General features: G+C 48.1%; 1 protein-coding gene across 6 annotated transcripts; it reads right to left on the reverse strand.

Annotated features, from left to right (window-relative positions):
* Positions 1-2,016: 2,016 nt before the first annotated feature.
* MVB12B (multivesicular body subunit 12B) lies at positions 2,017-102,875 on the reverse strand. Of its 6 annotated transcripts, none has more exons than XM_067541667.1 (10): positions 102,789-102,875; positions 90,784-90,906; positions 78,671-78,778; positions 74,617-74,713; positions 69,783-69,912; positions 69,351-69,473; positions 53,831-53,928; positions 18,235-18,290; positions 15,989-16,048; positions 2,017-7,384 (listed from the first exon to the last, which is right to left on the reverse strand). In XM_067541667.1, exons 2-10 carry the CDS (start codon positions 90,892-90,894, stop codon positions 7,298-7,300), a joined length of 870 nt encoding a protein of 289 aa, XP_067397768.1. In that variant the 5' UTR covers positions 90,895-90,906; positions 102,789-102,875; the 3' UTR covers positions 2,017-7,297. The 6 variants fall into 6 exon arrangements, with proteins under 6 accessions (XP_067397768.1, XP_067397767.1, XP_067397771.1 ...); XM_067541666.1 differs by lacking the exon at positions 102,789-102,875 and adding an exon at positions 102,582-102,647; XM_067541670.1 differs by lacking the exons at positions 15,989-16,048; positions 18,235-18,290.
* Positions 102,876-144,179: the final 41,304 nt, after the last annotated feature.

A 144,179-nucleotide genomic window follows, 5' to 3' on the forward strand; every position in this document is an offset into this window, starting at 1 on the left:
ACAGTTTCTATAGTGAATCATTTTCATCTAGATTTTGTTCATCTGCTTCCTTAGTTCGTATATTGCCTGACTGCAGAAATGCCTTGTCAGATTTGAAAACCTGGAGGATAGATTGGTGTCCTTTAGCTTCTTTTAGTTCCCTTTCTTTTACCTCCTTACGTTTCTGCTGCCTGATTTGTATTTATAGCCACCACCAGACATGGCGGTGTGGGGTGTGTGCGTGACTGGGAGTGAATTAGACACTTACTCACATATATTTTGGGCCTGCAAATCCTGCCAGGAGCAGCAGCAGCAGCAGCACTGGCTCCCACTGTCTGATGGTGCTTTGCTTTGCTCCTCACACCAGCTGTCCCTCCCTCCTCCCTGTGCACAGGGAACTCTGGGCCTGGTAGTTCTTGGTCTTGCTATGATAGACCATGTCACAGAGAGGAGCACAAATCTCTCTCTGTCTTTCAGTCTCAAACGACAAGTCCTAGTTTAACTGCACAAGCACACACTCGCTATTCTAGAGATTGGCCTGGGCTGGGCCAGCAGGCCCAGCTACTCACTCTTCACAGTGTCGCTTGAGACTGCTCAAACACTGCTTCTGACTGGCGCCAGCAAATCTCACACGATCTGGACAATAGATACATAGATACAGGGAAATAAGTTTCTATAAATATCCTCAGACATGAGCTACAATTTAGCCTCCATTTTTATCTCATGGTAATGGGGGTTGCAGCCTGGGCCAGACCCCCCCAGGTCCTCTGGGCCCCGGTAAAGTGTACCCTTCCCGTACTCCCCATACCCTCTATAGTAACCAAGTGGTCAGGATCTTCACTGCAAGCCTTACTCAAAAGAAAGCACCTCCACCGGCACAGTTACCCTTGAGAGCGCACTTGGTCTCCGTTCAGCTGTGACTCACGGCAGACAACATCCCATTCAACCAATTTAGGACAGTGACAGAATCACTCCTTCCCAGGATAGAGCCCCCTCCTGGAGGTATGGTCTAATGGTCTATACTCTTTGTTCCTACGTGTATGACCTTACATTTGACCGTACTGAAACGCATAACGTTTGATTGTGCTCACCTAACCAAGCGAACCAGCTTGCTCTGTCAGTGACCTGCCCTCATCATTATTTATCACTCCCTGAATCTTTGTGACAACTGCAAATGTTATCAGAAATGAGTTCATCTTTTCTTTCAGGTTATGGATAAAAAATAAACAGCGCAAGGCCAGGAACTCATCCCTGCTGAACGCCACTGGAAATACCTGCTCAGTGAGGATTTCCTTTCTACAATAACACACGCTGAGATCTCTTAGCCCTGGGGTTCACCCACTGCTAATGTGTCGTGTTGATTTTGTATTGTTCGGGTTTATCAAAATGTTGCATGGTGCCTCACCAAAGTGTTTTACATCAACCCTCCTACCTTTATCGACCCACCTTCTCATCTCGTCAGAACGATAAAGGCTACTCCAGGGAGACTTGCCAAGGAATTTACACAGTTGTTCAGTTCAGAATACGTGTCCGTTCACTTTACTACTACTCTTAGTTTCTCTGAACTGTCTTCAGAGCAATCAGGTCTGGACTCTGATGTGAAGAGCGACCCGCCTGACGGGGTGGAGGCGGAGAAGGGGATTGTTGTAACCTGTCCACCTTGATCGTCAGAAGAGGCCAACTGCCAGCAGCCGTAGCACCAGGAGCCTCTCACTTTTAGGACACTGGCCCAAACGCACCCAATCCTTTGTGACCTAGTCTTTACTACCTGACAGCTGTTTGCAGTGGGAATGAGGCTCAGCTTAGTTCAGATGGGCTTAGATGAGCTCATCACTGAAACCACCATCACCATTGGTTCTCAGTGTCCTACCTCCGCAGCAGACTGACCACTGCATCTTCATGCAGCTTGATGACCTCTACTCACTCTTGAGGTTGGTTCTTCCAGGTCAGAGTTGTGGCACACAGACCTCTATTCCTAAGGGTGTTTTTAGTTTCCTAAACTTCATATTTAAAAAAAAAAAACAATCAGGGAGAGTGAACCGGTTAAAACCAACTTTTATTTAACAAATTATATTAAGAATACCGACTAAGTTATCGCACAATGGAACTTCCCTTTGTAAAATACAGGAGGGTCATCTAAAATAAATATAACAAAGCGTAACATTCATCAGATTAATGCACAGTAAATTCACTTTCAATAGCCAAACAAAAATGCATAGCATCTTAAAAACATTTCACAACTGCAGAGAAGGTTTTTCTTTTCCATATTTATGACATGACTGTTACAATTGTTGCTGTTAGGAACTCATTTCACAATAAACAACCCAGAATATTCAACCAGTTTGGTTTTCCTGTCTCAAATGAACACACAAATTTGAACAGCACCACACTGAGCTTTTTAGTGAGCAGAAGGTCACTTCCCCTATCGACAATCACGTCAGACCTGGAATAACCAGTGTTGAAGTGTGTCCCGTTATCCTCTCTCTTCATTGCTGCAGAGAACGTTCTACCTTACATGAGCTCTTCAAGGCTGAAAGGCTGAGGTAATATTTAATGCCACGATATGAACACACCCTTTCTGATGGGCAGAATTCATCCCTGTGCAGAGGACCCAGAGAACACCTAGGCACCACTTACGTCCCACTTCGGCTATTTTGAGGACACGTAGGCTACTGCTGGCCCTCAGCACAGGGTAGATTCTCCCTAGATGCATGATGTGAAACTCACAATGGGGACCCTACATTTGGAGGAGTCAGTGTCAGGGACAAGGCCATCCTCACCCAGTGGAGAGCGGGAGTTTTCCTGCTCAGCTCCACGGGACGAGAATCCACCAATAAAGCTCCTCTCACCCATGGCAGCTGCACAGTTTTTTTTAAAAAAGGGGTAAAGCCTAGTGCAGGCAGCAGCCGCCTTATGCAGTCGTTTGCCCTCAGCCCTTGGGAGGAAAGGAACCACAATCCAGTACAATCCAGTTCCTTTAGATTTCACTATGGCTTTGAGGTTATAAAAAAAATCATTGCAGCTGAATGCTGCTGAGACACTCTCCCCAGCACGGAGATGATCAGACCTTGGGGATGGACAAAACGGGTCGCAGCTCCCCTTCCGCTGGATCCTCAGCCACATCCAGATCCCTAAGCAATCATACGGCAATTTAACTCACAAGAAATGGAGCGTAAGGCTGCCGAGGCCGGGAGAGACCTGGGAGCAAAGGTGAGGTGAGGGGAGTATGGGGCGGAGGGAGACACGGGTTGCTTGGAGGAGAGCAGCTGAGCAATGGCATTTGCCAGCACTGGGGGCGGAGGTGCCACCCCACCCCACCCCCCCTCCCTCAGGCTACACGCCCTTTGGAGATACGGGGTGAGGAGGGTGATGGGATCTCCAAGGCCCACACAACCAGCCTACGGCCCAATTCCAGGGTGACCAGCTCAGGCTCTTCTGCCTTTGACAGGTTTGGATCTGAGAAATCAGGAGACTGGTGAAAAACCCAAATAATCCCATCTCACGAATTCAGGAGACTGGTGAAAAACCCAAATAATCCCATCTCACGAATACTGATCTCTAGCTACCACAGCAGGGTCTGCGAAGAACCTGCGCAGAACCAACTCCTGGCAGGGACGAAGCAGTCTAATCCCAAAGGACTATGGCTATGTGATGAGGGAAGGTAGCGGCTAATTAACCCCACCCAGGCCACATGACTCTGGGACTAAACCCTTCCTCGCTAGTACAACTAGCCGGGATTTCCCCGTCTAGTCCCCTGCTCGGCTCAGGAGTTGGCAGAACACGTTACCTGAAGTTCTGCCCTTTGCTGCGGGAACATCACCCTGGGAAATCCCGGGGCAGAGCATCACGGACAATAACTCATAATCCAAAAATGCATTTGACTGTGAGCAAAACCCCACGTTCCCAGCACCCTATCAGCAGCAGGGTCAGATTTCGTGACTACCTGGCAAATTAATTTCTTCTTCCGAATGGAAGCTTCACGCTCCTTTGTTTGGTCTGGGATAGACGTGGGGTGGCCCGACACATTTGTTACAGCGAGGAGGAACCACCCCTGCTGTTTTACACCACCCCTACCCCCACCCCTTCTGTCAAAGAGGCCTGGCTGGGATTGCTCCGCAGACACTCCTAACTCAGGGCTCAGTGCAGATGATGGGGCAGTGTGAGTCGATGCTGCCGCACTCACCCTGGAGTGGGGAGTGAGACACGTGATGGGAAACCCATAGCAGCTCCTTGACGTGCCAGTGAAGTGCCCTAACCACCAGGGAGCAGGGCCAGCCCTGCACGGAGTTATTTTGAACAGGAAATTTACTGTTTGGTAATCAAAACCTGCCTACTAAAATACTGATGTGATGTTTACAGGGCTCAGGTCTGCAGAGGTAGCGAGGGAAAGCACGGTATCACTTCGCACCAGTGCCAATCCGCTTACAACGCAAAGCAGCACTGTGAGTTAGGGTCATTGCTCTCACTGCACTCCGAGCCCTCGTCGAAGGAAACACTCACACCCATTCCAGCATGAGAGTCAACAGGCTTGAGAATGCGTGAGCGGTTCTGACCATCATCCAGATCCTGACCCAACCCCCTCATTTGCCGTACACACATGTGCAGGTCTGCAGTTGTGCTGTCCAAGCCTATGCACAGCAAATCTGCTGCTGTATCACTAGGCAAGCGGCAGAGAAGCACAAGTGTGAAGGACAAACGTTTATTTTTAGCATTGATTTGCAGATGCATTCCCGAAACAGCTCCGGAAGGGCTGTGAGAGGGAGGGGAGCAGGAAGCCTACGTTGTACAGATCTTTGTCCCACTTAGACACCCCGTCTATGTCTGGAGCGATCCAGTGCTGCGTGTCACTCAGGAGAAGCCGCACGTATTGTCGCACCACAGGTTACGAGAAAAAAGACGCTTATAGCATCGACTCCAGCTCGGTTCTGAGTGCGAAGAGCTACTGATGCGTTTCAGCTACTCGCGCAAAGAAGGGGTCACCGCTACAGACCTGTTTAACTTTCAGCTGCACGGAAGCTGCGTGGTTTCCACAGCTCAGTCTGCTGAATCTAATGCCACTGCCTATGACAGAAATTCCTCAGGGTGCCAAGGAAATGCTCCATGGTCCTAAGTATCGACTGGCGTTTGATACCACAGATCCTGGCTTAGCTTTGATTTAGAAGAGGGGTACCTGAGCTTCATCCAACTCTCTGGAACACTAACTATCATCCTCAAGCTATGCCGAATGTTGCAGAAAACCTCGACCTACCAGTTATTCTGTCCACAAAGCTGCCCTCAGCCAAGGAAGGAGCTACCAACGAATGCTACAATGAACGGCAGGACACAATACAGACAGCGGAAAGGACGGAAATACAGGAGCTGGATGGGCTGGACAAACTACTGCGCTTCAGAGTGAATTTGAACTTCAAGTGCCCCTGAGCAGGATGGCCAGGCTGACTGTGCTGGTCAGTGTTCATGATGTGTTCATTTGCTGATGTCGGCATCATCAATCTCACCTGTGTGAAGCTTGGCAGGAAGGGCTGGCTTTGCTTTCCTGCAGCAGAAAATGAGAACTTTGGAACCCCAAAAGAAAGGAGCACCTTCTGGGAGTCACCCTGGCCCCCACTCGCTGATGCCTTTGTTCTTGTGCTTGGACCTGCCCCTTTTATAACCATCTACGCCCATTCTTCCAAACAACAGAGCGGGGCGTTAGGAGGCTGTTAGTAAAACAGGGACTCATCTAGAGGTCAAAGCAGGGAACTGGAATCGGGTTCTACCCAGAAAGTCATGGTGTTTTGCACTTACTCTCTTCCAGCAATGCGGTACAGTGCTTTCAAACCAGAAATGGATCGTTGGAGAAGAACGAAGTTACATATGTACAGATAAGAACTCCACTAACTGACAGTACAAAACCTACGATTAGTCCACACTCTGCTAGACTAGAGAACTCAGGAAGAGTCAAAAGCAGTGCAAAGTGGGTCAGTGCATCCAAATGACCCAACCCGAGAGCTACAATACCAGTATTGTCCCCTGGCAATTGCATGTTAATCAGACAATCATCTCTGACAATACCAAAAGTTGCACACTTTAACACTTTCACTGCCATAACGTGGCGTTGCTCTACGGCAGACCCGAACAGCAGCACACAGCTCAATGAATGCTTCTAAATAACTTCTTATAGCAACAGACTTCACCAACACATACATTGGACTCAGGAGCAATCCAGGGACACCAATCATAAGCATGCTGAGGCCGGGGTCTAAGGTATCACACACTTGGCCAGTGGAGCTCTTTCAGCCTGCTCTGCTGCTGTCAGGAGCTAGCACGCCTCTCCCGGAGTGCAGCAATGGCCAGGGACAGGGTGCACAAACCTCCCATTTTAGCAGCTCGCAGTGGCAAATGTTTGAAAACTGCCAAAGTAACTGGCAGGTTCCAATGCCCACTTTATTGGCAGGAGCCAAGGCAAAGCCTTCGGGTGGGCGAGAGAAGCCAGGGTGGAGTTGCAGAGGCCTGGCTGGTTTGCTATCCATACCCAGGCCAGAGAGAGCTACGCAACATTTGCCATGGTCCTCTACTCTACATGCAGCCTGTGTGCCAAACAGAGGGCCTAGGAAACCCCGGGGCTCTTTGAGTGACTCCACTTTGTCAGCACCTTGGGAGAGAGCCCTACGTGGGACCCAGCGAGCCACCCTGGCTACAGGGAGCTGAAAACAATAGCAAATAATAGCAAAAGGTCTGAGGTGCAGCCTGGCCGCAGGCGAGCTGTTGTGTAGTCCTGAGCTGGGGAAAGCACACGAAGGGTTTGCTGTAACTCAGGGCTCAGCTCACTAATCAAATGGCTGGCAAGGCCCTGGGCTGCTGACCTGGTGGTTTGTGACCATGCACAAACCAGAGAGCAGCTGGGGCAGGTCATCCCGCTCCGAATGGAAGCTGGTGCGTTCTGGGAGTTGTTGGCTAATTGGCTGTATCTTTCGCCTGGTTTCCCAAAGGCTCTAGCCCTAGCGGGCTCATCGCTGGGAATCTCTCCCGGTTACCGCGAGCCTTCAGTGCGCACACTGCCGCAGGGAGCACCGAGGACGCCACCAGCCAAGCTCCAGCGAAGGTACTCGTGATCAGGAATCGCTCCGGCAGGGCCACCAGGCGAGGGCACCTGGCAACAAGGGTTACACAGTCCAAACCTCAGAAACAACAGGTACAAACCAATCAGGGGACAGCGCGGGAAGGAAGGCAAGTGGTCAGGAAAGTGTCCTCTGCCGAGAAGGGTTCCCGTAGCACCGCTCGCCAGGGGCTCGCCTCCCATCAGTAGTATCTGCGCACGTGCCACAGCGTCCGTCGCTCCTCAGGACTGCGGCATCTGCTGACATCGAGCGGGGCTAGGGGGCAGCCTGGCAGCCGCACTTTGCTCTGTCCTGAAGCTGTAGTCGTACTAGGGAGCAAGAGAGAGACCAACAGAGGGGTGACGACGACGCCAGGCAGCAGGCGAGGCAGCTCCCTGGCACCAGCCACGCAGAGCAGCAGGCGAGCTCTGGCCTCAGACCCACCGCTCGGCAGAGGGGCAGGTAAAACGGAGCATGCCCTGCTCTGCCATTGCCGAGCGACACATGGCGCCCGGGTGAGCAGTGCCATGCGCCGCTTGTCTCCAGGCATTGCACGGAGCTCTCCCCACCCTGCTCCCAGCCCCACTGCCCAGTGGAAGCCACCCCGGGAGGCTTGCTAGCCCAGTGTCACACCGGCTGCCCCTTCCACTGCCCTTGTACAAACCAGCCCCTCAAACCTGCGGCCCTGCTCTCTGCTGCCAGTTCAACACGATAGTCACCGGGGGAAGTGGGCGTGTGGCCTGAGCCCTGCTGCCTCTTTCGCTTTGCCTCTTAAAACTCACTTCTGTTCAAAGGGTAAAACGATCGTCCCGACCTGCGCTACTGAACACAGTGAAACGCGATCCCCAGGCAGTGGGAACAAACCCTCGCTAGCGTTTTCAAGCACTAACCCACAGCCACGCTTCCAGAGTGACGCTGGTGTGGCCAGGGGACCAGCAGGAGCACTAGCAATGGCACGCAGTGCGCCTTCGTCCAGGGGAAGCAGCTCCTGTGCGGAGATAAATCTGCCCATATTATCCGACACATACAGCGGCATTTCTCCTCTCACCCCCGTGTAGACAAACGTGCCCCAGTTTAATTACAGGGGTTTCGTTAGACTGGTGCCAGCCCCTGAGTAGACACTCTTATTTCAGCCTAAGTGAGGCCTCTTTCGGCCTAGCTTAAATCGGCTCCTGAGCGATTTAAAATAAACAGCAATAAACCTGGTTTAAACCAGAACAAGAGTGTCCACATGGAGCATCAAACCGCACCCGACGCCAGCACACATGGACTAGCCTGCAGTGGGAGCCCGGGAGCAGCTTTGCCCTTGACTTCAGTGAGAACTAGACGGATCCCTGGCTGGGCACCTTCCCCGATGGCCAGAGGGCGGCAGAACTCCCGCTACCAAGCGAGAGCTGCTCTTTAAGGTAAGCTCCGAGGCCCTTCCAGCAGAGGCCGTTTCTGTGCAGCGACTCGCTCTGCAAACGGAGCAGGCTGTCAGCAGGATTCGGCCATGCCAGCTGGCGAACGGCCAGGGCATGTGTTTCCAGAGACGCCCTCCCTGCGCAGACCAAAGGACACTGCGCTTCCCTGCCAGAAATCCATCTTCCAATAGCAAGAACAGCCACCGCCCTGGGCTTTTCCTGAGGATTCATGTCTGGCTGGGATCCCCCCGATGAACTTCTGGCCACCAGCTCCTTCCAGCCAGCATGAATCCGGAGGAAATGCCCTGCGCTGGACCAGGATTGCGCAGATGTTTGCGCTGAGAAGAGCTGCACCGCATGGTATCACTGCCATCTTGTGGCAAATCGTGGGTCAGACACTTCAAATACTGATCAATGCAGCACATTCTCGGCACCTCTCAGCCCAGGACCACAAGAGAACTGCAATTCATTACGTGGCGTGAAGGTTGTGATGCCGTTGTACAAATGGGAAAAATGCAGCTCACACTGATGTGGGTCACACACGTCAGTGGCAGTTCAGACTAGAACCCAGGAACTGGCCTCCTTTCCCCGAGTTCACACACTCTTCTCCAAAGTAACTGAAATAAGCAGTTGGTGAAGAAGCCAAACAAGACCTCCAAGCCCAGCGCAAACGCCCCCTTTGTCCAGGGGCACTTTAGCGTCACAGCTTCAGCAGTTCCTTTACTTCTGCCAAGAATTATACATTGAAGGCGGAAATATTGAATCATTTAAATAATTTGAACTGGTCTGCCACCCATCGCTGCTCAGCAAAATAACCTCGGCCCTGCTCAGTACGTGGGCCTGTCAGAATGACGCGCACAGCTACTTCACCAGCACGCCAGCAAAAGCAAGTCCCCCTGACTAGCAACTTCCTTGGAGCAGAGTAGAAGAGACTGACGTGGCAGTTGGGGTCTGACAGTTCAAGTGGCTTTTACCCACTCATTGAAGGCCTCCCTGGTCTCCCTGCAAAATGGGGACGTGGAACCAGCGTGGGACATGCTGTCCCGCCAATGGAGCCTGGAGAACGAGACGGGCACCGCTCCCAGCGAATGGAGCAGCACTGTGCACATGCCAGACAGGACGCGTATCTGAGGGCAGGAGACTCAGCCTGGCCCAACAGAGGGGCTGCACTTGGGAAAGGCGCTAATGCTCCACACCCACAAACAGCACGCCTCCCAGTGTCCGGCTGCAGCAGCACCCGGCAGTAATCCACAGCGGCTGGGAAGCAGAATGATTCAGGCCCTCTGTGGTCACACGGTGCCGCCAGTTTGGGCTCACAGGGGATTTGCCAGGCACTTTCTGCAGCTAGTTCACAGTCTGCATCTCGCTCATGCGTGGCCCCGCCCAGTGGCAGGACAGCGCGCACACTGGGCTACTCGCCCCCAAAGGGATTAGTGTCCCTCCCGTGTGAAGCCCACCAAAGGGACTGTCTCCACTACGCATCTGTACAGCACCTAGCGCAGCCAGCCCCTGACCCCACCACCTGGGCACGCAGGCCCCAGCAGGACAGAAATCACCGGTCAGTGTAGGCTGTCATGCACTCGAGCCAATCAGCTCCTTCACTGGCGTGTCTGGGGGAAGCCAGCACCAAAGGGCCAAACCCCTTTGCAGCAAGTTAAAGCGCCCATTGGAGCAGCTATTCCTGGAAGCTGTGTGGAGTCACAGCCCCGTACGCACGTCACGTTGTGTCAGGCAGGGGAGCCGCTCGCACTCCTACTACGAGCGGGTCGTTCGCGAACTACGGCCCCACTCAGAAAAGCACCTATGCCCGGGTTTCGCTCTCCGCCCGGCCTTGCATGTTGTGCCTGAATGGGGCTACAGGAGGGAGGGCTGCTTCCTCCATGCCGTGTTGGCAGGGCTCCTCGGGAACGTTTCCCACCGGCCGGCAGGGGGCGTTCCCGGGTTTGTGAAGCTGGGTGCGCATGAGGCTGGGGGACTGCCCCAGCTCCTGCTGACACCCCTGGTCAGTGCGCCGGGGGTACACCATGCTCTGCCTCTTGGCTGTCACCCACCAGCCAGAAAAGCAGACAGTGACCCACTGTCTCAGCGCTCAGCCACAGCTCCCCCTCTGCAAACTGCCGGGTGGGGGCCCTGCCGGAGATGCTGGGAGGCTGCGAAGGGACGAAGGGGCTGGGAGGATTCGTATGGGCCCGGACTCATTCCAGCCGTATTTGTGAAAGGCAGGTGTCCCTAGCATGGGGGAGGGGACGGAGCAGGGGGTCTCTGGCTCCGACACAGCAAACACACAGGGCCTGATGCCCAACGGACACGGCCTGGCTCCAAAGGCTCCTCCTCTGCCTGGCTGTGTCCTGCCCCGTCTAGAGATGTCTCCTGGGCATCAGTGGGGCCTGTGCTGTGGGAGAGGGGAGCCATTAACGCCCCCCGCCAAGGAGCGAGCAGCCGAGCGAGGATGAGCCTGGGAGAGCGTAGGAGCTCGCCAGCCCTCGCTGGGCTCAGGGTTAGGTCGGCCCCCACATGGGGATGGGAGAGCGCTCAGCCGCAGCACAGAAGTAGGGGCGCCCTGCAGCACCACTAGCCAGGGCAGGCCTGCAGCCTGGGCAGGAGAGGTCTGAGTGTGCACAGCCTTGGCTGTGCGAAGCCCAGCTCTGAAGGCAGACCAGGCCCCCCGTTTCCCGGGCTTCCCCGCACGACAGAATGGGTGGAAACGCAGGCTCTGGCGGGTCCCTCCTATGCAGAGCCAGGCCTGCTCAGCTCAGCAGGGCGAACGTGGAGAATGGGCCATGCCCTGCACGCCGAGATGGAGGATTCCCTTGGCAGCTGGGAATCTGAACGCAGCGTCTGGTGGGGACCTGATTTGTTAAAATCAAACCGAAACCCCGGAAGCGAGAGGGTTGCTAAGCCCAGGGCTAGAGGCCCAAGCACAGGACTGGGAACTAGACACTGAGTTGTGATCCCGGCTCTGCCATTCGACTCCTCTGTGGCCTGGCCTCTGCCACGTAGCCGCTGTGTGGCGCAGGCTCCTGTCCATAAGACGGGGCTGGTATTTGTCAGCGCCTCTCCGGGGCATTTGCAGGATTAATGAGGATTTGCAGAATGTTCTGCAGGCGTGATGTGCCCAGTCAGTGCTGGGGAACGGCAACGAATTCATTCCTCACGTGGTCCTGAGTCTCGGGTGTGCAGACACTGCCCAGTCCTATCCATGCTCCCCTATAGCACAGAACTGCCTGGCCCCCTGGTCCATGTCTGCCTAGGCCCAGCCCTGGCCCTGGGCCCCTCTTCCACCGGTGAGGCAGCTACTGAGGCACGAGGGGCATGCAGGGGGTCACTCCGTTCTCCCTTTGCTCAAGCATGACGGGAGGGCCGGGGCAGCTTTACTAATTTGTGTGCTTGTCAGGGGAGAGGCTGGATCCACCCTGGGATGTCGTGGACAGGTCAGTGTTATTTGTACCCCAGAAACCTAACGCCCGGGCCCTGGCGGCTCCTGCTGACGTCACTTGGCCTGGCCGAGCGTCCAAGAGGCCACTTCAAGGAAGAACTCTGCTGAGAACATCACGCCATCTCCTTCTGACAAAGCACGTCCCTCAGGGGATCTCGCAGCTCGGCTCCAAGGAGGGCAGTGTCATTATCCCAATGTTACAAGACAGGCAGCCCGGCCCAGAAAGGGAACGGGACTGGCCAGTAGCAAAACTGGGATTAGAGCCCAGGTCCCGTGACTCACAGTCCAGCGCTCTGCCCACTAGGTCACCCTGCTTCCGTGACACCTGGCGCCACACACATGGCAACACGGTTTTGTCTTGCTCACACCCAGAGGCTGGTCCTGGGTCGTGAGCTCTTCTCATCTGGACTGTCAGCTCTTCTGGCAGGGGCCTTTCTTCTGGATGGCACCTGGTGCCCTTTGTATCACTGAAATAACAACAAGGAACCAGGCAGGCTCCAGCGGGGCTGGTCTCGTCTCTCCCTTCGTATCGTGTCCAGCACAACGGGCTCCGTTTCCAGCAGGAATTCTGCAATCCGGACACTGAAGTTGCAAGCAGTTATTTTCTAGCCGCAATATACAGTTACATCACTAGATGGTGCTACACGACCACAAATTACTCAGCGAAAACCTGCTATTCTCCAAAGTTACCATTTGCAAAATGCAGTGGAAAAAACATGCAGTACAGGACTCAGGATATTTGCTGCCGAGGCAACTGAGAAATGGGTATTTAGATGCCAAAAACATAAGGAACTTCTGCCTTATTCACCGTATAAAAGAAAGTGATCTATGGCACACAGCTCACATGTTAAAACGGAATCTGTGCAAGGGAGGATGTGTCAAGAAGTCATCTTCACGAGAGCTTTTTAATTGGCAAACACGTCTTCATTAATTGTACCCCAATGTCGTGATGTCACAGCCAGCACCATCAGCCCCAAGCTAAATAAGCAATACGCCTCATTTTTCAACACACAAACACATAAAGATGTCAGCTCAAACTGTTTACTAATTAACACTTAAAAAGACACAAATTAGATATGCGTGGCTAAGAGCAATTATAATCAAGACGAATTTCTCTAGTCATTTGGGAACTGAAAAAAATGCCTAATTGCTGGAACCAATGTTTTAAAAACTGAAATCATGCCAGTTAGTAAATATGTTCATTTAAAGAACATTTCATGTGACTACACTCTGGAGAATTGACTACTAACAGGAAAACAAGGGAAAATATTTCTGTGTAAAATTAAGATTTTAAACTCTCGTAGATTTACAACTTCTTCATCAAGATGTTTGCAAAGAGCAGCCTATGAAAACCTCTAGCAATTAAGTGGTTAAATTAACTGGCTCCCTAGTCAATGTTAAGAGAATGATTAATATTGGATGTTCACTTTACTAATTAGACTCTCACTAGACTTTTAGCCAAGCTCTAAGTTAAAACTGAGTGGTGCCTTCTGTCGAATGCCTGTGCTGAAAAGGGCCGGGAGGCCAGCAGTCAGGTTTTCGTGTTAACTATGCTACAGAATGGAGGTGTAAGGCGACGCTAAACCGGCCGGTAAATTGCTCTCTACAGTCTGTGCTGTTCTGGGCCTGAATGGGGCGCAAGGCCCTCTTCCCTGGCCGTATGCCTCACTCTCGTCTGCACAGAGGACGTTGAACTTGCTGAGACCTTCGCGTCTGGGGATGAAGTTACAAACACCTTAGTACATAGTTCTTGCTCTGCAGGGGCACATACAGTGCATGGCAAAAAGAAACACACAATCCCTTCCTGGAGCTGATGGGGGGAACAAGCAGGGTCTTTTCAGAATTTATAAATGTCCCCCCAAAGTGCATTGTGCTCTAGTGACTAGGGCACTAGCCTGGGTGCTAGGAGAGCTGGATTCTACCCCTGGCTTTGCCATGGACCTCGGAACCCCACCCCCTTTGTTTCTCTTTTCTGTTTAGTTTACACTGTCTCTACAATGCCCAGCACAACACAGCACCCTCCTCTTGGTGGGAGTCTCCAGCTGCTCCCACAATAACATTTCCCCGTTTTCTCTTGTTTTCCCCGCAAAGAGCTGCAAGTTTTATTTGTTAATTTAAAGGAGACGGCTGTTATCACAGCCTGGAGAATGGCTGGTACAGCTGGCAAATTCCACTCTCTGATATGAATAATCATTCCTGGAATTCTTTGGGAATATTGCCGCGTGCCATGCAGCTCCAGAGAAAACGCTCCCTTACTGCTTCTGGAAATCCAGCAGGTTTGCTGTAATGGAACTATTGCTTACAAGGGAAATAAAGCTACACAGAAATTCACAATATTGATATGCACATCTCTTTGTATGCAGACAAGATGCTTCATCAAGGAATATGGGCTGCATAATTAAACTTTTCATTACTCTGAAACACATGCGGCCTGTGATGGGAGAAGGGGGTGTAGGTACAGACAGCTCCAGCAGGCATGGATGACTCCCTTTCATTTAAATCCTGATGTTGAAAACTAACTTCTTAATCCGCCATTCTAGCAAGATGGATAAAACCTACCAACTCAACCATTATTGCCCACTGCTGATCCTAGCAACAGATGCTGACAGTTCATGCCCCAGTCTGGTGGAACAGCAGCACCTGGCATTAGTCAGGGCTTGCATGTACCAACTGACCTTCCTAAATGGTCTTTGTGATACACAATTAGATGCTGTTCCGCTCTTCACCCAGGTAAAGTTCACCTCTGTGCACAAGGCCCTGTGCACCAGCGATACCCCACTTACACCCTCAAACAGGGAAATCCAGCCCTTCAACCACACTATACCTCACTCGGCCATTTCTCACTAAGAAAGGCAAAAATACATGTATTAACCTATTATCTCACCTGCCATCTGCATGCAAGGGCCCCCGGAGGAGCAGGTGACTGAGATGGTACAGAACAGCAAGACTCTAGGATTTGAGCAGCCCTGTCACGGATACACGTTTCCCCAGGGGAGATGACACATGGGACACTCTAAGATATTCCACAGCCAGATCTCCTGGCTGATAACCCTGCTCTGTGTCGGGGCAAGGAAACATTCACAATCTGTGTACTATGCTCATACCTTAAACTTGAGTAACTTGTAACTAAAGATTTGTTAGCTTATAAATAGAGTCTTCCTTGTTATGAAAACAAACATGAGACTTTCTAACTTCCCATAAAACTACTTGAGCAATAAACCCCTGTGTTTTGGTGTAAAGTCACCCATCATCTGCAGGGAACACCCCTTCCATCGTTATGACACACTGCACATCAAAGACAGAGAGAGGAGCCGGCTGGGTCTCTGCGTTCGCTAGGACAGGCTCCAAAATGTTGCTGTGCCACACTGATTTACTGTGCCTTCATTCCTGCCATCCTTCAGTACAGGAACCGGCTAGCGGAGAACACAAAGGGGACCCCAAGGAACACGGTCCTACCAGCTCCATCTTGAAGACAACTATTCCTCTCAAAGGGAAGCTGCCTCTCAGTATCTGACTGCTTAACATCTCGCAGTACAGTGCACGCACACACTAAGATGCTGCCTTAGGTAAAGAGCAGTTACACCACGCCAGAGGCGGACAGTACTCTGGTTTGAGCCTTGTCTCCTCTCTCTTTTCTGGAGGGTTCACCTTCTCCAAATTCTCAGCCTGTTTGTTCCTGGTGACAAGTTACATACACCATCACACTGAAAAGTTATGAAGCAGTTTACCTGGCACTGCTTAATTGAGTTCAATTGCTTCCTGAAATGGAACAGACAACCTCACCCCACAGTGCCGTTTGGGGAAACACGTACTTGTTAATAAATGAGAAGGAAAGGTTAAAAAAGAGAGAGATCTGAAATGAAATGGAGGGTGCAGATTGCGTCATTAGATTCAATGCTTAAAGCTTCTTCTGCACAAATCACAAAAGATGTTTGTGATTTTGAGCTTACCATTTGGCTTAGCTTAATGTTTACTGTATCCATCAGCAGTGACACGACAAAGCAAGCTAAACTCTTTCCATAAGGGAGGGAACCTCACAGCTAAGTAAGCACAGATTCGCCATGCCTCTGCTCAGAATCCCCTCGGGCACTTACCTCCTTTTCGATTTCTGCTAGGGATTTGATTGTGATGCCCAAGAGATCAACCTGCTGCATCTGAAAAAAAACACCGCCCCCCCAGAAACATCCCATTTAGTTTTTAGAATAATTCAGCAGATACATTCTCTATCGCTGCAGAGAGTCAGCGGCACCACCTATAAAACGGTGTACAACCGTGTTCCCCAGGACACCACACCAGTACAGAAGCAGAAGGTGGCCCATGGGCAGTGATTGCTAATCTTGCTTATAACTAACATTCTTGACAGGTTCATTTTAAACAGGTAAATCTTTTGCTGTCTTCCTGCCACAGAATGACTGCCATTGGCCCACACTCTGTAACCCTCCCTGGATTTGAGATGGCTGGGGTGAGATAAGCAGGAGAAGAGGCCTTGGTTGTGGAAAGGCCTGGCTGCACTGACCATACTGTGGCAATGGTGCCACAAGAATTCTAAGGAAGGATTAGCATGGCCTAATGTCTCCCTGCATTTCTTCGAGGAGCAGGGGGTTCCAGGTTTCTGGGAAGGGACTAACAGCACACCAATGACCCTTGGCAGACAGCAGTGGCTGCAAAAAACATCACGTTTTATTTGGAGTTTCTATAATCACAAAACAGAACCAAACAAAGAAGATGCAACACCAGAAGCAGGACATGAAGAATAAGACGCAGCAGCCAGTTCTGTGTTTGCAGTAATAGCTTCTTGTACATTGATTTTGAAGGAGATATTGTTTGAGATGTTGGATGGATTAGGGGAATGGTAATGGGATGTGGAGCTTTCCAGCTCTGGATTACAGTCTTAAATTAGCACCGGACTAGCAGTGCTCAGTACTGTTTGGGACTCTCTATGGAATCCATTCCTGTGGAGGGTGTCCATAAAACACAACACCACATTAGGAACTAACCAGCACCCCCTGCTGACAACCTCAGCAGACACATCCTGGAGGGAATGGGACATGAGTAATCCCCCTGCCCAGAAACAGACCCAGATCAGAGTTCAGAAACCTCAGTGCAGGGTAGCGTGGGAAGCTTACACTGTCACTGCCTGTATCGAATCGGCAGGGCTGTCAAGGCAGACCCTTTCACCAGCACTAAATTGACTTCAAGAATTAGCCGGCAGTATCCTGTACATGGAAACACAATCTCACTTTGCTGCTGCATTTGACACACGTTGGCACAGATAATCTCTCAAACCAGAGGGAAACATGAATACTAAAAACATTTGTCTAGCCGTTTTCTATTGCCCAGCCCCCAGCGGAGGTCCAGCTGTTGGATCATTAGGACATAACAGCCTCTCTAAACTTTCTAGACTGGAATTGGTAAACAGGACAGCGCAGCTTCTCTCCACGGAAACTGGAATTCTGCCAGCATAGCCATGGCAACCTAGCTAAGTTGGGTCAGCTAAAGTTACTTGCACTCCACGTGGAAAATCACGAGCATTTTTCAAGAGCATATTGTATTTCATTAGAATGGAGGCACCACCTAGGACTAATTAATATTTCTAGAACACCCCAACCAGCACGTCAGGCTCCTGGGAAGTGAGGGCTGCCAGTTCTAACAAAGATGTGGACGCAGGCTGGAAACTATTTTACTTTTGCTCAGCAGCAATGAAACGTGAAGGGTTCCCACCAAACACAAATGAGGTTCATGCGTTGGTGAGATCAACTATTCCTGCCACCTTCGCTACTGGGGAGGGCTTGCAGATGCCTTGCCAGTCTGACACAACACTGGTGCAAGGTCTCACTGTGGCCTGGCACAGCTCTCAGCGGAATTAGGAATAGCAGGGATGAAAAGAACCCTGCAATATCTCGAACTTCCAAGGAGTGTCGGCAGTACCCACGTCATTAACACTGTACTGACCTTCTGGGATACGAGAGGAAAGTAATAAGGTTGGCAGCAAAGTGTCACCTCTGTGCAGGGAAGGCACAAAAGATTTAACTTGGATTTGGAAAACCAGGTATTTACTCCTTTTTTAAAACAGACGGACGGTAGCAATGCAGCCCAGAATTTACATGACTCCCTACCTTGGCAGTGATGGAGTGTTCAGTGAACGCAGGAATTTCCTTTCAGAAATAATCTGGTGACACTATCTAAACAGCCACCCAGGCGTCAGAGGAACGTGTTCTCAGGTGCAGCTACCGTCACTAAGGTGAAGTTCATCCTCGTGCAGGTGGCCAGCACAAGGACTATGCACCAGTTACACACCAGGTGAACTTTACCCTCGAGAATGACAAGGACAGGAACTTACCCCTTCAGGAGCACAGGCAAACTTATCTGAGATCATAAAAGGCACTCCATCCATTGCTGAAAAATACAGATGAACAGAGAGTTGAAATCTGACATCGATACTCTGACGTACAATAACTTACTGCATTTCCAAAGACATACCATGTATGAATCACATCGACGTCTGGCAATAACATGCCAGAGTGCAAATCAACCAGGGCAGGCTGTCTGTTAATTCTCCCAATTGTATTGCCAGTTCAAAACATGGGGGAGGAGGGAGTCAGGTATCAATCCAATATCGTTCTGCCCATGGGCACAGCTATATAGACTGTGTTCTGTGAATTTGCTCCCAACTCGGCTGGGCTGTATACAGAACCAGCCTCTCAAGCGAGACAGTGTCTGGAGCCGAAAACAAATGCAGATGGCTCAAAAGGCCACACTCCATTTGTCACTTACTGTGTAATAAGAGTTTGCTTATAAACTGATCCATAAAAAGGAGCTCTCATGATCTAGTACATTTTCCTACTGAGAGAATACACTGATGTTTGGTGCAAAGGACAAGATGATTTTTGCCCCCCAGAACACAAAGTTCTATGCGTCACACAGGAAGACTTCTAGGAGGTGGTTTTGGGAGTTTGAGAAACTTGTTTGCGATCCTTTAAAAAAAATCCTGACACTAGAGATGAAATGGAGTCTCCCAGACCTTCAGGATAAATGACCTTCCCTTGCTGTCTACTGTGGACGAAAAACCTAGACAGCAAATAACCAAATGCAAATATACTACACTAACCACACAGTTAACCGGCAGAGGAGACCAGCGAAATCACTGCGTAACCAGTGCACCAGGAGTGGGGTAGCTGTGAGTCTCTTGGTTTGCAGCACAACCTCAGGAACACGGAGTGGTTTTTACATATACTTTGGGTCGTGTTCTCTTTTAAACCAGAACGACCATCTTGGCTGCACTGTCGCTGCCTTTGCAACCTCAAGGAAAGCTTCTGAAAGGCACCGTAGCCCAGGTCAGCTAGTTTATTTTTGGAACCTCTGTCTCTCAGCAACTTCCATAACATTCGGAAAAAGGCACATCTGCAAGTCAGTGTAGTAAGTCTAGAACAGGCTTTGTAATTTATCCCTGTCTTTTACTTGGTTACATACAGCCTAGCTTTGAGAAAAACAGGTTTAATGCTTGCAAAGGCCCCTGCTTTAACCCCAAACAGTTGTGCTTCCCAAAAGCAGCGAACCTGGGCAATATTTCCTGGGCTCTGATTTAAAATGGCCAGGATTCCTGCACCTCTTTGTTTTGTGTGCGTACCTCAACCAACATGGAGGAGTTAAGGTCATGGCTGCAGGAAGGTTTTCATACATTTAACATTCACTGTATATAATTTTCCTCTGACAAACCAACTCAGATGGAGGCAGGGTGCTGGGTGGCAGTAATGCACAGCGACGGTGTTACAACAAACAAAATAAACAGATGAAAACCAGTGCCACAGGGCCAAGCAAGTTCTCAAACCTGTAAGGCCAGCAGCACTAATTAAACTAGCAAAGAGATGCCTTGTTCAGTCAGACAATGGCTTTTGTTAAAGAAATGAAAGAAATAACCCAAGATTTGTCTGGTTTTTCCTCTAACACCAGCAAAACATCCACAGAAACACATCACTAGGCTCCTTCAGTCTTTGTGAGACTGTAGTTTAAAAAAACGCTGATACACAGTGCAGAGCAAAACAGCAGATGAAAGTAAGGATGTGCCAAAGGCTCAGTAGCGCAATTAGCATTCTCCTAAACAAACGAGCTTCAACAGAGCTGTAATTAAGCAGGCCTGTAATTAAGTATATGCCCTTTATCATAACGATCATGCTTAAAAATGGCATGATGCATGGAAGTATGTTATTAATGCTGTAATCCCAAAGTGAAAGCAGCATACATAGGAATCAGCGTGTCAGGCCCGTCACGAGACTGTTTGTAAAATACATTAAAGGGAAAAATCAGAAAACAATGAGTTCATTCAGCTGTTCTTTTTATAGGCAGGCACTAGAAGTCAAGGATTTGAAAGACCTACCGATTCAGGAGAGTTTAAACAAATAAAACACTAAGCTGTCACTGCCTGTCCCTTCACCAGTCCTGTACTGGGGGGGAGGGGTGTGTGTGTGTGTGTGTGTAAGTAAAGAGGTTTTCCCCACCAGCTAGGTCCCTGTGTTTGACACAAGGGGCAGCTGTTTGGAGAGTGCTGGGCAGAGTGTTTGGAAGAGAACGGGAGCCCTGCTGGGAGCAGGCTGCGCCCCGACAAATCTGTGTGTGGGAATCATTCCTAGCAAAACGAAGGGGTTACCACTGGTATCTTTATCCTCGCTTCACAGCTGCACTATTCTGTTCTCTGCCAAAGCAAGGCGCCGATGGACATCTCTTCTGGTCTGAAGAGTCCTGCACCCCACCCCCACCTGTTGAACACAAAGTGCGGGTGGGACCACAGCTGTTCCAACATGTGACACAACCAGGGAGAGTTAAAATGTTGATTTTTATATGTACTTTTTTCAAGCCCAGGCTTGCAAGTGTTTGTAGCAATTTTGGGGCATCTCAGGAATCGGAATCCAACTGGCTAGCAAGACTAATACTGGAATATGTGATCCCACCACCACATTGAGTCACGTCCATTAATGCTCACATTGACATTTTGCAGGCAAGGATTTTGCTAAGCATTTTCATTGGCAAACTCTGGGCAATACTGTAGCCTAAATCAGTGGTTCTCAAAGTGGGGGCTGTGCCCCCGGGGGGGCGGGAGATGGATCGGGGGGGGGGGGGGGGCACAGAGCAGGGGACAGAACCTGTCCAGCTCCCCGTTCCCCGGAGACGGAAGCAGCTGCTGCCACCCACTTCCTGCAGCAGCAGCAGCCCCCTGCCGCTGACGCTGCTCCCTGCACGGCTGCTGCTGCTGCGCTCCCCGCTGCCTGCGCTCTAGGCCCAGGGTTTTTTCTGAAAGGGGGGGTTTGGGGGAACGTGATTGTTAGGGCCTACAGCGTGGGAAGCGCTCCCCTAACAATTGTGCCCCCCTTCCTCTGAGCCCCCCCTGCAGGGAAAAACCAGGGCCTACAGCGCGGGAAGCATTCAGAAGAGGGAAAAGGAGGGTACGATTGTTAGACAAAAGTCCACAGGGGGGCTCCATTTAAAAAGTTTGAGAACCTCTGGCCTAAATAATTATTAACAACAAAGCACAAGGGACTGCAGGGAGATGGGGAGGCTGCCAGGACGTGGGTGTGGGGGAGAAGAGAGTCATTGCATGCCTCCACTTACTGAAGCCCCCCTCCCTTTTCCCAAGCACAGTTGCCCCTAGAAACCCGCAGCGAGCCCAGCAAAGCAGCCAGTCCCCGAGCTGTCAGGCAGTGGAGCACTTGGCTGCTGGGGTGGTGGTTTCCACCGAACACGCTGCGCTCTATGACCCTGTGCCCCTTGCTCACTTGGGGCCAGACTCCACTCCCCTGCTCTTGCTGAATTAGTAGCTACACTGAGGCTAGCGTTGCTGCTCTGCAGAGTGAGATGTGAGTGCGAATGTGGGGGCAGAATCCAGCTCTCACGTGGTTTTTTTTCAAATCCCATTAGCACTGAAGTAAAGTGTCTGCTCCATCCCCAGGGAAGGAGAGGTTTCAACCAATGTGGATGTTAGCTCCAGAGGAGGCTGTCGCTGCCACATGATGACTGAGAAGAACACAGACAAGGAAACACAGTTTCCATTACCAGAGCTGCTCGAGAGGTGCTGCGTGTCGGCGCGGCTCACCCGAAAGTGCCGCGGGAGATGGTGCTGAACTGCGATTTCCTGGCAGCTAGTTCATTTCATAATAAAGTTAAATGACATCAGAACTGAAGGAGGCTTTTCATTCTGTGTCCCTTGCTCCAACACCATGCTGAAAATAACCATCAACAACCTTTGATTCTCTTTTCCTGTTACTTTTCAGAAGCCCTTGGTAATCTGTGATGGAAAAGGGTCTGTCACTATCAACATTCTGATGGTCACTTTCAAAGCTTGTTAGCGACGCACCGGCCAAGGACTGCGATGTTTGCTTTCATTTGCCAGAGCTTGCTCAGATGGTCCTTGAAGAAAAACTGTGCTGCTGTCGAGGGTGCCTAGCACCACCATGAATGGATAGAACAGAGAGATGCTGGAGGATGGGCAAGGAAACGCTCTTTCCAAAGCTAACACCTCTTGATTCACAATAAAAAGGAGACCCAAGGCTGGATGGTGTAAGCATTATTCACACTGGGGAGCATTTACTCACAAGATGGAGAGTTCCAGGATCTAGCTCCTAAGTATTTATATTCTGTATAAGGGATATAGTTGAAAAATAAAGGAACACAATGAATCTGCACATTGGGTAACTGCATTTAAACCACTTTAAACTAACAGGCAAAGCTTTTCATATACCTTGTTCCTCTTACATTCCTAGCTTAACAGCTAAAAAGCCAAGTAATTAGAAAAATGAAGGTTCCCACAGCAACATAACCTCAGTTCCATTGCTCACAGGATGTGTAGCAGTTTTACTTATTGCTTCTTCTGTTAAAAGTATGTTTTATACACAACACAAGTGAAATTCACCCTAGGGCAAAAGACGGGGCTTATGTGAGGCACAGGCCTTGTGTGAGCCTGAATCTCCCTCAGTGTAGCCAAGTTAAGAGTCATCATGGGAACCTGACCTTTGGAATTTCACCCTGTTTTGTGTTGCACTGGTGCAGTTTTGACAAACGTGCACAGGCAGCATTGCTACGCATGATCCTTCTTATTAGCAAAGTTCTTCAAAATTCTTTTAAAAGTATTAGTGTTTTCCTTTGGTGTATTTGTAGTCTAAGAAGACATTGTCCATTCTACAGGATTGGCCCGCACCTTCTATGTTCCCCTTTGGCTGGCTTTTGTCGATATTCCCCCAAAAGAATGTCAGATATCAGCTCCTGAGAGCCAGTCACCAGCCTGCCTTCTGCTGAAGGGTTCATTTTAACGGAAACAATGGAAGTGAAGATCCAAGAGATTATAAGTGTCAGCAAAACCGTAAGAACGAATTAACATCTAGGACTCTTGGATAATTACTACTGCAGATAATGTAGAATATTCCACATACAAGACCTAAAATAGAGCTTATGCTTTTGCATTTCTACTTCCACTTCTTCACCCCAAGATCACCAAGGAAAATCATCATCAGCTTGGTGATGGCATTGAACAAAGAAGGTATGGCTCCCTACAGCAGCCATTTTGAGGACAAATAAATGGGAAGTATACATTACAACCAGTGACAAGGGGAGTGAGAGACAATCCTACTATCTATGGCAAGTAAAGAGCAAAAAAAAGAAGACTCCTCATCCATAAAGTCTCCACTCTAAAACATACCAAAATATCAATTAAATGTATTATTGAGAGATTAAATATTAAGACCCCGATCCTGCATCTGTATGGCTGGGACCTACCAGGGTCCAACATCTGCACAGTCGCAGAATTGGGGATCTGTCACTTGATCCACAGCTTGGCATCACAGCCACTGTAAAGAGAACTGAGGGGTGTGAGGACGTAGTACAGGGAAGCAGCAAATCAGATAACCCCTAACTAAACAAAGCAAGACCCTGGTTTGTAAGACAGTGTCCTCAGGAATCATCATCAAGGGAAAAAACTAGAGAAAACAGGGTCCCTCGGCAGAATCAAACATTTCCCCACTTTTTTCATGATGTGCCAGCAGATCTTTAACAACTGTGGTTCCAGTGCCTGTTAATTCCAGAACTGTTAATTTCATAACATTTCTTTCCTCAGGATGGTTGCAGGAGAAATACTATGGCCTAGACTGTTCATTTGGGGCATGGAATACAACTAGTGTTTGATACGGACAAGGAGAATGACTACTCCCATAGTTTAGGAGACCGCTTTGAGAAACAAAGACGAACACTCACCCAACGGGCTTTGTCTTGAAAGACTCATCAGTGACCGATCTCCGGGCAGAGCGCACTGTAGAAACAACTAAGCCAAGGTTTCCAGAAACCAAACCCAGAAACCTTTATTTCTACAGATGAGGCCTGATTGCGTTTGTCTGGAGGCCCCTCGTCGTTACACTGCTCGCTTCCTCCTCCCATCACTGTGTGCTAAGTACATGTGGAAAGCTCCCAGACTCCTCCAAGAATCTAGTAAACTCATACTAAGGCAGTGACTGACTTTGCGAACCTTCTGGGTTCAAGCGATTCTCAGCCAACAGCGGTTGAAGAAGCATGGCTTAGTTACATACCTGTCTCTTTTCAGAGAGTGCTATAGAATTTAAGTAGGCAAGACAACAATAGGGATCTACAAAAAATCATTCTGAAGACCTACAAGATTTAACAGAAAATGGTATTCTTTCTATGGGTTTTAACCCTATCCTACAGGAAGCTAGAGCAGGGATATATTTCCCCATTACATTCCTCAGGGTGATGCAGAAGTCCTATAGAAAGATTATCATTCATTATTAAATGTTGTAGGGCTTTTCCATACAGGTGTGAAGTTCCCAGTAATCACATAGATTTGAAATGTATTTTGAGGTCATATCAACGTCAGTATCTAAACAATAACCCTGTACAAACATATGTAAAGTGACTGGAATATTCTCTTTTCATCCATAAAAGATCCAAGCATGGGATCCCAGCAGCTAGTACAGCCTCCCCAAAACCCCCATCTCTGAGTGTGGCAGCACCAAGTAACTCAGTGTCCCTGGACAATCCAGGCCTTCCTGGATTCAACAGCTCAGTCACTGGAATTAGATAAAGGAGTCCCAGGGAGCCGGAAGTGAGAATTCCATTCCTACAAACCACAAAACGGGACGGACAGAATCTTCCAGGGAATCCCCTCAACAGGAAGTAGCAGATGATGGATGCTAGGGCCAAAATGACAATCTCTCATTTGATGTAGAATTGCAGAAGAGTGCATTCACTTTTAACTGGTCTGATATGTCTCCAAGTGCAATTTGTTGTTATATTACTAAGATTTAATATTAACCTTTAAAGGGCATGTCACAAAACTGTCTCCTATACAACTTGTTAGCTCACTTGGAAATTCTCTCTTTAATATGAAAAAATGTGTCACCCTTCTTTGCTAGCTGTACGATAGATGCTGCCTTCTTCCTAATGCCGTAGATTCCAACCAAACCTCAATTGTCAAATTAGTAATTCATCTTCCTGGAATAACTATATTTTTAGCAAAGCTACCAGATTTAAATAATCAGATCTGCCAATGCTATCCTAATTTAAACACACTGACGAACTTTCAGAGGCAGCATCAGCGAACATAATGAGTTTCTAGATGACAAAGAACTTAAGACTGTAGTTCAATACACTACTCAGTATAATAAGCACTTGTTCTTTTCTAAAATGTGAACATACACGAGGAATCTCAATAATAATTGCTGCGATTATCTTGAAAAATATGTGGCGATTAATGGTGATTATGAAAATCTGTAGAATTGTTCATTGAAAACTTCAATGATCAGATGCTTCCTTAAAGGGGCCATTAATGAAGAACTTTATAATACAAAGAGCATCAAAACTCAAGCCAAACCTTTGAGCATTTAAAAAATGATGAAAATATGATTTCAAATATGTAAAGTTTTAACTCTTTTCATGAGACCTCGATGAGAGATTCCGCGATACCCTCACTATAATGCATACGTCATTGTGGTTCACAGCACCAAGTTCAAGCTGTTATTTATGCAAATAATTAATTACTCTTGTATCCATCTAGCAGTTTGTCATGACACATTAATGACTTGATAGACTTCTATGAACTAGTGAACACAGAACAGCAGAGCGCTTTTATCGTCATTTAATTTAAAAACGATCCTGTGTGAAATTATCTAGTCGTGAGTGATGGAAGCATAAAGAACAGACTCAGCAAAGCTTCTTTTGGATCATTGCTTTATTAATGGTAATGTCAGGGAAATGAAAAATGCGAACATTGTCATATTTAGCTCCTGGGTGTAGATGAATCGCTGCTTTACAGCTTGGAGGGTTCAGTGTGCACACTGCCGCGAGCACTAATCCTTCACACCCTGGGGAGGGAGATGCAGCCCTGGGAGAGTTTACAAACCTAGAGTCCCAAGGAAATAACTGCCACTTTTCCACTTAAATTCTCACCATAAGATTTTATGGCTTTACATTTCTTTTATTGCTTTTTTTTTTTGGCATAGCCTTTTACATGTGAATTTTCAATTGCTGATATTAAAAAGAAACCTTACAAAAACATCCCTTCTTATTGCTTGAAAATTAAACGTAATTAATCCAATAGAAAAAACACTGAATATATTGCTGCCACTTGTAACATTTAAATTATCTTTGATTCTAGAACCAGCTTGGTGTAATAGTACAACATTTTGTAAGTGTCTCTCCAGATCTGAAATGATAGTGCAGTGTTTGTATTTTACAAAGACGAGCATCTCGTAAAATACCTTAAAACAGTCTTATAAAAATGGCAAAGCTCATCTGGTTAAAGAAAACTTCTTTCTCAGCTAAACTACTGCCAGAGGAAATAAGGACTTCATTGTTTCCTTCAAAAACTTGGGAATACGTGGGAACAAGCTAATGGTAGACACAGGATGCTGGCAACTTTCTGGCAGCTACCCAAACAAAGGATCCGAATCCAGTTTGAAATTAAATTAACATACTAAAAAGACACCGTGCTTCATTTATGGACACCAAGGCCAAATGCTAAAAGATACCGTTTCACTAAGACGAGATGGAAAAAATTCAGTGTATAGCCCAAGTTCTTTGGGACAAGGATTTAATACATGTTTGTACAGTGCCCAGCACAAATGTGGTTCAGATCTTGTCTGGCGCCTCTTGGTACTACTGTCATATAAATAATCAATCCCATTAATATGGAAACCTGGCCACGAGTTGTCTCAGACTGGGATTTTCAATGGAAGCTAAGGACAGTGTGTGCTCAAATCCCACTGACATTCAAATGTGAGCCAGACACTTACCTCCCTTAGACTCCTTTGCAAATCCCAACCCTGGTGTCTATTCAATCTGCAACCAACCCCAACACTATCCGTGGAGTGTGCACAGAATGCAGGGACAAGAGCCACCTTCTGATGCATCTGCTGTGATCATGCAGATTTTTCTCCTTTGAAGGTATGTACTCAATGTTGTTGTTATTAATTATAGGGTCATGACAACGGGCTCAATGCTTTACAAGGCGCAAAAATAAAGAGTTTCCATCTCCAGGAGCTTGCGCCCTATAGGACAGGCTGCTGGGGGACTCGGAGGCGGAGGAGAAGTCATGTTTCCAGCAGAGAGCAGGCTGGCTGCCTACAGACACATGCTAGGATAGAACTGGGTGTGTGACACCCGGAGAGGAGCTGGAGGCAGAAGAGGTCTGACAAGTAAGGGCATGCCAAAGTCATGCCAGGAGTAATCCTTCCATCAGACGCCAGGAGTGGCTGTGACTGGCGCGCTTTGAAAGAGACCAAATAACCACCCGTGCTACCAGCTGGGTTCAGAGCGAAAGCAGCAGGGTGAATGCCCAAGGGGAGCTGGGGAAGGCAGCAGCTCTACAAGGCCAAGGTCTGATGGGGGCACAGGTGTTCTTTGTATTTTGCCTCGTTCTTACCCACTACCGTGTAACAAAGCCGTTCGCCATTTGAAAGGCTGTAGGTTTCAGCAATAGAGGGCAACATCTCTCCACTTTGCCAGAGGAATACTGTATGTCGAGAAGGCTTCTGAGCAGACTGATGGAAATGCTTTCATTCTGGAGCAGATGCAGTAGGGATGACATCAGTGGAGTTCTACAGAAATTACTCTTGAAAATTATTAGAATTGAATTGAAAAGCCTCTGATCTGGATGATAAGCCCACTGGGGCAGGAACCATCTCTTCGTTCTGTGTTTGTACAGCACCTGTGACAATAGGGACATGATCCATGACCAGGTCTCCTATGCACTATGGCAATACAAATACTAATAGCTTTCTCTGAAAACCATCTTAGCGGATTCAATAGCAGAGACATGACAATCTATTAAATCCCATAGAATCATTTAAAAAACCTAGAAAGAAGTTAAAATTTCCATACATTTCTGTAAGACTTCTCTATAATCTTTGTCTTTCGGAACAAAGTGTTGTATTGCTAAAAATGGCATTTTATGTAACTTCCAACCTACCCAAAGCGTTGGTTCTCACCAGTGCATTTCTACCTCCTGCTGAGAATCCTATATCAAATTTAGCAAAGTTTGATCCTTTTTACTAACAAGTGCTTTACAAAACACATGGGAGACTGCAGCACACCAAGGTCAAAATTGGGGGAAATGTCGAGTGATCTTTCTACAGAGGAAAATTATTCATAAATATGGAAAAATGTTTTACAATAGTCTGCAATGCATCAAGAGAAGGGTGGAAGTTTTCCAGAATAAGCCACATTCTCCATCCTGTATAGTGAAGCTCTGAATTTTTGTCCACAGTAATCTGAACATCAAGCCTGAAAAGTAAATGCTTGTGTTTTTCTGTGCTACGGTGCACTTCGACCAAGATGGAGTGACACCGATGTGCATGTTCACATCACTAACGAGAGCAAAACAGCAGCAACTGCCACCAAACGCCTCACCAAACCCCCTGCGATCAAGAATGCCTGTAATGGTCGGAGGCTGCGGTTGCTGACTGATGGGCTGAACACCCAGACCCACCTTCAGCTATTATTTTTTAAAACAAAGAAAAGTCCCCAAATGTTAAGAAACTGACCCTGTTTATTGTGACCTGTCTCCAGCTCCTCTCCCCGCCAACAGAGTAGTCCAACCAGGAGACGGGGGAAAAAGAAAGTTACTTCCTAACCCAATAGGCTTCCATGACATGACAAATAAGCTGCAGCCTGACTGTGTCTCCAAGACATATTGTAGTTTACTTTGCCGTTTGAGCCTGCCATCTGTGCCATGCCAACAGAGGCTGCCTTCACAGACTGCTCGGAGAGGATTAGCGCGAGTCCACCAGTCCCTGAACAGCTCAGTAGACTCATCCAGTCATTAGTCAAGCAGCCTAATGAGAGCAAATAAAAGCAGTCCTCTACCACACGGAGCATTTTGGGCGGGGAGGAGCCGTGACCTGTGCTAGGAGAACAAGGACATCCCTGTGCTTCACACTGGGCCATGGCGAAGAGAGCAGGGGTTCTCTTGAGACGGGACAATGGCGAGCTGTGACGCATCTCTCATTGCAGGGGGAATGGAGGGCTTTTCCCCAGGACGCCTAGGTTCGTTTTTATTCTGCAGGCATGTAAGGCAAGGCCAAGTTACTGATATCCTGGCCCCAGTTCACCACCATGTTACAGCTGGGCTGCAAAGAGAGCTGGCCGTGGGTCTGCTGGCCCCAACAGAGCTTAGAGCAGCAGGGGCCCCAATGGCAGGAGGTTCATAATGGACAGATTGGTGCCAAGGAAGGATCGGGGGAGGGAAGTGAGCTCTGCCCTCCCTCCCCCGCCATCCTGATCCCATCCTGTCTCTGGAACTCTCCTGCCATGGCTCTCCCTTTAAGCTGGGGCAGCACAGGTTTCCATGACCAGAGAGTCCTCCCACGCAAGGGGAATGCCCCACCGGCTATTCCAAATAGCTGTGCATGGCACGCCGGGGCCTCGGTAGATCAGAGAGCCTGGCCCCCAGAACGTGAGTGATGGAAAGAAGAGGGTCAAACCCAGACCTTCTTTCCTGACCCGCAGGCACAGGATGAGCATTCAAAAAGTGCTGGATCACGCAGGTTAAGGATCTCTGAGGCTCAGCTGAGAGGCAAACTGGCTACCTGAAATGGGGGAGAAGGCATGAAATGGCGCAGGCTCTGGGGAGGAAGAGGAGTGTTCACAGAGAGTAAGTGTTGCATGCTGAGATCCAACTCTCAGTAAAGGTGGTGGTGGCCAGCAAACAATTAGAGCCCTGCACATCTGCAGGTACCTGCTTTATATCTGCATCTGCGGATCATGCGAATATCCACAGACCATGTCTGCAGACCGGATGTGGATACAAATTTTGCAGCTGCGCAGGGCTCTATATACAATGATGGGAAAGACTCCAGTCACCCCAGCCACAGGATATACATATGTACTTGCTTGTTATTCTCTCCTTTAAGTGTCCTTAATACTGAATACACACAGGGCTCCTGCCAGACCTTCTGTCCCAGGGCACAGGCGGATAGGCTGCCCTTGTGCACCAGGCAGAGAGATCTGAAAGTTTAGCTTCGGGGTACTGAGCTCAGCCTGTTTATTCTCTGACTCCACACTGAGAGTTTTGATGTCCCTTGCAACACTTTTGCCCACACGGATCCAGAACCTGCCTAATGCACGTACAAATTAAAGCTTTGAACCTTCATGAAAACCCCAGATATCACATTTCCTCTTTCCAGTTCACCTGATAATTACCTGCTATGTCACTGTGCAGAGTGTGATCTAAAATGAGTCTTGAGCCAGGAGCGCTGCAAACCTGTAGTGGGTTCTCTGGCTTGTAACATTTTCCCCGTTTAAAGTGAACCCCCATCTGACTTTTCCCTCTCTGTGACAATTCTAATGGGGCAGGCACTGCACCCAGAAGAGGAACAATCTTGGAACAAGATCAGTGGCTCTTTTAAAGGAATTCTATTGGACTAAGAGTTCAGGAAGAGGAGGAAAGAGAATCCTTATCTGCAGCTGATATACAAAGCATGATTTCTGTAACGTCTAATTCCCAGAGGCCAGAAATCCACATGCCCGTCACATGAGGAACAACAGAGGACATGAACAGACAACTCAGGTGGTGACTAACAAAGGACAGCCACACCAGGCAGGTGTGGCAGGACTGATAGCTAGTGTGGCCTACACTTGGTAGCTGGTGCCCAGTCAGAAACAGTAAACTGGAGACGCTGCAGATATAATGGCAACTGCTAGCTCAATCCCATGCCCACACTAGTACCTATGAGGAATGGGCGCCTTCATGACTGGGAAGGCGGCTCAGTCTCGAGATAGCAATGGAAGGTTTCTGTCTTACTTGGAACAACATTAATTAAAAGCAGAAGAATAATTGACTGAATTATTATTAAACTTAAAATTATTAACATTCCTTCTGTTAATTGGAACTCAATCTTTGGAATTTCTCTACATCTCTGCTGGGTTTTGCCACTAACTTGGTGCAACATAGTTGGTTCCATGCTGATTGATCGAGCAAAAAACATTTAAAAAAACCAAAACACTCCTGCCTTTGATTTTGCTAAAAAATAAAAATGCCAAGTGCAGAATAGGAACAGCTAAACAGTCCCTCCGAGCCGTGGCTGTACCAGCACTGGAGGTAAGTAGAAAGACTTCAAATGTGCCCTTCAAACCGCAAGTGTTTAGGAACTAAGCTCTTGACTTTATTATGTTTTAATAAACCCTTTCGTTTGAAGTCTTCCTCCCATACTGAACTTCAGTGATCTCACCCGGGGATGTATCACTTCCAGGCAGCAATACTTACTTAACTAGACCCGACCATGTACCTACACAGGCTAGTGGTACTGGACTGGAGCAGAGTCTGAGAGAGAGAGAAACGGTGTCTTAGTTGAAGGCTAAGTGAACTTCTCCCAAAGTGGCATGAGGCTGTGTGCTTTCCTCCACTTCTGATACCTTGGGCTTAGAGCTGAAGAAGAACGTAGGCATTTTTCAGTCACCATCAGCTCTAAATTTAATGCGAGAGAGACTCCTTGGAACTCTTTAAACATGTAAATATCTGTCTGTATCATAGGCACGTAGAGATGCATGCATGTACAACTTAGTTCTAAATCTGAAAAAAAAACAAACCCCAAGCAATGCTCATATTAGCAGGAGCATTTCGAGATTTGAGGTTACAAACACCTCTCTTTTGATGAGCCTTTACCTGATCAGCACCAGCTGCTTCCTTACAGTGCTCTTGGCTTTTGCAGTTGAATTGTTTTCAGCCCACAGGCTGGAAGTTGAGCACATTTAGGGAACGTGTTGCATTGTGTTACAGTATTGTGCCATGGGGGCTTTCCTTTTTCTTTGCTCAGATGGAGGTCATGTGGTACCTTGCTCCATTTCTGGGTATGTACGATTACCCATTCTTCTAGGGAGATGCTGCATGATCCAAAGGTCATAATGAAGTGTTCGGGACTTTCCGTTCAACCAGAGGTGTCTCATTAGTCAAGGGAATGAATCTGAACGGTGAGATGAAAGAAGGCACTGTATTGACAATGGCCACTATTCTAGTCTTGGAGGTTCTTATACTACTGTCATCGCCACAGTATCTAGTCATGCATTAAGTGAAGTGGCTTACAGCCATTACATGTAGGCCAGTGTCCTATCCTCTCCCCAGGGTACAGTGGTGAGTGCAATGTAGCATTTTGTTTTCGTAGGGCTTTATTTTGGAGGAATTCATTTTTTAAAGTATACACGCTGTTCTGTGTTGGAGAAGATTGAGTGGCCACCTCCTGGAAGCGTCATGTCTCATGAGCCAGTCAAAATGAAGGCAGGCCTTCCACAAATATGAACGGGAGGAAAAGTCAAACCTGTTTCTCCCAGAGCAGCACTGAGGAAATGATCCTTTGGCGGGAAGCATCCTGCTCAACAGTGAGCTGGTCTCTGAGATCAGTAGAGCAAGACTGGAGTGCTTCCCATGTCTCTGTGCTGATTTCATCTGGTTAGAAACATTCCAGGCATAGGACAGTCCCAGACCCTCCTCCCAGGAGAGCAGGAGTTTTATGCATTTACCTGTTGCCCCTATCTTCAACACTAAGGCTGCCTCTGCATGGAGACAGACTGGAAAGTTAAGGCAAATTGATTAAAAGGTGTGAAGCCAACACATGTAAATCAAAACATGTTAAGCCTCTCCATATGGATACTCTTATTCAGGAGTAAAAAGTGTGCTCAGATTGCTTTAACTCTATCCTCCCAGAAAGGATTATATTGCAGCGCACTACGGACACTTCACTCCTGAGTGAGAGCATCCCCACAGGGGTTCATGAGCTGTAACTTATGACATTGACTTTTCGCCTTCAGCTGATTTGCCTTAGCTTTCCTGGCTGTCCCTGTGTACACAAACCAATCTGTGGGTGAATTGTATTGCTGTGCCCTTTGGCCTTCTTACCTCTACTCCTGCCTCATATTCGCACCCTCACTCATGGCATCAGAGGTAAAAACCACATGGGAAGCCATTCATGGCAGGGACTTAGTCTTTCTAGTTGCTCTGTAAAACACCTACCACACTTATGGGTGCAGTAAGAACAACAACAATCAGTAACAAGAAGAACAGATACACTCCAGCCGTTAAACACAGAGACTTTACCAGGGAGCAAGAGACATCCAATAAGACTGACAAACTGAGGTGCTAAAACAAAACCAGTTGGGATGGCCAGAATGGTGCCATTCGAACCCCTCCCTTCCTCCAGGAAAGGAAAAGCCTGGGAGAAGGCCACCAAATCTGGGCTCCTGCAAGCCAAGGCAGGAAGCACCAATCGAGGTGCTCGAGCTGGCCCATAAAATGGGATTACAGCCTGTACAATCTGAAAGCAAAGAAATGCCATAAATGGCCTAGAGGCTACAAGTGGCGACAGGGCAGACGCAGGCAGCCACAATCACCCCAGACAGGTTTTTCTAGAACCTGGTAGCCCACATGCCCACGAGACAGCTGTGAACTGGCAAAGCAGGCTGGGTAATAGACTTCAGAAGACCAACCCAAAGACCAGCCAAGGTCAACAGGTGTGCGAATAAGCAGCATTGTGGAGGAAATGCAAACAGCATCTTTAACGGTGGCAAAGCAGGCACGGCCATGAGCACAGGACACCCGGGGCCAGGAGCATGTGCATGAGTCCCTGGAGGAAAAACCTTGACTACCACCCAAAGCAGCACAACCTGCAGCTCAGGAGAGAGAGGAAGTTGATGAGGTGGAGCTACATCTATGACATCCACGGGGCTGCCAAGGGCTGTAAAAGCAGAGCGGCTGAGGGGAATGAGAGGACACATTACTTCGGAGGCAGGTGGGTGGATTTTCAAAGAGCAGAGAAAATCAACACAGGGAGCTATCGACAGTCGGGATGTAACCACAATGGCTCCCTGGGGGTGTGTCACCCTTCTCCATCCTGGACCCCATGGCCCTACACAACCACCCAGGTGCCAACGTGTCCTCGAGGAGGAAGAGTTACCTAGAGGAGCAGCAAACGGCAAATAAGAAGTTGGAGTTCTGAAAGTGTTTCAAGTTTTAAGTGTTTTGAGTCATTAGAAGGGCCACATATTTCTATCAGGTAAATTTCATTTGCATATGCAAATTATATCTAAATACTCTGCACCATTAATATGATTACTAATTACATAATAATAGTCACCAGTCTTCACACAGATCAAACTTACAGTTTTGTAGCTATTAGGGAAATTGTGCTTTGTAATTAAGATAATCCTCATTTCCAGATGCTAATTAACTATATAATAATTAGCCCCCTTTGCTAATGCAAATGAAGGATTTTCATCCTTATTGGTAAAGGAGTTGCTTATCACTTAAAAGGAAAGACACCCCAGAAATCCCCCCCTCCATTAAAGGTGAAAAGGTAACTTCATTTTTATCAGTCTCATTTGTGAATGCAAATCAACCTTGATTAATCATGTCACAGAGAAACGCGCCCGTCTCATAGCATGGGTGGCTGCCTACTGCATCTTTCCTACCCTCACAGGAAAAAGAACATTTACAACCCACAAAATATTTCACACAGATGCAGCAATTCATCTCTCTGTTGCAAAAGCAATACTGATACCTAGTGGAGCTTCACTATAACACCTTCCATAACCTCCTGGCACCATATGGAGAGCCTGAATAGAATTCTGCTTTAATTCCTTGACAATTAAACAGGAATGAGCTACTGGCTAGGTAGGAAGAACAGACTTTGAGAAAATGCTTAAAGAAAACAGGGACACTGCAGTTGCTTGTATTATTAAGTTTTCTGTGCTCAAAACAGCAGTGAAAATGAGCTGGCACCCTTGCACAGTGACTAATGAGGTCTACCTGTGCAAGAACAGAAGGGCTGACAGCCAGCAAAGCCGACTTGGCAGGATCCAGCCTGGACTGCGATACATTCATCATCCGCTAAACCAATCCACCAATTCCACACCACCATTTGTCATTAATTATGCTAATCAGCAAACCATTACTCTCGGATGACACCATAGCACTTATTAGCTAGTTATGGCTTTTCAAATGCACAGCTTATTGTGTATGCAAGGGCTGTGCATACATTAGCCCACAGGGCAGAAACATTCAATCCTGAAAAGAAGAAATTTGCTATTATCTTCTTCTAACAAACCAATTTAGTAATTATAAAAGTCTCTGAACTCAGAAGGGTTTTTTTGTTTTTGTTTTTTTAAAAAGGAGAGCAACTGAAACAGAGAATTCTGTTTTCAATAATTCTCTGTGAGTTGGAAATAAAGTGACATTATTGAAATGAACAGAGTCTTTTACTTAGAATTTTTTAGAAAATGGCCTCGTGTTGGGCTATTTTTTAAGTACCTAATTTAGTTCTGTAAATATATTCTTGTTGCTATGAACTGAACAAATGTGTGTAACGTTTTACCGTTCATTTACAGCAGGTCCAAGACATTCACACAGTGAGGCAGTAACGTAGGGTCCCCTATGTCACATATCATTATATGAGAAACCACCATCTCCACTAACCCCTAACATGTCCATGAAATACAACAGATGATTAAAGAGGATCTCAATGACCTTGCCAATGCCCTGGGTAATGTATGTCATAGGAATACATGGAAATTAACAGAAGCACCTTTAAAAAAAATGAGACCACTGCCAGACCCTGAAGGAGTTAAACAGATCCAAGAGAGTATTTGAGGAACTGATTACAAATAACTAACAAAAACAACCTTTTTGGATTATCCAATCCATTTACAGATTGTTTTGTTCACTGTGAGAGTCATACCACTAGTTTTAGAAGCTTAATATGTGTTAAGAAATCATTAATATCATCAGAGTAAATGGGCCTATTAAAACATCTTTAAGCAATATCTGAACATAAATCTCCCTAAACTATATTTAATGACTGTACTTAAGATACATTATATGCAAGTCTTAATGAGACATTAGATAGCATTTTAAAGATTAAAATTAGAGAATCCATATAAAGTCTGTCCACTTAATGTAGCCTTAAGCTATGCTGATGAAAAGCATTACTATCAAATTATTACTTCATTAGAACAAATATTTTTTAATCATTTCTGATTTATACCATTACTCCTATATATAATAGCAATATACAAAACAATTTTCCAGTTGCAGGGGAGACAAGTTAAATTTTAAACCTTTTAATGGCTGAGTTAATTACTTGTCTTTTTTTAGTGAGTTAAAAATAAGCACTCTTTTAAGGACCATTTCCTATATCCCTGATTTGCTAATTTAATTGGGGAATTAAATTCCATAATCTATATTTTTTAAACATTTGTTGTTTTGCTTTTCAAAGATTAGTAAGATTCATTAAACCCAACCATGAATATACCTTCAGCCTTTTTATAAATGTCTAAAAGGTGACAGTTAAGGATTTTATATGCAAATTTGAAACGTGTAATAAAAAGCAGTATTATTTTCATGCCACATACAAAAAAATGCTGTTTGTTCCCACTGCTAGGCCACACCAGAAGTGAATGAGTAGACTGATTCTGAGCTGTGAGAACTTAGCTTGATGTGAGTGTTTGTTTTGGTAGAAGGCACTAGAATTAAAACAACACAAAAACCAACAAACAATAACTCTAAAACTCGTCCAATGGAGAGAAAAACCAGCTACTGCCCACCCATGTCAATGCGATTCAGCTAAAACATGACGGTCAGAGCCACCAAAGACAAGGCTCATGTCCTGCCTATGCAAGCGTGGGACAAACAATGAAAAGTAACAAAAAAGTTAAAGGGAATCTGGCATTGTTCTTTGACAAATCTACTACAGCAGACAACTGAGTATGAATGAGAATCGTGTGCGTTGGAACAACTGCCACGCTACTTGATACTTTAGACAGATGACAAGGCTGTAAAGGTAAACAACACTTCCCTCTGCACTGTCTGACTCCCACCAGGGAGGAGACAGCCACCTGCATTACCAGCCGGCTGGGTGGGAGAAGGCTGCTGGAATAGCTGGCCAAAGGGAAAGGCAGAGCAGGGGAGCCTAGGCAGCAATCGTGCAGCATGTGCCGGGATCACAGATTCTGAAGGGAAACCAGGGCCATGCTCTTTGTGATCATCTGACAATTTAGTCAACATTAGAAATGAATCACAATAACCTTATTAGCAAGGGGGTTTTGTGTGTGTGGTTTATTCTGTATAAACAGCTTTCAATTAGATAAATGAAACCCAACAACCTTTATAAATGCTTTTCAATTATGAAATTATGCCATTGAGTGATCCGGATTACGTTAATCAGGGAAAACACTATCAATGACACCTCTCAGTAGGACACAGTGCATGCCACTCGGATGACTGCTTCTCCTAACAAAAAACCACAATTTAACCATACCAGTCATTAAAAAAAAATCCTTCTTTATTAGGTGAAATCTGTAGCAACAAGACTATTTTCATTTGTTCTGCCCAGATCTTCTATCCAAAAGAGAGAGAACATATCACTGTAACAATTTTGCATTTTTTAACTGCGTGAATTATGCATTCTTCATAAATAACAGGCTGGTTCTCGATACTGGAACTCCTTTTTATTAGCAGCACAGTAATGAACAATGAGCAATGTGTTCTATTATTCTTTGTCAAATCACAAAATGCTCCATTGGAGGAACTGTGCTGGTCAATGTAATATAGTAGATTAAATTCAACTTCTGTGCAAAAACCTCTGTAAAACAGCATGATAAGAAGGCTATAAAAATTTAATTTTACTCCAAACTCCATCACAAAAAAAAAAAATGGTGTGAAAAGTAATTTTGCATAATCAGTACACGCCATCTGGAACAATTAACTGATTTCTATAGAACTATGAGGATCAGTCATATCTGCTTATTAAAGATCAGAAATTATACAAGTAATAAATCCTTGAAAAAACTAAGCGTACTCCCGCCTGTCAACGCTATTTTAACTTCAAATACTGAAGAACGCCTGATAAGGCTGAAAAGAAGAGATTAATATATGCAAATTACATCCAGCATTTAAAATCCCCAACAACTGTCTCCGGTTTTCTGTCCCTTATTGCTGCCTTTATGTTTTATTCATACACCAACTCACCTGTCACTTCATAAGCTATAATATTATGGGGGTATTATTAAACAGCATAAAGCCGTGCTTTAATTGGAAAGCTTCATTGCATTTTCCAATTATTTGGAGTAAATTAAAAGCAGATGCACATAGTTTAATAAGGAGTCTAATATCAGTTCCGGGAAATCAAAATTCATTGTCATTACTATGCCGTGATAGTTTTGCAAACTGTACTCAATTTCAGAGGTTTTCAAAAGAAAATCTGTCTATGCAATCTGTTAATTGTCATTCGGTTAATAACTGTTTAAATATCCAAACTACACAGCAGCTTCCAAGTAAAAAAAAAATCCAACTATGGTACTCATACAAGCAAAACAAATACAGCAAAGCGCCTCTCTAAGGCTGCACTCCTCTAGAAACTGGTACAGGATGCAGCAGCCTGTCTGCTTAGCAACATGAGTGGTGGTGAGCATGTTCCTTGGTGCACTAGCTCCCCATTGACTGCAGAGTCCAGTTCAAGGCCTCTGCCCTAACAACCACAGTCCTCCATGGGATGGGTCCTAGTTGCCTCTACGGCCATCACCTGTCTCACTGTAACTATGATCCACTGGAAAAACTGACCAGTTGGTCAATGGAGGTAGGCTTCTGCGAGGGCAGGGACTACAGTTCGACTATAGAACTCATGCCCTCCAGAGACAAGAATGACCAAGGACCTCAGAGCTTAATGCAAAACCCCATCTCTCCAAGTCAGCTTCCAGCAAACAAAACCTTACCAGCCAAGCAGATCATTTTGCCTGCAATCTTGGAAGGAAGAGGGAGCTTATTGTCATTCTGTTTATCAATACTTAGGAGGTGCCCAGACACTGCCAATGTGGGAAGAAGGTGAATCCCTAGACAGACAGAGAGAAGCAGGCAATCCCTTGAAGACGTTATAAACACTGGGAAAACGGGGAGCATGCTCTCCTGCAGCAGGGGAGTGGTGTTGTGCACTCACACCAAAGCTGCAGCTTCAAGCTTTAGCAGAGACTGGAGAGCAATGTACAAGGATCAGTGCTGTAGTGAAGACTTTCACAGTTTTGCATAACTAAGCAGAAATGAGCCTTTAAAGTTTAGCTGTTGGACATAAAAATCCTCCTTTTTACACTGAATTAACCAGAAAATCTGCATTTTTGAAAAATAATATTGTTAACAGCAGACCTTGGAGCTCCATCGTTACCTGCGCCTGACTGGAGTGTTGCTTATTATTTGTAAAAGGAGGACACAGAACATCACAGCATAGCAACCAGCAGATAGAAAACCATACGCAATAGGAGAGCTGATTTTAGGGTACCCCCCCCACACACATATTTCCTAGTAAATACATGTATATACTTTTTCTAAATAAATAATAATAAATTTATAAATAAAAAATAAATAATGAGATTTTACTTTTTGAAATACGCAGATGCAGCCTTTTACACAAGACCTCAGCCTCTCTCCACCAACTGTTGGCAATAAATGGAACATTTTACACTCTTAAAGGTTGTCCGGGTCTCGGCCCAGTGAGAAGGTTTCAATGCAGGGCACAAGCCATGCAGCTAACATCACAACTGGCCTGTTATTATGGACCTTGCTGATTAAAATTCAGTATCACAAATTTAAATTTAGTTCTGCTTCTCTTCCTGGAGAGATGCATTGAGTTCAAAAGCTGGGATGTCAAAATGCAGCACAGGGCCTCGTCTCCAAAGTGGAGTGCGCTCAAACCCTTGCACATAAGAGGGTATTGCAAAACAATCAGAAACAATGTTCAAAGATGAAGATAAAAGCAATTCTTGTGCAGTGATCCAAAAAATAGCATATTTCTTTTTTCAAAATTACCTGTTTTAATACAGCAGACATACCGTGCCAAGTGAACCATTTAATTATCTGCAAAAATGATGAATCAAAACAATAGTTTGCAAAAATAAATGACTAATCTCTGATTAAAACGTCTGTCCTCATTACATGCAGATAAAAGACACAATACCTTAAGCAAACGTACATTGAGGAGACGGGGCAGTACTGTGGCATGGGTAACTTGACTTTTTATGAAAGAGAAAAACATGGGGTGCTGCACTGCAATGAAATATTTAATTTTTCTCTTCTTCTAAATCTGGAGAAACCAATTAAAAAGAAGTTTTTGTATGTGGCGTATGCAGCAAGCTCCTGCATCCTGGGAGCCAATAGCGATTCCAAGCCGACAGAGCAAAGCAGTCACAGACTGAATGGTTTGTAGGCGATTTTATTCTACAAACCGGATGCTGCTATGAAATTCAGCACAGGTTCTGTGTCAACGTGCTGGCAAATCTTTTAATAGGAGTTTCAGGGGAAAAAAGGCTGATGCCATACTCAAAGCAGTGTTACAGAGATGGGTTGTGGGAAGTCAAACTGTTAGCATGGGATGAAGGCATGTGGGAGCAAGTAGTGTAAGGAAGAGGAAAATAAAAACCCAGCCTCTGGCGGTGAAAAGGGCACTTGCCAGGCTTCATTGTGCACGGACTTCATGGCTTGTAGAGCAACACGGAGTGCCTCTAGACCTGGGAGCTTTCGTGCTATTCCAAATGCTCCTGAAGAGAAAGGGGGCAGCACCTATCAATCCCTCCAGCCAAGTTTTTCAGAGACGGCCCACACCATGGGAGCTGAGCACTTTCACTCAAAAAACATCGGATCAAAAAGAAATTTTGAACCCTTACAGCCAAACTGAGTCCTGGGCCAACGCCAAACCTCTTCTTTCCTTCAGCACACGCATTCCACCAACGCCTGAGGTGTTCCCAGCATGTGATAAACTGCAACACACCTGGCAGAAGGAATTCACAGCTATCCATTGCCAGGATTTCCATTATCCATACAGGAAAGGAACTTGGCATTTATTTCAGGAATCCATTTGCTTTGATGGCTCCCCAGGTCATAAATACGATGAGTTTCCAACGTCTTTGCTGTCTCCAGCACTCTGTTATAGAGCTGGGTTGGGATTATCACTTATACCTAAATCTTGTTTTATTCTCTTCCCACCACAACGCTGAACCGAAGCTTCCAAACTGCTTCCTACTGCAGAAACCCAGACGACACCCCCCAGATAACTGCAGCTCTTGCTCCGGAGTCTAACTCTGGTATTAAGTGAGGTGGGTTCTCTGTGGTGCCAGAGGGCGACCACTAGTCTGCCTCCTGGCCAAGGCCAGCCTGAGTGAGAGACACAGGCTGGAGGAGCTGGCTTAATTATTCCCTGGCTTCCATCTAGCCTCAGCAGAGCTGAGGCTGCAATTTATAGCTATCAACTGGGCAAAGTTGGCCCCTTAGTCTGTTTCCCACTAAGCTCTGAGCAGACTGAGAACATAAGTGTGATCCCCATCCCTTGTCACCCATTTCCAGCTTCTGGCAAACAGAAGCTAGGGCCGCTTTCAAGCATGGTTTTGCATCCCTGCCCATCCTGGCAAATAGCCATTGTTGGACCTGTCCTCCATGAACTGAGCTAGTTCTTTTTTGAACCCCGTTATAGTCTTGGCCTTCACAACATCCTCTGGCAAAGAGTCCCATGGGTTGACTGTGCGTTGTGTGAAGAAATACTTCCTTTTGTTCATTTTAAACCAGCTGCCTATTAATTTCATTTGGTGACCCCTAGTTCTTGTGTTATGAGAAGGGGTAAATAACACTTCTGTATTTACTTTCTCCACCCCAGTCATGACTTTATAGACCTTGGTCATATCCCCCCCTTAACTGTCTCTTCTCCAAACTGAAAAGTTCCAGTCTTATTAATCTCTCCTCATATGGAAGCTGTTCCATACCCCTCATCATTTTTGTTGCCCTCTTCTGTACCTTTTCCATTAACAATATATCTTTTTTGAGATGGGGTGACCAGATCTGCACAGAGACAATATGATATTTTCTGTTTTATTATCTCTCTCTTTCCTAACGATTCTCAGATATTGTTAGCTTTTTTGACTGCTGCACATTGAATGGATGTTTTCAGAGAACTATCCACAATAACTCCAAGATCTCTTTCTTGAGTGGTAACAGCTAATTTAGACCCCATCATTTTATATATATAGTTGGGATTATGTTTTCCAATGTGGATTACTTTGCATTTATCAACATTGAATTTGATCTGCCATTTTGTTGCCCAGTACTTTTGTGAGATCCCTTTGTAACTCTACGCAGTCTGCTTTGGACTTAACTATCTTGAGTGGTTTTGTATCATCTGCAAATTTTACCACCTCACTGTTTACCCCTTTTCGCAGACCACTGATGAATATGTTGAAGAGCACTGGCTCAGTGCAGACCCCCGTACTGGTTCCCATAGACTCAGACTATTAGGTCAGAAGGGACTATTATGATCATCTAGTCTGAACTCCTGCACAGCGCAGGCCACAGAACTTCACCCACCCTCTCCTGTAATAGACCCCTAACCTACCACTGAGTTATTGAAGTCCTCAAATAATGATTTCAAGACTTCAAGGTACAGAGAATCCACCAGTAAGTGACCCATGCCCCATGCTACAGAGGAAGGCGAAAACCCCCCAGGGCCTCTGCCAATCTGCCCTGGGGGAAAATTCCTTCCCGACCCCAAATACAGCGATCAGTTAAACCCTGAACATTTGGGCAAGACTCACCAGCCAGACACCCAGAAAGAATTCTCTGTAGTAACTCAGAACACATCTCATTTAACATCCCATCACTGGCCATTGGGCATATTTACAGCTAGTAATCTAAAATCAGTCAATTGCCAAATTAGACTGTCCCATCATACCATCCCTTCCATAAATTTATCAAGCTCAGTCTTGAAGCCAGCTAGGTTTCTTGCCCCCACTGCTCCCCTTGGAAGGCTATTCCAGAACGTCACTCCCCTCATGGTTAGAAACCTTAGTCTAATTTCAAGTCTAAACTTCCTGATAGCCAGTTTATATCCATTTGTTCTTGTGCCCACATTGTGCCCACATTATTAACTTAAATAACTCTTCTCCCTCCCTGGTATTTATCTCTCTGGTGTATTTATAAAGAGCAATCATATCTCCCCTCAGCCTTCTTTTGGTTAGGCTAAACAAGCCAAGCTCTTTGAGTCTCCTCTCATAAGGCAGGTTTTCCGTTCCTCGGATCATCCTAGTAGCTCTTCTCTGCACCTGTTCCAGTTTGAATTCATCTTTCTTAAACATGGGAGACCAGAACTGCACACAGTATTCCATATGAGATCTGACCAACGCCTTGTATAATGGTGCTAACACCTCCCTATCTCTACTGGAAATACCTTGCCTGATGCATCCTAGGACTGCATTAGCTCTTTTCACGGCCACATCACATTGGCGGCTCATAGTCATCCTGTGATCAACCAATACTCCAAGATCCTTCTCTTCCTCTGTCACTTCCAACTGATGCGTTCCCAGCTTATAGCAAAAATTCTTGTTATTAGTCCCTATGTGCATGACCTTGCACTTTCCACTATTAAATTTCATCCAGTTTCTATTACTCCAGTTTACAAGGTCGTCCAGCTCTTGTTGTCTGATATTCCGATCTTCCTCTGTATCGGCAATACTTCCCAACTTTGTATCATCCGCAAACTTTATTAGCACACTCCCACTTTTTGTGGCAAGGTCAGTAATAAAAAGGTTAGATAAGATTAGTCCCAAGACCGATCCCTGAAGAACTCCACTAGTAACCTCCCTCATACCCGACAGTTCACATTTCAATATGACTCGTTGCAGTCTCCCCTTTAGCCAGTTCCTTATCCAACTTCCAATTTTCACATTAATCCCCATCTTTTCCATTTTACCTAATAACTCTCCATGTGGAACTGTATCAAACGCCTTCTCTATGATATTGGAGTGTGGAGAGAGGGGCAGCTGATGGAAACAAGCTGCAGCTCCCCGATGCAGGGCTGCCTGGCCTTGCTGTACACTAGGACATCAAGTGCCTCCTCTAACTCATGCTATTGGGGCAAGATCCCTTATTCCAGCAGATGATTAGGCATAACAGAGCTCAGCTCCCTCCTGCCTCAGCCCACCTTGACCCTAGGGGCCAGGGTCCATGCTGACTCTACCAGCCCTCCACCAGCACAGATTCCCCTTATAATGAGGATTTTTCTGTGGGGAGGGGGAGCGGTGCTCTCTGGCTGGTTTAAGGCCACCATGTGCTGTGTAAACAGGTCTTAGTAAACTGGAAAATCCAGCCCTACGAATTTGAATGCATTTGGTATTCGAAGTGATTTGGTGAATACTGTGTGTGAACATGTCAGCCTAGGGGCTGCTGGGCAGCGCTGTGCTGAGATGGTTGTTTTGTCTATGTGCTATCAGTACATTGCTAATTGTGCAAGATGAGTGGTCACCTAAGTGACGCAGAGTTGTTTTTGCTACATGAATGGATGGCTTGTAGGTCTCACAAGGGGCATGAAGATGGCTGCACAGTTATTCCTGGACAGGGCCCATGTGGCACTGCACTTTCACTTGAATGTTCCCCAAAGTTGCTCTTTCTCAGCATGTTTGTGAAAACACAGATTTCACACCTACAAGTGTCAAGGAATGAAACGGGTGCGGAGAGTGCGTTTTCTGAACTAAGATTTATGGACCCTTCTTGCAGAATTTGCTCTGCTCCCCTTCCCACCAACACATGATGTCCCAAAATGGCCAAAGTTCAGCTTGGTGGGGTGTGCCAATATCTCACCTACCAGAGCTGCCCAGGTCAAGCTCCATGATTTGTCAGGCTTTAAGTGACCATCCCTCAGTCTTACAGTTGAAACTGATGCTACTTAGTGTCACTGTCTTCTTATATTTTGTATTTTAGTCAGAGAACCTGGACATCACACAAACAATTGTGTTAGCACTACAAAAAACAGGCATAGCACAGAATGTCAAAATTCCCTGCCCTGAAGCACTGCTCCATTACTTGGCCCCTTCCAAATGTGTCATCTACAGGTGATGTGTAGGGCAAAAAACGGCAAGTGACTGCTGCTTCCTTCAAATGATGCATGTTGCTTTACCAGTGGATCACCAGATCTTTGATGCTATAAAACAAGTCAGGCATGCAGAAAACCGTCCTCTGCCTAACAACGGATTTCAGCTGTGCTAGCGCCTCGTGTCATTCATTTCCTTTTAGACAATTGTCTAAGACAGATCTGCAGAACAACAAGCCTCTTTTCAGGGATGTGACAGATCTATTCCATCTAAACGCTAATCTATAGGACCTCAAGTTCTTTACATTCAGGAGGTTGAGGCCTTCATCTTCAATTAACACCCCACGCCCAAAAAAACCCCAAACCCCCAACCAAACAAAGAAAACAAAAAAGCTCTAAGTATTCAAGAACAGAAATGGGCATTTTTAGAAAACTGCAACTGAATCCAGGATTAAAGCCTGAATGAAGGAAAAAGTGGGGTTCAGAAGAACTAAGGAAATATATTTGCCTGGTACATAGCTGCAATTCATTTCACAGAGATATTATGCTGTGGTTGCATAAAACATTCTGAAGTGTAAATGTTGGTTTAAGGCAACAAATAACTGGTGTGAAGATTTGTTGTGAACTCCCAACACTGCAGAACTCTGAAGTATCTAGTAATAAATCAAATTAGTAAAAATATTACTTGTACCAAATACTTTTAATGCTGCATCCACGGACTCTTTCTAGAGGGTCTGTAACTAAATCACGCCCTCATGCAAATGTAGAATGTTACAATGGTACCAGTTTCATAACTTGATTTAAAAAAAAAGTTTATTCAGTAATTTCTTCCCTTGATTCTACAGATAGCAAGCAATGCACTTCAGGTTTCTATTTTATGGACTAACACCACTGGCGACAACATGCTCATGGCTGCCACAATGACATGGACTTAATCCATTTTAAAGGACACCCAAAGAAATATTTTAATTGTTCCAGGCTGACAGCTGGCACGCGCTCTTTAGAAATGAGGTGACAAACAATGCATCCAAGTGCTCTTTGCCTTTGTTCTGTTGCCTTCCTAAAGCCATCAGTTCTCATATTTTATCCTTCAAGAGCATCAGACTCTGCTGTGTCCACGGCTAATCACCACCATCATGGGACCTGAAACTAAAAATCTACAAGAGCAGGATTTCACTGAAACCAGATTTTTGGCTGAGAGAAAGTCAGCTGCAGAGATATGTATAAGTTTATGTACTTCACAGATTCACACAAAAGGACTTTGGCTACATAGGATGCACATTCTTATGGCAGAGCATCCACCACATTTCATACCATACAGTCTTTGTATGGACACCGTGATAGCAGGTGTTCAAGCCACAAAAGCTACAGGCATTGCTTAGTAAAGAGCCATCTGGGTGCATGGCACAGGGTTATGTACAAATCTCTCTATATAATATAAATATAATATCTAATCTATAAATAAATTTCCATGGGGGTACATGACACAGGGTTGTGTACAAACTGGGCTTGTGGGAAATGTGATTCAGAAGTTGCCTACAGAGGAATTTCACATAAAATATAAATGATAATCCCATGCAGTCATTTGCACCAAAGGTGACTTTGCCAGGGCTGGATTAGCAGAGAGGACACAAGCTATGATTACATGCGTGTCCTATTGAATTGCCCATATATACAGCAATGTATTTCTTAGAAATCACAAATAATTCACAGAATGTTGCTTTGCCAAGTCAACCACTGGCTACTAGCACAATACACTGGGCACACTCCCATGCCCAGCTCTGCTCCTGAGGGTCTGAAATGGAAGAATACGAGTTTTTAAAACTATAAATGAACTGTCAGAGCTGGTGTGATGTGTGCGGAGGGATGCCAAGCTCCGAAGGCAGACAGCACTGTGTGGTCTCTGCCTAACCTGCCCCACCACCGGCCTTGCCTTGAGCAGGCAGCCATCTTCCATCTCGAATCAGAATCCGAAGAGCACTTTCTGTGGAGTGTCTTGTAATTCAAAAGGTTTGTGTGTCAGGGGCATGTACCCAGCAGAAAACTTAGTGGAGGCAAGATCCACAAGGGGCATCAGCATATTGGCCGGAAACACAGTGTTTATTAACTTCAGTGAGATGGCTACAGAGGTATTAAAGCACATCCAATTAGCGAAGACTGCAGGAATATTTGCACTCTTAAATCTCTTACTTTCTGAAAGGGTTAAAGCTTATTATTAGCATATAATTTACAGGTCCTTTCTCCCAGGAAAGAAATAATGCACAGTAAATGCCACATTCATTTTAATAATACATGTTCCAGTCTGCGCCCAACATCTGCACAAAGGTAAAGCAGACAGATTTTTGTGACATGTCCCACTCTGCCATCCAAACACAGGCTCTTTGTTTCTTAAGTGACGGAAGGTTTAATCAAGAAAGCAGGCAATTCATCAATCGCAACAAGGCTGCTTGCATGGCCCTGACAGCACACACATGGTTTTATACAGAGAAAACCTGGCCACCTGTCAGCAGCACCTTTTACATCAGGACATACAAATATGCTGGGCGATCAATCCTCCAGCCTTTCACATTCATTTCATAGTTTTCTTATTGTATTTTTCTTTGTGCTAGATGTTGTTCTTTGCAGGGATAGATGGCGAGACAAGGCGAGCTATGGCTGTTTGTACACTATCATAAAAATTTATATACCCTTAAAGTGACTTATTTCCCCTCTATTTGAGCAGCATTATTATAAATAATTTTTCACCTCATTCAGGAATTTTCCCTGCATGCTATTATCTGTGGCTACATGAGAGGGCTCTCTCTCTCTCTCTCTCTGTGGCTTTGATAAGCCAACGCAATATGCTTATGGATGCTGAGGTCTGAAATGAAGGCAATATGTCGTCACAACATCTTAATTAAATTGAAGGCCATGAAAAAGGACTATGTTGTAAAATACCGAACAGCGTTTGTCGATGGGTCTGGCTGGAATGCATGTCCTAATGCATGCCCATCTGAATGTGTATAATAACACTTGATCTGCGAGTTGGTGCTATGCTCTCAACAGCACACAAGACCCCTTGCAGATCCAGTAATAAATAATCCTGGCTGTAAAAATGGGCACTCCAGTCTTGGGGTGCAACCTGGCAGAGGAAAAAACTTCTATATGAACAAGAACAAAGTGATTACGGACAGAGATCCTGATCCTGCAACAGAGCTCTGTCCAGGGAACCCCTGAGCAGCATTACAGATTCTGAGCCATATTTTTCTACATACAGCAAATCTCGAAGATTAATTTATTTATTGCTCTAACTTGCAATCATGTCTTTTTTATTTTTCTTCTGCCACCCAGCATTTAATTGCTAAAACTGAAAATATCCAAAGATCTAGACTGACTAGAAACTTTCAGCTCCATTTTCGCCTTAATTACAGATTTGGAGTAATGTAATTATTACAGGCATAATGGTCAGATACAATGTAGCTATGCCAGTTTACACCATGGGATGACAGGACCTGGCTCTGTATGTTCAGATACAGATATGCACTGCATGTGTGGTTTTTATCCTCCTTGGTGTAACATATACAGATTCTGTGCCCTGCCCCCCCCCCCCTTTTTTTTTTTAAATCTAGACCAATTGCCTGAAATCATCAATATGGGTGATAGAAATAATCAATTTCATAATATGTATAATTAACTGCCCATCTGCTATTTAAATGAGGACTAAATTAAAATTGCAAGGGGAGGGAAGCAGATATTCAAAAATGATTAGTTATTTGGAACTGCCTTTGCTTTCCTATGATGGTGTCAGAACCGTACGGTAAGGATAACTGCCATTGGGTCGCCGTGTTAGTCTGTATACAGCAAAAACAACGAGAGTCCTATAGCGCCTTAAAGACGAACAAGTTTCTGCGGGCAGAAGCTTTCGTGGGCTGCAGCCCACTTCGTCAGAGGCAGGATTCTCGTTGCCATTGCAGGGAGAGCCAGGCAGAGCCTGCTCTGCTCCATCGGCGGCATTAGCTGCCTTCAATTCGGTCCTGTTGCCAATGGGAGCCTGCAGGAGTGAATAGTGTGCACTGTAAGCTGGCCTCTCGGGGGAGGCTGGAAAATGAAAGCACAGCCCAAGCGCTCAGCCCCACCCGCCCGGAGCGCTCTGGCACAGGCGGATTTGACTTTCCTGCAGCAGTTCCTAGCCTACTTTCCGGAGACGCTGCTAACGCCACCCGAACTGTAACTACCAAAGGCAACAAAGGCGGATTTGGTTTTTAACAGGGCCCCTTGTCTGTACAGCATCTCAGCCCTCGGCTTTCACCTCAGTAACTGGTCATTAAGAAAGATGCAGTAAGCGAGCTCTCAGAGGCACAAATGTCAAACTACTGGAAAGGAAAACAGGCACCGCAGCCTGGATCAGACCTAAAGCCACCGGGCCCAGTTTGCTCCTCCCACCCTGGCTAGTACTAGATGCTGCAAAGGAAGATGCAAGAATCCAGCAGTGGGGAGATCGGAGGTGATTGGCTCTCATGAAAGTGTCATGCTGAGCCCTAGTGGTTAGAGCCTGGCTTAACTGTGAAGCTGGAGGTCACAGCTCCCTTCCACTCTGCTAGCTATAGTTACAGACTCTGTGTAGGAATCTCACTGCAGCAGGCAAAGCCACACTTGGGAGATGCGTAGTAAATCCACAACCCTTTTTAAACCAGGCATTTTTAAATAACTGACTGCCTGGTAATGACAAATCATCAACACAATGAGTCACTCAGGGCTGCAAGAGAGTCAGGGAGGGAGAGAGAGACTGGGACAGAAAGGTAAAATCAATCTGGGATTATGCTAAAGGAAAACCATGACACTATGACAGAAACCATCCAAAGGCAATCTGATTTTCTTGTCTTTTAGTGCTGGCGGTTTTGCTCATTACAACTTTCTTGCAAGTGTTTTTTTGTAAACCTTTTATTTCCTGATAGTCATCCTCAACGAAGTTTTAGGTCTGGGAATACCACACGCCAGTGCCAGAACACTGCGCTGGGAGAACATGGAACATGGTAATTCAGAATTTCCCTGACTTCGTGGCCCAGGCAGAGGCCCTGTTCTTGCCCCTTTCACAGGGCATTTTTGAGCTTACACTTTAGTTAGCCAGAGAGGCACTAGATGCCCATCTGCTGCTGTCCCATTTACTGCTTAGCAAACTAGTATTTGGACCCGCTCAACATTCCATACTGCCACACTTCTGCCAGGATAAGAGTCTGGAAGGAACAATGCAGCCACCTGTAAACAGAATTGCCTTTAAACAACTGAAAAGAAAGAGGGAGTCTAGCTCTCGTGTGCAGGTTGGGAACGCGACAGAGTTAGTGACTGGTGAGGACTCAGACATGCAACGGAAGGCACTGGACCTTCTCACGCACCCAACAGCACTGGGATCGCAGTGAGACGCTGGCACACACAGCTACCAGAACGAGGGAAGAGCACAGAGCGCAGGGGCTGCATTTGCAGAACTCCAATAAGCAGCTGACGTTGAGCAGCTGGGGACACAGCATTTCCTTCCCACCAAACGCTGACCTGACTGAATAAAACATCCAGGGTCTGCAAGCTCCTCTCTGGCACTTTCAAGAGTAGTGTCCCAGCCTTGACTTTCATTTCATTTTGATTCCCACCCACCAGTTCCAGCCATTATCCTTTGAAGGACTCTGCTTCATTGCGGGAGAGCAAGACCCACAGTATATCACAATCCGTATCCTCTCTAAGCAAACCTAGACTCCAGCTGAGCAGTTAGGTGTGTACATTGGTACGTTTCCTGTTACCATAGCACTGCAGCAAGACACTAACACGGTACTGTAGAGAAAACCGACGGGCTGCAAGCAACATAGACGTAACAGGAAATTTTTGAACAGCTACCACTGTGTCTTGTGGTTAAACTTACCTTTATAATTTTAAAGCACATGGAGGGAATTGTCACAGACACCACCTAACCAAGGCTGCTGAAAAGGCAGCAATGGTCAGAGGCATACAAGAAGATTCCTGCCAATGCACAGGATATTTCATTTTACAAGACCTTTTCTATGGAAACGTTTCACAGCTGCAATAGCCATTACAACATATGTAAGCACTGCAACTTGTATTACAATCTGCCTGGAGGAGGATATGCAGCCAGAAAAAAAAAGTTCTATACTTGGACTGAAACTTGTGCCAGGGTTGAAGACTATTGCTTTACCTGGTTTTATAGGCTTGTTTTGCACTTTGCCTGCAAACATCTGGTGAAATATTCAGGGTCTGTGTAAAATAGGTCATCGTTCCAAGCTTGTTATGCTGCAGGAAGCAGCAATCCCCAGGAATTCCTACTACCAAGGGTCTCTGCAGCAGCTTTCAGGCAGAAATATTTCTTCTCTGTTTGTGTGTGCCTGTTGGGCTCATGAGGTTTCAGCAAGTGAGAACTCATGACCTTCCCTTCCTCCCTCTAGAACTGCCTCACGTGAACACAAGAACATGCTTTCCCTTACATATCCAAATCTATTAGGGCAGAAGAGTAACAAGAAAAACCAGTACTGACACAAATTATGCCTTTGTTCTATTCCATATATTCAGGAACCTGAAGCTGCAATTTTAGCGAGAGATGACTTACTTTTTAAGTAACTGGTTGATTGTGGTACATGAATTAATGCCGTGTTCCCATGTTAGAAGTGTCATTCACCATTAACAGAAAGATCCTGTAAATAGCATAGGTTTGCCACTTTTTCCTCCCTTATGTTGCACACGCACTACTTATTTTATCGTACACCCACTGAATTCCTGGTTGATTTTCCTGGGGTCCCAATCAGACCTGTAAATCCACCATAGTCAGGTGAGGTAGCCAATGTCCTAGCCAGATTTTGACACAAATGTTTTAAACCCAGCTATTTTCCTTCTTTTGTGAAAGTGACACGGCTAAGGGAACATGGAGGCTAATTAGGTTTTCACCAAGGCTACCACAACATTTTTAAAGGCCTGAAATTAGTCTGGAGAAAAGCACTTTGAAAAGATCTTTAAAAAGCTGATATTCTGATCCGTAACTGTTGTTACAGGATATGATTTTATGCATGTGTTTCCACACACACCCACACACACACGACTGTATGTAGATAGTTAACATGAATGCCATCTTGGCACATAATATGTAACGTTATTCATTAGTTTGTAGGACCACTAAATGTATTATTGCTGTGGACTGCAAATGGCTTCCAGACCACACTGCTCTTCGCTGCACAGTAACTGGCACTGAGAGATTTTACACTTACAACAACTCTCCCCACCTCCTAGCTGCAGCCATGCAATTCCAGACTGGGAGCTGAGAGTCAGGCTGGGTTGCCTAGGAATGTTGTGAAGGGCAAAAGTATAACTAGTTTCAAAACGAATTAGACACGTTCCTGGAGCATAGGTCCATTAATGGCTATTAGCCAAGATGGCCAAGGATGCAACCCCCTGCTCTGGGTGTCCCTAAACCTGACTGTCAGAAGCTTGGATTGGAAGACAGGGGATGGATCACTCCATAATTGCCCTGTTCTGTTTATTCCCTCTGAATCATCTAGCACTGGCCACTGTCAGAAGACAGGACACTGGGCTAGATGGACCATTGGTCTGAGCCACTATGGCTGCTCTTATGTTCTTTCTGGCTCAAACACCACTACAAAAATAAAAAGAATTGCAGACAAAATTCCTCCTGAAATGGGCTTGCAGAGGTATCAGCATGGGCCGATCGTAGGCTCAATACCAACATCGACTGCATGCAGGGTTTGATGTGCTGGCTGTTTATGTATATTTATGTTCATTTATACACATACATGCATGGTCTGCTTCCTGGTCACAGTATTTACACGTGTATTTTAATTGTTCTTTCAGTCGCATGTATACTACAGTGAGTAAGAGGGGAAAAAAACCAGGAAAAATATTAATGGCTTTTTCCCACATTGAAATGTGGAGACTTTTGACTAGCTCTAATACGGGTAGGCCTGCCCCAGATGCCCCTTTCTGAATAAAGAGTCAACGTGTGCCGATATGACAAATCTGATCGATACGTGGGATTCTGGGTGTCTCTCTCTTTGGATAGCCAAGGAATCTGGGGAAAACTGGGAAAGGCCCCAATGCTTCTGAAGAGAGTGAGCTGAAGGGCCACTCTGGGGTTTGGAGGGAAACAGAGCAAGCCAAGAAAAGCTGGAGAGGTTCTAAAAATAACAGTCTCCTGTGAAGAATGGAACGAAGATATGGAAAGAAGATATGGCTTTTATGACTTACCTGTGAGGATCAGGGCAAAGGGGAGAAGGAGAAAGATAAGCAGAGGTGTTAGAGTGACAAAAACTACCTAGAAATCCCACTCCTGGAACCCATACTTCCACCTGGCTCCAGTGAACAATGACGCTCATTGTTAGTCACCATTCTGCATGTACATCCTCTGCAACTATTTTGCATGCCCCATGGTTTTGATGCTTGAGTGACAGAAACCTTGGAAGTACGGTACATGGATCCCACAAGTCTTGCCTTTTTATGCAGCCAGGACTGCTCTATTTGGTTAGACCTTCTGATGAGGCTGATGAGGACAGAACAAGAGAGTCAATAATGCATGCACTAGCTTACCTGATATGGCATATAAATTTGAGTGCTGGTGCTCAAAGTCGAGTCGAGTGCTGTGATTTTTGCCTCGAAAGCTGGCGGGAAGCGTCAGAGATATGTGCCTAGTGAAGAGAGGGGGAAATGGAGATGGTGTTATTACAGAGCAGGAGAAGATGCTGCTATCCCCCCATTCCTTAAGCTGATGATAATTCCTGTGAGGTCAAGTGGTAAATAGCAACTGCAATGTTGCCTGCAAGAGGTAGAGTGGGCCTAAATCACAGGAAAATGACAGAACTGGGGACTCGGTTGTTATTACCTGATGGCTTTTCAGCAGCTTCTGTGAAATGTGTTGGCATCTCAGAGGAGGAGCCCACAGCTCCACAGTGGCTGCCTCCTGGGCAGCTGCAGCAGAGAGAGCCAGGTGTGACTGTGCTATGGGGACCCAGCCACACACTCACCCCCTAGAGCAGCGTGGCAGGGGGAGCTGTCAGTTTTTCATGAGCATCGCCTTTTCTTTACAGACGTGTCCCCGTGAGGCAGTACTAACAGCCTGCCCTAAGGCACTGAAGGAGTTAAACATGTCTCTCTCAAGCAGTCTCTATTGTAACAGTGGGTCTGGATTTATCGGTAAGGTAACGCACCGTTACCTGGCTGCATTCACAAATAAAATTCCTTTCAACCTGACAGCCCACTGCATCCTCCCTCAGCGACTCAGGATGGATTGCTCCAAACAGAACCCAAAGGTGCGATGTGGTTTTCTACAGCCCGACACTCAGAGCAGGATAGTATTTCCAACTCGCCTTTTCACAATGCGCTTGAGAGACTAACTAAATCCTGCCGCCAGAAAATGCTCTGCGCAGCACGTGGCTGCCGGCAGCGCAGGCCATGGATGGTAGGGGCAGCATCACACACACTCACACTCACACACACACGCTTATTTAAAAACTTCAGTTAAACCTTAGCAACAGGACACACTGTAAATAAAATGGGCCTGCAGAAATGCCGTCAAAGCTGTTTCAATAGCTTAGCTTTCATTAACTAGTAAAAGCAAACCCCACATGCTCTAGGCAATGGCACAGAGTGGGCTAGAGAATGCCGGCAAGCTTCCCAGAACCCCCATCTGCCACAGGCAAGGAGACCCCATTACCACGAGGTCCTGAAGCCAGAAAGGCAAAGTTCTCTCTTGTGGTCATTTGCAAGCAGTTGATTTTCAAAATCTGGAGTCGGGGTTTTTATTATTCACACCAGCTGTTTGGCAACAGGGAAAACACTTAAATCACCAACCTGACAGCACTGAACGGTGAGGGTAAGCTGCTAGAGTCCATGCTCCTAGCCGCTCATTGCACTCGCAGTTCAAGAAACCAGGCAGGGAATCATGGCCCCATGACATCTGCTTCATAATACTCAGCATCATCTCCATAATACTGGATCCTACTTAACATCAAGGCCTCCTCTATCAGTGGCAAATTGACCAGATCCCCAATTTACTATGCTTCAGCTGGAACACGAGAAGGTCAGTTTCACAATTTCTCCTGCCAGCTGATACATTTAAGTGAAACACAAGAGAAAATTTTTCTTTGTCCCCTAAATCAGTCTTCGTACTTGATCCAATGAATGTGGCCCCTAAACTGAACTAGAGACTGCTCCATACAAAAGCCCTTCCGCTAGAGAATACACTTCATTAGGAGAGGAGATTTGCTAGTTATAGATTTATATGTTTTGATGGGAGAGTCAAGCTTTGTGTATTTTCTACTGCTGATTCCAGGTCTGTGTGAATCTTTATTAAATGTTACCATTAATCTTCTGCACCCAGTTGCCACATGTAATGAAGACGCTTCTCTTTTCACAGCAAAGACTTAGTCTAGCATGAAGGGAAAAGGCAGCAGCTGTCCATTTCATACATTTAAAAGCTACATAAACAAGGGAAGATACTTCACGTTGCCCATTTGCCCGAAAAACAAGGTAGTGCTTTTCCCATCACAAATGCCATATTTAGGGGAAAAAAGCATCATGTACTCTCCAGCAGAGAATGCCTGGCCTATTTTCCAGGCCAAGAATTTATTTATTTATTAAATATTTGTTGGAAAACAGCTACCTTTAAAAACAGGACACATTCCTACAAAACAGAGAAACAGCTTTAAAAACAATGATGCTGGTAGTGAACTGCAGGGATAGCATTGCTTTGAATTAGTGTGTACTTCCAAACCTATTTCAAATTAAACATTAAAACAAATAATAAAAAGTCCCTGTGAAAACATTTTCAAATTTAGCCAATAGTAGTCTATTGAAAACTCCGTCCATGTGGGGCTTTTTTGCCAGCCCCAGCACAGTTACACCACTTTTATGCGTTACGCACTTTTCATTCCATTTTTAATGAAATCAGCCAGGAATTTACTGATTAGCCATCCAGACAACTCACAGTGAGAGATGCCTGAATGTCTATTGCATGTGTTGGGGTCTGTTCTCTTCTTCCTCATGCATAAACAGTAACCCCAATGGGAGATGCAGATTCACAGGGAGAAAACAAGACAGACCTCCAAAGGACACATCTCTGAGCAAGTTATTTTAAAGGTTTACAGTAGCCTGATTAAATCAGGAGTACAGAGCGCATGGACTCCACCAGAGATTAACAACTTCTGTTGAAAGAGATGCTGCGTCTTCTCCATGGGGAGAATACTCTTCAGCAAACTACCTCAAAAGAAGACGGAGCCAGCCCACACTCTAGAAGCAGGACATACATATCTTAACAATCAACAGAGCTAAAAATGATGGGTCTATCAGAGCAATTCATAGTATACATTGTGTAAGCAAAATTATGGAGTTCTTGGGACTATGACCTTCCACATACCAAAGAGCCTTCAAATAAGAATTTCATTCAATTCTTGGGCTGGGACATACCCAATGAACAAAGTATCCAACTATTACCACATATTGCTGGCAATTCACATAAAGCACCACATAAGTGCCATATGTTACAATGGCATATACATTCCACCAACGTAATTAAAATCCATTGCTCCCACTCAAACAGACTCAGCCCACGTACACTTGAGCGTGGCAGTAGAGAAGCGCAGATCCAGATCTCATCTCTTTTCTCAGAATCAACTATCTTCAATTTATTCTTAATCTTAAATACACTGAAGTTAAAATCTGAACCTAGAACACTCAGCCAGACCTCTGATGAATAAATTATGAATATTAAAACTGAACTTGCTTTTTTTCCACGTCCATGTGCTAGCGATGGTGGCTAAAATGTTAGTGGATTATCAATTTAATACTAAAGGATCAGGACAGAAGAGAACATTTCTAGTGCAAGATCAGAACTTCAAATTCTAATTTTTAAAAAAATGTGATGTTGGGGCGGCAAAAGGGAAACAGTCTAATTTATTTTAAATTAACACAAACATTTGGCCAAGATCAATATGACTCATACCTACTAACTTGATTGCATAATGAATTTTCCTTATGGGTTGTGAAAGCCAAATCATTTTGCATTGTAGAAGGAAAAAAATAGGCTGTAATTGTAAAAAGCAAGAAAATCCCAATTACAAACTCCCCAAGTTCCTAAACACATATCGTGAAAGCATGTGTAGCTCTGTAGCATATGGCAAATCAATTACTAGTTTAAATTTTAAAACAAAAACATGGCAAATGTGTTGCAGAAATAATCAAGAACAACGGTTTGGTTCAGATTACAGTGGCCACTAGAGTTTTGAATACAATTAATCATCATTCCAGGCAATGGGAAGCCATATTGACACTTCTTCCTCATTTGAATATTTAATTAGGGTGAAGTTCTTCATCAAATTATCACAGAACTGGGAGGAAAGCCTAGAAGATTTAAACAATTATGACTTTAACCCATTACCAGCTGCTCACCTGTGAGCTCAAGAACTTGCATCCCGGTCCTGTGAAGGAAGAGTATACAGAGAGCATAATGGGAATGATTTATAATCCCTGTATTAAAGATACATCAGGAAAGCTATGCAGACACTTAACGTGCTGCCGTTCTATGCAGAGATGCCAGACTGAAGGAAGTTTCTGATGCTCTATGCATCTTGAACTCCATTAATGTTCATCTGTAGGGCTAGGATTTTTATTTAGGTGTCAAGAGATTCTTTTATGCAGAGCCTGGCTAAGGATATGGGCTCCTTTGTGCTGCACAACTGGGATTGTGTTGCTTTGATTGTTAAATGCCCTTAGGCAGAAGGAATAGGGAGCCCAGTCTTGACGGATGCCCAACCCATGGTAGGTAGAGGCCAGCAGGAGATAAATGGACAAGAACTGCCTAGCACGCTGGGGGCAATCAAAGGAGTTTCTTGCAGCAGTTGCTACCAGTGATGAATCAGATAGACCCCATCCTGGCTTCACATTCCCTTGGTGCCTGGACTGCAGATGTCCTGGGCAGGCGTTGAGGGTGGGTGGGATATGCAGTCATTTCTCTACTCATCTCCTCTAGCATTTGCCCCTTTCTGGCAGTCAGCTTGGGCCAGCTACGTGTCCAGCAGCTGCTGATCTCTTGCAGGCGGGATCTGCTCCGAGAGAGGCCAGGGATGTTACGTGAGGTATGCTCAGCAAACACTGGTGGCATCTGAGTCTGTAGCTCTCAGACCCCTCCCCAGGGTTTCATGCATATTTTAAGAATGGAAGGCGCCAGGCTGACCCCCTGGAAAGGTCACAGGTGCTAAGTCAAGGGCGAGGTAGTGAGGCCAGGTTGGAGCTGCCTCACCCATTCTTGCTAAATCTTGTACACTGCACACGGGAGCAACTTGTGATCTACTGTGTCAAAGGCAGATAGCGGCTCGAGGAGAAGAGGCGCTACCCTCTGTGCTCAGTCCATGGCTTCTGAGAGTGCTACGAGAGACGCAAAGTAAAGGGGCTGCTCAAGTGTGGCACTGCTGCATTCTCTATCCCTCTGCCATGCACTTCCATGGCTCGGTGACTACATATCTCAGCATCTCACCATCTTTTCATGGGTTCATCCTCACAGCGCCTCAGGGAGGTTCGAAGGGGCTGTTACACCCAGACAGGAGGTAATACCGTGGGGAAACTGAGGCACAGAGACACACTGGCCCAGCTCCTAACTTCCTTTGACTTGCCCAGGGTCACACAGGAAGCCTGTGGCGGACCATGGAACTGAATCCTGGTCTCCCGAGCCTTAGGGGAGCCCTTGATCCTTCCATCCTTCCTCTCAGTAATTTTCCCTTGAAAAGGGAGGTGAAGATGACGCAATTCACCAGGCTGCTCATCTCCCAAGCACTGGCTGCATGTGTCAGGGAGGCAGACAGGCTGTCTTCGCGGAAGGTGCGCTAATGCTGGAGGTCAGCAGTGGTCCTCGCAGTTCTGCACTAGCTGGAGAACACAGCCACAGGCTTGTCAATGGAGTCAGTGCTGGGATTCACACTCGGGGCAAGAATGCGGATAAACTCGCCCCCAAATGCTCAGCTCTACGACTGTTACGGGGTGCCGAGCGCTGCTCTAGTGCACTGGGGGGGAGGAGAGGGGGTGCTGCGCTGCCAGTGCCGCGCTGCCAGTGCCGTGCTCAGCATCAGCTGCTGCTGTGTAGCAAGTTCTAGGCTGAAGCACCGAAGTACATCTGCTCTTGGCTCACAGGATACGTCTACACTGCAGCTGGGAGATGCGACCCCCCGGACGGGCAGATGGACTCGCGCTAGTGCGCTAAACACAGCAGCAAAGATGTGAGGCAGCGGCTCGGGCTAGCTGCCCAGGCTTGGACCTAGGGGGTAGGTGGGCTTGGAGCTGGTGGCTAACCCATGGCGCTAACCTTGGCACAGCGCCAGACTGACGTGTTTAGCATGCTAGCGCAGGCGCAGCTAGCGAGAGTCTGGGAGCCCCATGCCCAGCTGCAGTGCAGACACCCCCTGGGGCTCAGCAGGCTGCAAATCACACTTAGCCAGCAGAACCCGTGCCCGAGGATGTCTGGATTGCAGAACCCTGCACCGCCTCCCCGTCTCTCTCCTCCCTCCGTGGGGAGGGAGATTGCGCAGGCTTTCAAAGCTGCTCTTTACAGCAGGGTCTCAGGGCTCCTCGCTCACACAAGCCAGGGCCAAGCTCGCAGCGCACGGCGTGCAGCCAGGGCTGCAGTGCCTGTGTACTGCACACGGCCTGCCTCTTTGCAGACGCCAGCTCCACTCTGGAACGCGGAATCTTTCCTCTGTATGTGACATTAATCCATATCAGAAAATCTCTTTTAATGAGGAGTGATATAGTTACAAACTCTCTAGAGCCACAATTAGAGCAAACTAATTGAACTTGTGTTTTGACACACTTTCCAAATTCACGGGTACTGCATGACATATTCACAACAGTGTTGCCGCAAAGCCATGGCGACAGCAAAATCATTAGGCTAATAACGCTTATTTGCATTCTTATCATGCCAGCAGCATGCCATTAAACACTGTTCCAACCACTGCTCGTTCACTCTGAAAGTTTCCACTGAAAGATATTAACAGTAATTATTAGTACTTTAGTGGAATCTCTTATATTAAGGAACACCAACTCACATTAACATACACTAATGCCAATTATTTTTCTTCAGCATCTCCACACACACATGAACACACCCAAAAAGGTTCCCCCCTCAGCATTGAAGTGACGAGATGGACTTTGGAGAGTGATGGATGTCTCCTCCATCAAGACTGGAAATCAGGTTTTCAAAACAATTCTTTTGAACGCTGGCACATAAACCAGATTGATTTAACATGGGCATTGAGATGCACATATTCTGGAAACTGTTTGCTCAAACCATTCAATATTAACCATTCCAGAACAATCCATGGTGGTATCAAACACAACAATGAATTCAGGGTGAGCTTGTTTTAGCCACTCTCTATTTCAGCTACTCTTTTACTCATTAAACTTGTGGAATGAGTCAACAAACGACAGCAACAAAATGGCAAATGAAGCCTCGAGCCTGTCAAGAGACAGGTGTGTGTTATGCACACAGTAGGGCCAATTTTCGGATGCTTATTTCAGAGGGACTCACCCAAACAGGCCCAGGGAACCCCAAGAGTTCCAAACAACAGTTATTAACGACTGTCTGCATGAAGGTGAGGAATTGCTTCTGAAGTTAGGGAGCAAATACTTATAAAAAGGAACAAAGGCTTGTGAGGGGAAATGCCAGATACCAAAGGAAGCTTCAGAATTTACTCCAAAATATCCACAGTGGACACCCGAATAAACAAGGACGACTCTTTAGCTTCCAGTCAGATCAGATGCAACATGAAATAGAAGTCAGTGAAGATCCAGAACACTGACTTATGCCATTCAGTAAACCGAACCCCTAGTGTGCAACACTGACTAGGAACAATACGATTCTTTGGTGTGCCATGTGCATTGCCATCATTGATTTGATATGAACAGAAGAACTGTGATGCAAAATGTGTAGAGCCACACAGAAATACTGCTGAATAGAATCACATCATCTTCCACGCTCAATAACTGTTAACAAACGATCTCACCCCGTTCACAGTGCAGGATGTTGTCATTGCAAAACACTAAGCTACAAAAGATAAAATCCACCCACGAGATACTAGTTTCAAGCTCAGCCTATGGACTGGGGCATCCTTAAAAATAAGTGTCAATGCCTCATTGCTAAAAGTCAAAGGGTTTCTTAGCAAGCGCTCGCTTTATCAGAATCCACGTCTCACGTTATAGCTTACAGAAAACGCAAAAGCAGATTTCCACAGTGTCCAAAATCACATCAACAATATTTATTCACAGCCCTTAACTTTTATTGCACTTGAACATAGCAATGCTGCAACACCTACCTCATAGGCAAAGGAGCTGCAGTGAAAAACAAAAAATGTAAGGCTGAGAATTACCTTGGGAAGGGCCTTCATTCCAGACAATCTATTCTAATCATATAAACCCAGATATTTAAATACTTTCTAAAACCTCACTGACCCTATGCATAAAACAAGCAACATATGGGCCTGGTAAGTATTTCATCTCGTTCCAAACTGCCAAAATAGCTTATTTCTCAAAACCCAATGAGAGTTGGGGGTGCCAGACTCAGATTTATAGCAGCCCCTATGCAGGAGAGAATGAAGAAGGGAGTGAGTGATTCTTTCCACCGGGTTGTAGATTTACCTGCCACACACTTGCAACTGGGTAGGGGGGCGAGGCGTGTGACTACGCCCCATTATTCAGCACAACCTCACTTTTGCTCACACCCGCACGCTGTGTACACGGGACACTAACGTCACTATTGTTTTCCTCAAACTACAATCATCACTTCCAAAGAGGAGTAAATTGAACAAAAATAGACAGCCATAGCAGGGAGTGCATGGCCCTTTGCAACTAGCACTAAATGTAGCTGAAAAGCAATAAATGCTAGAAATATTTTGGAAAAATGTGACCATGGTGAAAGTGATTGATGTAAACAGCTGATCCCTGAACAGACCTCACACACTTCAGGGTGAAAGCACAGACTAGTGGCAGAGATGACGTCAACTAGCAGACACCACAGAAGTTTTAGGAGCAAACTCCTAATTCCCCAAAAGGGCTTATTTAACAGCTGAGCACATAGCTCCTTCCAGTGAACACCACAATCTCTATTAAATGATCCCAAACTATGCCCTACTGGAAGGGCGTTCTCTAAAGAAAAATGATACTAAGAACGTTGAAGCTTCTTTTGTCTGTGTATTCCCTAATATTTCTCCATCCACCCTCAAAATGAACTATATAAATCAAACTTCTCTTAACTGTAGTTAATGTCTTTCTCTCTCAGCTGCTGTAGAGGATTCTTGGGGCTCTAGGAACTGCTTAAATTGTTTAAGCTTATTTTCCTAATCATCTATCACTAAATATACTTCTTTATCTAGCAGAGCCAGATGCAACCATGCAGGGTTAGCGGAAGTTTCACGAGAAACCTCTTTCGGGAAATACCATCTAAATGACTATATGCCAACTTGCCTTCCCACCTCTGCTCATGCAAACGGTCATCAACATATTTCGTATGCAATGGGGTACAACTGTCACAGATGTCCTCTTCTTTATATCGCGCTTCCTGCTGTACCACTGAGTTGGGCTATGGGAAATGCTTCCTCCTGGAAGTGCATCGTCTCTCTCATTCTCATCTCATCAACCCCACAGGTCTCCATCTAGCAACAAATCCAAACTGAGCACACTTGCTCTAGGACACTTGGCCCCACCCTCAACTTGACCTTTTTTAGAATAAGTCAGTTAATAAAAGACTAAGTATTTTCCACTGGATTTTCCCAATACAAGTTATTTGAGCCTTTGGATCAAAGAATATAGGAGCTCATGTTTTAGAAGCTATATAAGCTCAGAAAATCGATTTTAAGTGCATGAAAGAGATTCCGATATTGTTACCTCTAAATAATTTGTGTCGATACTTTTTAAAAAAAGATTAGGAACTGTTAAAGGCTTTCCTCTTCCATTCACTTAATCTACTAGGGAGCGAGTGTGGCTCTGTATTACAATGAGTTTAGTTCTTTGATAGTAACAAGCTATCAATGGATGTGGTGTGACTCCCATCATGGTATATCAGAATTTTCCTACAGAAAGCCATATACTAATCACTTTTCAAGCTACATGTCACAGTTCAATGCCATCACTAAAACAAATCATCAACAGACCCCTCCTGCTTCTGAAGGAAATCCTTGAACTCAGTTATGAGCAGGGGAAGATGAACATTTACTTTTGCTATGAGAAAGTAATTCAACTATTCACAATATAATCAGTAGCAGGGGAGGAAACTTCACACATGCTTCTCCTATTCCAAGAATTTAAGTCAAGTACTTGCCACTCTCTTATCAAAACCAGCCAGGGCTCTCATGGCACAACATCCACACCAGCTCTATATTTAATGACACCATTATGCACTGCCTGATACAGACTATGCCTACATTCAAAGTGAAGAGGAAAAGGCCTGGAGGCTGGCGGAGGCTGCAAACCCACTGCTCTGAAGCGACAACGTTCATTTCCTATTTGCCATTTGCGACGGCTGCACTGCTGCAGGGTTACGACTAATTAGCTGTAACAGTAGCTTTTTTCCTGGCATTCCAGCCCACTTGCCAGAGAGCAGGATCACCCCCTAAAACACATCCACGATTTTCACACCGAACTTGCAAACTGATTATTCACTGGTGAGAGGGGCCCCAGGGACTTACGTCCTTGACTGGCAGAACAGGAACCGCGGGTAGGCAGCAGTGCCAGCTTCCCCCAACTTGCCCTTCCACTGTGCCACAGATACCACACCAAGAAGAAAATTCAGTCTTCACATCCCAGTTGATCCTTAGCTTCTCAGCTGAAGTTGCCTGCACCGGGGAACACTGCTAGTGGTTTCTGTAATCTGTCCACCAGGGACCAGACTGAGGCCCTCCAATCACCTGCTAACAAATTTCTGCAAAAGAGAGACTGAGCTAAATTCGAACCAGGGACCTAGAAGTGAAAGGTTCCATCTCTCCACACCAGTCCCCTTGTTGATCTTCTCGCACTTGTTTTTTAATTCAAGAGAAGATGAAAAAAATGCTCCAGATACCCTGCATCAAACCGCCTGGGAGGTGGAGAGTGCGAGCTCGAAGGCGGAAGGAGAGGTTGTAGTCTTTTCAGCCTGAATGCTCCGTGAGCCCAGCCTGGGGAAGCATGACCTGAATACAAGATGACTGCAGCATGAGTCTGCTTCCCCTCATAAGCCACTAACCTTTAAGATGACAGCCCTGCAATCTGAATGACTGAACTATTCTCAGGGTCAGCGGAGATCTCCGGGCTCCAAATCTGACATCAACATGCAAAAGTTGTGACTGAATCCCGGTCTCGCCGAGAGTAAGATTAAACGCATGTGACATCTTTTGCAATCAAAGCGTTCCATTTCCCAAAGTATCTGCCACAGATTGATAACATCCATGCAAAAAGTTAAGCGCAATTATGTCTGTCACTGTAAAACACATTTCAGCAGCACTGAGTGACATTTTGCTTGACGCTGACAAATTGTTAGAAGACTGTTTGAATGACGCTGGTGGAGGCTTCAGCAGCACTTTGGGAAGGAAATCCGAAGGTACTTGCTAACCAAGGAACCACACACGCTGAGGGAACATAACGATTATGACAGAAGCAGATACACAGGCCTCAAAAAGCAGAGATGGCTTTGGGGTAGCTCTGCTTGCACAGACAGGAAGTCAGAGCTACCTCCCAGAAAAGCTGGGGTTAGAGTTACTGAGAGCACAATAGCATGGTACAAAGCTGAACTCTGCAGAACTGCAGGCTGGGAAGAACTTGTAATGAAGCTTTTACCCGTGTTTACTCCCTAAACACCAAACGTGATCTGACAAAGTCTCCGACACACATGGGCAGTGCCCAGTGATCCGCATGCTGTTCGCACACAGCAATTAAGCAGAAGTCCTCAAAAGGCAAGACTGAAATATTTATCATTAGCACCTGCTTTTGGGGAAAACCACCTCTCAAGTTCCCCAAGGTCTGGCGGGCGATCACTGTGCCATGTTAGCGCCAATGTATACAAGTGAAGTTACTCACACCAACCCTCTCAACAAAGCTGCATTTAATTACTGAGTGCTAGGAAACTGCTCAGCGGTACACATCACACACATCTAGGAAAGCAGTTTAAAGCTCCATATGCAATGTTCCTGTTACAAGTGACTCAAGTCAATGGAATTGATCTTTTAACAGTCACCTCTTGGATGAGAACCTGTAAGCGTATTTCTCCATGCTGCCGTTAGCACAAAGTACAGGGAGAAAAACACCTGATACCGTGTCATCCTACAGTGCACAATGGCAGCTCATCAGGTCACACTCCACAGCCCGACGTCTCATCCTCAGCAGCGTACCTGGGGCTCGGTCTTGGAGACCAGAAGCCCAGACACTTATAATAGGGAATATCAAGGACAAAAGAGAGCCAAAGAGATAACATGAACTATTCCCGCAAGACAAAACAAGCAATCCTTCCCTCCGCGCTGATAGGAGGAATTGTACTCAGCCCTTTGCCGCTTTCTGCTCCGCAGTTCTGAACAGATGTTCCACTGAAATCAATGGCTTATTACAGCATACTAGGATGAGAGGTGTATCCTGGATGTAGCAAGCATGCTAGTGAACAGGGAAGTCCTTAAAAAAGAGGGGTAGGTGTGTTTCCACTGCAGGCATCACTTTTTGAGAAACCCAGGATGCTCCCAGCTGGTAATTAAATACAAGTTCCAGATAAGACCGAGATTTCTGAACAATCTGTCACAAAAATGAGAGAATGGGGCTCATGTAATCTGGCACCGATTTCTCCTCTCTTTCTCTCTCAAAAGGGCAGACACAAACATTGCATGAGACTCACACACCTGAGTCACTGGCCACCTCCATCTGAGGAAATTCGAGGGCAGATGATTTAGAAAAAGCTTTTGTTCATCCGATATCGGTACAGAACTAGAGATGGAGTTCCAAGTTCCCAACAAACAAGCAAACCTAGTGCGACAGAGTGGGAGGGGACAATGAAATCCTCAGGCTGGGGCTAAGCATAGCCCAGAGTGTAAATGGCCCAAACAGAACCTCTGATGCATGCTATCAGTAAGCACAGTAAGGTGCTGAGCCGAGCCTCTTGCATAGCAGCAAAGCACATGTGATGGAATTCTGACGCACCAGCATCACTTGAATCAATAATTGACACGTCTGTTGAACCCGCTTGGCACAGAAATGAAAACTGACGTATTAAGAAGCCCTCCCATATGGAAGGGCTCAGATCTGCAGTAACTCACTGAGGCATCCTATTGGTTGGGTTTATCTCTACAGTGTTAGCTAGCATTCCGAAGCACTGAGGATTCACTGCACATTGTCCTGATTTAAAGGTGGTTAATAAAAACTAGCCAGAAACTGAAGAGAACCCTTTCAAATATCTGACCAACCTAACAACTAAATACCACTAGTTGTGTGCTCTGCTGGTCACTGATTCTGTCTTGGCATTTGCTGTTATTCAGAGCAGACTTTTGCTGCTGCTGCTGCTGGACTATATCCACATAGAATGAAATGGCAAACTGGCTACAAGTGTGTTCTCTTATCTCTATGGTCATGTTAAAAAAAGAAGTTACTTGTGACTACAACCTTCCATGGACATTAAAGCTCGAATAACTTACTACCTTGTTGATAAAGTGTTAAAACAGCTTTTCAAGTAACATATGTTTCTTCTAATAAGAAATGTTTGCAAGGAACATCTTTATATACATTTCTATTTCTAAAAAATATATTGGACAATAAATAATCAGTGTAAAAAAAGCGAGACATGAATAGATGCCTTGAATGATTGGACTGTTTTTATTCCAGTGTAAAAGTTACCTGTAAATCATACACAGGGCATGAGAGGAGAACCAGCTACAGACAGGTGGTTTTTACTAGGAGGCATTAATGTAACATTCAATTATTCCACTGCATACTGGCTGTTTTAACTCAGCTAAATTAGAATACATTTTATATTGACTATTTTGACATTTGTTTTATTTGGCGAGTAAAACAAAACTGATCCAATTTCCTTGCAGCCATTGTAAACCATAAACTGTACAACAAGAGGATATAAAATATATAAGCCTTGTAAACACTTCTTTTCAGACTGTCGCTGATGCTCGGAGCTCCAATTCTGGCCTGTTCCCAACCGCTCTGGAGCTGCTCTGCAGCCCTGCCTGCTCAGTCATAAAGTGACCCTCCCACACTGAGTGATTAAGGACAGCCATTGACATGCTCTTGCTACGATAATTTTTCTCTTTACCATGGAAATTTGCCTGCATTTTTCTCACAGGCAGACAAGGAAGATGTCTGCTGTAAAGACAAGACATCTCACTTTGATCTCGCATGGTCTTTGTTATTTATGCAGTTTGCGCCTAGTGGAATCTAGAAACAATACAATGGCTCCAGATAAAATAATCTGAGAACTCCAGCAAGCCTCGTTTCTGATCTTATTTATTATATCCCCACTATGAGGAGTGACCCAATGGCTCTGCATGGTGCATGGGTGCAAACTGGGATCTGCAGCAAGGATTGCTCCCAGACAGCACAAGAGGTCTAGCAAAACTTCCAGGGAAGTGACTGGTCAAAAATAAATCACAGAAGATGGTTGAGCAGTCACCACAATACACTAGGTTGTAAGAGTACACTTAGGGTCATGGGAATATGCCTGTACCAAGACATCTGCCTTAACAAGGATAAAGTTAACATACAGCCCCTTTCGAAGCCTTTTACAGGAAATGTTAAGGCTGCCACTCTTTAAAATGCACAGAAAATCACAACCACCAAGGAAATGGGTAACATCTTCTACACATACACTACACTGAACTTTGTACAATTTACAGTCTCCATGGAATTCCCTCCTGCCAATCTCCTTAGAAATATAAATCCCAAGCATGTCCTTGAATACTCTAGATATATTTGCAATGCACCAAATGTGCTAACAAAACACTGACATGCAAAGATAGGTAAAAACACAGAGATCTCGCTAGAGAATATGTAGTTCCACTGGGGTTGCCCAGGCTATGAGTTCAGAACGACTCTTCTGTGGGAATTCTCTCTCATCACTGCATGCAATGCTGTATTTTCATATCAAATGCCAATAATATCAATCATTCCATTCACTCTCTGTGTGTGGGGTTGTTTAACAACCCCCCCCTCCCCCACCACTGTGCTTTGTCCAGGAAAACGTAGTAAATAAGTGTAAGCTATAATTAGACTCCTGTTACTGTGACATGTAAAATACATACACACACTTAACACACAAGAACAAAACCAGGATGTTTGCAGCTGCACTAAGGCCCCCCCACTGCTGCAGTTCATTGTGTGACAGTGCACTGCTAGGCCTGTGCACAATGGACTGCAGCATGAGGGCCTAAAGCTGCAGGTCGACTGGGAAAAGCAAACCACAAGTGTCAAGGTATAAGCAGATTAATTTTGGGGATCAGGGAAAAAAATTATTCCCCACTCTCATATAATAAGCCTGCATAATTCACCAAGTGTATGAACGCTTCACCCTACCCTAGCCCCACTTTCCTAGGGTGGGTGGGGATGGTAGCAGTCTAACTAGACCACTGGCCTGCCCTGAAAAGTGAATCCCTACGCACCCAGGTGAAAACCAAAGATGCTTTATATATAGTTAAAAACAAAAATACAGGGCACCTGTGAAAAGCTTGGTGATGATATTATTATTGTTTGCTGGGTGCTGACAGCGCGAACTTTGCTGCACAAAACACAGAACGTAGGCAGCGCAGTGCTTGGAATTGGTTACACTGAAGAGGAGCACTTGGGCAGCCCTGAGTGCAGAACAACAACAAAAATACATTCAACTTTGCTACCTTCTCATCCCCATTCCATCCACGTGCCCTCTACACCTGACATCCACGCCGCTTTCCAAGGGAACAAATGTATTCCCCCATCCTACCAGGGTGGGTCATGGAATAATTCACACTATGACATTCTCCATTGGTCACAATCCCACGGGGTTGAGCATTCGGCTAAAATACATAGCATGGCATCCCCAAGCAGGAGAGAACCATAGAAAACACAGAAAAGTGGCAGAACCCACCTGGGAAGGTTAGGAGCTGGTGTTGAAGCTGGTTCTTGGGAAGTAGGTGTCACGGGTTGTGAAGAGTCATGGTTTCGTGGAACCCTGCCCATTCGGTACCAAATACCCATATTGTTAAGTTCCCTTTGTAAAAACAGAGAAGTCAAAGCTATTAGCAAACGCTGCATGCACACATGGACATTAAACACAGGTGAGTTTCACAAAGGAACATCTTGTGTAATAAGAATCAGGCTAATTGCCACACAGCGTCAATTAATTCTCACCCGAAGCAGAATACTACTTCGCACTTATATAGCACCTTCCCTTCAACCATCTCAGAGCTTTTTCACAAACGTTAACATAAACTCCCACTTAATTCCTGCGCTTGGGTTTGGTGCACACTGTGCGTGGTATGGCGAATATGGAACATATTCTGGATTAAGGGATACTTACCCTATAAATGTGTACTGTGGAGGGGCCTGCTTAGATCTGCCCAGGATTCGGATATCACAAATAGCAGCCTCTGTAGAGTCTCGAGGGATGAATTTAATGCACAACCTCTTCTTTCTGAAAGCTATTTCTTCTGTGAAAGGAAACCAGGATTAGATGCTCATTTTTATGCATGACTGGGGCATAAAAGTTATTTACTATGTCTTCAGATCTTATGCAGATAGTTATGGCAGGAATAGGAGGTGGACAGCAAATAAGTGTGCAAAGCCATTCACTGACTGAGAGGGAATTTTCTAACACAAGTCCTTCTGTGTGGCATGCAAGATTTGTTATTCAGCCGTACTTCTCTCCACAACATCATCTACAGAGAAGATTAGATACTATATACCACACAGAATTACAGCTCATGTAATAGAATTTGTCAGGCTGTTGTTTCCACATCCTATATCTCCCATATCATTTACTTGACTTCTCTCGTGGTAGTATTCACCATAGCAGCTGGGATAGTGATCTCGGGACTGCCGTTACAAACGCTGTGTTTGGTAACACACATGAAAGTCACCAGCATCATTGGTCAGTCCAGGATCAAAGCTTTTCCCACATGGCCATTCTTGAACGGTGACTTTAGACGGCAGCATATTAAATTCTAGTCAATGCCCCCAGCAGCCAGGCTCAAATTGGGAGCATTCAGCAAAATGCTGCCACTTAGTCAGACGAGGGCGGTGGAGCTAGAAGGCAAAATGTGACCCCAGCGGGTGGCACAGAAGAGGTGCAGGCACTCAGGTTCAGACCTCCTCAGGAACACCCTGCCCAAAGGCATCCGAGGCCTGTCTAGGCTGGGCTCCTTACACCAGTGTAGCTGCTGTAAGGGTGCAGGCCCACAATGTAGATATGCTGCAATGTACAATTTACCCCAGGAAGTTACCAGGGTATGTTGTGCTGGCAGAAACTCCACTGTGCACTCGTGCCGTGTATCTATAATGGAGGTTTGCCTGGTGTAGCTGCACCAGCGCATGTTCCCCTCGTCTAGCCAAACTCTGAGATGGAACTAATTGTGCTAGAAGCTTCAAAGCTTAAAGAACCAAGTCTAAGGAAATGCATGCTCACTTCCAGCTGGGGTTCATTTTGCTACCATATGCTCACCCCTCTAATCTTTGGAGGTCTCTGTACATTTCTCTGCCCTCGCTGTTGTTTGTAACTCCTCCACTTTAGTATAATCTCTGAATCTCATTAGCTGCTTGAGCTCTATTCTATACGAGCAAGATATTTAATGAAACAGGATTTCACACAGATTCCTGCTGTACACCACTCAAGGCTTCAACACAATTCAATCCTACTTTGTACGCTACTCCTCTCCAGCTAGTGGTCCTGCTGCCTGTTTTCAGCCCACATCACTATCCAAGTCAATCGGAATTAATTTCTGAATGTCACATTTTGTGAGGAACAGTACTGACTGTTTTACAAAAATCCAATGTGTTAATTCACTGTGCTCCCATTAGCTCCTGATTTTATAATTCGACACAAAAAAAAGCAATCAACTTTGCCTAACAAGATTTATTCCTTATTAGCTCCCAATGCTGATTATCTCTCTGGCTCAGTTATTATAGTGATTTTCTTCCTCAATATTTGGTCCATTATTTTATTAGGGATTAAAGCAAGATTTACAGGGCAGGAGTAACCAGGATCTCACATTTGCCTCTGAAACTAGTAGCGTTGCTAGGGTTTGACAATCTCCTGTGCCGATTTTTCTTTCTTATTACGATGTAGACAAATTTTGGTCATGTTCTTCTCACCTTGCATTGATACTACTTCCCACTCTTCGCAACTGGATAGCGAGCACACTGGCTTGTGCAAGCCGAGACAGAAGGCTTTAGGCACCCCAGAGGGCAACATCTGGGCGCACCAATTCGAGAAGATTGCGTAAAACTAACTCACATCTGGGCTTGAACTTCCAGAGAAGCAGCAGCTTACTGCTGAGACTGCAAAGTGTTCCACCTACAACTTCAATGGGGCTGAGTGTGGTGTCAGGCCGGGCTCGGCCACTGTAGGATTGGGGCCTAAAATGGAGTCAGTTCCTGAGTATGCAGTCCACATTCAAGTGCATGGTCAGCACAGTGACCCCCAGCTGCTGGTCTCTGGATACACATTTGTGGTGTCTTATGACACATGTGCCATGCAATTCCATGGACGTAGATAGTTTAAAGAGGTCACAGAAGTTTATAGATAGCTGGGACGTCAGCAGTGGAGTTGCTGAATGAAAATCTGCAAATCACCAGCAAGTAATTGGCGGGAAATAATTACCCTTCCATCAGTTCAAAGACTGTCCTCCTTTAAATCCATTGCAAACAGCTTCTCTCCGCAGGCCTGCACCAATTTGCAATCTATGCCCAGGTGATAGATAGCCATCCTGCTATGCACCTAGCCAAAGCAACCGTATGCCACTTCCTTCCTAGTGTTTGGCCATTGGAAGCAGCCATACTAATCTGCATCCCAGAGCTGCACAGACAATAGACAGTGAGTCTCGAGGGCACAGCATTCGATACACCACAGCCAACATTTTAAACGAGCTTAGCCTGATTTAAGCATGACCAGCTCCCATTCAAGTCAGACGGATCTGTGGGTGCTCAGGAACTCTGAAAATCAGGGCCCTTTGATTTAGGTGCCTAAACATGGATTTTAGAAGAATAGTTTTTGACTCCCACATTTCAAATGTTTGCCGTGACAGGCTAAGAGCACAATAGTTAGAATGTTGTGTTATTAGCCCACACACCAGTTACAAAGCAGACTACACATGGAAATGTGCAACCACAGATTTTACTTGGAACAGAAGTTGAGGCACTTATCTTACATTCAGGACACCACAGAGCTAGTCTGACTGGCTTTTGTCTGCCATGCTCTTTCACACTTTGCCAGATTCCTAGCAAACAGCGGAACAGCTAGCGCTGCTAAAAATACACGCTTAAATCATGCGAATGGAGGCAGGGAAAATGTCCCACTTTGTTTATACAAACAGAGCCTCTGCTTTCAAGGACTGCCTGGATTGCAGCCTGATAATTTTAAATGACTCACAGAGCCCTCTCTCCTCAACCACAAGTTAAACTAAACCACCCGAGCTTCAGGCTACTCTCCATCCACAGTCCCACGGGGATCGGCCCTACTCTGCTCCACACGTGCTACGAAGCTCTCCCTGGGGAGGGAAGGCGGATGGCACCAGGGAGTCAGTAAAGGTTACAGAACCTTTTACTTCTTGGTCACTCCTACTGGACAGCCCCAGGCTGGTAGGGACTCAAGAGCCATCTCCACATCTTGCAGATTCAGGCGCACTATTCACTGTGAAAAAGATTCACTGAGCCCCTCCCTTTCAATTCACAAGCTGGCCTGGATTTCATCACTGGCCAAAACGGATCCTTCATAATGACCTGCACGCATGCACACTGGCAGAGTGACTGCAGCCCCTTCCCGCAAGCTCCACCACTAGCCTGAAAGTGGTTTGCGGAGCTGGTGCACAGACCCCATCTGTAGCATGCAGAGGGGTACAGCAGTCAGGTTTAATTGGTGCAGAGGCCCTGGGGCTGAGTGGGTTTTTGTCCCCTAGATCAGGCATTTGTCTGGAAAGCTGGTTTTCCTTTACAGGGATGAAGGTGAGGCTTTTCTGGGCATTCTCCTTCCAACTCATCTCTGCAACCATGAGAAAGGCTCATGTGGCTCACAGCTCCCCTAATGCACAGGCACCAATTTGCTCATATCGGAGTGCTGTGAAGTCGTACGTGTACCATACACAATACCAGCACCGATCAGCAAAAAAGGCGAATTGTTCGCAGAGAACTCTGCCCCCAAAGCCCCAGAGGGGCTGAAGGGCTGACAAGAAGCGTGGGGCAGTGGCCCTTTAGCCATTTGGATCCCGTGTGTCACCCCTCATTTATCGAGGAGATCTAATGAACTCAGAACCGCTAGCGACAGCCAGACAGGTCAGGACTATTCCACGGCTGCATGCCCAGGACACGCTGGTGAAGAAGGAAAGGAGCCTTTTACGTGACTAACTCAGGTTTTGATGTCTAGGTGTGACTCATCTCACGGCTCCTTTCCAACACACAGAAGAGCCTCACTCACCTTCCCCAGCAGCTGAGCTTGTTTAACAGGCAATTAAGAGAGGTTCTGGCAGGTCTTTGCGTTTCAGAAAGAGCTCAAGGAACAGGCACTGACATGTAATGGCTGCCCTATCCCGCCAGAGCGCCAGTCAGTCACCTGACCCATCGCGCTGACCTCGGGGCAGTCTGGAGCAAGGGTCCTGCTGCCTTGCCTCAGGTGAAACCCTCTAGTCCAGCTTCGCTGGGGCCACCCAGGTGCAGATTCAGGGCACGGGGGCTGGGAGCCTGCGGAGCACGTTGCCAGACGCAAGACGCCCCGTCTTCATGAGCAGCGCCGTGGAATCCTGCCTCTCTGCAGGTGGGTGGTGCATCACTGTGGGGGGGGGGCCCACTGCACAGCGGCCTTTTGGGCCTCACCTGCTCATGCAAAGGGAGGGAACAAAATCCACACACACACCCCCGTCCTCCACCTGGAAGGTGCAACACTCCTGTGGGCAGTCGGCAGCTCCAGGGAAAAGCCCAAAGGAACACAGCCCATTTCTGCACAGCAGGGCCCAGGCTCAATTCCACCCGGGAACAACATGCCCTTTAGTCCTAGTCTGGCACCATCCATAAATATACACACACCACAGAGAAGCAACACTGCGGCCAGCCCTCACCTCCTCGGCCCTGCTGGAGCTGTGTGTGCGACGTGTGTGAGCACGGAGCCTGCAGCTCACAAAAATGGCACAGTGAATATGCACACTTACGTGTATCAACGGTCTCCTGGATGGGGATGAAGCCCACGGGTAACGTGTCCTTGATATCAATAAGTTTCACATCGACCAGGACGTTGCCTAAATGGCTCTTTAGAGAGAGGAGAAAAACAATTGACTGCAACTCTTAATAATTCAGGTTCTTCCTTCCTTGCCAATTTGACTTTAAGCTTCCTATTCAGCAGAGCATTTTAGAAGATAGAGCTACTGAAGAAAGAGCAGCAGGTGCCAGGCCAACAACTCAGCACTGCAGTTTTGTCATGGAGGTGATAGAAATAACGACTGGAATGAAGTCCATGAAATCTCGGAAATGGCTGTCAAACCAGATGTGATCAGGCCCCCAGACTGAGTGGTGGTGTGACCTAGTACACAGGAGCACAGCGCCATTCACGTTTGGCCTGTCCACCTGTCTCCATCGACGGAGGTGTGGTTGGGTCAAACCTGAGTGGTGCTGCAACTCCGGGCACCATGTCACTGTGCCCAGAGTTGGCCCCCGGGCTCAGACCTGCAGGACAGGAGCTGCCACTGTGTGGTGAGGGGGGGTGGGGGTGGGGGGGGCAGGGGGGTTCACTCTCCAGCCCCACCCTCCCTTTCTGAAATTCATCAATTTTTTCCCAAACTTCTGCCGTGAAATTTACTAAAAATGCCAGTGCCAAAATTGTAGCTTTACTCTTGACTGCCTACTCTACAGTATGTTCACAGCCCAAAGGGGTCATCAGCTAAGAGATTACAGACATCTTTGTTTATATAGGGTCTTCTGTAATCCCTGAGCACCTTGGAAATAGAGACCACATGATTCTCCTGGAAATCCCTGGGTCCCTACCCAGTAGCTAAAGGAGAATCACCATTGTCCAGTGAACTGTAAGCCAGCAAGCCCTATGCACTCTCCAGCTGCAAACGTCAGATGATGTTTATGTGGTAGCAATGGTGGGAAATGCTAAGGAAAGACATCTAGTGTAGACGCAGCCAAAGTTATTACATGCTCCTGCTAATTAATATTGAATACATATGGTGTTTGCTCCAAAGCAGACAAGCAAGCTCCAAAAGATCGCACCATTTGGAATGATAAATTTCATTTGGAATCCATATGAATTCTGAATCGGTGCCTTGTCCTATTAATCAAGACTTGAAGAGCTAACAAACAATTTAGAATGACAGCCTCCACAATTGTTTAGAGACTTCATTTCCTTTGCAGTTCCCATTAAAGCCAATATTCTGCCAATAGACAGGGATTCACATGTGAAAAGAAAACAAACACTCTTTCCTTGCCACGTGGCTCTTATGAACAGAAATGCACAACGTAATTAAAATGTCATTCTAAGCTGAGACTCGGTCAGTGTATTTTATCGTTACGTCCTGCAAACTGCCATGCACAGTTTTTAGCTGGGCAAGCAAAATATTTCAGACAAACCACTGCTTTCCAATTACTGTGTGTATTGGAATTGGGAGCTTTGACATTCGAGCAGGTTGATTGGGGGTTTACACCTTCTGAACAGTTTTTGTTTTGTTTTTTTAACTTTACCGCTCCATGGCAATACGGTGCCATCTAAACCCCAAGCAGTGTTGAGACTGAAGGTAAGCAGTGCGGATTTTCTAAAATCGGAATGTGTCAGTTAATGTTCTGTCTAGGCACAATGACTTGTAGATAAAATGCTCGTTGCTAATGCATCTTTCATATGGTATTATTCCTAGTGTCTGTTTTACACGAACATTCAACTTCCGGTAAACTGAGGCTTCCTCTGCCCCATCAGTACTAGGCAGAGAGAAGAAACAAACCAATCCACTATTGAAATGGCATGAGTCAGCGCTGGTTCCATGGAGTGTACTTAAGAGTGCAGCATATCATTTACTCAGGTAAAACTGCTCAAGAACCTGCTGTCCCCAGCATATAAACACCACCACATGCAAATGTCACCGTGTTTGGGAAGTTAGAAATTCGCTCAAAGATTGTTTGAAGCAGTTGAAAATGATGCTCCCACTCAAAAACCTCACAAACGAGCCCTACAATAAAGCTCCGTGAACGAACTGCTAACTGACCATTGACCAGGTGGGCGAGGGCATATCTGTGAATAGACAAGGTTTGGAGCTCGAGAGCTGGTCTCTCTCACCAACAGACGTTGGTCCAACAACAGATATTACCTCCCCCACCTGGTCTCGCTGACATCCTGGGACCCACACAGCCACTACGCTGCATACACCTGAACTAGTGTCAATGGTGTGACTGGCTACACCAGACAGCTGACTGCGCTGCAGCTGGGCCGCTGTGAGCTCCTAGTGGAGCTGCTCTGAGCCGCCGGGAGACCGTTAACCCAGCCCCAATGAGCGGCAGTAGCCATGCTGGCAGGAGAATGCTGTCTGCCCCGGCGCGTAGGTTGGCGTAACCTACGTCAATCACGGGGGCGGCTTCTTCACAGTCCTCAGTGACGTCACTTACACCGACACAAGCGCTGGAGTAGACATGGCCTGTTACTGTGCTAACCACTGAACATACACCCATGGAACCCCACCAGCAGCTGACATGGATATCGAAGGGAGGAGACAACGGCCTCTCTGGCATGATCCCGAGCTGGCCCTGGCAGCTCTAACGCTCAAAGGTTTAAAATCTCGGCGGTGAGGCACTGCCTCTATAGAGTCTGGCCAACAGCTAACGTAGACCGATGGGAGGGGAACTCTCGTGCATAGTCCAGGAGCATGGGGAGGTGTGCAGGCGGGGCCCTGCTCTCCCAGCTGGGAAGAGGAAAGGGACAGGGAGCTGGGTCCGTCCACTTCCTTTCCCTTGCATCCCGCTACCCCTGCGGCCGCTGATGAACTGTTAATGTGCTCAGTGCAGGCCAGCAGCTCAGTGCCAACATCGACTGGTTCCTATGGGCCCCTGGCATAGATGGAGTCTGTAACCCTGAACAGCCACTAACCATTGGTTAGAAGGTGAGACGATCAGAAGGCTGTGAATAGGCCTCATCTGCTCTAACTGCACTGACTCTGCTAGCACTTGCCCTCCCCACTCTTCTGTTTCTCACTCTTGGATGTATCTATATACCTCCTCCCATCTGTGGTTTCCACTTCATGCCTCTGATGAAGTGGGCTGCAGCCCACGAAAGCTTCTGCCCACAGAAATGTGTTCGTCTTTAAGGTGCTACAGGACTCTCATTGTTTTTGCTGTATACAGACTAACACAGCGACCCCTCTGGAACTTTTGACTCAGTACTGACATTCAAACCACGGAGAGCAGCACAAGTGCCCCCTCCATAGTGTGCTCATTGGCCTTGGAAAGCCAAATCAAATATTTTCCCCCAGAAAATATAACGTTTTTAGATGATACTCAACTGGAAAATATAAACAGCCAGTAAAGGCATCAGCCTAACAGCTCCTTACCCAAGTGACACAGTCTAGGCCACAAACAACCAAGCCTGTCTGGATTTAGCCACCCGCTGTCCGCAGGAGATGCACAAAGACAGCTGCTGCCTACAAACTGTGAACAACATCTTCATATCCATGCTGGAAGATGTGATTACAGGGCAGACGCAGACACACACAAAGCTACTGGAGAACCTGGGTGAGTGCTAAAGAGCTGCAGTGGAGCAGAGATGAGTGAGGAAGTGAATCCCGCAGGTACATGGGGACGATGCTCTGCACCTGGAGACTGCTCAGGTTTGTGGAGACATGTGAGGCATTTTGTTCTTCAAGATTAAATTCTTATGCTTGCTTTCCTTGTGTAGTCAGTGTCTGAAAGCTAGCACACTGCTAGCACGAGCTGTCCTGTCACGGGTGTGCTAGATGCTAGTGCCAGGGGCGGGGGGGAAGCAAACATTGTTTTTTCATTTCTTTGATTGCAAATCTTTCTGAGAATTGCTTTCCCCAAGAGCAAACAGCTGATTAAGAGACCAACCCCAACGCAAAGTTCTAGTCAGTGCATCTTGGCTGCAGACTCACCCTGACTTGGTGAAAAACCTGCCTGAATGATCATGGCTCCCTCACATGAATCCGTTTAGGAATAAGAATCTGCCAAGCAGGGTCGCAAATCATGCATGCACTCAGCAAATGGACTTACGTTTTCTTTTGAAAATGATCTTGTGAAGCACAGGTATCTTGTGACCTTGGATTTAAATAAGCCATCTTTCCAGAGGTCAGCATCCAAGCCATCTGCTGTTTGTGCAACCTGGAAAGATGAGACAGAGGGAGAGACGGGACATGTGAGCCAAGATACAGTTAATGGATGTGCAGTACATCTTCCACGTACCTATTCTAATTAATGCTGGCCCAAATTCTCTCAGCATCTCATTAGTTCATTTCACAAGGTATAGTGGAGAGATAAAAAAAGCCCCAAATTCTAAAAATATTGTCTCTAGAGAGTCAGTTGATTAAAGATTCCCTGACAAAAAACATTCCAACGAGGAAATGGCAGCTTTGGTTACAGCATCCAAAGCACAGTTTGGAAAGTCAGCACATTACGGCACTCCTTCCCACTAAGACACAAGGGGCACAGCATCTGCAAACATGGACAAAGGGCTCCATTTCAAGGATGCATAATATTGCCCTCTAAAAGGTGCTCTACTTCCAGCAGTGGGGCCGGAGGGGTACACTCACACATCCAGCAAGCAGGGCTGCAGGGAACCTGGGAACAGTTCTACAAATGTTTTTCACCACGTTTTCCCTTGGCCAGCATTTCCATTTCCAGCAGAACGGAAGTTCCGCATGGAAACCCAGTTCCAAGGAGCACTGCGAGCTGGGATAGTTCACAAAGGTCAGAGTCACCTTTCTCCAACAGAAAGACCCCCTGCAATAGCACCAGAATCTCTGCACTTGGGTCACGAACTCAGAAAAGTCAACCAGAGCCTGAGCTGCACTTGCTTGAAAGTGAAATGCTCCTTTTCCCTTCGCTCTAGTTGCGGAGATGGCAGGGTTTGCAGAGGGCGCATCAGCAGCTCTGGAGCGAATGCAAGTACTATTCACAGCATGGGTATGTCGACTGTCTCGCTCAGGCCAGCAGCTCACAGGAGTTTTCAATCTCCTCTAACCCAGGGGCTACCTCCATGTTCCCAGGCCTGTTTGGCGGGGAACAGTTCTAGCACAGCAGGCCAGACTTCACTGACTCACTCCCCCGCGCAGTGCAACACAGAACCCGGGGATAAATCACCACAGGATTCGGCCCATCCTATCCAATCTCAATGCACCTTAGTGCAGAATCGCTGAAAAAATGGACGTTCCCCATATTGAAAGATGCAAACATCTTCACCATTTAATTTCTGCTCAGAACAGAAGCCCCACCTCTTACTAATGGAAAGAAGAGCCCAGGATTTCCCCTCAGAAGCTGGCACAGGGAGCCACCACTTCTGAGAGCATTTTTACAGACCACCCTTAGGAGTGGTTCAGGAGAAAGGGCAGAGAAGCAACATTCAGATCCCGACATGACAATCAGTGACAGGCCTGGTAACATAAAGAGGTGCTATTGGCGCAGCCCAGCTATTTATTGGAGAGCACTTTCTCAAAGCCACGGTATTGAACTTGGGTGTCCCTAAACACCTGACTGCCAGAAGCTGGGACTGGACAAGAGGGGATGGAGGGGTCATTTGATAAACTTCCCTGTTCTCAGCGCTTCATTCGTGCCAGGCCTTGCCAGGGCTGAGCCCTAGGCTTGGCAGCGCATAGCCCTGGCACCCCGGGCTTGCCGCATGAGTTATGGAAGTAAAGAGATGGCTGGAGCCCCAGCATTATACATTCAGCACTGCCTGTTCTGTTCATTCCCCCGAAGCAGTGTCAGAAGACAGGATACTGGGATGGATGGACCATTGGTCTGACGCAGCATGGCTGTTCTTATGAACGTCAAATGGATGCGGCCAGTTGCCTCCTTCAAACAGAACACTAACCAGTCCACACAAACAGCTCACGCCAGCGTGCACGGCGTCTGGCTGACCGTGATGACACAGCTTGGGGATATTCCTGCAAGTAATCAACGTAACTAGCTGCATGCATCTAGGAGTTATTAGACAGATGGAAAAGTTGCCACTTCCCAGAATGCAAAATTCCTGTGATGCTGTGCTGGGGGCAGTGCCCGAGCGGCACTGTTCAGTTCCTTCTATACTTCAGATCAACCCTTTCTAAGCCATTGAGCATCACGTTGGTTTTTGCTTATTCTTAAAAAATCCACACGATACAGCATGCCAACCCTGCCATCTGCAGGTCAGATTTTGCTGTGATGTTGCTGGGCAGATAAAGCAGTGAACATTCAGCAGTGTCAGGACAGCAGCCAAAGGAGCAGCTATTGCAGAATAATTCTGCAAGTTCTATTCCATAGAAGCTCTGATGAAAGTTACCACACAACCGACATGACACTGAACCTAAGCACTGCTTACTGGCTCAGCATGAAATGCGCTAGGAATTCAGGGCCGACATCCCCTGCCTCCCTCCCCTCGACGTGATGGAACTAAGATCATGTGCATATTATTATTTATTCAAGGAGACAGGTATGCGGGTCGCCTCCTGGAGTATCCCACAGAAACAGGGTACCCCCTGAGGTTCACCTGGCCGCAACTTTCATGCTGCCAGTGCGGCTTGTTGCACTGAGGGTCTGCTCTCTGTGAAACGAGCAAGTCACGGTGAAAACACTGCAGCCATTTGGGCCCCTGCATCAGCCCTCAGAGGACATGGGATGTGTGCGGTCTGAGCAGCCCGATGATTTGGGACTACAAGACTCCCACTGAGAAGGAAGGGGTGAGTTCCTAGCATCGTGGTCCAGTGGGCGCCTGACGAGCTAAGTTTGCGCCTTCTGACCCACTGCTTCATGCCTGTCTCTCCTGCCAACTGGAGTATCTTGTCTCTTTCTTTAAGAGCAGGCTCTCAGCTGCAGAACTTGCTTAGCTCCTGTGCACAAGCTCTTTCCTGGAGGCATCAATGCACATTTATTGTCACTTTCTCTATGCAAGCAGCAGCACTTCTAGAAAAAGCACTCTTGCACAGGAGCATAGTGGCATTAAGGCCTGATCTACACAGAAAAGTTAAATCCACACCCTGACCGACGCAGCCTGCCAACTTTATCCCCAGGCAAGACACAGCTATGTCCACGGAACAGGGCTTCAGCGGCACAGTTAGCTTTGTTCAGTGAAGCGGTACCCGACACCAGCAGACAAACGTTATCCGTGTAGGCTGCATCTATGCTGCAAGGCTATGCTGACACAGTCTCCGAGTGCAGATATCCCCTACCTGAACCTGGCTGCAGCTGCCAGAGCTCGTCATGACATAGATTTCAGAAGACCTTGGCCACCAGTCATGGTGCGTCTCAGAGCTAGGCAGCCACCAATCTGCCCACCACTTGGGGCAGGAGAAGGGAGAGCAGGAGACCAGAAAAGAAATAGAGCAGGGAGGGATGCAGAAAGGAAGACGGAGAAGCCATTAGGATGGCTTTATTCTGTAGAAGCTGTAGAGACAAGAGATGTGGAAGGTTTTAAAGGGTGCAGGAGAGAAGGCAGGCTGTCTCTCATGTACCCTTGGGAAGCAACAAGCAGGACAAAACAAAACGAAAAAGAAAAGAAAAGGAAATGAATGCAAAGAGAAAAAAAATGTAAGACATCCTCCCATTCCCCCATGGAAAATGTCCTTGAGGATCAAACCTCGAAGATTCCTCTTAAATCATGGTTGGTTCCAGCAATTATTTGCTTCCTCTAACCACCATCCCTGAGGCTAAACTCTGCACTTTGAGAGAGATTTTTTAGTCTTTTTTGCTATTTTGAATTCACTAGAATTAAAGCCGAGACATTTTCCTGGACTGTCAGGCTCTGCAGTTGCAGAAGGACTCAAGACAAGCAGGTGGCTAGAGTTTCCTTCCACAGACCCACATGGAAAAGGGAAACCAGTGCTCAGCCGGGGAACCCCGGAGATATTCATGTTCTTGTAAAATGCATGAGATTGAAAGAGAGACTGAGCATGAGGCCAATGCAAACTACAGAAGCCAGAGTTAACAGCTACACATTTCTCTGTCCGGGCGAGTCCTCAGCAAGGATGGCAGGGTAGGGGCCCTGGAGTGTGCAACCACAACCATGAAAGGATTTTAGAGAAAACAACAAACAGGAATCATTTGCTGCTTGTTCTACGTCACCCCTTTAGCATGGAACAGGCACAAGTCTAGACAACTCTATTTGTAGTAGTTCTTGTTTTGGAGGAGGAAGAGGAATTTGTTGCGGTTGTTTTTAATTTAATTTTTAGGCATAGTATTTAGCTTGCTCTGGGGCTTTCTTTCTGAGGTCTCTAAAACATATCGATTAACTGTGTAGATAATGTTGAAATCTGCAAACACCTGGGCCCCTGCGGGCACCAAATACACCGAGGATCTTTGGTGCAGGCTGATTTGAACAGTGTTTAAGTATCCCTCAACAACAGAGCCAAAGAGGGGAAATTGGTTTGTTTCTTCCTCTTGGATGTCTGAGTAGTTTAAAGAGTTAGTATCGCTGTAAGTCCGTACCAGGAAGGAAAGACTGTAACATGTTTACCTCTCAAACAGATAAAGAATGTAATCAAAAGGGGTCAGGGAACTACATTCCAAGGAAAAGAATCTGTGGGAGTCAATGGCACACAGGAATGTGCTGCAGTCGCCGCTGCGGAGTGCTCTGCCTGAGACACATGTGATAACGGAGGCTGAAAGTGGCCAGTGGGGGTTATATATTCAGCAAGTCTGGAGCTGAAGTTTATGAAGTTGCCCGTCTGGCCATGCCTCTCTGAGCCCAGTGATAGAGGATGTGGGGAAATCACACTCTGGGCTGACAACTGCCTTCAGAGACCAGGAGAGGAGCCCTGGCCCCCCAGCTGATCAAGAGTGGCACAAGTCAGGGGCAGAACTTCTATACATGGTCCTCCACTTTCTGCGGCAGAAATCACTGGCAAACACCTCGCTGCATGTAAAGGGAGCGGCATCAGGCCGAAGACCCTCCTGAGAGGGAAGAGGGTGTGTACTGGAAAAACCAGCCAGGAAGTGACCTTCCTCCAGCCCTGGGAGATCTGCATTAGCATCTCAGAGGAAAGAGGCTGTTGTTTTATTTTCACTCAGTGTGGGGCTCTGGTCCTCGCCTGCACAAGGCACAACAGACACGTGATACGAAAGGCCGTGCAGTCCAAGGAAGCGCTTACAGGTGGAAAGGGAGATTTAAGTTGACAGGGTTCCCTTTAAACTAGCCAGACACCTGACCCCCAATTAAGTGAGGCACATGCTAGGTCCCCCTGCAGAGGGGAGGAAGCAACCCGAGAAGACAGCTAGGATCTGAGCCTTTGTCAGGCAGGAAAAAAACCCTTATAAAATCCTGGCAGTGCATAAAACCCCTCACTGGGTGTGACCCTGCATGCCAGCAATTTAAATAACTAACGAAGAGGCAAAGAGTAATTTCCCAGTAAGCCATCAAATGAGGCATTCGATTTGTCCTTAGGGACTCGGTAATGGTTTAGGAGACACACCAGAGAGGCAGCTCTCAAACACTCACATTAAACCTCCGAGCATCTTCCCTGAGAATCCCATTTATTTCATTGCCTTGCCAAAAATGGAGCAACACCTCTTCCTCGCTGCAATCACTGGCTGGCCACGCGCGCACAGCACCCTCCGGGTGCGCCTCGGTCCATGCTGAGCCATGAGGGAGCATCATGTGTCTGGTGAAAAGGGGGGAGGCTCTAAAAGAAGAGGACCCCAGCTCTGTTTTGTGGCCCAGACACCCCACATCCTGTCCTGAGGCACAATCACATGACAGACCTTCCACCTTGCGGGGTCCCAGAGCCTGGCAAACTGAGGTAGCTGCCTTGGGCCAGCCGTAAAGACGCACCCCAACATTTCTCTCTGCATGTGGCAATGCACCGAGTGACTTGAGAAACACAGGACACTTGGACCTGCCTCCAGCTGCCCTGGGCCGCCTGCTTCCCAGCCACAACGCCTGCAGCAGGTGGAGGAGAGCACGTGATGCAGGCGAGGGAGATTTTGTGCATTTCGGACAGCTCGCCTGACACCAGCTGCAGGCCAAGACCCAGGGTTATCTGCCAGGAGAACCTCCTTCACTCAGGGGACACCTGAGCTTCCTGATCACCTCCTCAGCTCCTTGGCATAGGAGAGGCCTGCCCAACCGGCCTGCCCCCTCTCCAGCCTTGTGCTTGGACTCTCCCAGCACAGCCCTTTGCACCAACAGACCCGCTCACCAACGCTGGGAAGCTCATTCCAAAGCAGAGCAGGTGCAGGCCCCTTCCTAGCAACGCCCCCCCAGCGCAGACCCCATGTGTTCGCTACTGGGTGGCTGTGTCATCTCCTGGCTAAAGGGGAGGCTGCGAGGCAGGGCTCCTGGGGGATCTTTTCCTGGCTCTGTCACTTCCCAGGAGCCTGATCCAAAGCCCACTGAAGTCAAAGGAACAGCTCCCCCAGATTTCCATGGAGCCTTGAACACAGCACTTCACCCGTCTGGGCCAGGATCAGTCTCTTATGCTCATCACAGTCATGGGGCATGTGTGAAGCTTAATTAGGCCTAGCTACACCAGAAAATGTGATGAGTTTAACTGCATTGCTCAAGGGTGTGGAAAACTCCCGCAGACAGTGCTAGGGTGGCAGAAGAATTCTTTCGTCAACCTAGCTACCAGTCGGGGACGTGGGTTACTTGCGCCGAGAGGAGGATCCTTTCTATCTACACTGAAGAGCTGCAGCAGCCCAGCTCTGCCGCTGTAGCGTTTGAGGTGTAGACAAGCCCTTAGTTAATCCTATTTGCAGAGTATTTGGAGATCCTCAGATGAGCCACGCGACACAGAGTGAGAGGCAACGGGGGTTAACGTGCCACTGCCTGAAATGCTGAGCAGCCACGCCCAGGCTGCCTCATAAATACCACAGTCACAGACGCTATCAGCAGCTGTTAATCTCTAATGCGCTAGTACCAGATTAGCCTTTAAGAGCCTCTTTCAAGCCCGGAGAATGTGAGCATGCAGCCACTTGTCAGGAACCCGTGGCGGAGAGAAATAGACTAACATAAACAGGAAACGTCATACATCATCGGCAGGGCTCCTTCCCCACGGACTCTCCAGCACTGCCCTGAGACCGGAGAGAGCTCTGAGCCAACGCGGCCTTGCAGTGGGAACTGTGCCCTGCCCGCGGATGTTCGCCCCAACACCAGGCAGAGGGAAGAGCCAGTTCCCTACAGGAAGGACATGGAGCCGGAGTCTCCAAGGACAAACTCAAACCAGTTATAAGGAAAAGCGTATGATGGAGGAAACTATTTGGCACCGAGATGCGATGGTGATGGGCACCCTCCAGTACTTCTAGAGCTGACTCCCCCTGGAGACGGTCGTGGGGACGACACTCCCAGGCCTGTATTTCGACATACGGGCCCTATCACAACAGGGCCTGCATAGTGATCTCTGCCTAACCCTGGCAGGCCTGATCCAGCCAGGCCCTCAGGGTTACCTGGCAGCTCAAAAATATCAACAGAACAATGTGGACCCAACGGCATGAGAGCAGAATCCCTCAGACAGTAAAACCGCCCTCCCTGGGGAGGCTCAAGGCACCCAGGAGTTGTGGTGCGCAGCACGTCTGAAAATCCACCTCTGGGTATCTCACTCCAGGCACCCAAAGATGGGCCTCAGTATTCACCCATGCTTCAAAACCGCAGCTGTGAGCCAGCGGGGTTCCTGGCACCGCAGCTAAATCCTTTGGTCACCCTGACTCTACAGTCTGACCCCAAAGAGGTGGAGAATTTCGAGGCAAAGGGAGGAGCATGGACGACAAGAAGAGTCGGAGAAGGGCCCAAAAGGCTAATTAGGAAGGAGATGTGGGAGGGATCTGGAGGTGGCTGAAGTAGTGTTTCCTTCCATCCCCACCCCGTTAGAGCCCTGGGTTTCCAGAACTTTCAGCCACCAGCCTCCCAGCTGAGATGCCCGTTGGAGACACGCGGAGTCGAAGGAGGCTGAGGAAGCTTTAATACCAAGTCAGATGGACAACATCACCGCCCTCCCCACAGAGCCTGGGGGATGTAGCTGCTGCTCAGTCAATGGATACCGTGGAGGTGGCTGCCACGGAGAAGTTGTTTTAACAACGTGGGTCCATGAAGCTAACTGCTCTCAACAAGCTGATCCTGTGCCGCAGCCAAACGTGCAAGGGAGCAGGTGAACAGAACCGAGAGTTCTGGGGCGCGAGGCCTTTCCGAACACAGCGCCTCACTTGTATTGTAAACCCTTTCTGCGTCCTGGCAGCTCTAAACTTCCAGGTACACCTCCCCCTCCTCCATCCCCACACAAAATATCCCCAAGCCCCAGCAGACTTTCAGGAAGCCGAGCAGATGATGTGGCCTGCACATTTTGGCTGAAAAAGGTCGTCAGTTAGTGTTTCAGCTATTAGCAGAACTTGCCAGTGATTATAACTCATGAGCCATTTTCTAAACACAGACAGTGGAGATTTCTGGATACTTCAAGTTCTAGTACAAAGAGAATTATAGAAACGTAAGACTAGAAGGGACCTTGAGAGGTCTTCTAGTCCAGTCCCCCGCACTCAAGGCAGAGCTAAGTATTACCTAGACTAGCCCTGACAGGTGTTGGTCTAACCTGATCTTAAAAATCTCCAATGAAGAAATTCCACAATCTCTCTAGGCAATTTATTCCAGTGCTTAACCACTCTGACAGTGAGGAAGTTTTTCCTAATGTCCAACCCAAACCTCCTTGCTGCAATTTAAGCCCATTGCTTCTTGTCCTGTCCTCAGAGGTTAAAGAGAACAATTTTTTCTCCCTCCTCCTTGTAACAATCTTTATGTACTTGAAAACAGTTGTCTCCTCTCTGTCTTCTCTTCTCCAGACTAAACAACCCCAATTTTTTCAATATTCCCCCATAGGTCACGTTTTCTAGACATTTAATCATTTGTTGTTGTTGTTGTTGTTAGACTTTCTCCAATTTATCCACATCTTTCCAGAAATATGGTGCCCAGAGTCTTCCTTCCAGCCATCAAGATCTGCCATCATTTGGTTCCCTCTCTAGCTCATCTCCCTTCTGCAGCCTGTTCCTCTCCCATACATCCATACAACTTACAGGGTAGTGGGCTACCTGTACTAATTTAGGAGAGGGACCAGGACATCACTGTGGGTAACTTAATGAAGACCTTGGCTCAACAGGCAGCTGTGGTCAAACGAACAGTTAAACAGGATGTATAAGGAACCAGATGGACAATACAGAAACACTGTAAGGGCATTGCATAAATTCAGGGTGCAGCCCATCTGGATACTGGGCACAGTACTGACCACTCCATCTAAAAAGGACATTGCAGAAATAGAGGGGTGTCAGCGATGGGCACTGAGAATGATACCGGGCTGGAAAAACTCTCAGATGAGGAGAGATTGAAAAGATGCTGATTGTTGCCTTGGAAAGGAGACAAAGGTGGAGGGGTGGGGAAAAAAGAGAACACGACAAAAGTATATAAAATAACGAATAACCTATAGAAGGTCGATCAGGAATTCTGTCCTCTCTGTCTAAGAACACAAGAACAAGAGTCATTCAATGAAACTGAAAGGCAGCAAATTGAAAATGGATAAAAATGAACATGAAAATGAAAAAATGGATAAAAATGAAAATGGACAACTGAAAATTAGCCTGTGGAACTCATTGACACATGATGCCATAGCAAGATTCAAAGAGGGGATGGACATTACATGGCTAACAAGAATATTCAGAGTTACCACAGTTAACGTGAGCATACATTTTGGCAGGGAGATAAAAATCCTACTTCAGGGCGTAAGCCAGTCTCTAACTATGAAGGGTTAGGATGAAACATTCCAGGGGCATTCTTCCACAGCTGCCTGCTGCACCATTTCTTTCCTCCTCCTCCTCTGAAGCACCTGGTGCTGGCCTCTGCCAGAGACAGGAAACCGGGCTGATTTTGAACAGAACTTAGGTCTGAACCAGCCTGGCTATGCCTATGATTCTTCCTTCCATCCCGCCACCCAGTTCTCAGCATAAGAACTTTCCCCACAAGCTGGTCTACGATGCCTGACCCTCCCTCACCACTGCACCTCTCGCTGCCCCTTGTGTCACGAGTGCAATGCCATTGTTGCCCACACTTGTAAGGGCCACGCATCTTTCAGGGTTAAGGGCCCTTTTCCAGACAAGGGGGCCTCTTGCCACAGAAGGGCAGCCCACTGAACTCGCTGGGGCACTGCCCCTGTGACTTTGGTGGGAGGGTAGAGGGGGTTTCTCAGGACTCTGCTGTCCCACACTGGCCACGAGCTGCAGTGGGCTCCCAGAGTCTGATTGTTACTGTCACACCTCCGGCAGGGAGTGGGAGAGACAGAGCCAGGAGACCCACCCGCTGCCTGGGGCTGGGGTCAGAGGAGAGCTCACTGTAAACACAAGGGAAGGCACAAAACTAGACAAGAGGTAGCTTCCTCCGTGTCCCCTAGGAGAGCACGATCCCGGCCCTAACACAGTTACAACACACAGGAAGGAGCTTGTAGCTCATTTACTTTCCATACATTACTGCCCGGCTTTCCTGTTCGCCCCGACACGCTATCTGGGTCAGTGCTCTGCCGGAGCGGTAATTCCCAGTGAGCTAATCACACAGCACGCTGCACTGCTCACGCAGGTAACAACCCTCCAGCAACCATATCAGGCACAAACACCTTCACGACCCCACAACTGCCACACTCCACCCCACCACCCCCCACAGCTGCCCGCGCGCCGTGGCCCAGTGATCTTTAATTCTGATAGCTTCCTCTTCCTGAGCACTCTGTAAGGTGGTGCAGATAAGTCACTCTGCCTCCTATCTGGAAGGGCACACGAGTGCCTCCTGCCGGGTGGGCGGTGAGAGGGTATTTGCCTCCGGTCAGAAAGGCGATGCTGCAATGCAATCACGGAGGGGGAGCAAGCTGCAGTATGTACCAAGCAGCAGAAGTTGCGAGGGAAGGAGGGACGGCAGGGAGCTCTGCCTAGACAACCCATTGGCTCAGCCAGCCACAGAGAGAGATGCCACTCCATGCCATGGTGGGGGACCATAGGCAAACAGTTCTCAAGACCTCCCGGACCCCTCTGCTGCAGAGCCACTCTCTGCCTCCCTGCATTTTATGATTTACTTGGCTCATCCATTACACCCGACGTTCCAAATCAGTGGCTCTTTCTGTTGGCTGCAGCAGGTGTGCTGTGATGCACATTGGTGCCCAGTGAGTACACTGGTGTAAACGACACACTGGAGCAGCAGGAAGAAGCCCACAGGGCTGCCTTAGCCCAGGAGTTGCTTGGCTCTGGAAAACAATTCTGCCCCGAGCCCTTTTATATTTCATTAGCCCCACCCAGTGCTCTAAGGAGTGAGTGGGGCCAGGGAGTTGACTGGCTTCCATCATGTTCTGGCCACTGCTGGGCGCTGAGTGTGGAAAGAGCAGGATGCAGGAGGAGGGGAGCAGATGGACCATTGGTCTACCCGGACACGGGAGCAGTGCTTCCAACTGACAGCTGGACAAGTTTAATGTGTTCAAATCTTTCACTGGTTCGGGTCACCGGTCTCAGGAAAAATGCTTGTTCTGGTTCTAAAACAATTTGACCAATCAACCCAAGGGCTAAGCAGCTGCTAACCACCCCATCTGTTTATCCATGCAGATACTTCTATGGTCCTCATCACTATAGTATCCGAGTGCCTCTCCCTGTTGCCTAGCTTCCTACCAAAGACCAATTTGCAGGATTGCATTTTGCTGGCCTAAGTTCTCCCTGCAGTTTCCGCTGGATGTAGAGTTCTTTGCTTTCCAACCTGAAGTGTGGAATCGTGCTGATGTGGATGTTAAACAGCTGATATGGGATTAATTTAGACTGTAGATATAATCTGTACAGTGCTTTGGAATCCTTCAAGAGGGTGTTACTAGGATTATTACATTTACATGCCACATTGGCCAGCTGTTCTGGAAAGCCCTCCTCCAGGTAATTGCAGAAGAGATTTGTGCTTAGCATTACACACCTGTGGAAGAGGTGATGTAACATGATTGCACCCACAAACTTCTGCTGATGGAAAATATTGCTAAAATACTTCCAAAGCCAAGACCTGGAGGAGGGCGGCTGGGTACGAAACCAACCCCAGAACACGTTCTTCAAGGTGAGCATACAAATAGCCGGCCCGTTCTCTGGAAGAGATGCTGCTCTCTGCAAAGTAAAGGACAAACGAACAATACTGCCAAGGCATTATCAGCTCTACTTACTACATCATAACCTGTAGGCGCCCGGTTCCGAGATGCAACCACACCAACGCCTGTGATAGGATCCATCGGCAAGTCAGGCAAGGCATCTGAAAGGTCTCGGACTTCAGGCATTATGGACTGCACCTGAAACAGGGAAACAGAGTTAGAGTCTGCACTGCAGCACATCCCCTTATCAGAGCACCCAGCGTGCAGAGAGCCGGTCCGCAGACTGCAGCGTGAACGCTGGAGCACACCAGCTACGGCCACACGCACCTTCGGCATTTTTAAAGCAGTCAAGCTTTCAAGCATTTTTAAACAGGCATTTGCTTTTGATAAGAACTTACATTTGCGCCCTTTCTGATAGGCCAGGAATTTAGGTCAACAGCCTCTTCGGAGATTAACTTTATTGTTTCTGGGATATTTCGCCGGGGCTGGTCTCCATCGAGTCCCATTAAGAAAACCTGAGCCCATTGCCCAATGAAAGGCAAGCTGAGCCCTTTGATTCAAACGGGCACAAGTGGTTCTGCCATTCCTGGAGGGCAGGAAGCTACTTTTAATGGCTTTGCTCAGCTCAGCATCAGACAAGCTGAGGACTCCACTGGGAGCCTGCCTCCCTCGCTCCCTTCAGTGCTTAGCTAGAGCTGGTTAGAGATCTGGTTATATGGCACCTGGTTTATCATGTACCTGGCACTGTGCAGCAGCTAAGACACAGAATGTCAGCCCGGGCCCACAGAGCCGATACAGCAGGAAGGCACAAACAGGCCCAGGGCGGCTCAGCACGGGCAGGCTGTGTGATGGGCATGGCCTGGAGATCTTCGCACGCACAGGACCTGCAATGTAGCTGGGTTTTGGAGACTTCAGGGGAGAGAAAGGTGCACCAAGGACATGGAGAAGAGTGGGTCCAAGAGACTGAGGGAGCAGGCAGGGGGGACGCACGTGCCAGCCAGGTCCCACGGAGGCTTGGGTCAGAGGAGCAGGTGGGAGAGCTGCTGCCAGAAGTCTAGCCAGGGAGGAGGAGAGGGAGAGGGCTGGAGTCCAGGCAAGGTTGGGGGAACGGGGCCACTGCCGGAGCATGTGGCATCCTGTCCAGAAAGCCAGTTGAGGCAAGTCCTCTCTTGCTTCCAGGTAGGAACGCGCCAAGAAAGCGCCCGACGCAAGGAGAGGAAAAGGCAGCCGTGTATGTAAAAGAGCCTCGCTGCTGAGACAAGCTGTGCAAAAAGCCACCTCATTCGGCTGCTTTTTCATAGCAATTAAACGCCAGCAACTTCAGGGGTGTGAAGGGGGCTGGTTACTCCTACTTCTAAAAGAGGCAGAGGTGAGTGCTGGTGCCAGCCCAGCGGCAGTGGTGTTTGCACCTCGTAAGGCAGGGTCGGAGCAAACACCCTGTTACAGGCAACCAAAGGTAACTCTGGCATCCTACATAACAGCGCTCCATGTACAGCCAGCGTATCTATAGCACCCCCTACCCGCCAAAACCCCAACCATCAGCCGCCGTCTCCAATGTCAGGGAAGCAATTGCCACCACGCTGGTGTGAGGAAGAGTTCTGTTTCAGCATCTGTACCAGTCTCCTGAAAATGCAAAGAAACTGAAATGCAGCTCACTTCATTTTCTAGACAACTCAAGCTTCTAGCAAGCTGGAAACATGAATCTGGATTCTGAACTCTTGTGTTTTGCCTTTCTATTTCCCCCACAGACTCTTCAGCTTCACACAGTCAGCTCAGAAGAATGAACGCAGCCCCAAGAATAGAGAGATGCCAGCACCTTCCAGCAAACATGGTTCTCGTGTTCAATTATATGCAACAGCTAAACCAAAACCCCACGTTGTTGCTTGCAGTTCAAAACACTGCAACCTACCAACTTCCCAAAATTGTTTGCAATTAACAATTCATCAACTGAAGGCATTAACTGTGCAGTGCTGAAATAGAACAATGTGAATTAAAAATACAGGAGATGTCATCTGTACACAGATATGTAGATAGGTTTTCTAATAAACAAACATTTCCAGGTTGCTCTCAATAGCTTAGCGACCTACTGATGCCCATCAATTTCTTTTGATATGTAACAAATATTGATATTAACTTCTCTTGGGTGAATCCCCACTGTCCTTAAAAGAAATAATGATATTCCCTAATGCATGACAGGAAAAAATACACTCAGCACATTTCATAATGGCTACTGCTATCTAACCAGAGGGGAAGGGTATTGATTTCTCTAATTTTTTTCAACATCACCAGTTATTGCTGCATCTAAACGTGACAACAAGGCAGGTACCAAATGGCAGCACTGACCTGCAGCGTGCGAACACAGGCTTAGCATTCAGGATTAGTGCCAGGACTTGACACGCGATAATATCGGGATGAAAAAGTCCTTGCAGCCTTCTGTTTGTGGAAAAAAACATCACAATCCCCCTGAACAGCTAAAACGTATGGACTGGGACATCGCCCACAGACTCTCTTCTCCTGGAAAGCTCGTAAGAGCGGAGCAAACAACACTGTTCCTTTTAAAACACCCACAAAGCACCAAGGCCAAGATTTTCAAAAGTGACTGGTGATTGGGGGAGGGGGGACGAGGGCCCCTTAAAGAGGCCTCCTTTTCAGAGAGCTCTGAGCACCCACCCTTTGAAAATATGCACCCACCCCTTTGTGGCGCCTCAAATTGGGTGTCCAAAATCATCAGCAGCTTTTGAAAATCTTGGCCCAAGCCATTTCTTCCACTAGGCAGCTAACAAATCAGCATTTCTGTCAGCTGCATATTTTTGCATCCGATTTGCCTGAAGCACCTTCTCTGCCTCAGAACCTCACAAGGCTTCTTTCTCTGGAAGACGCATCATTTCTCCTGAAGCCCGAGTCACTTTGTTGCAGACTCTGCCACAGTCCCACCCTGCCTTCCTAAAACCAGGTGGCCTAAAACCAGGAGGAGAGGTGATGTGTAATACTGTGCTGCAGCACTCAGGAAAGCCTGCCCGATCACACTGCACAGGGAGAGAGAGTGATTTAATCCTGCGTGGACTTGCCCTAAATGGACACTTTTGCATAAAAATTTAATTTCTTTTGAAACTTTCTAGCTTTTCAATGAAAAGCCAAAACCTAAGAAATCTGGGGGGACGACAAACCAGGACATTTCTGTGCTCCTTTTTGAAAATGTTTGCCTTTCTCCAGCCATCTCTACCCCAGAACTAAAGAGTTCAGCCACATCCCAACTGCCTTCCCCTCGCCTCCCCACTGAGCTCCCGCAACATTTGGCTTGAGATTTTCAATGCAAAGCAGTCAGGAGAGGCAGAATACAGTTTGCCATCACAGCCCTCCACGCAGAGGAGTTACGCTGGCTCATTTCACTCAGACATGGTCTCAACGCCCCTCTTTAGAGCAGGCTCGGAAGGGTGACCATTCCCCCCCATCCCAGACAGCTTTTTTTATTTCTGTGCCTAGCAGTTTCTCAGCATTGTCCAACTGGCTCACACAGAAACATAGCTCAAGCCGCCTGCAGCTCTTTAACCTCAAGAATTACAGGAGATGCCGGCCCCAGACACTGCAAAGACTGTTTATCCCTGCACGGCAGTGTTGGGTTCCCACGGAACTCAGGCTTTAGTGAGAAGCAGCTGCACAGATGGAAGACTGCTGCAGTCTATTAGAATTGGTGAAAAACAATCACCCTATTTTTTTATAATAAAAAATAAGCCCCCCGTCAGCTGTGAGCATCTGAGGGGAAGAAATTTCCTATGCCATTTCACAGTTACTTGGTTCCTCATAAGCTTGGTTTCTGGTGGAGCTGAAATTTTTCTAGTGTACACAACTTGTTCACGAAGCAGTCTTCACCCTCAGCCACTGGCCGAAAATACTTGTTGCTTTATTGTACACCGGATCATAAACACACTTCTGCTTATTAGTAGCCCTCAGGTCTCTCCCCATGACTTTACTGTGCTATGAACATTGCCAGCAGCAGCCAGTCCCTCAGGAGACCAAGACTGAAGAGAAAACATGAAGTTCAGCTTCCTGCACACCCTACGGCAGGGATCAGAAGCACACGTAACACTGCTGTGTGGTCTCGGGATTGCAGGGTGCTTGACCTGGCAGAGAGAGGTAAAGAGAGCTCCGGATGAAGGAGAATGGCCTCTGTCCCACAGCCCAAACTTGACTAACCAAAGATATTAAGCCCCTGCGCTCTGCAGCTGGTCTCAGAATCAAATGAAAGCCCAACTCACACAAATGGGAATGGATGTGGTGGGACCCGAACACCAATTCTACGAGAACTTGGCATGCGGCTCAACACCTCGCTTGGAAGGGCCAGTTCTAAGCAACTGCCTTTGCTGGCTGGACACAGGACCCAGGTCCCAGCAGAGGAAGGAAACATGGAGCAGCTGAGGAGCAGAGAACAGGACTTGGAGCTCATTCATTCTTGGGACAGCACAGGCTGGGTGCTCTGTGCAGACAAGATGCTCAGCATCAATGGAAATCCCACTGGACAACCCCCAGGAATGGTCTTGGGGCTCAGAGGGATTTCATCCAATGCCCTCCGCCTGGCTCAGCGGTGAGGCTGTCTATCCACCTGCATATACTGGCCCCACAGAGAATCCATGCGTCTCCCAAGAGAAACATAACGATATCAAAGGTCTCTCTCCCTCCTCTGCCACCAGAGCACTGGGGAATGGTGCACAGCTCAGAGGACTCTGCAGGGGAAATAATTCTGGGGAACCAATCAAAAGACCAGGAGAACTTTGTACAGTGGGAAAGATGACAGGGGATTCTAAATACCAGCATCTCTGCGACCTTCTCTCCACGGAGATGCTGGCAGTGCTGCGGCCGCATAGGTACGGACCAAGCCGCACTGAACAGACTTGCCAAAGCATCCATGAGTTGAGTTCTCCTTCAAGACCGGTCACCCTAGAAGTTCGCAGCCGTGGTCTGGTTCACAGCTGCTAGTGGGCTCTGACCCCTTAGCACAAGCCACAGATCCATGCCAAGTGAATGCAGGGAGTCACAGACACAGGCAGGGTTTCCAGTTCTGCCTTGGGGCATAGTTCAAGAAAGGTGCACGTCTCACTCCAGCCAGGCTGACACAAACCCGCCCGCAGTTTAGGGGGAAAAGAGGGGCCTTTGTCGATGAGGTGCTGTGCAGCGAAAGCACAAAGCTGTTTTGTGGGTGTCTGACTCACAGCCTGGGGGGTGGAGGGCAAGACAGCATCAATTCTGACTGTGTCACTGCTCAGACAAAGCCTTTCTGTTCTGGTAACAGCAGACGGAAAGAGCTAAAGAAACAGGCCTTTCTCCTGCGAGACGGCAGGAGATGGAAGCTGCAGGGCTGAGTCACAGATGTGACACTGTCTCTGAGGGCAGGAGACGTGTACATGCAGCGCTGAGTGATAACAACCACCAGGGCTTGACTCTTCTTATGAGTGGGGAGCAGCACAGCGCGGCCAGCCCTACGCATTCTCTTCTAGTCAGGTCCCCCCACACAGCCAAGGAGCACGTGGCACTGTAACCTAGCAAGCAGGCTCCAAAAATAATCCAGGGGAAAGCATATGCCACCTGGGCTAGACCGTTCCTGCTGCACAGATTCGGGCCCTGGCTCCTTGAGCCAGCAGAGACTGGATTTATTGCAATAGTGCATTCAACCCCAAACAGGGCCACACTGTGCAAGGAGCTGTACAAGAGGGATGTGTTGGCGTCACATGAGGCTTCAGGGGATCACCTTGGGGCAGGGGGGATCTTAGAGGTTCCCTTGCCTTTGTGCTGTCTTTCACAGCACCCCATAGGCCCACAATGGGCTGCAATCAGCATGCACTGAGCTCCTGGCCTTCCCTCTACCGCAACAAGCCTCCTGATGACCTAGCTGCTCCGGGAAGCATTCCAGCTCTGCAGCCCACACCCCACCGAGGGTTTGGGCTGCATTCCACCTCTTTGCGAACTCAGCCAGCCAGCGTTCTGGGGCAGGGTTAGGGCTATCACACACTGCACTGTGTTCATATATACTACTCCTGGTGCAGCTCCTAGGGTGCTGCTGGCAAACCAAAGCTCACATCCTACCAGCATGGAGCAGGAGGCTTTCCCCTTGCGGCAGGCCTGCACTTTGCTCCCGGAGCCACATTAGATACTGCGCCGTTCTGTGCACTGTTCTGATGTCAGAGAAGCAATAGGATTATTCGGCCATTTCTGCTGGGCCATGGTTACCTATTTAGGGCAATTTCTTATCTTGTGGATGGTCCGTGGATGCACCGGGAACGGGCATGGAGGGAGAGGATGTCCACTGGGAATTCAGATAAATATTTCTGTGAACTTTGCACAAGTGTCAGAGGAGTCCTTGGCTGGGCAAACACACCATTGGTTACACTTCATTCCTCCCTGGGGGCACTAACAAAGTTTGGTTTCTTTACCATTATGCGTCTGAACTCATTGTGATTTTGTCCCTTAACAATAAAAGAAAGGTTAAATGAAGATGGAGGATGACACAAATATTTCTATTAGACAGCTTGTTATACAGTGAGCGTCTCTTTAAACAATGCAAGTGTAACCTGGAGTTCTGGCTAGACACACTGCAGCTGAGATCTCAAACCTGCTGATCAGGAGGGTGCATTTTATAATCCTCTTTTATATTCTCGGTGTTTGTACAAGTCAGTGTGGAAAGGCCCCCACTGCTCCATCCGGGGCAGGGTCACTGTGGGAAGAGACCAAATCAATTACGAGATAATTTCCCCCTTAGCTGGAAGCATTCTCTCTCTAGATCACTCCCAATACCCTGTGCCCGTCCAATCCACACTGGCTGAGAGCGCGAAGACGCTGAGCCCTAGGGCGGAGGACAGATTCAGACTGCTGCAGAGGGCACTGCCAGTTAGGAAAGGAGGGCAGAGGAAATGTTCCTCCGAAGAGCTCGCTCACCATCTCTCAGTAGGAGTTCTCTGCACTCTGGCAGCACCTCCGCGTGCACAGGAAGATATGGTCCCTGCCCGAAAAGCTCCACGTCTAGGATGACAAGCAACAGGCCGAGGCTGGGAGAAGATGCCTTTGAGATACATTGCGCATAGAGTTGATTTTATTGTTAAATAAAAACAGAACAACCATCCCCGACCAGCCCTCAAGCAAGCCATTATTAGCTGGCCAATCTCTTGTCAACGTCACAGCAGAAATGGGTCTTGAGGAAGGATCTGGAGGAGGAGACGGTGGTGAGCGTGGAGGAAAGAGTGTGGAGGAAGGCACGTAGAGGATGAGGGAAGAAGTAGACAAGTTCTTCCCAGAGATAGCCTTCTCACAGGCTAGGAAGGGAGGGTTTCTCTGTTTGCAACAGCAGCTCATCCTAAGCAGGGTCACACGTTGTTATAATTAAGCCAACTCCTCGCTGTCCTTGTGGCAATTGGAGTGCAGAGGAGTCAGGCTCCCATACTGGAGTGAAGAGCAGATGCAGCAGAGGCAAAGGCCTGCATTCACCCAGGAAATGCAAGCACTGCCATCCTGATCCATCTGTGTAATAAGGATCCCGGCTGCTTCTTGCTGGTTAGTAAGTGGGAGCTCTCCCCACACAGGGTTCAACTCATCAGAGACAGTCTGACCATCCTTTCACTGGAAACGTGCTCCTACCAACTCCCTTTGTGGAGAGTTCTCCAATAATCCTAAAGCGCAGCTGATGGGGAGCAACTCAAAGCTGCATGGGGATGGAAGAGGAAGAGCCTGGTCCTTTAGGAAGGAGACTCACAATAACCTCTGAAAACCTGGTTGTTCCCCCGTTCCACCCTTTCTGACTGCAAGAGGAATCGAAGCAGAGTTTCAGCTGCACTGCACGCCAGCTAGCTCAGCAGGCAGTGCTCTGTATGTGCCAGGCTGGAGAGACGGCTTGGAGACCAACTTTGGGACTTCCATCCTGCAAACCAGTGATGTGTAAAGATGTCAGACACTTTACATGGAGCCACTACATATATCAGCTGAGCAGGACTTTCTGCAGCACTGGGCTCTAAGCCAACAGACCCCTGGCCTTTTCAAAGAAAATGGATGAAGCGGCCACAGTCTAATCCTGGTACATCTCATTCAAGAGATTTCTTCAGCCTTCGGAGCGATCAGCACAATGAAAGAGAGGGAGGCAGGGGGCCGATAGCAGGTGGTTTATCGGGCCAGAATATTTCAAAGGATGAAAATCTAACATTCAGTTGCAAAGGTTACACAAACTGAAATAGGGTCCCAAGTCAGAGGATCTTTTGACCCCTTCTCATACCAGCATACACACAATATTTAGGGGGGTTTAGCTCTTGGCCCATCTTTACTTATAACCCTGCAGAGAGAACATTGCTGATCACATGGGCAGAGGCGCACACAATCCTAGAGATGCTGACTCTAATCCTGGGCCCTGTGGACGTTCTAACTGATAGTCTTTATCTTCCCAATGTTCCTCTCAATTGGAAGAAGCGGAGTGCTCTCAGCTAACATGCCCCAGTGGCTTAGCTCCCTTCAAGAGTCTTCTGCATTTCTAGAAAAAAAAAACCCAGGATCCTGGAAGAGGTTGCTAGCAGTGCCCATTATCGAAACAAGTTACATTGTCCAAATAGGTCAAAGCCAAGTCTAGTTCTTTTTATCCTAGGTCCTGCCACAAGACTTCACTGCACAGCCTTTGGTAACTCCCCGTAGGTCCCATCCTTGCATACTTGTGTTTGTTTTCTCTACCTTAGTATTCCATTTTTTAAAGGAAATTTTACAAATTCAAAAACAAGTAATTTACAGAGCAAACTGTGCGTGAGTAGAGCAGATCTGATGATCTACTTGGTAGATACAGAACACGGCGTGAGAAGCCAGCAGAGCTCTAAAGCTGAATGGCAAGGAACCAGGAGGATAATTTTCTTATCGTTTCCTCCTTCAACCACATGCTCCACACTTCTGACACCAACTTGTTACCACACAGGCAGAACATCAGTCAGCAAAGATGAAACTGAAAAATTAAGGCCTCTTACTAACTTCCTGTACCAAAGCAGAAATAACGTTACAAAGTCTATGGAGCGAGACATTACTGCAGCCTTCGTTCCAATGCTATTTGAAGACTGTTTGCAAGTCTGTTCTAAAACGCTGTAGCTACTGAATGCTTACACTCTTACATTTACACAGCAGCTCGCAAACCAAAGTAGACGGCAAAGCACTCCAAACTGATACACACGCGATTCACTTCACCCACCACCACTGGGGTGTGATGTAGCAGCTGCTCACAGCCAGTTTTACGACAGGGAGTGAAGAGGAAAACTCTCTCTAATCACAAATGTGGGGAGAATTTAGGCAGACGGTTGGATTTTGGCCAGGATGCTGGGTTCCAACGCTTGGATGGTCACAAGTAGTCGGAACTTCAGGGTAAAATGACATCCATTCAGCGAGCTATCATTTTGCGTTAGGGCTTCTCTCCACGTGAGCTAAGGCAGCTGCCACCTGCACCTGATACACAGCACAGTTACAGCCTGCAGCACAGATGGGAACTTGGGCTGATCCAACCAGAAACAGGAACTGAAATAACTACATTAGCTGTAACTTGTCCCTTTCGTTACGTCAGTGCAAGTCTGGTTGTGGACACTGGTTTCGGATTACGAGTGCTCTATTTCAATTTTGCTTAAGTCATTAAAAAAAATTGAGAAAGGAAATTGAAATAAAACACTCTTAACCCAAAGCAAGTGTCCACACAGTGTGAATTCCATCCAAATGATCTCCATCGGAGTCATTTCCGTTCCCGCATGTGTGCAGACAAGCCCTAAGTGTCACTGGAACTGGGCTAAAGCCTCAGACTTGGTGTTAGAGACAGCTCTGCATAATGAGAGGAGAATTGCCGCACTATGGTCAAGGCCAGGACCCCCAAAGCACATCAGATTAAGCTTTAAAGATCCTTGTACCCAGAGGAACGTTGATGTGTAAGGCCCAGTCCTGACACGGATTTGAAGGCAATGGTTAGAGGATGTCAGTTCACGCAGTCGAGCAGGCACTAACATTCCAGTCAAGACAAGGCCAAATGGCACTTCAGCATAGGCCATTGTGGTGGTGCTGAAGCCCTAGCGGGGAATCGAAGCACTACCGTGACTACTTTGGCACCTGCTGAAGTACAAATTGCCTCGTCTTGGCAAGAGAGTTAGGCCTTGTCTACACTTGGAGGTTTTTGTGGGTATTGTTAGACCAGTATAGCTAAACTGGCAGAGCTGCCCCAAGTGGGACATGGTTATACTGATGGAACTGTGCTTATACTGGTCCAGGGAACTGGCATGAGCACAGTTATACTGGTATAACTACATCCACGCTAAGGCTCATACGAGCATCGCTGTGTTACTCAAAAGAAGTCACACCCCGATGGACATAACTTTGCAGGTTTAACTGAAGCCTAGACCTGGCCTTTTAGAAGATCTAAGTTAGATCATATTAGCCGGCCTGACCTAACAGCAGGTCTTCAAACCCTAGTCTCGACAGAGCTGGGTGAACTTTCCCAAACACCAGAGCAGAAATACACAAGTCCCAGTAATGTACGCTGGAGATGAATAAATAAAGCTGCAGTCAGCCTATGCCATTGCCTGGCCAGTGCTCGGAGAGGAGGGAATGCTCGTTATCAGCTCAGCTGGGAAGAGACCCTGAGAATAGGGGAGAAAATCAGAAACCAGGAAACACAAATGTGTAAGCACCTGCAGCCAGAAACCGAACACGTCTCAACACAGGTTGCACCTCACACGCTGCTCTCACCACAAAGTCCACTAACTTCCAATGGACTATTCGGCAGGCTAAGGTCACCCTGCAGATTACTGAGGTGATTATTGCAGCTGAGCCAGCAGAGCAAAAAACTTAATACACATGTGGTTGGTAGTGCGGCACAGAGGGTCTCCTCCAAGAACACAATGCTAACAACCACTGAACGACAACGCATCTTGTTACCAGCACCCCAGAGCACCCAGTCCAAGCTGGGAAATGCACTGTGACTCTGGCAAGCCCAGTGAACTCACTGTTTGGTCTCCCTAGGTGCACACGGTCCCTCAGAAGGCCAGAAATAAGACCAATGGACAACTCACATATCCAAAGGAAGCATGTGCATAAGCGTTTGCAGAATATCTGCGACAGTAATGCATGCCTTCAGTCACCAGCGGCTCAGGTGAGCAAAGAGACGGGTGGACGGGTTTCTTCCCAATCCTCAGCTGGAAAAATGGTGACCAGAACAGGGGCAAGCTGGGAACTGGCTGTCACTGTCTGGGGATGCGGGCGGAAAGGAACAGTCGAGGAAGGGAGACAGGCGACCCCCTGCCCTCTGCGGCTGTGCGTGACTGACACACACAGAGCAGAGGTGAACATAAAAGCTGGAAGGTGCCTGTGATAAAAGCCCGTGAGGGTTGTTGACGGACCCTGTCAGGCTCCGGGCCACGTCTGGGGGTGTGCCTGCACCCCCGGTTTACAGGGGCGACTGACCTGCCCCACAGCTTTGGGGGGCGGGGGGCCGGTGTCAGGCAGCGGACAAAGCCAGCCAGGCCGGGCGGTCTCAGACCCACTGTCCTCCAGCAACTCGCGTTCAGCGCAAGAGGGTCCGGCCGGGTGCCCGCAGACAGACAGACAGACTGCCCGCCCGGTGGGACGGGACAGGCCAGGCACAGACCGGCCCCGGGAAGGAGCCACCCCAGACAAAGCCTGCCCGCCGGGAGCCCTGTGCCCGCGCCGCGCCGCGGCTGGGGCTGGCCCTGCCCGGGAGACACGACAACCCGCCCAGCCCCCGGCCCGGCCCGGCCCGGCCCAGCCCCAGCCCCCAGCGCCGGGCAGCGGGGCGCGGACCGCGGGCGGGACGCTCCGGCTGGGCGAAGCGGGAGGGACGCGGGGCCCGGGCCGGGCCGGGGACACTTAACTGTTGCCCGTGCGGCTGGCGGCGGCGGGTCCCGTCTGCCCCGTCTCAGGCAGAAGCAGCTTCTCATCGCCCGGCCCGGCCCGGCCCGGCGGGAGCAGCGGCGCGGCGCGGCGCGGCGGGGACGCGGCGGCAGCGGCGGGGGAGCAGCGGCCTGCGGGGCGGGGCGGGGAGGAGGCGGCCGGGCCGGAGCCCAGCGGCGGTGCCTTACCCAGCGGGAGCGCCGCCGTCCGGCCCGTGCGCCCCGGACCCGTCAGGCTCTCTCCCTCCGCTCGGGGGCCGGGCCGGGCGGGCTGGGGGCGGCGGCGGCGCGGCTGACACAGGCTCCGGAGCCGCCGCGCAGCACAGAGCCCCCTGCCTCCCGCAGCCCGCACTGCGCCCGGCCCCGCTCCGCCCCCGGCCCGGCCCGCCCGGCCCCGCTCCGTCCGGCTCACCGCCGCTCCGGCTGCAGAGGGCGCCGCTGCGGGGCTCGGCTCTGCGGGGCTCGGCTCTGCGGCGCCCCTGGGCCTGCGCCGGGGGGAGCCTGGGGCCCTGCGCTCCGGCCGCACCCGGCTGTCGGCCGCCCCGCGCTCAGACTCCGCATGTAGCGTTGGCTGCAGCCCCCGCGCCCCGGCCGCGCTCCCTGACCTGCGAAACGTACCGCCCGCCGGCCCTGGTCCCGTCCTCCGCGGGCATGGCCGGACTGACCCGGGACGGAGGTGAACCGGAGCGGCCTGTGCCCGCTGCCGAAGCTGCACCTACAGAAGGAGGCGCGAGGAGAAGGACGCAGGGTCTGGAAACCAGCCCGTGGTGAACACGCGAGCGGTGCTGGTGCCCAGCACCTCCTTTCAAACAACCGCGAAAACCAGATCCCGTCAACAACTCCTCCCTGGAGCATCATCTGTCTACTGCCAGCAGAAGCAGAATAGCATACCTAGTCCAAGCCCTGCTCAGAGCAGGACCCAGCCCAGCCAGGGCTGTCAGGACCTGAAGGAAGCTGTACAGCAAACCCGAAGTGCAGCATCTTCTAAGGCCCCATGCTGCAAAGTCGGAAGCACCTGACTGTACAGACCTGTGTGGTGCGATTGACCCCATCTCCATGGACCTCTGCACAGGAGATACCTTTGTTCTACCAGTGTACTGGGTCACAGAAAGCTACAGCTCCATCAGCTCAGACTTGGCCTCAGTGAATTTTAGGGGGAAGATGCCCTGACTGGGAAGCCACCACCCAGTTCTGTTCCAGTCTGTCCCTTCTCTTTTCACTTTACCGTGCCAAGAAACTGGTCGTTTGAGCAGTTAGATCATTACATTAGGCTCCTGCACTACGGGCACAGGGTGCTCCTCTGAATCTGATGTTCCAGTCTTAATTGTGTTACTAATGGTCAAACAGTCCTGTCTCCCTCCCCTCCCCCCATTCTTTTTGCTTGTAATGTATTTGCTCTAACTCACCCTGTCAGATGGTCCTTTATATTCTGATCTTTTCTCACCTAGATAGCTAGTCCCCTTTTTAAACATTCTGTTTAGTTACTCCCGTTCTGTACAGCTCTGTCACCTCCCTGTCTGTCTAACCTGGACAGCGGGCAGCTAAACAACCCTCTCCTTGTCCCTGATAGAGCTCTCTGCCTCATGCTTGGAGCTGATTGATTTCTGTTACAGATAGGCACACAGCTCAGCCAATCAACAGCTCCCCACAGCCCAAATCTAGTTCAGGATTGTTGAGATTAACAACTGACCTGCATGCAGTCTGGTGCCTTGGGCTGGGAGTCAGGAGAATTCTTGGGTTCTGTTCCTAATTCAGCAACTAGTGTCTGACCATGTCTAAGACAGTTCTCTGCCTTTAACGTGGGTATGATAGTTATCCACCTTGCAGAGGTACTGTGGGGTTTAATTCGTTACTCTGTGTAAACTATTTGAGATCCTTGGATGAAAGATGCTATAGAAATGACAATTCTTGTTATGTTCCTGTGAACAATACAAGAGCAAGTAATGTCCAGGGTCGTCTTGCTACCACTGGGCACAACACGACTGGACTGGGACCAGTCCTTTGTGCTACCAGTGTTTGCTACCTCTGTGGTTGTTCACCAGTCACAAAGCGCACTAGACTCGCAGTGACTAAACAATGGTAAAACCGAGGTGTTCTTGTACGGGTCACTCTTTGTCCAACCAATGTCTTTTTTCTTTCCTCTGAGTGCACCATTGATGGCTGGTCCCGGCGGCTGTATCTAAAGATTACAGGAGATTGTTCTGCCTGGTGAGGAGTAGAATGCATTTTTTGGTTTGGAGAGTAATTTAGAGAGAGCTGGTGCCTGGTGGAAATGAGAAATATATGCTCCATACATAATATATGCCCCAAATGCCCTATTACAACTACAGAAAGATTTCCTGAACTGGAGAAGTTGATACACATTACAGTGTGTTAATGCTCCCCTATGGAGATGCTGATACTGAGAGAGTCTTTAGTGTAATAATATTAAAACCTCAGAGTTTCAATAAGATCCTCCCTGCCTACCCTAGCAGTGTGACATCAATTGATTCCAAAGGAAGAGTCTAACTGCTGCTTAGCATCCAGCAAGTGTTCCAAGCTATATTCTGGTCTATGCTTCGACATGTTTGTGGCATGATCTGCAATAACATTCTCCCCAGGGGACTAGGTTGTGTTCATGAGCCTGTGGTGGAGCCCAAGGACAGCTAGTTAGCTCCTCAGTTTCGCATTATTCTCATGGAAATGTTCTAAAGAGAATATTGCAGAGTCCAAAAAAAAGCAGCCGTTTCTGCTGTGGCAAATGGAGCCCTTTGCTGCTCTGGGTGGTGACAAGGAGCTTGCGGGGCTGGAGACCTTTAAGCTGTGGCAAACGATTAGGGTTATGGAGAAGGTGCCTCCGTGCCCTTTCACACGGCATAGTCCTAGGCCCTGACTCTGCAAACACATGCGCATTTAGGCACATGAGCAGTCCCACGGAGCTCAATGAAACTTTGTGCATAAAGTTACTTGCATGCATAAGTGTACGCAGGTGACGTGTTACCTTTCCATTGTACATTGTACATAGTCCCTGTTCTACATACATTTACTTATTACCTTTTATTCAAACCACATTTGTGCAACACATCACTTGTACAATCCACCGAATTTTGTCAACTCATGTGCAAGTAGGTAACTGGTGTCTTGTCTTCTGAGACTTTTTCACAAAAACATGTTGGATTGGAGAATGTCATTTCCTTCCTGGCAGTGATGCTGGGATGTGAGACTGAGTGAGGCTGGGTTTCTCTCCACCCGAGCAGATGGGCACCTGAATTTTATCTTTCAGAAGAATTCTTCAAAGCAATAACTGTACGAATTGTGTGTCCAGGCTGCTGCATGGCACGTTCTACAGTATCGTTTGCTATTTTCATCGTTTGAACTACTAAAGCACTTCAAGACATAAAAAGGTAGTAGCTGTGCTTCAGGAGTAGGCGAGCACTCTTCGGGCATGGCAGAACAAGGCAGGTGATAAATAAAACGACCAGCAGGATGGCCCTTTGGGGAGATGAGGCCGTAACAGTCAGAAGTTGCAGCAAAGGCAGGCCACCCACAGACATGCTATGCAAATACAACAGGGTGAAAGGATGAAACAGTCTAAAATAAATAAATTGTCTCAATGTGTGAAAAGGCTTTTCCAAGCTAATGACTCCAGCGGAATCTCTAGCAGAATCTTTTCCTGGATCACAGTTAAGGAAGAGGGTGATCTTGTGTCTGCAGGACTGGCCAGTCTGCAGCCCCCTTGGGAAAGAGAGGAGTCTGTGTTACAATGATGGTACTGGGGTTTCCACAGGCGAAGTGCAGGAAAGAACAGGTTACCAAAGGGCCCTTGCAGCTGGGGCCAGTGTGATTAAAGAGACCCCTCTGCACAGGGAGGAAGGAAGGTCTCTCTGGAGATAGTGGTCTTTTAGCTGTTCCAGGGTAAGAAACGGGGTGGGGAACATGGGGAATCCACACACCTGTGGGTACAGATGACATGGGCTCAAACACCCTATGCTGTGGGGCAGGCACTTTGTCGGACAAGTGGCTGCCGTGGGCACAAAGGCACATGCTAGAGAATCCACAGGAAAGTGGAGTGCATGGGATGGCTCCCCAGAGAGGCTCTCCTGCTCCTCCCAGGGCAGGGTCAGGGCTGTGGGCCCTATACTTGTCCTTACCCTGACCCAGTAGTGCCAGCTACATACCCCAGCCCCTGCCTCTCCTTGGCAGATTACCCATGACCCTCGCAGGAGTGGATGTGGTCCCTCTAGCCCAGTATCCTGTCTTCTGACAGTGGCCAATGCCAGGTGCTTCAGAGGGAATGAACAGAACAGGTAATCATCAAGTGATCCATCCCATAACCCGTTCCCAGCTTCTGCCAAACAGCAATCCCTGCCCATCTGGCTAATAGTCATTGACGGACCTATCCTCCATGAATTTATCTATTTCTTTTTTGAACCCCGTTATAGTCTTGTCCTTCGCAACATCCTCTGGCAAGGAATTCCATAGGTCGACTGTGCGTTGTGTGAAGAAATACTTCCTTTTGTTCGTTTTAAGTCTGCTGCCTATTAATTTCATGTGGTAACCCCTAGTTCTTGTGTTATGAGAAGGAGTAATAACACTGCCTTATTTACTTTCTCCACACCGGTCATCATTTTATAGACCACTGTCATATCCCCCCTAGTCATCTCTTTTCCAAACTAAGAAGTCCCAGTATTATTTATCTCTCCTTATATGGAACCTTTTCCATACACCTCATCATTTTAGTTGCCCTTCTGTGTACCTTTTCCAATTCTAATTAAACTCTTTTGAGATGAGGTGACCAGATCTGCACGCAGTACTCAAGATGTGGAGGTACTATGGATCTATAAAAAGGCAATAGGACATTTTCTGTGTTATTATCTGTCACTCTCCTAATGATTCCCAACATGGTTAGCTTTTTTGGCTGGCGTTGCCCACTGAGTGGATGTTTTCAGAGAACTATTCACGATGACTCCAAGATCTCTTTCTTGAGTGGTAACAGCTATTTTAGACCCCATCATTTGATATGTATAGTTGGGATGATATTTTCCAATGTGCATTACTTTGCATTTATCAACACTGAATTTCATCTGCCATTTTGTTCCCAGTCACCCAGTTTTGTGAGATCCCTTTGTAACTCTTCGCAGTCTGCTTTGGACTTAACTATCTTGAGTAGTTTTGTGTCATCTGCAAATTTTGCCACCTCACTGTTTACCCCTTTTTCCAGATCATTTATGAATATGTTGAACAGTGCTGGTCCCAGTACAGACCCCTGGGGGACACCACTATTTTCGTTTCTCCATTCTGAAAACTGACCATTTATTCCTACCCTTTGTTTCTTATCTGTTAACCAGCTACTGATCCAAGAGATGACCTTCCCTCTTATCCCATGACTGCTTACTTTGCTTAAGAGCCTTTGGTAAGGGATCTTGTCAAAGGCTCTCTGTAAATGTAAGTACACTTTATTCACTGGATCACCCTTGTCCACATGCTTGCTGACCCCCCTCAAAAATTCTAGTAGACTGGTGAGGCATGATTTCCCTTTACAAAAACTATGTAGACTCTTCCCCAATAAATCATATTCATCTATGTGTCTGATAATTCTGTTCCAATTTACATCAGCTGAGAATCTGGCCCCATGCTCTCACTGCAAAAACTTCTAGCAACTGGATGGGGTCTCAGAGCAGCAGTGACCATGGGAGCTGCTGGGTTCCTACCTCCACTGCCTTGACATTTTCCTCTACTAACAGTTATAAAGAGTCAAACTTAAACCAGATTTAAAGCAACTGTTAAATTAAAACTGTTAAAAGAGACTGAGTTAAGACTGCCCCTACCTTCTCCCCTCCCTTCTCATGCCTAGTTACTATGTTTAGCACAATTGTCATCTCGCTTTTCCAAGACCACCTAGCAGTTAAGGAATGAGTAAAGTGGCATCTTGGCACCCTGGGTTTTAGTCAGTTTAACACAGTTTCTTACTGTGGTCTAGTGGTTAGAATATATGGCTGATCACTTGGGCTCCTGCATCTCTGTCAGCGCAGCCACCAAGGGCTGTAATTGCAAATCTCTTCCATACCCCCAACCTCAGTTTTCCCATTTGTAATATAGGCATAACAACGTTAACCAGAGAGGGGGGCCAGGAAGCGTAATTAATGTGTGTGTTAGTCACTGTGCTGTGACTTGGATGGGACAAGAGATGACGATGAGAAATGCTGAGCGTCAATGCTGGTGCATTACTTGGAGGTTTGTAAGGCACAGAACTTTGCTTAAAACACGACAGAAGTGGCAGCACACGACCCACTATTTATATATTATGGATCATAATATTTAAGTGGCCTAGCTATAACCCAGTAACTAGTTTTCCCTGTCAGAACGAGTCTTGCTCAGCAGATCCTAACAGCTGTCTGTAAAACACCTTTATGAATTGCTCATAAATTTCCTGTCAGTTGCAAACAGTACACTTGGGCCCCCAGGCTTGCTTTCCGGAAATCTTCATACTCCTTGAGACCTCATTGCTGCTCTCTTGGAGGTTTCTCCCCCTTGTTAGAGAAGGTGATGCTAACTAGGCTCCCTGAGAGGGTAAATTCAGGCTGGCTCCAAAGAGACCCAGGCACTTTCAAGATTACTGCAAGAGGTACATTAAATCAGGATTAAGTGTCATGATAGTGATTTGAGTTGACACAGTTTTCACCCTATCCATTTACTGGAGAATATATAACTGGAGTAGACTCGGCCTGTCATATTTTACCTTAAAAATATGGAACTTCCTGTAGCAGTGTTGAATAGTGTTTGGGGTCATGTGTCAGGCCTCAGAGGGCCCTTAGCTAGGCAGCGGAGACTGTGAGTAAATAAGGTGAGAGGTGTATAAACATGCCACTTATTCTAGCTGATAATTGCTTTCAACCATGAGCAATATGTTAGATGTTTTTCTTTAGAGCAGAATACGCTGAACTCTGAGCAAACTGAAGACTAGGTCTGGGCAAAGCACAAGGACAAAAATGGAAGCTTTATATCATAATCTTTATGTATTATGGATCACAATACCGCGGTGGCCTGCCTATAGCCCTGTAACTAGTTTTCTCCGACAGAATCAGTATTGCTCAGCACATGCTAACAGCGATCTGTAAAACACATTTATGAACTGTTCATATATCTCCTGACAGTTGCAAACACTGTGCCCGGGGCTGCGTCTTGCAGTGAGGTATCCTTTCTCAATGGCTGGTATATGTTCGAGTAGGCCATATGCCTCAAAGACCCTCCTTTAAGGGCCAGTATCATTAGGAATCATGGCAAGATGCAGCATTGTGTGCAGAGAAATGTTTTGGCCTAGGAGCCTAATCCAGACAGGAAAGCAGCAAAATCATTTTGCTTGGCATGGGAGTGTGGGACGGGGTGGGGAGAGGGCTACATGGATGGAGCACAAGAATGAACAGTTCCATTTGCTGAAATAACTTACCTGTTTCTTGGAGTTATTTTCTGTGCAGTTTCCCACTTTGTCAGGTAGAAAAGATGTCCCATGAACCAGATGCACTACACAGAATATTTGCCATGTTTCTCTGTCTCCTGTGCTCAGTGTGTGGTACCTGTCCACAGAATGACGTAGACTGACAGCAGCTGCCACAAAAGCCTTGAGAACCAAACAATAGATGATACTTACTGGAATCAATTCCGCACTTAGCCCAGGAGTCAGCAAGGAACACGCTTAACTCTAAGCACATGCTTAAGCGCTTTAGGTGATTCAGGTGTCAGGCCTTAGGGTTTGATCCTTGTCAATGGATTCAATAGCAAACCTCCTGTTGACTCCAATGGGAGCAGGACTAGGCCCGTGTCACATCCCTTCCCAGTGAAACAGTCTGGGCATAAAAGCAAACAATCCCTAGAACTGTCCCTGCTCTGCTGGCAGAAACCTTCCCCCAGGGGGTTAGGACCCTCTTGTCTCTCACCATCACTCTTGCTAGCATGCTCATCCCCAGAGCAGGGGATCGAGTGACTTACATTGTCTTCTAATGACGCCCCTGGCTAGTCCAGTTGTGTCACTGTGTTAGGTACTTCCTTGCTTAGCTGGTGAATTGGGTCAACTCAGTGCAATGGAAGTAGATTTAGCTAACTCAGAAAAAGACACTCTTCTTGGATTTATTTTCGATGCAGTTTCTTACTCTATAGCTATTCTGTTAATAGCTATTTCGGCATGTTTCCAAGTGTTTCCGTCCTTATATTTGCTCTGGTATTGTACAGTGAGTTTGATACTTGCTACTGCAGTACTATTATTTATTAATGGTTTGCAGTGTTGTTGTAGCCGGGTTGGTCCCAGGATATCAGAGAGACAAGGTGGGCGAGGTAATATCTTTTATTGGACCAACGACTCTTGGTAAAAAGGACAGGTTTTCGAGCTATACAGAGCTCTTTGTCAAGTCTGGGAAAGGTGCTCACAGTGTCACAGCTAAATACAAAGATCCCATGAACCCACCCCAGGGACCTTCTGCATGTAACCCAAGATACATAAACAAAGGAAACCGGCAGATCCATCATATCTGGCCAGGGCGCTCTGTCTGAAGGAATATCAGGACTCATAGAAACCATCCTCAAAACACTCACCACACAAAGGGTCAGCTTCCTCCATGATACAATCGACCCTCTCCACAAATGCCACAACATTAACAACCTCCTTCAGAACTCCATCCTCGCCACCATGGATGTCATCTCCCTTTTACACCTACATCCTTCACAAGGACAGCATCACTGCCCGACTCAAACATCTACAAAACAATGGATAATACTCAGATATTCTCCCAAACACATCGCCAAGCTCATCCATTTCATCCTCACCCATAACAATTTTACATTCAACCACAAACACTTTGTCCAAAGCATGGAAAAAGCCCTGGGTGCTAGCATGGCTCCCAATATGCCAACCTCTTCATGGGCCACATTAAGGAAGAAGTTCTGGACAAATGCACCACAAAACCAGTGATATACCTGAGATACATCCGTGATATTTTCATCCTCATCCTAAACTCCCTCATAGATTTCCACCACAACTTCAACAATCACCACCCATCCATCAAACTCCCTCTAGAATATGTCCATACCAGAACCGACTTCCTGGACACCAGGAGCAGCTTCAGCAATGGAACCCTACCACCAACTCTGTACAAGAAACCCCAGATCACCACACCTACCTTCACAGATCCAGTAACCACCCAACACACAAAGAAATCTGTTATCCACAGTCAGACATTCGCACACCACACAATACGTTCTGAGGAGAAAGTCCGGGATACGCACCTTGACACACCTAAAACTGCCTTCGTCAAGCAAGGACACTCCCCAGAGAAGTAGATCACATCATGGAACAGGCCACCCACATACCCCGAGAGAAAAACAAACAAACACTCCAACCACAGGCCCCTCGCTGTCACCTGTCTCCTCACACTGGGACCCTGATGGGGTGTCACTGCACAATTACATCCATACTCAATGGGGACCACATCCTGAAAGAAAGCTCTCTGGAAACCACCGTAGACTGGAAGGATAGTGGCCTGGCATGGATGAACCTGGTTCTAACACACTGAAACTGATCCCAGCCGCAGAAATGAGCCATGTCCTCCAGGGTCCCATTGTCGTTATTGAGCACAGGCTTTTCCACTGGGGGGGGTTCAGAGTTTCCAAGGGCCCCCACCTGCTTTGTGATAGATAAGTTCTCACCGCCTGCCCGCCGGCTGCACGCCTCTCTGCAGTCATCCGGCCTTCCCCTGTCTGAGGAGAGATTGACGTCTTCCTGGAATAGACGCTGTTCTCGCACCCTGGAAGCTTTCACTAGAGCTTGATTTATAAATGAGCTGGAAGTATAATAAGCTGTATCTGTGGACAAATAAATGTCTGCACAAGTCCTCTCCTTTAGAGAAAGGCCATAATACGTTTATCTGAGCAGGAATGGTTTTCTCCTTTTAAACACTAGAAACTTGCTGCAGCCGTTCTCCCCACTGCTAATGGTCCCCTCAGTGATCGACTAGAGGCCGGATTGACAATCTGCCTCTGGCAGCAGCACTGCAGCGAAGTACAACGTGCAGCCTCTGCAGCTGTAATAGTAACGCACCAAGGAGCCCGTTCACCCAGGCTCCAGCAACCGAGACGTACCTGTGTCCTTAGCAGGTGTGAAGGCTCGACACATACAGCTCGCCTGGGAGGCCTTCTCAGACCCTCTGCTCAGCGGAAGCCAGAGCCAGCGGGATGAGCCAATAGGTCACCTGTGCTGCTCTGCTTCGTCACGGGCAAGGAGAACAAGTCCCCAAGGCAGCTCCACCTCTCTGAGCAAGGGGCTGGGCTAGACACCTTCCTGCAGCACACGGCTCTCTGCCGGAGCCCGGTGTCTCTCCCTGCTCTGGGGAGACCGGAGTTTGTTTGACAGCCTGTCACGAATGCTGTGGAGGCTGGACTGCATCCGCTAGACCAGCCCTGCACACGTCTGACCGCCTGGAGGATTTTACTGACTCCCCCTCTCCGCCTGTGGCCGGATCCATAGACGCACGTCCCTTGGTGTGGCCCAGATGTCTCTGAGGTGAGTGCTATTTAGCAAAGTGAGACACAGGCAGTTCACAGCAAGGGACATCACCCGAGGGGGACCCTGACAGGAAGTCAGTCACTAGCAACCGCTCCCAGGCAGGTAGGGTGGGCGCTAGGAAAGGGATCGAGACAAATAACTTTGAAGGGAATGTACTCAGATGCAGCCCCTTGGCCATTTCTTTACATAGGGACCAGCGGGAGGGAGGATCCAGCGGAGCAGATTTCCCATGGTATCAGAGCCTAAACCTGCTGTAAATTCTCAATTGATTCAGTTAATCGCATGATGCTGGTGGACTCGCGGATCTTCGAGCCACCTATCCCCGCCCCACCAGGCCAACTGGCAGCACCTGGGATGTTCCTTTGTGCTAATAAGATCATCAACCACTTATTTAAAACATTGTGCCAACACTTTCTGCCCCAAGTTCCAGCTCCAAACCATTGCCCCCACCTCCCCGTTGCTTCCTGTTGCAGTCTGTGCAGACGCACAGCAATGCCAGGTCACACAGAACGCCCTAACCGCCCCCGCCCCTTTAAGAAAGTCATCGGCCCACACAGTTCTAATTCCCAGGCCAGCTGGCAGCATCAGAAGCTGCAGCTTTTGCCTTGGCTGCCATGGCTTGAGCACATTAGCACCCCAGCGAGCGTGTCAGCCTTCGGACAGGGCTCAGTGTAGGTAATGATGCCAGCGTTGGTAATAAATGGACAATCTAAAATACCGCTGGGAGGCCAGAAGAATTGGAATCAGAATGTCGCTGATGGCTGGCCAGCCCCGTGAGTGAGATGCTCTTGCATTGATGAGTGCGTAGAATAACAGGGCCCTGATTCAGAGCTGGGTTTCTGAGCTCTACTGTGCTATGACTAGAATGAACACTGAGAACATCTAAAGAGATTGCGACGGCTCCCAAGTGAGAGCACGCTGCACACTCACTCATACGTGCCAACACTTGAACGTGTGTGTGGAGGGTTCTCTGAGGAACGCACACGCACCAGCCCTTACAAGAAAGGGGATAAAACCAAAATGAAATGTAGCAGCCAGCTCCCTTGGAAAGATTTCTGTTCATGAGAAGGAGAAGAAAGTGGGATCTTGTGACGGGAGAACTTATGGATCATCCAGCATCACTGACAAGAAACCATTCTTTGAGCACATCATTTGACATCCCATTTCATTTGCTGTCCAGCTTTGAGTTCATTCCTACGCGTTTTAACTTTTTTGCTCCAGAAAGGCAGCCATGAGCTTTCCTCACAGGATACCCTGGCAGAGCGGACACGTCTGAGGCGGGACCATTCTTCTGCTGCTGAAATCATCTTCCCTGCAAACCGAACGGAGGTTCGACACATTGCAAAAGCACATCTTCCGTTCGGTGTGTAGAACACACCTCGGCAATGCAGTAATGAGCTGACGTTCAAGAGGGAATCACACTGACAGGCCCTTTCGAGCTGTGAGGAAGCGTGTCCCAATTGCAGCTTTTGTGTGGAAAACAGTGTATTTTGTATGTAAATATTTTATAAGAGCACAAGCCTTTCACAAGAGGAATAACACGCTCACCCAGATTTTAAGACGAAAGGGCCTCTTTTTCCTTTTACAGAGCTGAACGCAGAACATCTCCCTGCCCGTTAATCACTGGATTTATTATTATCATTAACCATGATAATAGCAGCTGCTTGTGTGTTGCTATTTCTCCTTTTGACATGGCATTTCCTCTCTCTCCTGGGGTGAAATTCACCTCGTGGAGAGGGCCAGCAGACGGTGCATGTGCCATTTCCTTTAGGACTTAAATGCGAGTGAACTAGCACATAGGTCTGTTGCTGGGCCGGGCCTGATCCAGAGCCCATTAAAGTAAATGGAAATCTTTCCACTGAGCTCAGTTGACTTTGGATCAGGCTCCCTTTTCACAGGGGTTAATTTCACCCTCTGGGGTCAATGGAGGCAAAGTTAGCAATAGCTGGGGGTGAGCTGAGCAGGGGCCAGGGCAGCAGTGGTTTGTTTAGACAGCTGATGGTCTTGCTGCCACTGTGACACTGCTGGTCCCGCTGGAACAATTTGCAGTTGTCGTCATTAGTGATAGTTAAATAATTGTCAGTCTGAGGCTTTTCCTTTTGTGGAGAGGAAGCACAAAGCTGAGGCACTGGGGGTTACAGGACTCAGTGGTTTCTGAAAGAAGATTCCTTTAGTCACACACCTGCCTTGGTGTCAGGACGCTGGGATTAAACTGCAGCGATCCAAAAACTTCCATTTCAACATGTCGGTGGAAACGTTTGGTGAAATTTCAACAACAAAACAGCAAAAGAAATGTTGGCTAAATGTTCAGTTTTCTGACCAGTTCTAGGCTATACCCAGAGCACGGAGCCGAGGTGGGAACAGACGTCCCTAAATGGAACAGTCTCTGTCCAGCTTCAACCTTCCCATCGCTTGCCTTGTGGAGCAAACCTCACAAACGAAAAGTGTCCTGATGCTGATGCTCCATTGTCATTGTAAGAAGGCTGGTGCCAGGACATCCTGTGTTCTGAGCCTGGCTTTCACACTGGGCCCTTCTGTGGCCTTGGGCAAATGGCCAGTCACGGTGCTGAGCACTCTGAGACCTCAGAGAAGGGCAAACGTCAGAGTGAGCACACGAGAGACTCCAGGGAACTGGTCAAGGCACAGGTGGGGCCGGTAGAGTCTGGAAAATTCAGACTCCAGCTGGAGGTTATTATGGAAGCCCCAGTTGTGGAGTCACAGTTAAAGCTGCGTTGAATTTTGCGCTCAAAGCAGAGATCACACAGCTTCATTTTGTGTGAAATGTGCTCCCCAAATCACAGCATTCAGTCTCTGAATAGAGAATGACATTTCTGAGAATTTACAAAAAAGTTGGTTAATTAGTTTGAGTTAAAAGTTGCTTTAAAGAGGGTCATTTAAGACATTTAGCACTGGCTCTCTGGCCATTTTTTGTTCCCAAAAATCTTAATACCAAGATAACGTGGCTAAAGCTCACAGACATCTCATCACTGGTTACATTTGACGAATTCTTCTAGGATCAATGGCAATTTTTGTAGTTATTTGTCATAACTGAACATTTCTCCTTCACCAGGGCTGACAAATAAAGTCACCAAACCGAGACGTCCATGAAGACCTGACCTCTTCCAAAATGGCTGCCATCTCTCAGGCTTGTTCTCAATGGGACTGAAGTCACAGGGGTTTTGTGTGTTTAAAAAAAAAAAAAGAGAGAGGACATTTCCACATAAAAATTACGTTAAGAAAACGTTAATTTCACCTGGTAGTGTCATGGTGAGGCTGGTGGTGGGGTGGGGGGAGGAATGAAAAAAAAAATCTAAATGTGTCTTTAAAAATCTGTTTAATTGAATGTGGGACTACAGCCTCTGTTATAACGGTGTGGTTATTGCATGGCATAACTGTGGGGCGGAGCCAGTGCTTTAGCCAGGCATTTCCAGACCTGATGATGAGTCCTTTTGAGTTTAACCTTCACGCCGAATTGGCTAGGTTTGTAACACTTCTACAGGGACAGCTGTACTATCCCGGTAACGTTCCTAGCCTCGTACTGCTGATGTGTATGCTCACCTTAGCTCCAGCTTCTGTAGTCTTTTTTGGAGAATAGGCATAGCCATTCGCCACAAAGTTCAAAGCCAGATCTCCATTTACCCTCTGCTCAGGATTATTCTGATGCTAGGTAGGTGCAGGCAGTCTAAGTCCTAGCCCTGACCCCAGCTGGATGGCTGCGGGGACGATGGTTTAGCTGCAGGTTATTTCCTTCAGCGAGCTGGCCGCTCCTGCGCTGGGAAGCGTGTGCTCAGGCAGTGTCTGGGAGAGTGAAGCTTGGGCCATTGTCAGCATTAATGGCTCCCCTGAACTGCCACGGTCTAGCGCATGGATATGCTCTTTCTGGAGGAGCCAACAAGGAACGCAGCAGCGGCCCCTTGGAACAGTAAATAGCACAATTTGACAAGCTGCCCTGGTGTTGTTTGCCAAGCAGCTTTTGAGAACCATTTTAGGATGCAAAAGGCACTTGGGCAGCAAATAAGAGAGAAATGCCTTCACCTGTTCCCATGGATTTCTTTTCTTCATGTTCAGAGTGACAGGGCAACGGCATTCATGTTCTGGTGACATTAGCAGAGTCGCTGCTGCAGGGATGCCTCCTGCTTTGTGCTTTTCAGGCAGAGGCTGCCAGCAAGAGATCAAAAACGGGTTTTCTGTTGCCTCCAAACTGTGTCAGCTCAATGAGCCAACCAGCATCTGATGCTGTTTAGCACCGAGAGCATTACATTATTGACGGGATGCTGCTGGTGAGCCTACAGCACTTCTGACCTAGATACTCAGCGTCACTAACCCTGGAAGACAGGAGCCTCCGAAATGTCAAATTTGCTGAAATATTCCTATCGTAAACACAGGCAGCATGGAATCATCAGCCAGGTCACAGCCCAGCGTATTTGCCGCTGTCAGCGCCACACAGACAGTGTATTAGTCACAGCCACTTTATCCAATTCACACGCAATAGCAGGGCAAGGAGACACACAGGGTTGAACTGTCTTTCAGCTTGCACATTACTGCGCAGAAGGGCAAACCTTTCTGTCTGTCCCGCCAGACTGAACATGAACTGGCCTGTCCCAGGCTCAGCTCCAGTCCATGTTACCAGGACTCCTCTCTGTGTTTGCACAGTGCCTACCAGAGTTGGGTCCTGCGCTGGGACCAGGTCACGTTTACACTTCAGAGCCAATGTCGGCCCAGCCCGCTCCTGTCGACACAGTGCATGCCGACAGAGGGAGTGTTTCTGCCCGCACGGGACCAGCACCTCTCCAAACAACACTGGCAGAGAGTGCTCTGTGGGCCGAGCTAACACAGCTGCGTCTGCAGTGGGAGGTTGCTGGCATAGCTGTGTCAGCAGAAGTGTGAGATTTTGTCACACTCCTACCTGACAGAGCCATGCCAACATAACTCTGAAGGGTAGAGCTGGCCTAGGGCTCCACGGTGGAACGGTACCACAGGCCAGATTCATACACCGCCCCAGGCTGTAGCGTTACACAACAGAAGCAATAAGCATTAATCCTGAACAGTGCAGGTACTCGTCACGCAGACTGCTTGGGACAAGACCAGCCTCCACTGAGAAGACAAATCCGTGGGGAACTCACCAGCCAGGAGTTGGCCGGTACAGGGCCAGCAGGATGTGCTCTCCAGAACATCCACACTGCGAAAGAGATCGTGGCGTGAGACAAGCCAGCTCCTGGGATGGACAACAGCACGGGACGTCACTGACAGCACCAAGAGAACTGGCAGGTTCCATGCAACGCTCAGTCACACCCTGAAAGATACGTGGAGAAACAAGCGCTTCGGGCACATGCTTCCTGTCCTTCCCTCAGATGGGACCATGCTGTTCACTGAATCCCATAATCTGCTGCTGCCAGCTAATCGGATGAGCAGTTCTCACACTGTCTGATCTAGAGACCACCGTATGGTTCCCCTTGGCTGTTCACTGAGTCCTTATGATGAAAGCCTCAGTCCTGGAAACACATAACCAAAGTCAGATTCGCTGGTTCTGTATAAAGCGGGTGCAATTCCACCGAGAACAATGGGTTTACTCTGGATTGCTGGAATCGGAATGTGGTCTCTGCCATTGTTTGTGAGATCTGACTGCTTGGCACAGTTCAGACACCAAGAATAACAACTCCAGTTGTACGCCCCCTATGACAGCCACGAACGCCAGCAGCTTCCATGCTGATGTGCTAATCTCTTTTCACTGGGGCCATCATATAGCAGGAAAATCCAGACTTATTGGCATGCCCTTACAGCTTCAAGTAGCACTCCAGTGGTCTAGGAGAACTGCATCTGTTTCAGTGCCACTTCCTTTGCCAGGGTCATGTGCCAGCAAGGCCCCATACTGGAATCCTGGCTGGTGCTGACACGGCCATAGCTCTGCATGGAGCCTTTGTCCGCTGCTGTGCAATGTCCAGTTCAGGAATTGCTTCTTGGAAGCGCTGCAGCAATTTTGGATATTTAGGGTTGGTTGTTGGAATATGAAAATAAAATTAATAACGAGTAATAGAAGATTAGAGCCACCTGAGTGTGTCTAGGGGGCTATCCTGTCAGAGCAAGCACGGAGCCCTGTCTCCTTGGTCCTGGCAGCAGATAGCCCCAGCCTCAGTGGAACTCTGGGTGGAGGTACCACAGGGAGGTCACTTGCTTTGGGATCTGGTCCTCACTGTGGTATTCAAGAGACACGGCCTCTTCACTTGGCCGGTAGCCTGGGTTACTTATCATCATCAACAGGTGAGGGAGGGATGGTTTGATCTGTGACAGCTGTTGTGCCCAGAGGTCATGATGATGGTAAGGTATAAATCAGAGATGGGCCCAAATAAAAAGACCGGCTCTGAACCCTGGGAGGGCTGCGAGCCCAAAGAACTGGGTTCTGTTCCTGGGTCTTCCATGGGACTCTGTGCAACTGCCAGCAAGTCAGTTAACCTCCTTGTGCCTCAATTTCCTCACCTGTAAAGTGGAGCCGTTACCTGGAGTTATTTATGAAAAGCACTTTGAGGCTGGCAATAGCAGGTTCTGCAGGGGCCACCTTCTGTTTGTTAGCAGTGCTGAGTTTAGGATCAGACCCACAAACAGAATATTTAATACTGAAGCAGAAAGACCACATTTCCCATGGGAGAAGAGCCGGTATGTTTCAGGCCTTCTGAGAGAGTCAGTCTGTGGCAATGGCTCAACACGCTCGTTCAACACACCACCCCTCCCTGCTGGTGGATAGCACTGTGCACATGTGCACACACACACACACGTACACACACACCTCTCTTGGGGGTTCATTCAGGATCAGAAATCTGCCCAAGGCCTTGGCAGGGAAATGTTAGCATTTTCTACACCACAGTGCCTCCAGCAAGAACGCTTACAAAAGAAAGCAGCAGAAACTGCAAAACGAAACAAACCCCAGTAATTGTTGGAAGGGAGAATTCGGTAGCAGTTACCTATCAACGCCTGGCAATTCAGGGATGGCAGATCAACAGCTACAGAACAACGCTGCTAGGTCCTGTTTGAGCACATCTGTAAAGCATGTGTGGACTAGTGCAGACGAGGATCTTGGTAGTGAATTCCGAGAGCCAAAGAGGGCAGGCGGGATTGCATCTGCCCTAGGAACGGGATCGGGATTATTAAAACTCACAGTTTCAGGGCAGATGGTTGCTGGCTTTGCACGGGAACACGAGGGGCAGACACCATCTCGGGCTTTGTGTTCCTGATGTGCAAATGCTTCAGGTGCTCAGTGTGAACACAAGACTAGAAGTAATGCCCCCCACACCAGGGAAAGGGCCAGAGGGGGCGGGTTTATGGCCGAGCCGACAGAAGTTGATCTGGCCCATCACCACTGATCTGGGCCGTGGATCCCCTGTCAGTCCTTCCCAGGTCCTCTTCGTGCAGCGCCTTGGGCTCTTCCACTCTGGAGGATTCGAGTCTGTTAAGGGGCCGTATCTGAAACAGAGGCTCCACGCGTCACACCTCTGCCACTGCGGACACCGAAGCATCCAACGTACCAGAGTCACAATGGCCAAAATGCTGGGCCAGGAGCCCTGAAGCAGCAGACTGTGCCCTGCCCTCCTGGAGTCCCGGGCCTTGTGCTCAGCACTCACGGCGTCAGGCCGAAGAGGCCGCTGGAGGACCCTGACATCTGCTCGCAGACGGCGGCCGTGGGCGCTCGTCAAAGCAGCCCACAAGTTTGAATGAATGTTACCAGAACTTGCTGCTGCTGCAGCTTATTCCTCCCGCTTCATCACGACCATCTTGCCACGGCACGGGGGCTGGCCTGGCCTGGCCTGGCCGAGCGACAGCTGCACCGTCCATGAAGGGACTGGAAGGCCGTGTTCTGTTGTCCCCATGGAGAAGGAAAGAGATGGGCTCGGACATCACAGAGGCCACGACCTCTGGGGTGCTGAGAGCCAAGAGCAAGTGCAACTTGACCCTTTTGCCAAAGGAAGCTGGCCTTTGCAAAGCCCCCGGGACCTGGTCTCCCCACGCAGGCGACAAGCTGATCCACTGGAGCCCAAGGGGTTTGATGGCCTGCTGCGGGGGGGGAACGTGGCCCCAGGACGTCTCCGGAGTTCAACATGGAGCCTCCCGTGCGCTTGCTCCTATTTCGTATTGCTGTGCAAAGCAGAAGCTGGGGGTGTGCATGTACGGGGAGAGAGATGCCACAGGGGAAGCCCCGGCTATTGCTGCAGGAGGCTGTGGGGATCCAGCACACGGACAGGTCAGCCAGGGAGTGGAGTGCTGCTCAGAGGAGGAGAGTGGGTTTGGAGGCCAGATACATGAGTGTGAAGAAGCCCAGCACCCCTCTGTGTTCCCCAGGGATGACTCACTATTGGCTACTCATTGTTCTCTTCTTCAGACCGCTTCATTCAGCCGGCCCGGAGCAGACACAGATCCAGGAGACTCAGGCGGCCACCGCGCACAATAAACCACGAATGGCCAGCAACGACCCTGAGCAGTTTGCAAACAGCCCCCACCTGGGCATTAGTCACCCAGCTTCCCAGTCAGAAAGCCCAGCTGGGCTGCAAATGGGCGCTGAGCAAACCCGGGGCTCTGTGAACACTGGGAACAGCTCCTAACGGGAGCTCACCAGCTCGGGGGCTTAGAGCATGTGTGGGCACATGAGGGGTGTTTAGGGCTATGATAGGTGTGTGTATGTGTGTGTGCATACACGTACAGCATGTTACTTAGGGTGTGTATGTGCTTGTGCTTGGGAAGTGTGTGACTGGAGGGGCGTTTGTGTTTAGGGGGCATGCGAATGGGGTTGCGTATATATGTGTGTTTGGTTGTGTGTCTGTGCTATGGGGTTTATGTGTGTTTTGTGTGAGCGGGGTGGGAGGGTGCTAACAGGAGACTGCCAGGAGGAAGCCGTAACTCACTCGTGGTGACTTGCTCTGTCCCCTTTGTGATGGGTGGTGTGAAACCGTCTCTCCTTTCCAAGTGGATAGTAGAAAATGAAGCGCTCCAGCTGCCTGTGCCTTGCTGCCCTTGTGCAGTTGTCTGCCAGTTGTGCATGCCGATTGCGATGAATGCCACCATCTGGTGTGCCACGTGGACATCATAATCTTTTCTTAATGACATTAGCAGTGCAATCAGTTACTGCATTACAAGGCCGGCGATGAGCTTTTAAATCTTGGTGGAAATCATAAATAATTGCACTAAGTACCAGGCGCCAGATGTGAGTGCCAACTTCAGTTGCTCTAGATAAATAGTAACCTTACAACAGTGTTAGATAACCGTCCAGCCACTGCGTCTCAGGGCTTCACAGTCACTGCAGGCGCATTTTTTTCCAGACAGTCTGTATCCCCTGTGGGGCATAAGAAAAACACAAACAGGATTTTTCAAAATGGTAAATAAAACCCGGAACACAGAAGAAAAGCACGTTCCCAGTTTGGTGCCTTTGAGCGCGGCTCTGCCAGGTTCCCAGGCAGCCTTCCTGCCACCCGCTTCACGCTCGGGAACTGACCCGCTCTGCACGGCCAAGGGGTGGGGACAGCCACAAGGGACCAGCCGAAGCCCAGAGAGAGGCTCAGCAACTTGAAGCCATTTGCAGCAATGGCAAGTTGGTAATTAGGCCCTAATTGAAATCCCGGCATCAGCTTGTCCAAGACACAGAGACCACTGTTAACCCCTGGCTGCTGGGGGCAGAGCACTTGTTCCACTGGAACCAGGCTGTCGCGCGGGGGGCGGGGTGGGAGACCTCACCCCGCCACTCCAGGAAGTGAGTTTCTCAGGTCAGATTGAACATGTGGATTCCCTGCGCTTGGCCTTACACTAAGAGATGGCAGCCTTAGCTCAGGGCGCACTGACAGAGAGCAGCAGCACCAGGGAGCAGGGGCTCCGGAGACCCAGGCTGGGATCTAAGCCCCAGCTCTGTCCTTTCACTCTCAGCCTGGCCTGCGCGTGCAAGGATGCGGAGATGCAGTTCTGGCCACCGGCCCAGCCCCCAGCCTGTTGCAGCAATGGCCGCACACGCGCTGGCTGCAGAAATGTCAACGCGTGCGTGAGCAAGACCCGTTCCAGCCACGGTGACTGGAAGTGTCTCTGCGACCCTGCCTAGGCGTGTGTGTTGGAAGGTGTGTGCTCCCTGCGTGCAGCTGTGTGGGAGGTAGGTTTTAGGGAGGAATTTGGGATGAGGCAGAGGCTCCCAGGATGTGTCATGTCAATAGCAGAGTTTGTATTTCTGGTTAATTTGTCATTTACAAACTTTACGTTCACATTTTAAAAAGGATACAAAAGAAATGCACAGATAATGTAAGTGGTTTCCCACTAGCTAATAAAGGGCCCTTCAGACTGGTAGACAAGCCCGCACTGCTCCCTGCCAACCCAGTCTGCTGGGCCTGCCGTAGAGATGTCCTGATGTCTGCACGTGTCTATATGCTAGACAGTCTGTTCTAGCATTGCCAACCCCAAGCAGTCAAAAATCATGAGTCAAATGTGTGAGCGTGGCTTAAAATAAAATCAAGAGATTTTAAAATAATCCAGGTTGGGTTCTGTTTATTTGCCTTGTGCTGTCTGAGACTGTAGGGGTCACGTTTTCGGTGTATCTCCCCAGTCACGAGGTTGATTGGAACTGAGATGCTCACCTATCCCTGGGATTCCAGGAGCTGGGGTCAAGAAAAACCTCCCATATCACAGGGACTTGTGATAAAATTGTGAGAGTTGGTAGCACGATGAGGGTTCTGAAAATCTTTGGGCAGATGCTGAATGCTGAGCAAAGCCCTTGAGAAGGATAGGGTGCGTTAAAGACATTTCACCAACAGCAGCAGAAAAAGTGTTAGAGGGTGAAATTTACAACGTCACACTCAGCTTGGGTCAGTGGGAACGTGAGGGCTGGGTGGGAAATGGTTTTCCCATCCTGTGAGAATTTTTGAGATTTCAACAACTTTTCCCATCCTGAAAAGGGACCAAATAAATCAAAACCTTGAACATTTTTATGAACCGACAAACTGAAAAAAAAGTCAGTTCAGGTCAATCAAAACATTTTGTTTTGATCATTTTTAAATGTTTTATTTTATTTTCAACCTTTTTTCCTAGCTTTTTTTAAAAGTATAAATTAAGTTAAGTTTCAAAACAAAAAGTCATTTTTGACCCAAAAAACGGAAGCTGGCTGTTTAAAACATGTCAGAAAGGGACATGTTGACGCGTTTTCCAACATATTTTCAAGTTGAATTTCATCTTTCCCCCCGCCCTGGCCTGTGACCCGGGTCAGCTTCGATGAATTGGCAAGTTCAGCAAAAGTTCCTGACCAGCTCTCGCTGCAGGCAGGCGTCGCAGTCCCGAGACCTTCCACTGCGATGGGACTGCCTTCGGCTGCGTGCTCAGCAAAGGGGCCATGCCCAAGGACACGGGACCTGAACCGCCCTTCCCGCTCCCCAGCCAGGCCCCTCCAGGCCCCTCCAGTCGGCAGGGTTGCAATCCCTCAGGCTCTGTACACACTGGCGGCGGTGAAGTCGCTGCCGTCAGGTCGCTCTTTCTGGATGAAGTGCGTGGTCAGTGAGACCCGCTCAGTCGATCCGGAATGTGACGCACTAAAACCCCCCTCCAGTGGCGTAGCGCCGTGTCGACGGGAGCGCGGCTCAGTGAAGACACTGCACACAGAGGAAGTTCCGAAGCTACTCCGCCGACCTTGCGTAACTCCCCTCGACAGCCGCCGGATTCTCGGGTAAGCGTAGACCTGGCCTCAGCCTCCATCAGCCTCGGACCCACAGGGAAGAGATAAAAGTCAGGCTAGCTTCACAGCTGGCTAGCGGCAAGGCACGCGTCCTTTGCTGAGCTCCACGGCGGACGCTCCGGAGGCAGCGTCCCCTGCAATCAGCAGAGTTTCCGAAGGCAGCTGGACAATCCATGCGGATGGGCCACTGGGCAGGGCCTGGTAGCCATTGCTGCTGCTTCACCCTGGCCAGCATCTGCCCCAGCGTGGCAACGGCTGCACGGCGTGAGTCACCTATTCCTGTCCTCCGCTGCCACTGCGGGCCCAGTCCTTCACCTTGGCCGAGCCGCTTCCTCTGGCGCTGGCCTGCGTGTGACTCCCTGAACTAGCTGTCAGGAAGGGAGGGAGCCGTGGACGCTGCTCGTCCTCCTGGGACAGCCCCCTTGTTATCTGCAGACCCCTGGGGCTGTTCTATGCAGCAGTGTGCAGGCCCCCTCACCTCCTGCCAGCAGCGTGATGCTTGCTAGAACTGCAGCAGTGACCACAGGTATCCTGACAAAGGCACTGATCTTTAGCACCCTGCCCCGGGCCAGGACATGGCCTCGCGTCTGAGCCGCGCTCCGGTGGGTCGCCCCTTTCTTACACTAGGACTGCCCTGACCTCTCACTGCGGCGCCCCCGTCTCACCTGCTGGGAACACCATCCTCTCCCTTCGTGCCAGTCCCAGCCAGGGACAGCCCGCCCCGAGCACCACTGCCCCATAGAGACCATCTCGGGGGTGCTGACATGCGAGCAACTGGAGCGCGAGGAGGAGGGTGCGCCTGCCACAGCTGTTCTCGTCTCCCCAAGCTGAGGGGGCAGACTCCTCCCCCCCGATGGGAGTCAGGAGAACTGACGACGGCCCCATTTCCCGTTCGGGATGCAGAGCTGTGCACAGGCCGGGAGGGGGCTGCAGGTAAGCGCTGCACCTGGCCCCTGCAGCAGAGCACACTCGTCTGATGGGGGTGGGGCTGTTTGCCTTTTGTAGTTTGTATCTTTTCACCAGCCAGGATCAGACCCAACCTGCTGCTCCATCCAAGCGGCCTCCCGTTGGCCCCAATTCCTGCGTGTGACCTTTGCATGGCGGGCACGGCCAGCGCCCATGGCCATGGTCTAAGAGAGCTACTCCATGAGCTGTGTCAGGAACTGGCTCACGTGGTTATGACGGAGGCCGGGTGAAGGTTGGTGTGACAGCCGCCCATCACCCAGGATAGCGGGAAGACGCAGTTACGCTTTTCTTTTGTTGGAGGAAGAGAGCTGACACAATAGGAGCCTCTCCCAAATCACAGGCTGGTCAGAAGCTGAGCTGCACGGGCGAGGGTTTTCGCTGGATATGACTGGGGGAGGTGTACAGACCGGGGAGTCAAAGCACCCAGAGAATAGTCAGAGAGAAGCAGCCCTAAAAAGCCACGCAGCCAGAGGAAACTAAGAGCGAGAGCTGCTTGGACAAGGGTCTGGCAGGAAATAGCCTTGGAACTGGGAGCAAAGAAACTGCCTCGCGTTGTTTGGTTCCTCCTGTGTCCAGAGAAGCAGGACGTTGCACGTACCCTGTAAGTAAGAGCATCGCAGCAAAGACGTATCTGACTCCATCATCGATTTCTCCTCCTAACAGAAACTCGCAGGACTATTGGCTAACCACTTGAGCCAAGAGAGGGAGCACTATTATATACTGGGGCAGGACCACCCAGCAAGCACCTGCAGGACGGGACAGCGGCGCTGGTCATGTTTGCTTATCTCAAGTTCTCCCTTACAGTCTGGGAAGATAAAAGATTTGTTAAATCACCTTCCCTGCTGCCTTCTTGCCCTCAAAACGTCTTGTGTGGAATGGGTTAGAGGTAAAATCTCTGCCCCAGAATGACCATTGTTATTTACTGTTTGCATTGGCCCCACTGTGCTAGGCGCTGTATGAACACAACAAAAAGGCAGTCCCGCCCCTGAAAACCTCCAAGAATGTAGCTGCATTTAATGCGGCGCTGTCTGCTGCAGAGACCCGACTTCCTGCCAGAAGAGACAGACACTCTGCTGGCTCAGAGGCTGCTGGGGCAAGGCGCTCAGGGGCTCAGGCCAGGCCACATGGCATCTGAAGAATATCCTTCTCCTCAGGCCCCATGGCAAGGCAGCGTTCTCACCCTGCGGAGGGACCAGAGGAGCAGCAGCACTGGGGAGCAGTGAAAAGGGGGAAACAGCATGGGGGGAAAGCGGGAGCCACCCCCCAGCACCTGATCCCCACTTTGAACCCTGAGGAGTTGGCATTCATTTCTTTAGCAGGAGCAAGATCTTCTGTTCGCTCCAGCTACACCTTCCCCCCGTAGTTACCTGGCAGCAGGGAGCAGGGAGGGTGCAACCACGCCGTGTGGGGCAGGGCTGAGCCTGGATCTGGCCGGGAGGAGCAGTTGCGATAATGGCTCTGGCACCGTGAGGATTGCTGGGTGTGGGGCACCACAAGGGCCAGGGGAGGACAGCCCTTGGGGGACAAGAAGCTCTTCTGGGAAAGCAGTTACTTTCTACGCCTATTTGACCCTTTGCTCCCAGGCAGGCTCTTTTCAGAGGTGACACCACATCCCTCGTCCCAGGCTTCTAGGCCCAGACAGGTGCAGCGCAGAACTTTCCTGGGCAGCGAACATCCCATCTGGACAGAAGGGTCCGAGGAGAGACTAGTCCCGCTTGTCTAGTGAACAGAATGGCTGATGGCCCTGGGTGGAAGGAACTTGAAGCAGAATGAGAGCCAATAAGCTTGCTGTGTTTAAATAAGCAAAGTTTTGAGCAAAGCAGAGGTTAATGTACTTTATTGTTCAATGTCATGTTTATAGTGGATTGTTGGAGGAAAAAAATGTGATTAATTGCCCCGAAACCCACGGATCTACAATTATTTGGTTGTTGTGAACAAATAAAGGGCTACAGTATTCATCATATTCAAATGAGGCAGTAAAATAAATGATGGCATGCCGTTTATGAACAAAACCTAGCCGTGTTCCCTCACAATCTGAAAATGTACTCGAAAAATTGTAAATGAGATACAGCCGTTGTCGAGGGCTCACTGGTGATTTGTCTTTGTGTAATGTTTTGCAATGCTGACCCATCAGTTGCCTGTTTTAATTTATGTCACAATATGCACCTTCATTATGCACTTTATGAAAACGAAGTGCCAATTTGTAATAAAGACTTGTTTTCGATGAAATCTCCTCTTTTTGGTAGGTGTTCTGCTTTTCATTAGCACCCATTTCGCCAGGCCTAGCTAAAGAGCACAGGTACAGACTAAATATGTCCGATCATTCATCATAATTTTGCTTTCCACTTTGTCACAGCTTGGCTATTTAAGGAAGATCGATGATACAAGATGTTGTCTCCTTTTCAGACTCTTTATGCTCTGGTAAGTGTGTCCGATGCAGAATTATTTTGCCACTTTATTATTTTCTAGTGAGTGTTTGTCAAAGCCCGCTTTGCCTCTTGCGCTGGAGCTGGTTGTTTGCTGTCACTCATGTATGTCTCAGCCTGCAGCAGGGGCCAGGAGCAGCGTTGCATAGTAGCTCTCACAGCTCACCATCCAGTGTAGCAAGAGCTCCGTTGTCTCTTGGATCCATCTCGAAGTTTCCAGGCTCCCACAGTTTCAAGCCGAGTAGCTTATTTCTCAGGGACATCATTCCTCTTTACCTGCGTGCAGAGAGCTGTCGGCAAACCTACATTTCAAAGCGGCAGTGCTATGATCTCTGGCCACACCTGTGTCAGTACCACGCTAGTTAGTGAAGCGCAAGGATGGGCAACTGGGAACAGAGTTCTCCACTTTTAGCTCCCAAAACACCGGCCTCTATCCTTGACCTAAAGGACTAGTCCCTCCTCACCCCCAAACTGGGGCTTATTTCCTTTGTGCAGGCCTCTGCCTCAAACAGGTCTGACACCCCACCCAGTACACAGACTGGTACGTGACAAACACCCCTGGGGAATACACTGCTTACACTCACCAGCTGGGAGACGCTGAGGCTGGCTACGAACCCGGCAGCAGCGCGTTGCCTTCATGGTGACGTATTTCCAGCTCTGGACCTACAGATCTAGTCACATACGAGGTGACAAACACGTCACTCTGTTAGCTATTGCTGTTAGGGGTCTTTCTTACCCCTTTTTGACTGGCGTGGTTGGCCAAAAATTGGGGTCTAGCAAGTTGTTTCCATTAGGAGGAGACATTGCTGCTGGAGTCAAGAATGTCTTTGATGCAATCCTGGTCATGGGCAGAGAATATGCAAAGTTTCATGTCCCGGAGCACAGCAGGAACCAAACAGCAGGAAACAGTTTCCTGGCCCGCAGTTCTGAGCCCCTTTCCAGCCAGCACGGGCCCAACAACTCTCTCGCTAGGATTTGTTCGGGGCCACATCCCCACTGCTTGAGCTGACTGTTCCCCTGCCTTTCTGCTGCCTCTTGCTCAGCTTCTCTGCTGTTTCTTCTGCTTCTCTCATGCAGACAAACCAACACTCACACCCCCAAGGGAAAAACTCCCAGCCAAGCTCCTCTGGCCACCCCGGCCTCGCACTCGCATGTGTTTTGGAGGAGACTGCTGTTGTTTCAGCTCTCTAGTTCCGTAAAAGAGCTGAACTGTTTCTTACCTGTATCAGTAACGCCAGGCCAGTAACTGGGACAGCCGCCCGTTTCAACCCGATTTCACCCAGCCGACGGCTCTGAAGAGTCTGCTGCCAGCACGGCTGTGCAGGGACCCCTCCAATACAGAGCCATGGCCAGCAGCGAGGGACGTGGCCCAACTGTGCATCGACGGGGGCTGCTGTGTGTGACTGGCAGCTGGAACACGGCAAGCCTGCACCAGCCTTGGTAGCATGCAAGTCACCTCCACGAGTGGGGCGTAGTGCTGCCTTGGACTGCTGTGCACCCCCCGAGCTGGGGGAACCACTGGACTGGGCGTAGCCACCACAGTGTCCAACACACGGGGATCCTCTCCCACCTGAGCACCAGCAGGAGAGCTGGGGAGAAGCGGTGAGAGGAGGGGAGGGGAAGCAGCGAGAGGAATGGCTGTGCTGGGAATGGCAGCAGACTGGCACGTGCTCTGCATCTGTGCTGGGTACGAGGGCGGCGCTGCACTAAACTGCTTCCCACAAGCACCTCCTTCATCAAATAGGGCCCTCCTCCTCCTCCTCCTCCTCATGGCCCAACCCAACGTGCACAGTCTGCTCATCATTCCAGAACGCTCAGCCCGGACGCCGGCTCCACCCACAGCAGGGCAAGGCTCTGGATGGACAGGAGCTAGCGCTGTGCCGCAGGGTTTGCTGGGTTCTCCTGGCCCCTCTCAGACAGCAACTTGTGCCCTTGGAAACTGCGTGTGAGCCCAGGAACTAGAGGAAGGAACAGACACTCTGGCAGCTGTGGTGTCAAAGTGGAACGAGGCCGGCCGAGCCGGATTTGAAGAGCAGCTCGATGCAAGGACAGAGAAACTAAAAGCAAAACAATTGAAGTGCATCATAAGCAGGGATTCGGCCAAACCATCAGTAGAGCCACTGGGCAAATGAGACGAAGGGGAAGTGGGCTAGTGAAACACCCCATCGCCTCCGGAGGAGGGACACAGACTGCTGTGAAATGGTTTGTTCCACTTCTAAAAGTGTTTGCAAAAAACCCACCCGCCACAGCTCCCAGCTCTGCACTTGGAGTATCATAGACTTTAGATGAACAGATACTTTGCAGGTGCCATCATCCTTGACAAGATGTAATTATTTTTAACAAGAAAAAGTTGGTTTTTTCTGGCTGCTCTTTGAAGACAGGCTGTTCCCGAGCGCTCAGCTCGGCGCCCGTCATGCTGAAGAGACAATACCTGCAATGCTGTTTGCCAGACTCCTTTTCTATTTTGTGTATAATATTTACGCTAATATTTGTGACTCTTGCAGACATCCTTGAGCAGACTCTGCAGAGCATGTCTGGGGGGAAATTGTGCAGTGCTTCGAACCGGTGTTCTTCAGCAGCCTGATGCACAAGGAAATCCTGGTACCAGCCTAGTGAACTAGCGAACACGAGGATTGGTGCCGCAGAATTCCCGGGGACAAATGCTCCGTTCACTTGGCCCATCTGGTTCGCGTAGTTCAACACTTTCATCCTCTTATTTTCAGCTGCAAAGCAGCAAAGAGAAAAGCTGCTTGAAATAAAACTTGTCTGTTAGCACCAGCTCGTCGCCGCAGGAGCCTGGCAAGAGGCGTCAGGCAGAGCTGTCCTGGGCGTGCACGTGGCCCATGTGGAATAAAATGTAGTGCACTCACTTTTCAGCAGCCAAGTGACTCATGGTTTGAGGTGCCTCTGTTTTGGGGCCCCCCAGCTTTCAGTGCTGACAGCTCATGGCTTTGAGCAGCAGTCTGGGGCTAGTGGTTTTCAGAAAACCCCGGCTGCCTGGCTCAGACTCGCAGCACGGATTAAAAAAGAGCAAAGAGACAGTGCCCATCAGGCATCCTCGCGTAACAATCTCCCCGCGACAGCCCAGGACTCTTGGGGCCTGACTCATGCTCTCTGCGCCTGGGGGCTGGCGAGAGAGAGTGTGACACACTGGGGAAGGGCCTGCGCTTCCAAGTGGGGGGGGCACTCAGCATCGTCTGACCCCTTCCAAGGTGCCTGAAGCTGGTGCCCACGGTCGCCGTCCCCTTGGAAAGCCCTGGCCCCTCCCTGCGGCGGAAGGGCAGGCCATCTGCTGGGGGTATTTCAGAGCGGTTCTGATGCCGCTGTCAGACATCGCCACCAGCCGCTTCACAAGGCCCAGGTTTGTTTCTAGGTACGTTCGCTGATGAGCAGAGAGGGGCCTACGCAGAACTTTTAACGGGGGCAAACCCCCTGAGTTTAGTGAGGTCCCGCAGCCCTGTTTGGATAGCCAGGCCTGTGCAGGCTCCTGAGCAAGAAGCTGATGGTGGCGAACATCACAATAACCTCGGTCACTTTTCCTTTGTGAGCACAAAGCTTCCCACGCCACTGCTGTGTGCGCGTCACAGCGCGTGCTGACCACGAGGTGGTGCTCTCGGAGCCAGCCAAGGCAGATGCAGATGTTGGCAGGCTCCTTCCTGCTGGGCCGGCTCCCTGCTGCTCAGGGAGGATGCAAACAAACCCCCCTGTGTGCAAGTCAGATTTCTTCACAATTTGTTTCTCTTCCTGCCTGTCCCTGAGGCTCCTGGCCAAGGCCAGAGCTGCGTGTACCAGGCCTCTCGAGGGGATGCCGGGCGCCCCCTACCCAACTCAGACAGATCTAGTCACAATCACGCTGCTACCTGAAGCTTCACAAAGCCCAGCCCAAGCGCCCTCCAGCCCAGTACTGCGATCCCAGTTTTGCTGATGGGCAAACTCTGGCCCAGCGAAGTGACTTGTCCAAGGCCACGGCCTGAGTCGGCGCCAGGACCTCCCACCTGCCGTTCCCAGCCCAGCTCTCTCTCCGTGCTGGCTTTGGACTGGCCATTTGCTAGAGCTGCGCATATGGGCCTGGGAAGGGACTCGCTGGTGTATCTGGGGAAAGCCACCCCGAACGAAGCTCTGTGCCTGGCTGGGGCTATGGCTCAGTGCCGAGAGAAGGGGCTTCAGCTTTCATTTGAGCAGACACGGGCTCCAGATTTTATTTCTCCTGCACCAGCTGGAGACATTCTTGTCGCCTGGAGCTGAGCTCCTGACTCAGCGAGGTTCTTCAGCCCAGGGACCGTCCCACTGAAATCCCAGGCCAAACGAGCTTTAATTCATGGCTGAACCAGGCACCATCATCACTGGAGAGACATGCAGGATCCTGAGCTCAGCTCACGGGAGCCACAGGGCAGCAAGGTCTCCCAAAGGTTATCTTTGATAACCTGAGAGTCTCTTCTCTCTCTCTGCCCCGCAGGTGGCGAGTTGGGCAATACTGGGCTAGGCAGCGTGTACTGGGGGATCAGTCAAGTGACAAAATTTGCTCAGCTTTAGCCTCAATCTTGCCTGGGCCAACGCCAGACAGAAAGCCCCAGTCACCCCTGCCCAGAGGCAGGGAGGGGAGTCTTCCATCTTCCAGATCAGCTCACGCTCTCCCAGGCCTTGTGCTATCATTTGGCTCCAACAGACTCTTACTGAATGTGCAAACAAGGCACAACACCTGGCCAGGTGTCGGCGCTCCTGAGATCCTGAGCCTGGCCTGGGGAAACGGAAAGGCTCTAGGCCTCAGAAATCAGAGACACGGCCCCTTTAAAGGGGTCATTCCCCTCGACCCACCAGTGATCATGGAAGTTACACAGGGAGGAAATGCACATCATGCACACAACACTCAGAAACCCCGCAATATCTTGTTGGGCACCTTCTGGAAGTAAGCATGGCAGGCCTGGGCACTCGGAGCTGCGCAGAATTTTTTAGATGAATGGTTTATTCGCAAAAAAAAAAAAAGCAGTTTCAGTTTGATTTAAATTAGGAGTTTGGGTTAAGTTTGGCCAATAGTTTGGTTGAAAAGTGTTTGGTTTGTTAGTAAATATGTTTCATTTAGACTTTTCAAAAAGGAAATATTTTGACTTTTCATTCAGAAATCATGTTTCCTTCTGAAGTTTAGCTAGATCTATTTAAGCAAGCCAACAAATGCCCCAACGCTTAACTAAATGAAACAAACCAACCGGTTTTTTTTCCAAGTTGAGCCCTGGAACCAAAAAAAATCCATTATTCACTAAGCCCATCACTAGCAGTTTGCTTTTTCTCTCTGCCCACCTCACTAGAGATTTATTCTTCAGCAATGGCCACTGGGTTTGGATATTTGGGTTTTGAGTGTTTTGCAGTGCAAGTATCTCTGATTTTTCAGGTGTTACCAGGTGACACAGATCTCACATTTACTTCCTTACCTTGGTGAAATATTCAACAGTTGCCAAAGTCAGTAAGAAACTGAGGGACTGAAATGTAAATGGCCGGAATCTCAGAAAATTATAGTTGAGTTGCAGAATGGTGAATGGATGGAGCCGATCCGTACGATCTGCTGTTAATTGTCACTTTGTATGGTAGTCAGCCATATGGGTGGAATGAAGTCAGCTGCCTCCCAAGTGCCCCCTTGTGGCCAAGTGCCACTTGGCAAAACAGCCTGCCTCAGTTTCCCACACAAGATGCTTCAGAAACTCCAAACAGGCTTTTCCTGTCCCCATTCACCACCCCTCTTCAGGACTCAGGGCTGGCTAGCTCCAGCCCTGCCGAGGCATGCCATGCTGTTACCATGGGCTTAGGTGCTGAAACCAGGAGGAATGTGTGATCAAAAGCAAATGTTCCTTCTTCCTGGGGGCCCCCTCATGGGGAGGGTTTCTCCCCCGACTGTGACGCTCCAGTAGTAGGGCAGCTCCCCAGGGCCTGCTGCTGGACTCAAAGAACTGTGCCTACTTTGAAGGGAAAAACAGAAGATCATTGTACTAACGGGGCCCATCGTCTCTCGTGCTGATTGCACGGGGCCTTGCTTGCAGCAGGACCAGGCCCGTGTTGTCCGTGTGCACGTCTCAGACATTCTTTCCAGCTGTGGCTGGGTCCCCTGGTTGGTTCTGCAGGGGCCAAGCTCCCGGCTCAGTGCAGCTCCAGCCAGCGTGGCCAGGGAGGGCTGCAGGTTGGCTCACAGGCAGAGCTCTGCAGCTGTCTTCACGGGGGCAGCAGAGCCGGGCTGTGGCTGGTGGGCTGTGAAAGATGCCAGCGGGGCGTGGACTCAGCAAGCAGCCTTTTCCATGCGGTGAGCTGCAGCTCCCTGGGATGCTGGCGTGTGCCTGAGGGCTAGCCTCTCTCACATGGCGCAGGCTTGAGTGGCCTGGTCATGGCAGTCTGGACTAGTCCCCTGCCGGCCGGGCCAGCCCATGCAGGACTCCTTGCCACCCCCAGAGATTTTTTCAGGACAGATTTTATTTACCAACAATAGGTAAACACACACAAACAGTTCCTCAGCCCACCCTGGCCTGCAGCTCCCAAAGAACTTTCCCCTCGCGGTCCTTCCTGCTTCAGGACCTCCTGCAGCGTTCTCTGTGCTCTTTTAACTGAGCATCAGGTCCTACAGCCTTCTCCCTGGAGGTCCCTTTTCCCAGCAGGTTCCCTCTGCTTCCTTCCCAGGGAACCAGAACCAGCCCCAGCTCCTGCTCTTCATAGCCCCAGGAAGCGCCCCCGGTGGGCAAACTGTGAGCACCTGTCCTAGCAAAAGGGCCTTGCACCTGCTTCATTTAAAGGGTCCGGCCAGCCTGTGCCACTGCCCGTTACTGCAGGACACATCACGCACTTTAGTTTTGCTGCAGTTTGTTTGTTTGTTTTGCGTGAAAATTTTAAAATACGCTTTTAATCAAAAGGCGTTTATATAATTTTTCATTTCTCATTTTCTGCTTTTGAAATAAATATTTTCTTGTAATGTATCATTAGTCCCATGGCAGGATTTAAAAAAAACATTTTTACCTTTTTTAAAACATCAGAGTTGAAAAATTGAAAACAATAAATGAGGAGTGAAAATGGCCAATATCATTAAATTATCATTAAAATATCTAGTAAGATAGAGATAAAAAGTGGGAAAAAAATCATGAAAAAGGTTGTTTTAGAAATAAAGAACATTTTTGAAGAAACTAAATTGAATTCAGAAAATGTGGATCAGCTGCAGGGAAAACACTGCCCTGCCGACACAGTCACAGTGCAGAGAAAACAGGAGGACTGCTCTTTGTACAGTATCTAGCACAGTGGGGGACTGGGCCATGACTTATGCTATGATGATGATGATTGGTTGATAATAATAATTAAACATTAGGTCACTTTTGCTAGTCCCGTGAAAACATTATTTCCTGATAGTTTGTTTGATTGGATGGAAATTTTCCATACAGGCACCACCGGAAAACCTAAAGAAGTAGCATGTGATGCAAAATGCCAGTTCTCCCTCCTGCTGAGGTGGGAACACACATATTTCCACCAGCGCTGACAATTCTTCACATTCCAGAGCTAATCTGCATTATTGATTAAAAGTACTTTGCATTTAAACCTTTCTAAATAATAAACTGGGTGAGTACATGAGAGGATAATGGCAGAAACAAGCATGTCAGGCCTGCTAATGTAGAGAGAGAAAGCAATCCTTGCAGAGAATAATATCTGGGAGCCAAAACCCATCCATACCCTAACCCAGGGACATTGCCATCAGAAGCAACTAGTACCACAAAGACATGATTGCAGATGGAAGTGGCTAATACCTACACAGATAAAGAATTCTTTATCCCCAGCATCTGAGCTGTATCCCAACTGGTAACGATTCTGAAATGCCAGTCACGTTTAGTATGCAAGGAATACAATCGGAGAGAAGCAGAGGAGGAAGAGGGAAGGACACACATAGATTTCTGCTACCAGCTTAGAGAAAGGGCCAGAAGGGAAGGGCGGGGAGTGTCTTCATTTTATGATTGTGAAAAAAGGATTCCTTCCTTGAGTGTGCACAAGATTTCCCTAGTTATATATGTCCTCCACTGTCACCTACAGGAACTCTCTCCCCCCAACCCCCCCGAATCCTGCCTGCCTGCGTCAGGTTTCCAACAGAAAATCACTGCAGATAAACATCCCTCTGTGTACATGGTAAATAATAATAACTCTGGTTAAATAACACCATGGGGCAGCCTGCGCTCATCTGCATTGGCTTCAGTGGAGCTGTGCTGATCCCGCTGCGCTAAGCTACAGCACCCTTAAGTACAGCTGCTGGAACATTTTTTTGACACAACAGTTTCCCTACAGAAAATGTCGTTTCACCCAAATATTCACAGAGAGATGTGATGATTTCAGTGAAAATTTCACCAGGCGAAAGTTGAAATAAATCATTTTGACTTTCTTGTTTTGTTTCACGGTCAGAATGTTTCATTTCAACAAGGTAAAAATATTTTGTTTTGACTTTATCATTTTGATTCATTTTGTTTAAACTTTTATGCTATATTAAAATGTTAAATATTTATCTTAATATTATGTTATGTTTATACATCTATTTTATATCGTCTATATTTAATATTTTATTATCATGTTTCAAAAATGATCCAAACAAAATATTTTGATGTTCCCAAATCAGAATTTTGGGGGGAGTTTCCATTCTGTGGTGTATTTTGATGATTTGGCATGCAAACAGCATTGGAAATGTTGGAATCCCCATGGAACTGAAATTCCATTTTCTGCCCAGCCCTCCCAAGGCTTTAATTCATTCTGGGGCGCTCCGTCATTTCTAAGGCCACAACAACTTGTGTTCTCTCGGCTCCCAATAGCAGCAGCCCTCAATCCCTGCACACAGCAGCAATGCAGGCGCCTGGCTTTCTTGGGCTGGGTCCTGAGCGTACTCCATCTCACTTGCACCTCACTGTTGGAGCCCATTCTGGACTAAGAGGAAATGTTATGCAGCATGATCTCAACCGATTGCTTATTAATAATTGTGTATTATGTGAGATGCACTCGACTGATTTAAACCCATGGGGCAGCTTTGGTAAGAGAAGCTTTAATTTATAGAAACACTGCTGTCTGATAGCAATAAATAATTAAGGCAATTGCAAAAAAAGGGTCATAAGCCACTGCCCTCCAACTCCATCTGGCTGCTCTTGTCCTGCTAATAAATTGGTTAATAAAAGGAGCGAGCGAGAGCCCGGATTCTGGGGTTATAAAAACAAATGACATTTTTATGTTTAGTGGACAGGAAAGAAAGAGAGGCAGAGAAGTCAGTCGGGTGCGCTAGGCACCTCTGTGTGCTTTGCAGACTGAATTCCTTAATGACATTCTCATTAAAAGTTCTCGCTGCCAAATGCTGTTTGCTTTCGCCTCCAGAAGTGTCTGCATTCATAATGAGTAACTCCACTTGGAAGTTATTTACATACGGTATTGTTCTCCTGTCACTGCCTCAGACAGCAGCTCCTCCCTAGCAGGGCGAGAGTCAGCAGCCTAGGAATCCAGCACGCACAGCAGCAACCAAAGCGCTACAAACAGGAGGTAGTGAGTGCTTTAGAGTGGCAATTCCTCTCCTGCTGGAGCAGGGGAAGACATAAAAAATGGGCTATTGTATCAGAGACTGGAGAAAACAAGAGAGACCTTCCGAGAGCGACAGCCGCTGTGGCGGCTGCAGGTGGGATGCACAGCAAAGGTGCAGAGGCCAGGCCAGGTATTGCTCAGCGCCAGTGGAGCTACACTGAGCATCCAGCCCAGAGCTCTCTCTTGCATGAACTATTTGCAACTGGCTCTCCAAAGGAAGAGCTCAGGAAGCCCAGACGCCAGGCTGTGTCCCCAGCTGGCCATGCCCAGAGATTTATGGTGTGATGCCCACAAAACAGGAGGAGATCAGACTTCTCCATCCGCAGAGATCCCAGCCTGGGGAGCGTGTTGTCATCAGCTAAAGCTAACCGCAAGCTACTCACATTTCAGACATCTTTGCAATTGCTGCTGCAGTCCCATCCCGCGATCCGTGGAGAGACCCCCAGCTCTCTCTCATGTGCACACGTGGCCTCTCTCCTCCAAGGAATCAGCCCTTCCCTTTGCTCCAGGCCCTCTTTGATAAAGGCGCCCAGGCTTCCTGCCTTTCCCTGCCCATGATCTTCTTCCTCCCTCCTTGTGGCTCTTTCTCTGTTTGCAGCTCAGCTTTTCCTTTCCTGTGGGAGATTCATTTTCCTTGCCCCCCCGACCTCCAGCTTTCCAACAGCATCACATCGTCTCCCTGCTGAAAAGTGACCTCCACTGTGACACCAGCCCTGGGGGAACCCAGCGCCGGACTGGGAACTCACTGGGTCTTTACACTGCCTGTTTGAACAGGCCCAACACCATGACCACGGGGCCAGGTGCTGCGGCAATGCAAATAATGGGTGCCGACCATTACCAGGCTTCAGTCCTGCTTTAAGAGTGAGCCCCCCACTCAGCCTTTCATTCATATTCGAAACACTGATGAGCTTGTTATGAGCAATACATTGGCACTAAGGCCGGGAGGGGAGATGTTTGTGTTTCTTAACCTACCTCGGCCACTGACCTCCTGTTAGCTGACGTCCCTACCTGTGTCACTCCTCGGACAGGTGCCTACCCCATTCCGAGGCCCAGGGCCCGCACGGGTAGTGCAAACAGTTATTGTCAAATGTATATTGGGCTTTGTAGATATAGGATGGGCGTGTGCTCCCGTGCATTCCTCAGAGCCAAGTCGTTCTGGTTCATAGGTCCTGTGGTGATTGGCACTACATAAATAATGTAGACAAATAGCCGGCCAGCTAGAGATATTGCAGCTTGCTAGGGCCTGAGGGTAGCGCTTGCTGCAGTCAAGGAGTTAACAGTCTGGAGTAATTCCTTGTAGAGCAAAGGTATCAAAACAAAACCACCTGCGCATTTTGCCTTGTGAACTTTCAGGGCTGTGGAAACGGGGGTCTTTTCCTGGGAATGGACTGCTGTTGCTTTCTGTGGCATATGGAGGAGGATGGTCTGCGGGGCCATCTGGGCTATCTGCACTCTGTCCCACAGACAGCACTGAAGTGGTTAATGCTATTGTCAGTCCCAGAAAGTCAGACTCATGTTTGCTCTGTTAAGTATAAAAACTTTTTACATTTAATTGAGAAGCTTGAAGATCCCCTAATTGATACAGATTTTTAATTGGAACAATCACTAACAGCAGAAAGAGCCTCAGGAATACGATTATCGAATACTTGACCTTGTTGGTACATTAGACACCCTTATCTTTGCCTGAAGACGCCTAACTGCCAGGTGCAGGCAATTATCTCACAATACTGCCCACTTTGCTGGGTCAGCTCACCTGAATAATTCACGGCGGTTAGGCTATTAGTGTCAAATGAAGTGATTTCAGGTATTATCTGATAATGGCAATGCCAGTGATTGACGATACATCTTTAAACCACTATCACGACACATACATATATCTGTATCTATACATCTACACCTTCTCTTCTCTTCTCTTCTCTTTTCTTGTGACGCTTTCTGTGTGCAATGTGATCGCTCAGGACTCACTAGGATCCCACTCACTTATCCAGTGCTGCACTGCTGGGTCAGGCATGCACAGCATTTAATGCGTCCATTTCTGGAGAAGGCATCTTATACTCTGCAATTAGAGCAAGGGGGACAGTAGTAAACAAACCTCCTTTTAAAGGGTTATGCAAATGACAGTCGGAACTGCAGCAGCATCCGTCTGACAAGCTGCAGACAACTCCCCTCGAAGCACTACCCTCATTTGCCTCTGCATCTTCTGGAAACTCCTACCTTCTCATCTGCTATTACAGGGCAGTGCAATGCAGCTATTGCTTGGATTCGCTCTTGCTGGGATTACAACGCGCGGATAATACCACAGCAATACCAGGGTTACTATTTCTTGTTTTACAGCGATAGCTGCAGAGCCCAGTGGGGATCGGGCCCATTGTGCTGAGCAAATGCAGACTAAGAGCAGAGCCCATGTGGAGCCTGGGTTTCATCTTCGGGGGCAGTTTTGCAATTTTGCAATTTCTGCTTTCCAAACCAAACCAAACCAAGACAGTTCAAATTTCCCATGAAATAAAATTCTGGGGGAAAAAATCATCTCAGGTTGATCAACATGTTTTGTTTCAGCAAAACCAAAACATTTAATTCCGATTTGGAGTTTTTAATTTTATATTTTATAACATAAAATTTAAAATAATTGCAATAAGCCACAAGAAATGGGAAGTCGGAAAGTTGCCTTGTGGAAAGGGCAAAGTGGGACGTGTGGACCTTATCAAAATGTATTTCTTCAATTTTCTAAGCAAATTTTTGTCAAAGGTGACACATTCCCGCAAAATCATTCGCTTTCGATGAATTGGCATTTTCTGATGGAAAAATGTTCCACCAGAAAACTTCCAACCAGATCTACTTACAATCTAACAACCAGAGACGGCAGCTAAAGGAAGGATTCTCAGCCCCATTGTGCAGAGGAGGAGCTGAGAAAGTAGAGAACTTGTTTAGGGTCAGAGAGAGAGAGTCAATGGCAGAGCCAGGTACTGGACTCAGAGCTCTTGCCTCCTAGGACAGCGCCATGCCCGTAAACCCAATCCTGTCTCTGCAGAGGAGATGACATTCAAGGGGACTGCAGCACCGCCATGTCTGCTTTCCAGTACAACATTAGAAAAGTACATGCAAAAAGCAAGAACAAAATAACACTGAAGTTTCATCGAACACCTGTCTTATTCACATGGTATCTCTAGCTCCGTTATATGGAACCTGCACAGGAAAACAAGTCTCTTGCATAGTTTCCGTAGCAGGGACATTACTAGATCAAAACTCAAATATTTTTAAAAAATCCCAGCCTTACCTGTGTTACGAACAAAAAATATCAGACTTTGAAACCCATACGCATGTTAAGTGAGTTAAGTGATGTTTAATCATTTCGGAGCTTGTAGGACAAGAACAAACCAGTCACTTTTGCCTATAACCTTTTTTCAGGCTCTTTCACTTTCTGGATCTTATTCACTAGCACCAGCCTATCATTTCGGAGTTGCAGAAAGTGCAGAGAAAAGTTTAAAGGAAAAAAAAAACTGTTTTCACATTAGGTAAAGATAAAATAAAGAAAGCATATCAAAGCTAGCGTTTGTAGAACCTCTTTTACCCAAAACGCCAATGCTGGGCCTTCTACCATCCCTAGAAGTTCACAAATGTCCTCCAAAAGTGACTCACTGAAAGCAGCGCATGCCTCACCGTGTCAGGCACTGCTGAGACGCTGTGCGTTCCCCTGCGGACTACGTTACCACCGAGCTACCTACTGTTCCAGGAGATGTTTTGGATTTTAATTCTCGGTAAATCTTGATGCATTGTGTTTACCCCTGGTGTGACTGGCAGAATTATGCCCATTCCTCTGGATGCCTCTTGCATTCTTTCCTGAGTAGACTGTGCGGCTTGGTCTGAGTAGGACACAGCTGGTCACAGTGGGCTGGTCCCTAGGTGACAGTGCTAGCCAAGAAGTTACTTTATGCAGCCTGCAGATGTTTTTGCTTAAGGTCCTGCTTGGCTGCAACAGCTATGCCCAATTGCCCCGGGACCAACACGCTCTCGTAATTCCCAGGACATGACAGTAGCCCGTCAGAGCTTGTTGTTATGTATCTGCGTAGCTGTGAACTGGATTGCTTCTGATCAGATCTTAGCCAGAGGAGCAGGCAGAGTGAGCAGGTGCAGGGCTGCTCTTCCCACACCGTTCTGCCAGCACACATCAATCCAGGGCTGGAACACCTCCAGAGGCAGAGTGCTGCCCTCCTCTCCACCTGAGCACCACACATCTGCTGGGCCAGCGCTCAGCCCCACAGAGCTCTACATATACACTTTGGTCCAGATGTGGCGTCCCCTGGTAATCCAGAGCCTGTGTCCCCCCCACCCTGTCACTGCAGCGCTGCTCTGTCTGCAGCACCTCTGCTCATCCTGCCCTGCCCTCTCAGCCCGGCCAACTCAGCTCATCCGCGACTCACTGCAACCCTCGCCAAGCGGTCAGCCCGCGGCACTGCCCATGCATCTCGCTGATGACCTGCAGAGCTGCTGTTTCGAACCCTGGGTGCCTGCTGAGCAGGACGGCCAGTCACGGGGGTGTGCGAATAACAGAGCTCGCCCCTTCCTCCAAACATGACCAAAAACTGGGGGGAGTGAGAGGAAGAAAGCGAGCGAGTGAGTCTGTCATACACTTCCCCAGGCTGTACAGTCGAGTGAGGCCCTGTGCTCCCCTGGGAATGTTACCCTCCAGCTCAGTGTCCTGGCCCCTTGCCTAGGTCTTGCTGCATTACCCACGTTGTCCCACCCGGCTGCTGGAGCTGGATGAAGAGCTGGGAGGTGTAAGCCGTGCTCTGAAATGATGCGCACAGAGCAATGAGGTCTAGCCTCAGGTTTCGCCTGCTGCCGAGCGCTGTGGCTCACGGCCTCTGCGAACCATCTCCGGGAGAGCCGAAGCTTTGCTGATCCAAAGGCTAGGCGCAGTGCCCCCCCCACCCCGCATCTAATCCAGGATCTCACCTCAGCACGAGGAAGGGGCTCCTGACACCCTCCTGCTGGAGAAGGGTGGAAAATGTCCTCAGCAAGGACATACTCGGGGGCTGTCAGGCAGGTTCAATGTTACTTTTCTTGCCTTTTTAGTCAGAGGAACTTAATGTGAGGCCCCTAAACCTACTTGGACACTGACATAGCAGCCCTGTGGGAGCTCCAGTGCTCAGAGCCGTTGACAATCAGGCGCTTATTTCATTGCCTAACTACGGGGTTGGGGCCTAGCTTGAGACCCCCCCCACACTTGAAAGTTTCAGCCTAGATCTTTGCCAGTTCCTTGCTGATGTCACAGCTGGAGACAGCCAGGAACCGGCTTTGCCATCCTACAAGCCTTTTCCTCTCCCAAATAGGGAGAACAAGTCAAAATCTCAAATTTCTTCCAAATCAAAAATCTGGAAGAAAGGCTCAGCTGAAACGTGTAGTGTAAATAATTTCGAAACATTTAATTTTGATGTTGACCATTTTCATTCTTTTTTAAACTATGATTAGTTTAAATTACAAAATAAAAATTCATTTGGAACTGGGAAAACTAGAATTTTTCTTTTTGAAAATGGTGAAACTGAACATTTTTTGCAGATGCTAAATGGTTCTTGTCAAAATTTTCTGAGTGGAAAAAGTTGTTACACTCTCCCTTTCCCATGAAAAAGTGTTTAAACAAACTGGCAATTTCCAACAAAAAATGTTTCATCAAAAATTTCCCGACCAGTTCTATAACGAACTTACTTATGGCATCACAATCATTTCCACAGCAATCAGTTGTTACGTAACAAACCCACCTTGTGAATTTACAGCGGTTACAAGTGTGTGCACGATGACATGAATCAAGAACTTGGCTTTGTTTTCAAAGTCGACTGAGTAACATGTGCATGTACACACGTGGGCACACACAGAGTCTGGATGGTAGCGTGTATCCACATATGACAGAGTATGATGACAGTATGTGTGTATACACACACACACACACACACATACACAGAGTCTGGGTGACAGTAAGGTGCATGCTTTCCTAACCACACTCACAACCCTTCACCTGTCCATTAGTGACTTTTCCGTTGCCAAAATCTTTAACCCTTAGCGGAGGCCAAGGAGCAGACTCTGGTGCTCCCGCTCCCAAGGAAAGCTGTATGAAATTGCCAGGATGCAGCGAAAGATGTTCGTGGCAAGAAATCAAATAAAATGTTCATGGTGATGAAGTGAAAAATAAAATAGACTTTCAGAAAATGGCCCTTTGCCTCCTTGTGGATGGGGGGCGGAGGGGCAACACAGACAAAGGTGCCAAAGGTCTCAATCATCTCACCGCTTAATTATTCCATCTCTCACAAGGCATCTTCAGGCAATTAGAATAATCATTCATGCCAGTGCTTTATAGGAGACTCTCGCATTCATTCTGTGAGGTATCAGGGCTGGTTTGTAATTTCTTTTTTTAACTTTAG

The sequence above is a fragment of the Emydura macquarii genome, unplaced genomic scaffold (genome assembly GCF_026122565.2).
Source record: "Emydura macquarii macquarii isolate MOO-44397 ecotype Brisbane River unplaced genomic scaffold, CSIRO-AGI_Emac_v2 contig_691, whole genome shotgun sequence".
NCBI classification, from domain to species: domain Eukaryota; kingdom Metazoa; phylum Chordata; order Testudines; family Chelidae; genus Emydura; species Emydura macquarii.

Bases quoted from the DNA above. Each gene is read 5' to 3' on its own strand.
- MVB12B (XM_067541666.1), bottom strand. From the start codon at position 102,647: ATGAGAAGCTGCTTCTGCCTGAGACGGGGCAGACGGGACCCGCCGCCG. The intron at 90,907-102,581 runs GTTAAGTGTCCC...TCCCTGTTTCAG, and splicing joins CGCCAGCCGCACGGGCAACA to GTGCAGTCCATAATGCCTGA. The intron at 69,474-69,782 runs GTAAGTATCCCT...GTTTTTACAAAG, and splicing joins CCACAGTACACATTTATAGG to GGAACTTAACAATATGGGTA.